The 144,179-nt window shown below is 30.5% G+C and overlaps 1 protein-coding gene across 16 annotated transcripts; it reads right to left on the reverse strand.

The window, feature by feature from the left end:
• Window positions 1–24,785: 24,785 nt before the first annotated feature.
• On the reverse strand, window positions 24,786–85,262 carry LOC147806685 (uncharacterized). Of its 16 annotated transcripts, XM_087149330.1 has the most exons (11): window positions 85,087–85,237; window positions 84,011–84,110; window positions 80,322–80,619; window positions 76,132–76,215; window positions 70,510–72,102; window positions 68,206–68,267; window positions 57,247–57,276; window positions 54,115–54,301; window positions 49,590–49,678; window positions 41,382–41,483; window positions 36,833–37,494 (listed from the first exon to the last, which is right to left on the reverse strand). In XM_087149330.1, exons 9-11 carry the CDS (start codon window positions 49,593–49,595, stop codon window positions 37,279–37,281), a joined length of 324 nt encoding a protein of 107 aa, XP_087005456.1. In that variant the 5' UTR covers window positions 49,596–49,678; window positions 54,115–54,301; window positions 57,247–57,276; window positions 68,206–68,267; window positions 70,510–72,102; window positions 76,132–76,215; window positions 80,322–80,619; window positions 84,011–84,110; window positions 85,087–85,237; the 3' UTR covers window positions 36,833–37,278. The 16 variants fall into 16 exon arrangements, 5 of the variants coding, with proteins under 5 accessions (XP_087005456.1, XP_087005453.1, XP_087005454.1 ...); XR_015428500.1 differs by lacking the exons at window positions 36,833–37,494; window positions 57,247–57,276; window positions 70,510–72,102 and adding exons at window positions 24,786–25,449; window positions 31,130–31,273; XR_015428499.1 differs by lacking the exons at window positions 36,833–37,494; window positions 57,247–57,276; window positions 70,510–72,102 and adding exons at window positions 24,786–25,797; window positions 31,130–31,273.
• Window positions 85,263–144,179: the final 58,917 nt, after the last annotated feature.

Below are 144,179 nucleotides of genomic sequence, written 5' to 3' on the forward strand. Positions count from 1 at the left end.
AAGATACTGAAGAGCCTGTGTCTAATAAAAATAGAGCTTTTAATTTGTTAAATTTTAGTTCAATTATGGGTAAGGATTTATTAGCAAAGACACTATTAATCATGAGGGAAATAGGTTTATCATTAGTAATTTTTAGAAATTCATAATCAAAATAATGTTTAATGTTATTAAATTTAGTAGTGTTAGACATAGGAAGATTTAAAAAGGTTTGAATATCCATTGATTTACAATATGAAACATGTTTATTAAAAAAAAACTTATTGGGTGTTATGTGAGGATTTGCCGAGACCAGTTCACCCTTTCTGACCCGACTTTTCAGTTTAACGGAGGTTGCTGTGTTTGTTGTTGTGTGAATGAAGATCGTTGTTTAGGTAATGTGTGTTGTTGTGGAATAGCATGTTGTTGTGGAGGTGCATGTTGTGTGTGTAAATGATCATAAGGCACTGGGTACCAATTATGAGCACTTGTGTAATTGGTGTGAGGAATGTTTTGTCTATTCAAGTTTAAGTACTGACGGCAATTGGCCATCACATGATTATTGCGACCACAAAATAAGCAAAATATGGACGTTTGATACCTCTGTCTCTGTGTGCCATTAAATTGATTAAAGTTATTTTGCCTGAAGCCCCGATTACTTGTGGCGTGTTGAAAATTATGATTAAAACTCCTGTTAACATTATTGGGGTTTGGTTTAAAAGTATTGCTACTGATCTGATTCACGGAAGCTTTTGAGATTGACATCTCTTCTAATTTCTTTTCCAAATCAATTACTTTATTCTGAAGTTTATCTATGGTGTTATTTGCCGAAATGCAGTTGGCGAAAGAAGCAGTTTGTAATGACTGCTCAGCCTGAATATATCTTTGAGCTTTATCAACTAGTGACTGGAATTTTTCTTCGCCATCAAAAATGAGTTTTTGCTTGATTGCGGGTGGCATTATAGATATGAATTGTAAGGCCAAAATTTGATCTAACGAGTCGGTTGGTACATTATTGTACACTTTGGATGCTGCGACTTGGAGCCTATGGGCTAAACTTTTTATCGACTCACCCTCGAGTAGGCAAATGCCTTGAAAGGACGCGAGGGCGGCGGAACCAGAAGTTTCAGTTGAGAAGAAATTTTGTAAAGCACTGCAAGCATCTTTAAATAATGCATTTTTGCATAGTGGAGATTGCGCAAAATACTTTAAAGCCGTTCCCTCAAGTTTCGATTTTAGAAATACCAGTGCCACAGAATCGTCCCAATTGTTTAGTGTTTTTATATCATCTACTTGTGACAAAAACCATTTTACGTCTTCATTGCCCGAAAAATTTTGAATGTTTATATTTGATATATTTTTTTTGATGAATTGACTTTGATTAGTATTACTTGGGTTTTGCACACCCTCTTGGATATTATTATTACTATTCATGATCAGCTTGTGATTTCGCAGTAACATTAAGTAAACAAAACAATTGTTTAGGATAAAGGATTAAGTTAAACATTAAACCTCACTCATAATCAATGAAATTATAAATAAATAATGCCCCTACCATACAAATAAAACAAATATATACATCATTAAAACTCATTATTGAGATCACGTTGTAATATAAATATACACTGAACATATAAAATGAACCAAAAATAGAATATATATGCATAAATGACAAAATTAAAAAAAAAGGAGCGGCACCAATTCTTAAAGTTTAATAATTTATATAAGTTAGTTAAAGTCATAAAGGAATTAAAAATTGAAAATAATCAACTTATGAAATTAAAACAATTAATCAAAGTTAAGATTAAAAATAAGGTTAATGCTAAATGACCTAATGAAAGAATAATGCCTAAAACACTAATTAGAGACAATTGATTCACAGCTCAAGTACATGATCTAATAAATACAATAAAAAAAATGTGTGTGTGGCAAGGCAAACCCACAAGAATGCATAGCAAATTAAAATAAAATAATACTTAAATGAATATGGCAAGGTAAAAAAATTATACATTAAGTCGCGTTAAATAAAAGGCCGAATAGTGGTGGTTCAGCATTGTTGAACACCGAAATAACCCAATAGGTCCATTGGGCCAAAAATTTAGAAAAATAAGCAGATAAACAAAAACTATTAATATAAATGATAAGGGGAATTGCATACGGAAATATTTAAAGGAAAACGCATTCTTGTGAGATTGATAATCATCTGTGCTAACTAAAAAAAACAATAACTACTCACCCCAACATGGCGTTGATAACTAAATTGTAAGGTGATAATATGAAGACACATGACGCAGGTTACTCGTATAAACAAATCTATTTATTATTTTGAATCGTTGTTATACATCGACACAAACACTATAACATAGCCTTCGTAAACTCACAATCACAATAGAAAAACCATATTTTTCGCAAAGTATTTCCAACATCTTTTTTTTTTACATCACCAGATCAAAATCTTGTCATCCAAAAAAATCCAATCACATATTGAGATAAGAGCCAGAATCCTTTTTTTCCGTCATGCATTACCTTATGTAAGCTCGGGGGTCACCCTTGAAAAGCCAATGAGGGAAACGAGGGGTAGGACAACTTAAAAGTAGACCAATGAAGAAATTTAAGGGTTGTTCAAAATTCAACCCCTCAAGAAACCATTGGCCGATAGAAGGAGCAAGTAAAGGACAACACGTGGTCGAAGGGGGTCGCGACACCCTCGTGTGAACGGGGGAGCGAGGTCAAAAAGGCTAAAGGTTAAGAAAGACGATTACCGTCCGGTTCGCAATTAAAAGTACACAGCTGTGTGAGAAAAAGGAAAAAAGTCACGCGGTGAAGGGGACAAGACATAAAAAAAACCTATAAAACTATCTAATACACACGGTTGACCATCGGATGCAGCTGCAACTAAAAAGGGTCCAAAATCCTCCCACGCAGGTGTTAGGAAGAGGGGATTCAAGATGGGTTCGGAGATTGTATCAAGTTACCCTTGGTAAAGGAAAAGATTGGGGAAAAAATCTTAAGGCAGTGCATGACTGAAAAAGTAAAGAAAATAGTAATAGACAATTATAAATAAATTAATATTGCATAATTTATATATAAAGCATAAACAATAATCTATAAAAGTTAATAATTAAAAAATATACAATAATTAACATGTACATTGTAAATTGATAAATGATTTAAATATAAGCTGAACGTTAAGTGAAGTTAAGTGCAGTAATTCGTAAATAATAAATTAAGTGTTAAGATAATAAAAGTAAAGCAAATTAAGAAAACAACATTAAAGCGAATTTAAAAAAAACAAAGTTAAAGCAAATATTAAAAAACAAAAGTGAAGCAAAAATTAAAAAAAACAGAATTATATAAAGGAGAGAATAAACTTGTGATAATTAACATTATCACAGTTTAGCATTCGAAATTTGTTCCATGCTTAAAATTAAGTGTCTTTCTTGGTGAAAGAACGCATAATGGAATAAAAAATAAAATAAAATGGCGGGGAAAAGGTCAAATTTCAAGTCCATCTAACTGCCTTTAATATTAAGCTCTAAATTTCAAACTCGGACGGAAATTTGGCCGCTAAGAGCTAAACCACCCTGCATAGCAAAATTTTTATAGAACTCTTAGGGGGGCTGCTAACTCCCCTTAAGTCTTTTGGTTACCTCACCGGGCGAGGGTACTTGAAACTATGTAGTAGTCCGATCTCCGTCTAAACGTGGTTCAACGGCTAAAACTGCGTGTTAGTAACTTGCGCCTTAAGCGAAGGAATGCGGGTTCGAACCCCGGCAGAGATCAATTTTTAAAATTTTGCATTTTTTTTTCTTTTGTTTATTTTACATTATATTAATTATTTACTGTGCTTTTCGATATATTTAAGGATCCTATAAATAAAAATAATTTTTTTTATTCGGGAAATATAAAAAAATGCTTAGAAACTCGAAAATTCCTGGAAAATTAGTTTATTTTTATTATATTTTTTTCAAAACTCCTTTTACAATGTTTTCACGATAGTTTAGCAATCGAAATGTGTTCCATGCTTAAAATCAAGTGTCTTTCTTGGTGAAAGAACGCATAATGGAATAAAGAATAAAATAAAATGGCGGGAAAAAGGTTCAAATTTCAAGTCCATCTAACTGCCTTTAATATTAAGCTATAAATTTCAAACTCGGACGGAAATTTGTCCTCTAAGAGCTAAACCACCCTGCAAAGCAAAATTTTTATAGACCTATTAGGGGGGCTGCTAACTCCCCTTAAGTATTTTGTTTAGCTCGCCGGGAGAGGGTACTTGAAGCTATGTAGTAGTCCGATCTCCGTCTAAACGTGGTTCAACGGCTAAGACCGCGTGTTAGTAACTTTCGTATTAAACGAAGGAGTGCGGGTTCGAACCCCGGCAGAGATTAATTTCTAAATTTTTTTTTCTTTTGTTTATTTTACATTATATTATTTTTTTACTGTGTTTTTCGATATATTTAAGGATCCTACAAATAAAAACAATTTTTTTTATTCGGGAAATATAAAAAAATGCTTAGAAACTCGAAAATTCCTGGAAAATTAGTTTATTTTTATTATATTTTTTTCAAAACTCCTTTTACAATGCTTTCACGATAGTTTAGCAATCGAAATGTGTTCCATGCTTAAAATCAAGTGTCTTTCTTGGTGAAAGAACGCATAATGGAATAAAGAATAAAATAAAATGGCGGGAAAAAGGTTCAAATTTCAAGTCCATCTAACTGCCTTTAATATTAAGCTATAAATTTCAAACTTGGGCGGAAATTTGGCTTCTAAGAGCCGAACCACCCTGCAAAGCAAAATTTTTATAGACCTATTAGGGGGGCTGCTAACTCCCCTTAAGTATTTTGTTTAGCTCGCCGGGAGAGGGTACTTGAAGCTATGTAGTAGTCCGATCTCCGTCTAAACGTGGTTCAACGGCTAAGACCGCGTGTTAGTAACTTTCGCCTTAAGCGAAGGAGTGCGGGTTCGAACCCCGGCAGAGATTAATTTCTAAATTTTTTTTTCTTTTGTTTATTTTACATTATATTATTTTTTTACTGTGTTTTTCGATATATTTAAGGATCCTACAAATAAAAATAATTTTTTTTATTCGGGAAATATAAAAAAATGCTTAGAAACTCGAAAATTCCTGGAAAATTAGTTTATTTTTATTATATTTTTTTTAAAACTCCTTTTACAATATTTTCACGATAGTTTAGCATTCGAAATTTGTTCCATGCTTAAAATTAAGTGTCTTTCTTGGTGAAAGAACGCATAATGGAATAAAAAATAAAATAAAATGGCGGGAAAAAGGTCAAATTTCAAGTCCATCTAACTGCCTTTAATATTAAGCTATAAATTTCAAACTTGGGCGGAAATTTGGCTTCTAAGAGCCGAACCACCCTGCAAAGCAAAATTTTTATAGACCTATTAGGGGGGCTGCTAACTCCCCTTAAGTATTTTGTTTAGCTCGCCGGGAGAGGGTACTTGAAGCTATGTAGTAGTCCGATCTCCGTCTAAACGTGGTTCAACGGCTAAGACCGCGTGTTAGTAACTTTCGCCTTAAGCGAAGGAGTGCGGGTTCGAACCCCGGCAGAGATTAATTTCTAAATTTTTTTTCTTTTGTTTATTTTACATTATATTATTTTTTTACTGTGTTTTTCGATATATTTAAGGATCCTACAAATAAAAATAATTTTTTTTATTCGGGAAATATAAAAAAATGCTTAGAAACTCGAAAATTCCTGGAAAATTAGTTTATTTTTATTATATATTTTTTAAAACTCCTTTTACAATATTTTCACGATAGTTTAGCATTCGAAATTTGTTCCATGCTTAAAATTAAGTGTCTTTCTTGGTGAAAGAACGCATAATGGAATAAAAAATAAAATAAAATGGCGGGAAAAAGGTCAAATTTCAAGTCCATCTAACTGCCTTTAATATTAAGCTATAAATTTCAAACTTGGGCGGAAATTTGGCTTCTAAGAGCCGAACCACCCTGCAAAGCAAAATTTTTATAGACCTATTAGGGGGGCTGCTAACTCCCCTTAAGTATTTTGTTTAGCTCGCCGGGAGAGGGTACTTGAAGCTATGTAGTAGTCCGATCTCCGTCTAAACGTGGTTCAACGACTAAGACCGCGTGTTAGTAACTTTCGCCTTAAGCGAAGGAGTGCGGGTTCGAAAACCGGCAGAGATTAATTTCTAAATTTTTTTTTCTTTTGTTTATTTTACATTATATTATTTTTTTACTGTGTTTTTCGATATATTTAAGGATCCTACAAATAAAAATAATTTTTTTTATTCGGGAAATATAAAAAAATGCTTAGAAACTCGAAAATTCCTGGAAAATTAGTTTATTTTTATTATATTTTTTTAAAACTCCTTTTACAATATTTTCACGATAGTTTAGCATTCGAAATTTGTTCCATGCTTAAAATTAAGTGTCTTTCTTGGTGAAAGAACGCATAATGGAATAAAAAATAAAATAAAATGGCGGGAAAAAGGTCAAATTTCAAGTCCATCTAACTGCCTTTAATATTAAGCTATAAATTTCAAACTTGGGCGGAAATTTGGCTTCTAAGAGCCGAACCACCCAGCAAAGCAAAATTTTTATAGACCTATTAGGGGGGCTGCAAACTCCCCTTAAGTCTTTTGTTTAGCTCACCGGGAGAGGGTACTTGAAGCTATGTAGTATTCCGATCTCCGTCTAAACATGGTTCAACGGCTAAGACCGCGTGTTAGTAACTTTCGCCTTAAGCGAAGGAGTGCGGGTTCGAACCCCGGCAGAGATTAATTTCTAAATTTTTTTTTCTTTTGTTTATTTTACATTATATTATTTTTTTACTGTGTTTTTCGATATATTTAAGGATCCTACAAATAAAAACAATTTTTTTTATTCGGGAAATATAAAAAAATGCTTAGAAACTCGAAAATTCCTGGAAAATTAGTTTATTTTTATTATATTTTTTTTAAAACTCCTTTTACAATATTTTCACGATAGTTTAGCATTCGAAATTTGTTCCATGCTTAAAATTAAGTGTCTTTCTTGGTGAAAGAACGCATAATGGAATAAAAAATAAAATAAAATGGCGGGAAAAAGGTCAAATTTCAAGTCCATCTAACTGCCTTTAATATTAAGCTATAAATTTCAAACTTGGGCGGAAATTTGGCTTCTAAGAGCCGAACCACCCTGCAAAGCAAAATTTTTATAGACCTATTAGGGGGGCTGCTAACTCCCCTTAAGTATTTTGTTTAGCTCGCCGGGAGAGGGTACTTGAAGCTATGTAGTAGTCCGATCTCCGTCTAAACGTGGTTCAACGGCTAAGACCGCGTGTTAGTAACTTTCGCCTTAAGCGAAGGAGTGCGGGTTCGAACCCCGGCAGAGATTAATTTCTAAATTTTTTTTCTTTTGTTTATTTTACATTATATTATTTTTTTACTGTGTTTTTCGATATATTTAAGGATCCTACAAATAAAAACAATTTTTTTTATTCGGGAAATATAAAAAAATGCTTAGAAACTCGAAAATTCCTGGAAAATTAGTTTATTTTTATTATATTTTTTTTTTAAACTCCTTTTACAATATTTTCACGATAGTTTAGCATTCGAAATTTGTTCCATGCTTAAAATTAAGTGTCTTTCTTGGTGAAAGAACGCATAATGGAATAAAAAATAAAATAAAATGGCGGGAAAAAGGTCAAATTTCAAGTCCATCTAACTGCCTTTAATATTAAGCTATAAATTTCAAACTTGGGCGGAAATTTGGCTTCTAAGAGCCGAACCACCCTGCAAAGCAAAATTTTTATAGACCTATTAGGGGGGCTGCAAACTCCCCTTAAGTCTTTTGTTTAGCTCACCGGGAGAGGGTACTTGAAGCTATGTAGTATTCCGATCTCCGTCTAAACGTGGTTCAACGGCTAAGACCGCGTGTTAGTAACTTTCGCCTTAAGCGAAGGAGTGCGGGTTCGAACCCCGGCAGAGATTAATTTCTAAATTTTTTTTTCTTTTGTTTATTTTACATTATATTATTTTTTTACTGTGTTTTTCGATATATTTAAGGATCCTACAAATAAAAACAATTTTTTTTATTCGGGAAATATAAAAAAATGCTTAGAAACTCGAAAATTCCTGGAAAATTAGTTTATTTTTATTGTATTTTTTTTTAAACTCCTTTTACAATATTTTCACGATAGTTTAGCATTCGAAATTTGTTCCATGTTTAAAATTAAGTGTCTTTCTTGGTGAAAGAACGCATAATGGAATAAAAAATAAAATAAAATGGCGGGAAAAAGGTCAAATTTCAAGTCCATCTAACTGCCTTTAATATTAAGCTATAAATTTCAAACTTGGGCGGAAATTTGGCTTCTAAGAGCCGAACCACCCTGCAAAGCAAAATTTTTATAGACCTATTAGGGGGGCTGCTAACTCCCCTTAAGTATTTTGTTTAGCTCGCCGGGAGAGGGTACTTGAAGCTATGTAGTAGTCCGATCTCCGTCTAAACGTGGTTCAACGGCTAAGACCGCGTGTTAGTAACTTTCGCCTTAAGCGAAGGAGTGCGGGTTCGAACCCCGGCAGAGATTAATTTCTAAATTTTTTTTTCTTTTGTTTATTTTACATTATATTATTTTTTTACTGTGTTTTTCTTTATATTTAAGGATCCTACAAATAAAAACAATTTTTTTTATTCGGGAAATATAAAAAAATGCTTAGAAACTCGAAAATTCCTGGAAAATTAGTTTATTTTTATTATATTTTTTTTTAAACTCTTTTTACAATATTTTCACGATAGTTTAGCATTCGAAATTTGTTCCATGCTTAAAATTAAGTGTCTTTCTTGGTGAAAGAACGCATAATGGAATAAAAAATAAAATAAAATGGCGGGAAAAAGGTTCAAATTTCAAGTCCATCTAATTGCCTTTAATATTAAGCTATAAATTTCAAACTTGGGCGGAAATTTGGCTTCTAAGAGCCGAACCACCCTGCAAAGCAAAATTTTTATAGACCTATTAGGGGGGCTGCAAACTCCCCTTAAGTCTTTTGTTTAGCTCACCGGGAGAGGGTACTTGAAGCTATGTAGTATTCCGATCTCCGTCTAAACGTGGTTCAGCGGCTAAGACCGCGTGTTAGTAACTTTCGCCTTAAGCGAAGGAGTGCGGGTTCGAACCCCGGCAGAGATTAATTTCTAAATTTTTTTTTCTTTTGTTTATTTTACATTATATTATTTTTTTACTGTGTTTTTCGATATATTTAAGGATCCTACAAATAAAAACAATTTTTTTTATTCGGGAAATATAAAAAAATGCTTAGAAACTCGAAAATTCCTGGAAAATTAGTTTATTTTTATTATATTTTTTTTAAAACTCCTTTTACAATATTTTCACGATAGTTTAGCATTCGAAATTTGTTCCATGCTTAAAATTAAGTGTCTTTCTTGGTGAAAGAACGCATAATGGAATAAAGAATAAAATAAAATGGCGGGAAAAAGGTTCAAATTTCAAGTCCATCTAACTGCCTTTAATATTAAGCTATAAATTTCAAACTCGGACGGAAATTTGTCCTCTAAGAGCTAAACCACCCTGCAAAGCAAAATTTTTATAGACCTATTAGGGGGGCTGCTAACTCCCCTTAAGTATTTTGTTTAGCTCGCCGGGAGAGGGTACTTGAAGCTATGTAGTAGTCCGATCTCCGTCTAAACGTGGTTCAACGGCTAAGACCGCGTGTTAGTAACTTTCGTATTAAACGAAGGAGTGCGGGTTCGAACCCCGGCAGAGATTAATTTCTAAATTTTTTTTTCTTTTGTTTATTTTACATTATATTATTTTTTTACTGTGTTTTTCGATATATTTAAGGATCCTACAAATAAAAACAATTTTTTTTATTCGGGAAATATAAAAAAATGCTTAGAAACTCGAAAATTCCTGGAAAATTAGTTTATTTTTATTATATTTTTTTCAAAACTCCTTTTACAATGCTTTCACGATAGTTTAGCAATCGAAATGTGTTCCATGCTTAAAATCAAGTGTCTTTCTTGGTGAAAGAACGCATAATGGAATAAAGAATAAAATAAAATGGCGGGAAAAAGGTTCAAATTTCAAGTCCATCTAACTGCCTTTAATATTAAGCTATAAATTTCAAACTTGGGCGGAAATTTGGCTTCTAAGAGCCGAACCACCCTGCAAAGCAAAATTTTTATAGACCTATTAGGGGGGCTGCTAACTCCCCTTAAGTATTTTGTTTAGCTCGCCGGGAGAGGGTACTTGAAGCTATGTAGTAGTCCGATCTCCGTCTAAACGTGGTTCAACGGCTAAGACCGCGTGTTAGTAACTTTCGCCTTAAGCGAAGGAGTGCGGGTTCGAACCCCGGCAGAGATTAATTTCTAAATTTTTTTTTCTTTTGTTTATTTTACATTATATTATTTTTTTACTGTGTTTTTCGATATATTTAAGGATCCTACAAATAAAAATAATTTTTTTTATTCGGGAAATATAAAAAAATGCTTAGAAACTCGAAAATTCCTGGAAAATTAGTTTATTTTTATTATATTTTTTTTAAAACTCCTTTTACAATATTTTCACGATAGTTTAGCATTCGAAATTTGTTCCATGCTTAAAATTAAGTGTCTTTCTTGGTGAAAGAACGCATAATGGAATAAAAAATAAAATAAAATGGCGGGAAAAAGGTCAAATTTCAAGTCCATCTAACTGCCTTTAATATTAAGCTATAAATTTCAAACTTGGGCGGAAATTTGGCTTCTAAGAGCCGAACCACCCTGCAAAGCAAAATTTTTATAGACCTATTAGGGGGGCTGCTAACTCCCCTTAAGTATTTTGTTTAGCTCGCCGGGAGAGGGTACTTGAAGCTATGTAGTAGTCCGATCTCCGTCTAAACGTGGTTCAACGGCTAAGACCGCGTGTTAGTAACTTTCGCCTTAAGCGAAGGAGTGCGGGTTCGAACCCCGGCAGAGATTAATTTCTAAATTTTTTTTTCTTTTGTTTATTTTACATTATATTATTTTTTTACTGTGTTTTTCGATATATTTAAGGATCCTACAAATAAAAATAATTTTTTTTATTCGGGAAATATAAAAAAATGCTTAGAAACTCGAAAATTCCTGGAAAATTAGTTTATTTTTATTATATTTTTTTTAAAACTCCTTTTACAATATTTTGACGATAGTTTAGCATTCGAAATTTGTTCCATGCTTAAAATTAAGTGTCTTTCTTGGTGAAAGAACGCATAATGGAATAAAAAATAAAATAAAATGGCGGGAAAAAGGTCAAATTTCAAGTCCATCTAACTGCCTTTAATATTAAACTATAAATTTCAAACTTGGGCGGAAATTTGGCTTCTAAGAGCCGAACCACCCTGCAAAGCAAAAATTTTATAGACCTATTAGGGGGGCTGCTAACTCCCCTTAAGTATTTTGTTTAGCTCGCCGGGAGAGGGTACTTGAAGCTATGTAGTAGTCCGATCTCCGTCTAAACGTGGTTCAACGGCTAAGACCGCGTGTTAGTAACTTTCGCCTTAAGCGAAGGAGTGCGGGTTCGAACCCCGGCAGAGATTAATTTCTAAATTTTTTTTCTTTTGTTTATTTTACATTATATTATTTTTTTACTGTGTTTTTCGATATATTTAAGGATCCTACAAATAAAAATAATTTTTTTTATTCGGGAAATATAAAAAAATGCTTAGAAACTCGAAAATTCCTGGAAAATTAGTTTATTTTTATTATATTTTTTTTAAAACTCCTTTTACAATATTTTCACGATAGTTTAGCATTCGAAATTTGTTCCATGCTTAAAATTAAGTGTCTTTCTTGGTGAAAGAACGCATAATGGAATAAAAAATAAAATAAAATGGCGGGAAAAAGGTCAAATTTCAAGTCCATCTAACTGCCTTTAATATTAAGCTATAAATTTCAAACTTGGGCGGAAATTTGGCTTCTAAGAGCCGAACCACCCAGCAAAGCAAAATTTTTATAGACCTATTAGGGGGGCTGCTAACTCCCCTTAAGTATTTTGTTTAGCTCGCCGGGAGAGGGTACTTGAAGCTATGTAGTAGTCCGATCTCCGTCTAAACGTGGTTCAACGACTAAGACCGCGTGTTAGTAACTTTCGCCTTAAGCGAAGGAGTGCGGGTTCGAAAACCGGCAGAGATTAATTTCTAAATTTTTTTTTCTTTTGTTTATTTTACATTATATTATTTTTTTACTGTGTTTTTCGATATATTTAAGGATCCTACAAATAAAAATAATTTTTTTTATTCGGGAAATATAAAAAAATGCTTAGAAACTCGAAAATTCCTGGAAAATTAGTTTATTTTTATTATATTTTTTTAAAACTCCTTTTACAATATTTTCACGATAGTTTAGCATTCGAAATTTGTTCCATGCTTAAAATTAAGTGTCTTTCTTGGTGAAAGAACGCATAATGGAATAAAAAATAAAATAAAATGGCGGGAAAAAGGTCAAATTTCAAGTCCATCTAACTGCCTTTAATATTAAGCTATAAATTTCAAACTTGGGCGGAAATTTGGCTTCTAAGAGCCGAACCACCCTGCAAAGCAAAATTTTTATAGACCTATTAGGGGGGCTGCTAACTCCCCTTAAGTATTTTGTTTAGCTCGCCGGGAGAGGGTACTTGAAGCTATGTAGTAGTCCGATCTCCGTCTAAACGTGGTTCAACGACTAAGACCGCGTGTTAGTAACTTTCGCCTTAAGCGAAGGAGTGCGGGTTCGAAAACCGGCAGAGATTAATTTCTAAATTTTTTTTTCTTTTGTTTATTTTACATTATATTATTTTTTTACTGTGTTTTTCGATATATTTAAGGATCCTACAAATAAAAATAATTTTTTTTATTCGGGAAATATAAAAAAATGCTTAGAAACTCGAAAATTCCTGGAAAATTAGTTTATTTTTATTATATTTTTTTAAAACTCCTTTTACAATATTTTCACGATAGTTTAGCATTCGAAATTTGTTCCATGCTTAAAATTAAGTGTCTTTCTTGGTGAAAGAACGCATAATGGAATAAAAAATAAAATAAAATGGCGGGAAAAAGGTCAAATTTCAAGTCCATCTAACTGCCTTTAATATTAAGCTATAAATTTCAAACTTGGGCGGAAATTTGGCTTCTAAGAGCCGAACCACCCAGCAAAGCAAAATTTTTATAGACCTATTAGGGGGGCTGCAAACTCCCCTTAAGTCTTTTGTTTAGCTCACCGGGAGAGGGTACTTGAAGCTATGTAGTATTCCGATCTCCGTCTAAACATGGTTCAACGGCTAAGACCGCGTGTTAGTAACTTTCGCCTTAAGCGAAGGAGTGCGGGTTCGAACCCCGGCAGAGATTAATTTCTAAATTTTTTTTTCTTTTGTTTATTTTACATTATATTATTTTTTTACTGTGTTTTTCGATATATTTAAGGATCCTACAAATAAAAACAATTTTTTTTATTCGGGAAATATAAAAAAATGCTTAGAAACTCGAAAATTCCTGGAAAATTAGTTTATTTTTATTATATTTTTTTTAAAACTCCTTTTACAATATTTTCACGATAGTTTAGCATTCGAAATTTGTTCCATGCTTAAAATTAAGTGTCTTTCTTGGTGAAAGAACGCATAATGGAATAAAAAATAAAATAAAATGGCGGGAAAAAGGTCAAATTTCAAGTCCATCTAACTGCCTTTAATATTAAGCTATAAATTTCAAACTTGGGCGGAAATTTGGCTTCTAAGAGCCGAACCACCCTGCAAAGCAAAATTTTTATAGACCTATTAGGGGGGCTGCTAACTCCCCTTAAGTATTTTGTTTAGCTCGCCGGGAGAGGGTACTTGAAGCTATGTAGTAGTCCGATCTCCGTCTAAACGTGGTTCAACGGCTAAGACCGCGTGTTAGTAACTTTCGCCTTAAGCGAAGGAGTGCGGGTTCGAACCCCGGCAGAGATTAATTTCTAAATTTTTTTTCTTTTGTTTATTTTACATTATATTATTTTTTTACTGTGTTTTTCGATATATTTAAGGATCCTACAAATAAAAACAATTTTTTTTATTCGGGAAATATAAAAAAATGCTTAGAAACTCGAAAATTCCTGGAAAATTAGTTTATTTTTATTATATTTTTTTTAAAACTCCTTTTACAATATTTTCACGATAGTTTAGCATTCGAAATTTGTTCCATGCTTAAAATTAAGTGTCTTTCTTGGTGAAAGAACGCATAATGGAATAAAAAATAAAATAAAATGGCGGGAAAAAGGTCAAATTTCAAGTCCATCTAACTGCCTTTAATATTAAGCTATAAATTTCAAACTTGGGCGGAAATTTGGCTTCTAAGAGCCGAACCACCCTGCAAAGCAAAATTTTTATAGACCTATTAGGGGGGCTGCAAACTCCCCTTAAGTCTTTTGTTTAGCTCACCGGGAGAGGGTACTTGAAGCTATGTAGTATTCCGATCTCCGTCTAAACGTGGTTCAACGGCTAAGACCGCGTGTTAGTAACTTTCGCCTTAAGCGAAGGAGTGCGGGTTCGAACCCCGGCAGAGATTAATTTCTAAATTTTTTTTTCTTTTGTTTATTTTACATTATATTATTTTTTTACTGTGTTTTTCGATATATTTAAGGATCCTACAAATAAAAACAATTTTTTTTATTCGGGAAATATAAAAAAATGCTTAGAAACTCGAAAATTCCTGGAAAATTAGTTTATTTTTATTATATTTTTTTTTAAACTCCTTTTACAATATTTTCACGATAGTTTAGCATTCGAAATTTGTTCCATGTTTAAAATTAAGTGTCTTTCTTGGTGAAAGAACGCATAATGGAATAAAAAATAAAATAAAATGGCGGGAAAAAGGTCAAATTTCAAGTCCATCTAACTGCCTTTAATATTAAGCTATAAATTTCAAACTTGGGCGGAAATTTGGCTTCTAAGAGCCGAACCACCCTGCAAAGCAAAATTTTTATAGACCTATTAGGGGGACTGCAAACTCCCCTTAAGTCTTTTGTTTAGCTCACCGGGAGAGGGTACTTGAAGCTATGTAGTATTCCGATCTCCGTCTAAACGTGGTTCAACGGCTAAGACCGCGTGTTAGTAACTTTCGCCTTAAGCGAAGGAGTGCAGGTTCGAACCCCGGCAGAGATTAATTTCTAAATTTTTTTTTCTTTTGTTTATTTTACATTATATTATTTTTTTACTGTGTTTTTCGATATATTTAAGGATCCTACAAATAAAAACAATTTTTTTTATTCGGGAAATATAAAAAAATGCTTAGAAACTCGAAAATTCCTGGAAAATTAGTTTATTTTTATTATATTTTTTTTAAAACTCCTTTTACAATATTTTCACGATAGTTTAGCATTCGAAATGTGTTCCATGCTTAAAATTAAGTGTCTTTCTTGGTGAAAGAACGCATAATGGAATAAAAAATAAAATAAAATGGCGGGAAAAAGGTCAAATTTCAAGTCCATCTAACTGCCTTTAATATTAAGCTATAAATTTCAAACTTGGGCGGAAATTTGGCTTCTAAGAGCCGAACCACCCTGCAAAGCAAAATTTTTATAGACCTATTAGGGGGGCTGCTAACTCCCCTTAAGTATTTTGTTTAGCTCGCCGGGAGAGGGTACTTGAAGCTATGTAGTAGTCCGATCTCCGTCTAAACGTGGTTCAACGGCTAAGACCGCGTGTTAGTAACTTTCGCCTTAAGCGAAGGAGTGCGGGTTCGAACCCCGGCAGAGATTAATTTCTAAATTTTTTTTTCTTTTGTTTATTTTACATTATATTATTTTTTTACTGTGTTTTTCTTTATATTTAAGGATCCTACAAATAAAAACAATTTTTTTTATTCGGGAAATATAAAAAAATGCTTAGAAACTCGAAAATTCCTGGAAAATTAGTTTATTTTTATTATATTTTTTTTTAAACTCTTTTTACAATATTTTCACGATAGTTTAGCATTCGAAATTTGTTCCATGCTTAAAATTAAGTGTCTTTCTTGGTGAAAGAACGCATAATGGAATAAAAAATAAAATAAAATGGCGGGAAAAAGGTTCAAATTTCAAGTCCATCTAATTGCCTTTAATATTAAGCTATAAATTTCAAACTTGGGCGGAAATTTGGCTTCTAAGAGCCGAACCACCCTGCAAAGCAAAATTTTTATAGACCTATTAGGGGGGCTGCAAACTCCCCTTAAGTCTTTTGTTTAGCTCACCGGGAGAGGGTACTTGAAGCTATGTAGTATTCCGATCTCCGTCTAAACGTGGTTCAGCGGCTAAGACCGCGTGTTAGTAACTTTCGCCTTAAGCGAAGGAGTGCGGGTTCGAACCCCGGCAGAGATTAATTTCTAAATTTTTTTTTCTTTTGTTTATTTTACATTATATTATTTTTTTACTGTGTTTTTCGATATATTTAAGGATCCTACAAATAAAAACAATTTTTTTTATTCGGGAAATATAAAAAAATGCTTAGAAACTCGAAAATTCCTGGAAAATTAGTTTATTTTTATTATATTTTTTTTAAAACTCCTTTTACAATATTTTCACGATAGTTTAGCATTCGAAATTTGTTCCATGCTTAAAATTAAGTGTCTTTCTTGGTGAAAGAACGCATAATGGAATAAAAAATAAAATAAAATGGCGGGAAAAAGGTCAAATTTCAAGTCCATCTAACTGCCTTTAATATTAAGCTATAAATTTCAAACTTGGGCGGAAATTTGGCTTCTAAGAGCCGAACCACCCTGCAAAGCAAAATTTTTATAGACCTATTAGGGGGGCTGCTAACTCCCCTTAAGTATTTTGTTTAGCTCGCCGGGAGAGGGTACTTGAAGCTATGTAGTAGTCCGATCTCCGTCTAAACGTGGTTCAACGGCTAAGACCGCGTGTTAGTAACTTTCGCCTTAAGCGAAGGAGTGCGGGTTCGAACCCCGGCAGAGATTAATTTCTAAATTTTTTTTTCTTTTGTTTATTTTACATTATATTATTTTTTTACTGTGTTTTTCGATATATTTAAGGATCCTACAAATAAAAACAATTTTTTTTATTCGGGAAATATAAAAAAATGCTTAGAAACTCGAAAATTCCTGGAAAATTAGTTTATTTTTATTATATTTTTTTTTTAAACTCCTTTTACAATATTTTCACGATAGTTTAGCATTCGAAATTTGTTCCATGCTTAAAATTAAGTGTCTTTCTTGGTGAAAGAACGCATAATGGAATAAGAAATAAAATAAAATGGCGGGAAAAAGGTCAAATTTCAAGTCCATCTAACTGCCTTTAATATTAAGCTATAAATTTCAATCTTGGGCGGAAATTTGGCTTCTAAGAGCCGAACCACCCTGCAAAGCAAAATTTTTATAGACCTATTAGGGGGGCTGCAAACTCCCCTTAAGTCTTTTGTTTAACTCACCGGGAGAGGGTACTTGAAGCTATGTAGTATTCCGATCTCCGTCTAAACGTGGTTCAACGGCTAAGACCGCGTGTTAGTTACTTACGCCTTAAGCGAAGGAGTGTGGGTTCGAACCCCGGCAGAGATTAATTTCTAAATTTTTTTTTTCTTTTGTTTATTTTACATTATATTATTTATTTACTGTGTTTTTCGATATATTTAAGGATCCTATAAATAAAAATAATTTTTTTTATTCGAGAAACATAAAAAAATGCTTAGAAACTCGAAAATTCCTCGAAAATTATTTTATTTTTATTAAATTTTTTTAAAAACTCCTTTTACAATATTTTCACGATAGTTTAGCATTCGAAATTTGTTCCATGCTTAAAATCAAGTGTCTTTCTTGGTGAAAGAACGCATAATGGAATAAAAAATAAAATAAAATGGCGGGAAAAAGGTTCAAATTTCAAGTCCATCTAACTGCCTTTAATATTAAGCTATAAATTTCAAACTCGGACGGAAATTTGTCCTCTAAGAGCTAAACCACCCTGCAAAGCAAAATTTTTATAGACCTATTAGGGGGGCTGCTAACTCCCCTTAAGTATTTTGTTTAGCTCACCGGGAGAGGGTACTTGAAGCTATGTAGTAGCCCGATCTCCGTGTAAGCGTGGTTCAACGGCTAAGACCGCGTGCTTGTGACTTACGCCTTAGCGATGGGGTGTGGGTTCGAACCATGGCTGAGGTTAATTGTTAAAAATTTTTATATTCTTTTCTCTTGTTTTTTTTGCATTATATTATTTATTTATTGTGTTTTTCGATATATTAATGTATCCTATTTGTAAAAAATATTTTTTTTTATTCTGGAAATTTCAAATAATGCTTAAAAAATGGAAATATTCAGGAAAATTAGTTTATTTATATTATATTATTTTTTAAAACTCCTTTTACAATATTTTCACGATAGTTTAGCATGCGAAATGTATTCTGTGTTTAAAATCAAGTGTCATTCTTAGTGAAAGATCGCATAATGGAATAAAAAATAAAGTCCATGGAACTAACGCTTCACCGTTACAAATTTTGAACATTTTATGCCAGTGATATACACGAAAAAAATACTAGAGCTATAATTAGAACATTTCAAGCCTGATTTGGCGTAGGAGAATAAGTTAGATGAATTTGGAATCGATGCATAAAATAGTAAAAAGCAACAATCTCGAAGACACTTTTCCATACATTGTGGTTTGTCATATTTTTTTCAAGCGTGACACTGGACAATTGTCTCTCATGATAACTAGATGTAGTGGCACACGTTCTTTCTCCATACTAAACTTGCTAAAAAAATGAACTAAAGAATGATTTAAGAAAGAATGAATCAACATGAGCATTGAACATGATGTGCTGGAAATTGATTTCAGCAATGTGATAGAAGGCTTCACCTCTCAAAACGCGTGAAAGTATTGCTACCTTAAACTTTTGATGAAAATAATGTAATTAAAGCTTTTATAATAATGTATCAATGTTTCACTTTCTTAAAATAAAAATTATTCAAAAGTAAAATTTTTTCTTTGAAATTACTCATAAAGCGCCCCCTAATGAAGGCAGGCCGAGGGCCCCCAAAACGGCTCTGCTTTTTGTATTATTCATTTTCATTTATAAAAGTTTAATATATTACCTTAACGCCAGTTTCGCGTACAAAATGAATAAATAATGGAAATGTGACCGCGCTTACACTTTATTGTTCTCATTTATCTGCTATATAACTAACGTTTTTCTGGAGAGTATGCATAGCGCTATCGAAAGACGGAGCTCCAAAACTAGCACAGCAGTATGTTGTAGTTCTGGGAGGTAATGTCCCAATAGTTTCGTCAAGAGAGCGGTCCAAAGTTTAGAACAATTAATGTTAATTTTACTTTTTGTGTATTTCACCATAACTCGAAAACTTATAAAAAGAATTTGAAACATTTTTGCTCTCAGTTATAAAGTTCGTTTATCCAAAAGAAAATTCTATGCAAAATATAACTTATAGTAAATGCTAATTATTTTATTTAATAATAGTCGAAAAATTGAACTGCAAGGTAGAAATTTTTTTCAAAATTTAACTTTTCACTAATTGACCGATTTCACTGAAATTTTGCTATTTGAAATTGCATTCTTTAAAATGATGTAAAAAAATTATCTACTGTACAATTCAAAAATTTTAAGACTTATATTAAATAAAAAACCAATGATCATTTACTAAAAGATATATTTTGAGTGGAATTAAATTTAAATAAACGAATTTTACAACTGTGAACAAAAATATTTCAATCCGTTTAAAAAGTACTCAACAAAAAAAAAAAAAAAAATTAACATGAAGGAATCCAAATTTTGGAATTCTCTTCTGTCCAAACTATTGGAACCGTATTTCCAGAGTTCCGGCTGCCCCCAATATCTTGGGGGTCAGACATCTACATCACTAAAAAAAAAAAAAGTTGGTTTACTCTGAGAAAGTGCATTTTTGTGTCTGATTTCGTAAAATATTGTTACTGTAAGACTGTATTTTTTGTGTTAAAAGGGCATTTATATTCTATTCCTTTACTATTTGATTGAAAGCGGCCAAATACTGTCTTTGAAGATTCTTGACCTCATTTCAAATCAACTGAAATAGAGTTAAACCGTTTAATGCTCATTACATGAATTATTTGTGCTTGCTTATGCATTACTGCTACTTTATAACCTGAATTAATAGTGCTTTGTTTCTTTAATAAAGTTGAAAACTGCATTTTTTTTTCTTAGAATAAATCAATTATATTTTAAATGGGAATAAAAATTACATTGAATGCTTAATTTCTGGATCATTTTTATCAATATTAATGTACTTACGTGTGTACTCAATAAAAGTTAATTTAAAAAAAGGAGCTGTTTTTGTAAATTGTTTTCAAAAATGCTGCAAATCAAGTTTCTTTTCTTTTTGCCTACTATGGCAGATAACACAACTTTTTTTTTATTATAATTAATTTAAGACAGAAAGTAAGATTTGTATACTATCGAATTTGTAATTTTTGTTGAGAAGAATATAATTACATGTATAGAATTGGCATTTTATGTTTAAATTTCATATTGGGACAAAATCAAAGTCACTGATCCTAACCAATTTCAAGCATTGATTTGAAATAAATACTGTTGTGTTTTTTATTGATTTTATTAACACACGGTGTTTTTAATCGAATTTATTAACGCAGAAACTGTTCGTCTAGAACAGTTTCTGTGTTAATAAATTAATACAATCAATTCAAATATGGTGTTTTATGTTTTTTAAAGTGCTGACCATGCTGTAATTGGTCTTGTACCTGGAAGGTTCTGGGTTCGAATCCCGCTTAGTGCATAGGTGCAATCTATCTGTCCTTTTAAGGGTGACGTTGATCCACCTTAATGGGACCCACAAAACAGAAATAAACAATAGTGCATGTCACGTGCCATATGTTGCCAAAAGTGGTGGGCATTGAAATAATATTTCTGAAAAATATTAATCTTTGGAACGTCTTGCACATCATTCAAAGTCATCTTAAAGACTAACAGTTAAAATTGAGTCAGCTACTATAAAAAAAAAATCTTTCTTGTGTTTCAAATTTTATAAATTAGAATGTCTTTAAAGATTAACAGAATATTGTATTTAAAGTTTATAAAATTGTATAATATTTTTATGCTCAATTGACTGAATTAAATGATAAATTTTTTATTATGCGTTTTGAGCTAACAATATGTCTTTTTAAATCTGTTCTGTCTCTCTCTTTTAGTATCTTGCTTTTTTTTTTAATGTGTCACGTTGATGCATTATTTTATATATACGTATATATATATAACACGTCGTTGCCGAGGGGAAGGATAAAAACAGGTCTTAGGCAGGGAAAGAGGACACAATATTTAATTTTTAGAGAGAGAACAATCATCAAAGTGACACAAAATCGTTGTGTTCTTCAATAAAAGTTATGTTTCCCAAAACAGTGGCTTTTCTACAAGTCAAGTGCTAGCTTCTATTGTTCAATACTTATCAGTATTTCAATCAAATGACTTCTACTAACGTACTATTGGACACATTTTCTAAATTTAAGAAGTTTTTAATTGAATACAGTAGCATTAAATTCTAAATTGAAATTTATTTAAACTGAAACAGTTGCAGTGAAATAGTAGTAAGCTTGTACATAAAGTGAATTAAGTACCTTGGATAGATATTCTATAAAATAGCAGCTTTCCCTTAATATGCATCTTCAAGAAATGATAAATAAATGAGATACATTTTCTTTTGATAATTTTTATCTTTTTATTTATTTTTTAGTGGTAAGTAAGAGTACAGCATAAGTAAAAAGTATAAAATAGGACGAAAAAAAAATTATAAAGTTGGATCAGACAATTTGAAGCATGCATATTTTTTTCATTAGATCTTTCTATTTAATATATAGGTTTAACGAGTTGCTTTGCACTAATTGGTATAAAATAATTGCTATATGTTCTTTATGTCCATTATCTAATGTAGCTATAGTTTAAAATTGTTCTATGCTATTCCTTCGAAAATAAATTTGATATTGAAGTATATAAATGATTAAAACAATTTTCTGCTCCTAATTAAAAAAAAAAAACTATATATTTATTTTCTCATTCTTTAAACAAGTTTTTTTTTTCAAGCTTAGTTCTTTGAAAGAAAATTTCATTGATATTTAAAATCGAACAATTTAAATCAAATTAATTTAGATAGCGTTTATTGATTAGTAGAAGCAGTCTTAATCTGTTTATCAAATATATGTGATTATGTATATATTAATATGTTGTTTTATTGTTGTGTTATTCTAGGTCCTGTTTTATACTAAGACGTACTTATAGAAGCTAATGTTGGCTGGAAACTTGTAATAAATTGTCACAATTTTTTCTACTGATAAATGAATTGTAGTGGTATCATCAATGAAGAATTTTCTACCCCAGATAAAAGTTGGATAAAAATAAAAATTATTATTATAATATCTGGTTATTGTAACTAAAATTGTTCGCAATATAAAGAAATGGCTACCTTTTTAAAATGTTTGACTTATGAGCAGGATTGTTGATTTTGAAAATTCTTATGAAAAAAAGTCAGCTTTTATATAATTTATTTTTGTTTTGTTAAGACATATCTCTTAAAAAAATGCATAGAAGGAAAATTATTCAACAATCAAAGAATATTTTCTAATTAAGGATTAAGCTTTTACTTAAATATATCAGGATGCAATGAGAATTGTGTATTACGGTATACACTCAATATGTTGAAAACCTTGTTAGGTCAAAAAAATATTTTTCTCCTTGACATTATACATCCACCAAATGCTAATTTGAATTCCTATGTTGTAGAGTTTCTTCTCAGAACATTATGTTGATTCTTTTTTAAATAAAAAATCATTTCTATTTAATGCATAATTATTTTTGTCTCACTTTTAAAAATAAAATTATTGTTGTGTTAAAAATTATATGTGAATGTACATTTCTGAAGCATTGATGTTAATTCAATAGAAGGGAATATATACATTCTGTGTAATTTTTGAATCACTTTGTATTTTAGAGTAAATAAAAAAGCATTAAACACCTATCAAAATTAAAAATAATTTATGATTTTTTAGTGTTTCTTAAATACTGTTGAGAAATACATAAAGCTAAAGGTTAAAGTAATTTGTTAAAAATGGTTTAGAATCACATACTCGCTCCTGTAAACATGAATAAATATTTCATAATAATTCATGTTTAAATAAACAATTTCCTTATTCAAAACCATTTTCAACAAGTGTGTGATTTAAGTTCTCCAGCAAAGTTCGTCTTCTAAAGATAGGAAAGTAATCGCTATATCTTTTCAAAATAAGTGGTTGTAGTTAACTATATTTATAATAAAGTAGTTGTAATTAAGTACAAAAATGTAGTTTTTTTGCACATCTGTATATGCATATATACTATACATATATGCATACATATTACTTGCTGCAAATTTATAATTAGACTAATGTAATCTGCTTCTGTTTTGTGATTTCAAATGAAAATACAGTTTTCTAAATTTAAACCTGTTATTCTTAAAATCTGTTTTGGTAAAACAAAGATTATTTTTTATACAAGCATTTAAATATTTGATGAAAAACACTTGGTATATTAATATAACAAAATCTATATTTTTGCATCTCTGTTTTTTGTGCCAAGATATCACTTTTGAAGTGACAATTAATATACATAAAAAATTGGGGAGTGTGGTAATGAATTGGCCACTCATAATATATGAAAAAGTATTTTTATTTACATGAAATAAATTTAAATGCTGCCGATAAGTGGAGTTACTTGCTCTGTCGAACACATCAAATGTGAAAAATTTGTGACTTTTTTTTTCTTTCTCCAAACAAAATACTACCTTAAAAATATCTGTTATTTGATGACAACTACAAAACCCTTTGTAGACTAACTTTAAATGTGTCAATGCTTGAATTTAAATGATCTTCAGAATTCTGAATACATGTGCAATAAGTATACGTTCGACTGAATGGACCTCCTTTGCCCTGATTATGAAGATTATTCTGCTTTTGCTTGGTTTTTTTTTCCTATTTAGAATTCTTTTTTTTTGATGTATGAAACTATTAAAATGGCTGTTAAAGATTTTAGATTAAATGGCAGTTCAAAAGGCATAATTTATATTCATATCTAAAGAAAAATGTTGCCTGATGTTAAATTCTTCAGAATATTAGTTTATTAGAAATTGATTACTTGAAATTTAATTAAAATAAGTTTTTGTTTCAGATGGACAGTGTTTTCAAGTCAAAGACAGACCAAGGATATAAATTTTAACTGATGTAAAATTAATTTTGATAAATCATTATCTGTTATATTTAGTTAATAAAAGAAATTGATACTTACTTTTTAATAGAATTTCATGTGGCCCATTCATAACTATCAATGGCACATTCAACCTCACGTGTTGGAATTGAATGGGCTAAATTTCTATTTTTTGTTTATCTATTATTCACAGTAAGTATTCAGATAACCAAATATATAAAATAAACATAAAATCAAATCGAAAATATTACAAAACTAACTGAAAATTGACTCATTTATGAACACTCTCTCCTATAAGAGATTTCCTGGTTTATGAAAAACAAAAACGACCTTGTTTTGTTAAAAGTAAATTATTTAATTTGTCACATGCTTCCATCGTGAAAAGCAGTACAAATATATACTAATTAGTCCTCACACTACAGGCTCCAGAAAAAGCTGTATTGCAAATGTTGTAAGATTTATAAATTCATTTTTTCAGAAATTTTGAAATTCTCTCTACATCATTTTTCTTAAAAAGTATAAATAAATATTTCACACCAACTAATTTATGTGAACACTCATTAGACTTAATATGCATTGAACAAAATTAAAGACTTAATATGCATTGAACAAGACACAATTTAAAAAAATAAAGACCAAATAGTGTTTTGCTTTTTATAAGTATTTATTTCATGAAAGATAAGAGATACATTAGGCAACATACTAAGTAAGCTGAACAAAATAAACAAATCACAAATTTTCAGCTCATTTTAAAATGAGAAAATAAATTGTGCAGCATGGAGTACAGCTTAATTTCAGAAATTATTTAAATACTTCTTTTATATGTGCACTACAGGTCAATACTCTCAATTAGACTTCGTGTTCTGTCAATCCTTGTCCTTGAGTATTTCTTATGGTGCAAAAAATTTATTACATGTCAAGTTTTGTTTTAGTTTTTCTCATTTTAATATTCACAATAAATTTTAAATCATAAAATGAAAGTAAATTAGTTTTTATATCTTTAATTGAGCTATCAATGCTTTCAAGAATTAATTTTCTGGTGAAAAGCCAATCCCAACATAAGTTGTGATACATTTGAATAATGGTGGAAATTTAATGATATGTCATGTCATGGCATGATACTGCAGAATTACACATTTTGAAAGTTGATTCTTGTGAAAATTTTGAGTAACTTACATTCGTCAATAAACATATAATACAGGGTTAAAGAATACCTATAATCACTCAAATAAAATAGGGCGAAGTATGCAAAATTCCTAATAAATTAATTTCATTTATGTAAAAGTATGGTGACTGAAGGTAAGAAATGCTAAAATAAAAAAAGAGGAATCAGGAATTATAAATAGGTTACAAAGAAAACAAATTTAAAATACATGAAACTTAAAATATGATCTTTGAAAATAAATATTTTACTGCTAGCTAAGTAGGTTTGTAAAATAAAAGTAATATTTACAAAAAAATAAATAATTCACAATCTCTGACCTAAAATTGAATTAATTTTTTTACGGAAAATCAAACTAGAATAAACTTGATTGCAAAGGATTAGTCAAGGGTCCCAATCCTTGTTTCCGAAACACGAGTGGCAGTGCCTTTCTATGTGGAAATGTATGGAATTAGGTTGCCGGACGCTCTTTCACTGTGTTCCATATAATTTTTGCTAAAAATAAATGAAGTCTTGTTATAAAAAAACATACTCTCTTAAATAAAAGGAATGAAACCACTCAATTTAAGGAAAAAATTAGAATTAAAACCTTTCACGCTATTAAAAGGATGCGTAAAATCAAACAAATATTAAAATATTTGAGAACTTGTTTACTTAAAGAATTAAAGTTTACTAATAAAATCTTCTTAAAACAACTAAGCCACACAAAAAATTATTAAAAATTTCTCAAATAAATAAATATAAAGCTAACTTTTTAAAATTTCTCAATATAACTCATGATAACAAATTCTCTCACTATAGAATATTTTACAAAAATTTTTTTTTAAAAAAAAAAGAATTCAAGCATCTCCCATAAAAAAAATTTTCTTTTTTAAAATATAAATAAATAAAAAACAATATTCCCTGGGGAAAAAAGTTTTCTTTAAAAAATTAAAATCAAGAGCTTTAAACGTAGGACAAGATATACTTTAATTGCTTAAACCTTTCTTGCTTATTTAGTAAATGGTATACTTTAGTTACTTATATGCATGCCATGAAAAAATACACTATTGAAGAAAAATAAAAGTTTAAATCTGCAAAATAATAATAACCTAGTTCCAGAACTAAGATTTATTTAAAATCAATTTAACAGAATGCGCGGATAAAAAACAGAGATTGAGGTTTGAAGAAAATATTAATAATTAATTGAGATATATAAAAAATTAAATACATTGTGTGACAAGAAAAAGATGCTATTGAAATAAAATAATGAAAAAATAGTTAAACAAAACCAATAAGCTAAATATAAATTTTATCTTTTGTTCTAATACTATTATTCAATCTCAAAATTTAAATGAGTATAAATACAGAATGATAAAGCATTACTTAATATGGTAAGACAATTTATACTACTAATTGGCAAATGAAAATGAAATGTATTTGACTGAATTATAAATGACTAAGTAAATTATAAACTTACGTGGAAAAAAAGACATTTTGTTGCTAATATTTTTACAATTCATAAGCTTGCTATGGTCAATAATGAAGTGATTGAAGTGGTAAGTGAATGATATAAGTGAATAATGAAGTGATGTCAATAATGAAGTGATTGAAGTGGTAAGTGAATGATATAAGTGAATAATGAAGTGATGTCAATAATGAAGTGATTGAAGTGGTAAGTGAATGATATAAGTGAATAATGAAGTGATGTCAATAATGAAGTGATTGAAGTGGTAAGTGAATGATATAAGTGAATAATGAAGTGATGTCAATAATGAAGTGATTGAAGTGGTAAGTGAATGATATAAGTGAATAATGAAGTGATGTCAATAATGAAGTGATTGAAGTGGTAAGTGAATGATATAAGTGAATAATGAAGTGATGTAAATAATGAAGTGATTGAAGTGAATGATATAAAATAACAGTCTTCACGCATTCATTTATAAAAAAACATTATTTTTTTTTTAACGAGGGAAAAGATTTATAAAGACTTTTGGACGAAAATATATATATTTTTTATTAATTTATAATTTTGTAATGCTAATATTATATTTTGCACAGCCAGTTTGCTAATGTAAATAAATTTGCCCAATTAAAGATACTTAATAATTTATAAAAAATATTTCATAAAAAGAGAACGTGTTTTTTATATACTAAAACTGTTGAAAAGCTGATGAAAAATAAAAAAATGGTTTATTTACTTAAATGTGTTTAATTATAGCAGCTTTACTGTTCATTATAAAGAAACAATATTCTAATTTACTGCTCCGCCAATCAAAACATATATGTAAGCATTATTTCCCAGTTTATATGTATAAAAAATTTGCTTACGAAAAGTACTGAAATGAATTTTAATTTCAATAATTTTTTAATTTAGTAAGCTTGCTTATCGCTAATAGTTAATAAAAGGTTTCAGTGCATATTTGTTTTTTATTATGAGGACCAGAAATAGTTTTTAATAATTCAAAATAGATATTGATTACTTGATTACTGTTTGAAATCACCAGATAAGTATGTTTGAAGTTCTTGAAGTAAAAAGAATGTGGGAGAGAGACGGGAAGGAAGCACATTTTGTTCCCTACCCCCAATTCTAAGATACATTCTTTTCAAGTAGCGAAAATCTGCCCAGTAGGTGGTCCTTGATTGTACAGATTCTTTTGGCGAGAAAGTTTTTGAAAAAAAGGAGATGAATACTCCTTGTTTTAAAACTTTCTCACCAAATGAATCTTTGCTTAGTCCCTAGTCCCAAAGGGGTCTACTTTCTTCTTTGCAAAAAGAGAAAATTAACACTTTAAAAGAGCAAGTAAGTAAAATGTTTTTTCTCTTCAGCTAATGCATTTATTTTATTAATCACATACTTTTCATAATTAGTTTTATTCGTTTTAATTGTATTTGTTAAGTTTTTAGAAATTATGTTTTATAACAATAATTCTTTAGTTGGCTATTTCATTTTATGCTCTCCTGTAAACTGCTAGTTTAGTTTTAAAATGAATTAGAAGATTTTTTCATAAATAAAAGTTCAATTAACTCTATCTAACAAAAGAAGAATTTATAATTTCTTAGTCATTAATAACAAATGTTTCTTTCATTTTTCAGAAGCATTGCTTAATTTAATAATTTGCTCAATTTCGGTAGCCATTTTTTTTCTTTGAAGGACTGTAAAAAAATATTATTTGAATAATCTAAACCGAGGGTGTCAATTATTGTTTCAAAAAATACTTTTGATTAGATATGAGAAGTAATTTTAAATAATTTTTAAACCACCAAAAAATAAATAAATAAAACAAACATTTATAAACAATTTATTTGTTTTGATACTCAATATAATATATTTTGTTTACTAAATAAATGAATAACAAAATGATATATTATATAGAAGGACCTTATTTCTAATTTTTATTTTGTTGCTTTAATATTTTTTTTTTTTTTTTTGCATTTAATGAATTGCTGTAAAGGTATAAGAACATTTTAAATCTTTATATTAAGTTTAATTTTACAATTAAATTTGTTATAAAATGAATTAATTTGTTATAAAACTATTATTACGTTGTAAAATTAAATTTGTTATAAAATTAATTTACTTCAAAATTAAGGTTCAATTATTTTGAATTGAAATTAGAATATTATTTCATGGTTATTATTTTAATTTACTATTTTGAGTTTTTATCTGTTTTTATATAGTTGTTAATTCTAAAATATACCGTTCAGCCTTCACCTTTAAAAATTTTGTTTTTAAGAAACTTATATTTGACATATTTTCAACAATAAAGTAACTTTAATTAATTGTTTAATTAAAATTTAATTTGTGATGATAACTGTGTAGATGAAATATATAATCCAGAAATTGTTGGAAACTTTCCTCAAAAATTCAGGAAATTTTATTTCTAAAATTGAGTGGGAAGCCTGAACAACAAAAGCTTTATTTAGAATTTATCCATTTATTTTAATTCTAATTGGCTAATGTCTTATTTTTTCATACATATCTTATTCTTTTTCTAAATTAGAATCAAAAAAACTGTAGGAGAAAATTTTTTACTTTAAAAACAACTTCATTATTTTAGAAAAATATTTAACTTATTATTATTTTGTAATTTTATTATAATATTATTAAATATTTAGTAGTTCATATATTTTATCCAACTTCAAAAAACGATGCATAATAAGTTAAAATTTCAAGTCTAATTATTTACTTTAGATTTAGACCTGTCCTCTAAATTTTCCCCTACAATTCACGACTAAATTTTATAGTCTTTTCCATTGATAATTATTTTTAATCAAAATCATCAGTAGTTTATGCTAAAATACAATATGCATTGAGCATAAAAAAGATAGTTGTTAGACATGCAACTTATTGTTATTACTAAAAATAAAAATATTTGCCATAATTTTAATACATGATCTTTCTCCTTCATTTAAATCAAAATTAATTTCATTTAAGTAAAAAAATTATTTTTAACAAAAATTATAAAATATAAGAAATAGTTTTGATTTTGTTGATTTTTAACTGTTTTTATGACGATCATATTCTAATTAATTCTTTTTCTTTTATTGAAAGAGAGGATGAAAGATCCAAGAAATGCCAATCCAGTAGTCAACAGAAAAGGTAAGAACATATAGTGAAACATTATTTTGTCTCAGTGACATGAACTTTATCCCATATTTTGTGAAATAGGGTGACCCGGGGTAATTCACGATCACTCTGCTTCTAGGGAAAATAATGATCACCTAAGTTTTATTTACAAAAATATAAATATATTTTTTTAATTTGAGACATGGACAAGAATGCTTGTACACTTTCCTAAAGTATAACTACATTTACTTAATAATAGTTTTTTGTTTAATCTAACAAAATAAGTATCTTTTAAACGGCTTTCTGTATTTTCTATTTCAAAGATGGGTTTCAAAATGTGTACATTTCTGCAAAGATCCTCCTCCTTCTCTTAATAATAAATATTTTGAGTTACTTTCTTTTTCTTTGATATAAAAATAGTGTAAGCTTTTGTTTAATTGTTTCACCTCTACTGTAAACATTATAATTGATTATAGGAAACTCTATCAAATGTTGCCCCTTATAGATGGGGTAATTATTGATCACTGGGGTAATTCCTTATCATTGTCATTTCTTCTTATAAATAGTATAAAAAATTGCTAATAAATAGCTAATTGACTTTTCCTACATAACTGTTCATATTTATTAAGTGGGGCAACTATAAAATATATTTTAACTGTAATCACAAAATTTGTTTTTAACTGTATACAAGACAAATGAGTTCTGATTTTCACCATTTCTGGTTTGTCTTAACTTGCTTCCATCTTAATTTTATGTGTGTGCATTGATAGAATAATTTTTAAGTTTATAAATTAGCCTAATATAAATAAGAATATAATGTAATTAGCCTAAATATAATATATATAATATAATTAGCCTAAAAAGGATACTATGCTTCTAGAAAGCAAAATTAGTGAATTTCTTTTAATGATTGAAAATAAAATTTTCAGTCTGTGAGCTGTTGACAAACCTTACTTAACTTTATACTTAGGATACAGAGGTGACCGTTAATAGTCGTAAACCCAAAAATTGGGTCGGCTGTACAATGACGGTTATATAAATATGTATATACTCTTCATTTTAATTATTTAATTAGGGGCGTGAACAACTCGCTCTCTAGCCGAGAGCCAATCACTACACACCTAACATGTCACGATAATTTTTATAAGAACAAAACAATTAATTTGGTCTAATTTTCGGTAATACACATTTTAATAGCAAGCGTGAAAAGAGAAAATTTCCTCTGATCTTAACCATGCTTAAAAGGAGTCTTATAAATCTACATAGAATAACAGTTACCATTACTACAGCTTCAGCTACACTAGTCAAAACATCAGGCCCTGTGAATGGAAAAGTATCTTTTGTTCAGTCAGGGCAAACAGTAGGATTTTAAAGCATTTGTCAGGTCCGACATTTTTCAGCAACTGAATAAAAGAAGAACCCCTAAAAAGAACAAAATTAAAAATGTGCAGATAAAAAGCTAAATATTTAGTAAGCCTAGAAGATAAAAATAAATAATAAAGTATGCAATTAAAATTATAATTGTTTTTACGATATTAAATTGAAGACATGTCAAATAATATTCTAAGTGAAATTTATTGAGTTAGGGAATTTAAGTACTTGGGTTCAGTTGTCACTGAAAGCAATGATATTATGTCAGAGATTAAGCAAAGACTAAATGCTGGAAATCACAGTTATTTTGCACTTAAGAGATTGCTAACATCAAAAGTAATAACGAGGCTTCAGGTTTATAAAACTATAATCAGACCAACCTTTATCTATGGATCAGAGACATGGACTCCAACCCAGAAACAAGAAAAAATGCTGATTACCCGGAAAGGAAAATTCTTAGAACTATTTTTGAACCGGTCAAAGAGGGTGATCTGTGGAGAAGGCGATACAGTTTTGAAATTGCAAGACCATTTAAAGAAAAAGGTATAATAAATTACATAAAAGCAAAGAGAAGTCAATGGCTAGGACACCTTGAAAGGATGGAGGAAAAACAGAGGCATTAAGAAAATATTCAAGGGGCAGTGCCAGAGGAAAAGAGGAAGATCGGCCAAGAGATGGTTACGAGGTAGAAAAAGACCTTAAGACTCTAAAAGTCCAAAACTGGAAACAAAGAGCTAAAGACAGGCGACTTTGGAGGAAAATTGTTAGTAAGACCATGGTCCAACATGGACTGTAATGCCAGTGAGTTAGTCAGAAATTTATTGCAAAAGGATCTTTTACTTATTAATTTTTTCTCTTTTATTATTTTAATTGATTTCTTTTGAAAAATCAATAAATGTAGGAATATCAGTGGATAAATGTACTAAGAGATAGTCCGAGTATTTCTGGAGTGGAAAAAAACTCTAATTGAATTCAGAAAAAACTATTTTTTTTTTGTCATAAATTTTTTTTTTTTTGCTTTTAAAGGAAAAAACTAGGACACTTACAAAGATGATTGTTTAATCAAATGTGCTTTCTTTACGAATATGCTCTCCAGTGAAAAAAAATTAAAGCTTTTGGTTTGAAATAAAGGTGATGCACTTCTTTTTTTCCACTTTAAATTAATACTTCTTTTTTTTTTAAGAAAACTTTTCCTTTACACAGATAAGTTGCTTTTTTTTACATACATTTAAAGTAAATATATATATATCTAAAATTTAAAATATCAAAAGAGATTACACTTAACAAATTTAATATATTAGGAGGCTTTGCTTTATTTGTGGATGAAATATACCACAACTAAAATTGGGAATAGTACTTATAACTATCTATTAAGTTTTTTTTTTTTTTTTTTTAAATTTTACTATAAATATTGAGATTTATAACTTATTAAATGTTAAGATTTTGTTAGTCCAAGTATTTTTGGAGTGAAAAAGTTTTAATTGAATTCAGAAAAAAACTTTCTTTTAAATATATATATATTTTCAATTTTTCGAATGATAATAATAACTGGGACACTTATGAGGTTGATTCTTTAATTAAAGATGACATAAAATGTGCTTTCTTTACAAATATGCTCTCCAGAAAAACAACGAAAGCTTTGGGTTTGAAATAAAGCTTTCTTCCCCTGTTAAATTAATACTTCTTTAAAAAAAACTTTTCCTTTAAAAAAAAAAAAAAACTTTTCATTTACTAAAAATAAGTTTATTTTACATGCATTTAAAATAAACTTTTTTTTATATTTAAGATACCTAGAGAGATTACACTTAACAAATTTAATATACTGGGAATCTCCGCTTTCCAAACACTCATAATTGATTTTTATTTCTTAAACATCAATATTTTCCACAAAAACACAGAATATTTCGTTAACATGTAAATAAATGAGAAGTAATTTTACTTGTCCTAAAACTAAAATAGGAAACTCTGGATTGAATTTTATTTTTAAAAAATGTCACTATAAATGTTAAGACTTATAATGGGCAACACACAATCTCTTTTTTTCTTTTGCTACTTCAGATTGATTTGACTCTAGCAAGAATTTTTAAATAAATTTTCTTTACAATAATGGACAAATAGTCGATATTTAAAGAAAAATAAGCTGAAAAAAAACTGACTTAAGTTTGCAATAGCTTTTGAACAAATGCGAATTTTTAAAAAGGCTGAGAATAAATCAAAGTATAAAATGGTACAACTAGCTAATTAAATTTTACCTCTGTAGTTACGTTTTACAGATAGTAGATTGACGAACATGTGTTTTTTCTTCTTCTTTTTTTTACTACAAGTTTAACAGTTAATAATTCTTAAACTAACAGTGGAATCATATATACCTAATTCCTTAGAACATTTTGTGTACTATTCTTCACACCTTCGTAATTTTACGCTTCTAAGTCTTCTAGATGTTAGGCAACACAGTATAATTTAAGGTAAATCAACAACAAAAACATGGGGAGAAGTAGAAAAAGAATTTGCAAAAAAGGCACTTAAAATTGCAATGCCATTTAATCAAATTGGAATTTTAGAAAAAAAAAAAACTTTGTGTTAAGTTCATATACAAATGTGGCCCTTTCAGCATGCCAAATATCAACTCAGTAGTTGAATTCTTAAGGACTGTAGAGGGGCCTGTATGGCATTTTTTACAACAAGTTCAACAGTTAATAATTCTTGAACAAATAATGGAATGTTAATTTTTTTATAGCATCATAATTCCTGAACAGTCTTCTACGCGCCTTAGTAATTTAAGTTTCTAAGTGTTATAGTTTTTGGGCAGCAAAGCAAAATGTAACATTAAGTTAAAAACACAAAATAGCAACGTTGGAGTAGATGGTAGCTCTTACGATATTTTTTTTTTTTTTTGTACATAGAGATGATTACTTGAATATTGATCAAACATATTTCAATGAGACACCTAAACTAAATTCTATTTGCACTTAGGTAACTGGCAGTTGTGTATCTCCTGGTTGGGAAAGCGTAATAGTACATTCAGAAAGCGAGAGGGAAAATACAACATGATCATTCATTTGCCTTCACTAGAAAATAATTTTTTTTTAAAGTAATGAGTCTTTAAATTTTATATTCAGTTACTTTTCCTTATCCAAACATATCCATTAACAACATATCCAAATCATTATCTGATTTAATCAATTTCTTAGATGACATAAATAAATAAGATACGTCAAAATTAGACATTAGGATAAATGAGATATTTAGACAACAGTATAAACTAAACCTTTAAAATTTGGAGAACTATAAAATTATGGCATACTTGAATTAAAATCCTTGGTCTTTGTACTGATGGGTTTGTATGAATTTCAAGCATGAAATTAGATATTATTCAAGAAAAAAGGATTATTTTATACTAGTAAAATATTGTTTAAACCAGAGGTTCCTGAACCTTTTTGTTTCGCAGATCCCTTGCCATGTTTTTCCATTTTGGATAGACCCCCTGCTTTCCTGATATTGATTTTTTTGTAAATTCATCAACTTAATTTTGTAATGTATTTTTGATAGCTGGTACAGTGCTACTCACAGTGAAATATTTAAATTTCTAGCTGTAGTAAAGTATATTGTAGAAAAAAACATGTTATTTTATACATTTATTAATTAAATTCAATCTAATTTAAAATATAAATGGAATAAAATAATTCCACTATATAACCCGTAGTCCGCTACAAATATTATAATTGCGGAAATGAGTTTGTATACAAAACCATAGTAGGGTATTGTCAGTCTGTTTATTACGTTTTCATGTAAAAAGTAGGCAGCAAATCTACGTGATCTTGTGCGCAGATAAAGTTAGCAGTATAGCTAGCTAAAGAGTTAACACAGGTTAGACTACAATTTACCACAGAAATATACTTTCTTGTTACAAAATAAAATCTTACATGCAGAGAAAATACAAAAGTACACAGGCAGAGCTGCAGGCAACTGCTAGTTTTTCATAATTCAGTTTCAGACATCAAAAAAATAATCCTAATAACTTAAATTTTCATAAAATTCTTACTTCATAGCTACTTTTATAAATTATGTAGAATGTAGATAGATATATGCTTTTATATTATAAGGAAATATAATGTAAGTAATTAAGTACTATCACTGTATGTTGATTATTCCATTCATGAAATGCCAAAATTAAAAGTCACTACCTGCCTATATGAGATCCACTATCGTTGACCCCCAATTTTTTTTTTTTTACTCGACATGGACTCCTTGCAGGTTGTCATCGAATCCTGGGGGACGATATAGACCACTTTGGGAATCACTGGTTTAAATTATTAAATATTGTTCAAATTATTGTTAAGAATTTTAAGACATACAATTAAAAGAAAAATGTTTTCAATACCAATTTATCATTATGGATTTTAAGCTCAGTTACGTTTATTTTAAACATATTTTAAAAATCTACAGAAAACTAATAAAGACCGATTAAGGATTGCCACTCAAATCTTAACAAAAAATTCCCTGTTACATATTATAAACAATATATCAAGAGGGAATACACAATCACTAAGCTCATGTATGATCTATATTAGGATAACTATACAGATTTTAATTGCAGGAAAAACTCAGAAATAAGGAACAGTTCAACAAACTACTTAAAAACAAATGCTACAGTAAATGAAATAGCGTAGCGGAATAACGGTTGCTAATCGGTCACAGGGTGATAAAATATAACTCTAAAAAATTGTCAGTCAGTAGACACCAAATTGCTCTTTTCTTCTACAATGTACTCCATGTTATAATATTTTAAAATAAACATGGGATTATTTTTTGTATTTTGTAAAATTTCAAAAATTACTTTATTTCATACTTAAATTTTTTTTAAAATTTTTAAAAATGAATTTTGTAATGTTGTTCATATTTTGAGAATGCTTAAACAGGGTTCCCACTAAATTTCAGAAAAAAAATTCCCTTGAAAAATTCAAATGAAAATTGAGCCCTATGTTCATTAGAAAACTTTGATTCTTTTATTTATAATGTGAAATATTAGATTTTCTGTGTAAAAGATTATTATTAAATGAACAAAGGGAACATTTCAGTTTGACTAAAATGTGAAACTTTTACAACAAATAATTGTAACAGATGTCAGAATTATTTAACTTGAATCTCAATAACTGGTTACTGTTACTGACAATTTTAATACTGGTTATTTTCTAGGTATTATGTAGGAATATTCCAGGTCTTTGTAAACAAATTGCCTGATAATTCCAGGTTTTCTCTGGTCTCCTTGACCCATTTGAACACAGTTTAAAAGAAATGCCTTACATTATCAAAAGTTTTTCCATTCATATAAAATTTTTAAAAATGCATTACTGTTAAAGATGTTGGCCATTAGACAGTATCAGAAATTTCTGAGTACATCCAACATGAAGAAGAGGTGATTGCGACACAAAGTAAAAGATCCTGAAAATTTTCTCTGCACAAAAGTGAGATATTAATTTATATGCCATACATGTTTCATATTTAACATAATAATCCTTTTAACTGACATTAATAATTAATTGAAATACTAATGGAAAATATAACACCTTTATAGAAACTAATTCAAGAAAAGAAAATATTTCTCAGTGGAATTGCGATATTGGAATTTAAAAATGTGCAATATGAATCAAGCTATTGGATTTTAAAACTTATACTTTTTATATTGTGCAAATACAAACCATGATGCATGTAATTTTTAGATTTTGTTAATATGAATCGCACTGCGTAGTTTTCAAATCACCTTTAAATACAAAAATAGATATTTGATATGGGTCAATATGAGCCATGATATTGGGTTTCAAAAACTCATGAATATGAATCTTGACATTGGACTTAAAAAAACTTGCGAATACGAATCGTGACATTAAATTTTTAACTCATGTGAATACGAATTGAAATATTAGATTCTGAAATCACGTGAAATAAGATTGCGATGCACGATTTTTAAATTGTGAAAATACAAATAACATAACTTTTAAATTAGATTGAGGGGGAGGAACCCTCTCATATTAATTCGAAGACAACTATGACAAAAATCAAACAACATTTATTACTAACTGAAACGTAACAAGATAAAAACAGAAACATAAAATTAAGTATGAGTGTGCACAGAGCAAAGTTCGAAGCTTCTTAAACACTGAAGAAGGGTACAAGGCTGCCGATCCAGCGTATGTCATCCAGCTGATTCCCTTGGCGACTACGACTGCACAATTGCAGTCATTGGCAGAAAGCCAATGACTAGTTTGCTTTAGCTAGAATTTTAAATTGATAAAATTTAAAAAAAAAAATAATAAAAATTCTTAAATCACAGAAGAGTTTAAAAGATAATTCCCTCTAGAAATGATGTTTTTTCTTTCATTTTTGAAAGAACACCATAATTTTTAAAGAACATGATAAAATAATTTTATATTCTAATAAAATATTCCTGAGTGGTGATTTTGTTAGGAATTCAGATATTTGGAACAGGATGAAATTGGGTAGAGGGGACTGTATTTTAAAAATTAGATTTTTTGGAAGTGGTGCAAGTGGCAAAACATTGTTTTGGAGCATCTTTGGAGCAACAAAAAAGCAATTTTGGAGCAGCGAAACAAAGATTTGGAGCATATTTAATAAAAGGAATTAAAACAATAACTTAATAACAAGAGTTTTTAATTTTGTTCATTAATAACATATCTCAATTTTTATCACTTTTTTGAAGGTCCCTGCATAAACAAATTAAGTTTCTTTTTGGTATCTTCCAATGCTGTTAAATATTCTGCTATCCGCGACTTAGCCTCAGATAAGAGGATCTGTCCACTTTCTATAATCGACATGTCTTTATTAACTCATCTTTAATATTTTTTTTCAGCTGTGGCTAAGAGATCTTGAGAAGCCTTCAATTTTTTTAGCAAATCAATTTCAGCAGCTTTGAATCTGCTTTCCTCAGTTTCAGTGTTTTCACATTCTATTCGCTTTCTTTTTTCTCAACCTCTAATCAAGCAGAATAATTTTTCAATTCTGCACTGGTCCCTTTAATCATATCTTTGTCAACTTTAAAGTTATTTAAATTCCCAGCTGATATGTGAAAACTTGTCTCAAACTATTAACACTATGGAAATTTAAACTTGCCCTATTGTCAAGTAGCTTTTTATTCACACATATGAACAAAACTAAAACCTCTTTCAACATCGTCATTCCCATGTGGTATGCACAAAAGAGCTTTAAAAAGCTTTGTTATAAGAGGATATTTGATATTTTCCAAATTATCTTTCTTCACAAAATAGTCCAAGTACACACAAAAACACATCAAATCACAAGTCACAAAATAGTTCCAAAACACATCAATTGGTGCATATTCATTTGAGTCAGAAGAATAACCTTCTGGTTCTCCACGTAACAGTAACAAAGATGCCTAATCTGGATTTATAATGAATGGAGTTACTGTTGCTAGATATCTTATTGACTTAATAGAAGTGTCTTCCATTCTCATTACAGGATGCAACACTTTAAGATGGTACAGTAACCTATTTTTAAGAGGCAATGCCTTTAATAACTTTTCTACACATGCCATAGACCTGGCACCTAAATACATTGAATTTTTTCCTGAAGAAGATAAGGATGTCATCTTATTTGTGATATCTAGTCCAACATGTATTAAATTTGAATTTTGGTAAATTTCTGCGTTTTCTACATCCAAAGATTTTAGTCCTTCCCATTCAAACTAAGAAAAGCAAAACTTTTTAAAAAAACGCCCTAACAATGCTTAAACAAGAGACACCATTTCATCATACAGCAAGTTAGAAATGAATCGTGCAGTGTACATGAGATTTTGATAGATGCTTTACATAAATAATGTGGATGACTATTTTAATAGTATTGAAAAAGAGGCAATTAAATTTCACACGTCATTTGAATTATAGTTTACTCTTGGTCTTATATTGGTTTTAGTCAGAACTTTCATTATATTTTAATTTACTCTATAATTTATATTCTATGGTTTACTGAGAGGGGCATTTTCTTTAACATTTAATTTTTTGGTTAGCAAAATTTCCACATTACGCTTTCCACTTTTTACTTTAAACTTTACTTCACTAGCTGTTTTCTCTACTTTACATTTAGCTTTACATTACAGCTGTTTTCTTTAGTTAGAATTTTCGTCTGTGACAGAATTTTTCTGTAACAATGAGAAAGATTAAAAAAATAATTGTCTGTTAACAAATTTGTCATGTTAAAACAATTAAAAATGAAATTATCTGGTCCTTTTAGCTCAGCTAAAATTTTACATTTCAGAATGTTTAAACTTTAATACAAACAATATTGTTACCGTATTAAATTTTCATGTTTAAATTATTGCAAAACAATGAATAAATAATTTTTATTTAAATTCCTTAAATATAGACTGATGTGTATGTTTTTATATATCATTTACATTAATTTGTAAATGATTAAAAAATAAACAATAATATCGTCTATTCAAAAGGGTGTTTATGGTGAACGAAGAGCAAAGCTGGAAAGTTGGTTCAATTTTTATTACGGACGTTTAAAAAAAATTCTAAAATTTTCTGTTGGCTTCATATAACCTTTTGCGATGTATTAAAATTAGAAGCACTGAATTGTAAATACATTTTCGTATCAAAATATGCCTGAATGTTTACTCTAACTAAAAAGTATACTTGAAAATTTATATTTTTAGTTAGTATTCTGGGAGACTAGAATGTCTTAGCAGCTGCTTTTTCCTTAAACCTATTGAGTTGCTGACTGATATCAATGGATACAAAAATATGCCACTTAAGACATTTAAAAGTCACATTTTGCTAACTTTTTTTATTTTTATAAAATTATTTTTTCAAAAAAAAAAAATTCCTATTAGATATAATCTAAGGCTGTAAAAATTTACTTAAACAATAAAAAAAAAATATGCGACAAAATTTAGTGACTTTTAAAGAACGATAAGTAAAAATATTTATGGGGAGGGGCAACATATATTACAACATCGAAATATGTGAATTATAATAGAATTCTCCTTTTACATGATTTTTTCAACCATGAATTGATAGATTCTGAATTCCCAGAGTATTTTTTTACATAGACATAATTTATATTAAACAATTTTTAAAATAAGCACTTGTTCATTTAACACTTTTCGCCACTTTTTTGGTAGACTTGCCACATAGCGAGTACTAGTTATTTTCTAATAAAAAGAGTTCTATTTGGAGTAAAAGAGTTCTATTTTTGGAAATAAAAGAGTTCTATTTTAAAAATTGAAATATGTTATAAAAGGTTAAAATGAAACAGAAAAAAATAGCATTAATGCAACAATTGTAACAATTTGTCGACAAACATTGCTGTTAGTGATTGTAAAAAAAAAAAATGAGTGATTAGTAGGTTTGCTGAGAAAAAATAATTCACAAATTTCTGTGAATGGTAGTACAAAAGCTTCCAGAAAAAGAATGCAATATAAAATCTATTATTATCAAATTATAACCAACTAATTTTTGGAGAATTTTATAAAGTTAAAAAAACAAAAACATTTTGAATCATTTCATCAAAATGGAAAACAATTACCACCAAAGAAGCATCGGAGCAAACTTGAGCCTTAAATAGATTCAGCCCATGGACAGAATTTAAAAACAGAAGCAAATATCCTGTTATTATATAGCTTATGCCTTTTATCTATTATAAATTTTTATATTGTGAAGTAACTGAAATATAAATGTTTTTATTATATCATTTTATTTTTCAAATGGTGTGACAAGAGGGAATTAAACAAATATTGATTTGAATTTTGCTTATACCTGTTAAGCAAAATTAGGAAAAAAATACACATTCTTCTATGGAAGCCAGAAAGCGAAGTAAATAAATAATTGATTGGCTAGCATCATTTTATTAACTGAGTACATATAATGTACAGATAATTTTCAATTTATGACATTTTTAAAAATGCATGCATTAGCCAAAGATTTGAAGGTAAATAGGCAGCTCTACCGTTAATCTACTCAGGACATAAAGTGTATAGAAAATTAGGAGGCATCATATTACGTCTAGCTTATACTGGTATATAAATTCGATGTTTTTTTCTACTGAACCTAGGAAGAGAAACACTGATGTTTGATAGTTCTAATTTAAAAAAAAGTAAGATTTTTTTTCAAATTCAACTTACCCCTTGTTGAACAGCAGCCTGGAATTTAGCATCTTTCCCTGATGTATCTACAGATGATTTTGAAGTTGATTCAGAAGAATTAGACAATTCTTGAACGGTAACCTAAAATAAATAAAATTGAACAGTAAAAATATTAGCAAATTTCAAAAATCTACAAAAATCCCCATACTTTGTGGAATAAGGAAAAAAATAACCAGCAACATACTCAAAAACATTTGTTTAAGCATATATGTATAGCATTTATTGATTTGCGTTCATGAAAATATTTTAGCTTTAAACTATAAATTCATGCTTTTTTAAGAGAAAAAATATTTTAACATACATAGTCTAATAAATATAAAGTCTGGTTCTGGAAATTTTTAATATCATTAATGTCGAAAGCATTGCGCACAGATACAGCAAATAAATTTCTTAGTATATTTGCATTTTTCTTGAAATATAGGGAAACAAATGCTATAATTCCATCATCACAGACTTAAATATAAGTGGAAGAGCTAAATTTTCATTTGAGTTTAACAAATGTGCTCAGCAAGGTGAATCCCTATTATTTATGCTTTTCAATATCACCTTACTTTTGAGAATCACATCATTCGACAACTAGGCAATATATTCACAAAGTCAACAAAAGTCTGTGCCCATGCACACAATATAGGAATTAATGCAAGAAAAAAAAGTAGACTAATAGAACAAATAAAAGAAATTACAGGAAAAGCAAATGAAATAGGTCAAACCAAAATAAAGATCATGATAAAGACAAAGACAGAAGAGCAAACACAAATACAAGGTCTAAAAATTGATAAAATCTTTTAGGGGTATCCTTTACTTATCACGGTCACGAAATGAACAATAAATGTGAAATTCCAAGGACACAAAATGGAAATATTTACAAATAATGATTACTAAAACAGAAATTAATTTTGAGAATATGTATAATATATAAAACCCTAATAAGACCAATAGTAACATATGGGTCTGAAACCTAGGCTTTCTTCAACAATATGAACATATATTAGAAATTTTGAACATAGTATAATTAGAAGAATTTTTGAAGCATTAGTTAAAGTAACAATTAATGGAAAAATTAAAAAGGAAAAACATCATATGATTTATCAAAGCTAGAAGATTATAGTGGATAAGACATGCCTTAGAAAATCATGAAAGGAAAGGAGGAAGATCAAAGTTAAGATGGCTGGATCAGGTTGAGGAAGAACCAGAAAAAAATATTAAACTGGAGAAACATGGAACTTTATTGTAGAGAAAGCTCACAGGGCTTTTGAGTTGGAAAAGAAGAAGTATAATTCTGATAGTCTGACATGACTCTAAGAGTTTCAATCAATTATATCACAGGAAATTACTTGCCATCTTAATATTTTTTTTAAATCCATATAACATTTCTTCATAATTAGTAATAGTACTGATCATATGATGTATACATCATATGAATATAAATTATATTTCCTTCTGAATTCAACAAAATTACATTATCACATAATTTAATTGTGATTCATAAAGTATGATTTGGATAAGTACAAAAGCAAACCATGATGATCAACTGTAAATACCTATGCAGCGTAACAAAAGTAACAACTTTATTAAATCATTCACATAGATTTGAAATTTTTTTTTAAAAAAAAGCACTGTTGTTGTTGTTGTTCATTTACGTCACACTAGAGCTGCACAATGGGCTATTGGCGACGGTCTGGGAAACATCCCTGAGGATGATCCGAAGACATGCCATCACAATTTTGATCCTCTGCAGAGAGGATTGCACCCCCGCTGCGGTAGCCCGACGATCTGCACGCGAAGTCCAGCACTATGTCATACAAACATGATATAAACTGTCATTTTATGATTGCAATAATGTATTTACTTTTAATAACTTAATTCAGAGTATAAATCATAATCTTTTAGAAAGTTTATCTAAAAGGCAACCAAGATAATCCATGGATTTTGATTTTCCGATACATCTGCAGTCTTTTGTGGATGTTAAATAATCAGAATTTTAACTATTATTTAGCTATTAGACAAGAAATTCGTAAAAATATTCGTCAATATCAACACAATAAATGAGTAAGAGACATTTAAATTTAAAAGACAATAATTGAATAACCTCTCCCTTTTACAACATCTAATTCTCCTGAGAAATTTTAAGCTGTTGTTCGTAGATTAGATTGTTGATCTTTGAGCTCTTTCACATTGCTTTCTAGAGCTGTCATTTTACTTTCAAAGTTAGCTACACTCTAAGAATAAAAATAAATGATTATTACTTTTCTAAAAACAGAAATTACTGTATTTTTCACATAAATGATAGTACGTTTTTTAAAAAAATAATTAAATACATGAATTAAAAATTTTATTCAATAAGTTCCAGAATTACCTTTCTTAAAATAGATTAAAAAAATACTTTAAACTAGGGGTGCGCTATCTCTTGATCTGCAGCCCAAGACAATATCAAAAATAAAAAATTTTTCTAGAAAAAAAAAAATCCGAGAATTTTGAATTGCAAATTTAATTTTTTTCCAGCGTTTTTTTTTTTTTTTTTTTTTTTCATTTTGTTTAATAGGTATTTTTTCTCTTTTTTTAATGAAAAGGAAATTTTAAAAAAAATATCAGATTTGCATTTGTTGAATTTTAATTTATAATTCTATGTCTAATGTTTAAAATAATTTAATTTTATTGAATTAACTGATAAAAAAAAATTTAGTATCTAGTATATTGATGTTTCTGTATGAAAAATACTATAATTGTTAATATCTGTCTAAATACTTGGACAAGCAAATTGGTCAACCTGCTGTCCAAGTGGCCCTTCTCTTAAAAAGATTGTGCACCCCTACTTTAAACACTTTTAGTTTTTTTTAGGCATTTTAGGTGTGAAACTATCTACTGCAGTCTTCCACCAAACGTTTTTTTACAGTTTCCCATACGAATGATTTTGCTTTCTAAAAAGATGACTATAAATTCTAATCTAAGGTATAGTGTTTTCTAAACTAATTTTTAGGATCTTTGTTAAACACTTCGGAGGTAAATTAATGAGGTCGAAAAATCATTGATAGAAATAGAAATGTTACTTAGTGATTTATTTTCATCACACTAGTAATGATCTTTGTGCTTCAATTATAACAATTCTAATTTCAAGTTGCAGAATTAGAATTTTTAGATCATTCTAAATTAATAAAAATATCATTTCATCAGATACTGTACATTAAATGGTTATTTTCAAAGAGAGATTACCCATCTTGAGTACTCATGGTACAATAAAACTATGAAGAAGCAACACCAACAGAAATCACGCTTTTTAAAGCTGGAACCTAATAGTTTTTAAAAATTGAGTTATCATAAGCAACAGAAATGAGTTGTATTTTTGAGAATAAATAAGCTTATTTAATTTTGCATAATTCTTATTATTTCAAATGATAATATTCCTCTGCATGCTATTTATTTTTGTAAGTTTATTCCAAAGTCAAATACTTAGAGGGAAAATTCAGGAATATTACAACATATTTTAACAGTAGGATGAAAGGAAATTGTTTTAGTACATCAATACATTAACAGGCACAATTTTTTTTCATATTAATTAAAAAAGTACATGACATATAGATTCAAACTATACCAATTAGTAAAATAATTTTTCATAGAATTAATATAATTTTTTAGCATAATTTTGTTCAGAATTGAGATTTTTTTTTTTTGGTACGAAAAGAAAGACCTAAATCGACATAAAATAGAAATACTTGACTAAAAACTCAGAGAGTTAGTTATTGGCCACATAAGTATATTTTTATCAATAGAACTATTTGATAAGGCATTAAAACTGCATTCTCAATGTATTTATTTCAAATATCAATAGGCATTTAATTCATCAAACATTGTGAGAAGATTTTAAATTAATTTAAAAAGAGAGTTCTGAATAAAAATGAACTGTATAAAAGGGTTTTGAACTGTTTTCTGTAAATAAGGTTCGCTTCATTGTGTATAAGTAATACTTATTTAAATCAAGCCTGTACAAAAATTCTATTTCATAGGAAACTGAATCAATTTTAGTGAATTTTCTAAAAAATACAAAAACTGGGAGAATTGAACCAGGAGAAGCTGGCAATAAGCACTTACATTCATTGAAGTAAAAAGTATGCATATAAATCTTAATCTAAATATAATTTCTTTAAACCATTATGCATAATTACTTAAACTATTAACACTCAACATACTGCAGCACTGGCCATATTCTCACACTGGTAACCTGTTCTAAGATAAAAGAATTATTTTTGCCATCAGTGGATATTTGATCGCCCAAAAGTTTTTTTTTTTAAATTTCTTCGACAAATACGGAGAAATTTGGGAATATAGGAGTAAACAGGAGATAGTCGTAAAATACAGGAGTCTTCTTTACAGGTACACATATAAATAATGACCTTAAAACATATTCCTCCAAAATATAAAGGGTTCCCACTTAAAATTTTTCCCTGACTTGTCCAGACATTTCAAGTAAATTTCAATGAAATCTAGACCATGTTTTATCTATAATAGGGGTGCACAACCAGAGGAATCTGAACGAAATGAAAAAAATTCATTCAAAAATTTTTTTTTTTTCCTTTAAAAAAATTTGGAAATTTTACATTTATATATTCAAGTTTTGGATGCACCCAGTCTCAATCAATGTAGTTTTTCGATCGCTTTTTCTCCGATAGTTAGCGCTACGGATTTGCGCATAGTTTTGAGAATCCTAACATTTTTAATACATCATTATTACGATACACAAATTTCGAATTTTCGTTATCACTTTTTGACGTTCTTCATGTAGGCCAATTTCATCGTTAATCCAATGACTTTTAAGTAGTTATTGCTACCCATTTTCACGAAGTTTCTGAAATCGCGATTTTTGAAAATTGTAAACGCTTTATTTGCGCAAACTTCATAGCAAATCTAAATTACTTTTGTTCCTTTTTCGGCAGTTACTGCTTAGCATTAATGCATGGTTTTTAATTTTTCGATGTTTTAACACGACATTATTACGAATCGTGAGTAAAGATTCGCTAATTTAGATTAAAATTTTTTGACGTGGTTTATTTGTGCCAGTATTATAGCATGTCAAGTTATTTTTCAATCGTCGTTTTGGCAACTATTGGTACTATTGCTACAAGGTTTTTAAAGTCCCGATATATTTTATACGCTATAGCGACGTCTTAATTTCGAATCCCGCATTTAAGTACATCACTTTTTGACACGCTTTATTTACGCCGATTTTATTGTAAATATGAAAGGATTTTGATAGTTTTGTTTGGTAGTTTTTACTCTGTGAATTAAGAAAATTCTTATATTTTTAATACTAGTCAGACAACAGGCAAGTTTTGAATCGTGCATTAAAATAATTACTTTTTGCTTGTGCTATTTGCGTTGATTTTAACATAAATATAAGAGGTTTTTCGAAAGTGTTTTCTTCTTCTTTTTTTCCATTATTGTGATTTAGAATATCCTGATATTTTAACACAATATTGCAAATCACGCAATTAGTTTGTGTTTATTTATTTATTATTTTTTTTGTAATTTGAAAAGTAATTACGTATTTTATCAAAATCGACACCTTCCTGAAGAGAATAAAAAAAAAAAAAAAAAAACGAGATGTGTAAATTTACATAAAACACGGTCCCATTTGCAAAAAAATTATTCAAAACATGTGCATATTTTTTTAGCCCCATGAACATGTGGAAGTTTAACAGCACACACTTAAACTATTCTTTTTGCTGTCATGTGATTTAAAAATTACATATTGCAAATCGAATTTAGGCGTTTTAAAAATAATACGTTATGATTCTTCTTGCAATTTAAAAGTCGCACATCATAATTCGCATTTACGCGATCTTAAAATTGCACATCGCATTTCGTTTTAACAATAACGAGATTTAAAAATCATCCATCGCGATTCGTATTCAGTCGTTTCAAAAATCATACGTTATGAGTCTTCTCTCAATTTAAAAACCACATATCACTATTTGATAACCATGCATAGCGGTTTTTATTTGCGCAATTTAAAAATCACACATAAAAATTTGTATTCAAGCTATTTAAAAATAAATAACACATCGCTATTTGTATTCACGAGATTTAAAAATCAGGAAAGGAAGAACACCATTTGTGATAGATTCCAAAACTGATGAAGTTATTTACCCTAAGTTTATTACTGCCTACACCAGCTTCTGTCGAAAGGCAGTTTTCCACAATGAATTTGGCCTGTTAAAAATTACAGAGCAGTCTTCAAACAAAATCATTAAAATTTTTATTTAATAACTCGAAAAAGCTACCATATGATCAAGTAGATAAAATTATCACAATATTTAAAAACTTTGCAAATTACAGGATAACCATTTCAGATCATTTATGATCATATGCTGGAAAATGATTTCTATATCATTAAATTTTAACTTTAAAAATTTAATCAAAATAAGTTTCAAAAAGTAATGTAAATTTTAATTGATTTTAAATATATATGTGTAAATAGTAAGTGTCATTTTAAAAAAGTATTGGTCATAAGGAATTGAAAACAAGTATCTTAATAGTTTTTTTTTTAATAAGTAAAATAATTCCTTCAAAATAAATGTTTTTCTTCTTCTTTTTCTTCCCTCTCTCAGACCCTGCCTCTTATGATTAATTTAAAATAATTGTTTTAAAGTTAAAGTATATTCCCTACTAAATGCTAATTCTTTTTAGCTGAAGGGGTTTTGTTTTAATTTTAATCATTTTTAACCTTTATCTTTCTTTAAATCAAAGCATTTAAATTGAATTTTTTTTATGGACAAAATATTTATTTTTTAAAATTTAATTCTGTGAACAAATTTTTTAATGTTAAAATTCATGTTTAAATGGACTTTTGTATTATGTAATATGATAAAAATAAAAATGATTTTTCCAAAATTTTTAATTATTTCAATTTATCTAAAAAACAATTTTTGATAAATTGATTCTGATTCTGTTTTTCCCCCCTAAGTCATCAGTTTTGCAGTTACTAATTTTAAACATTTAAAATTATTCAATTTCATGCAAAATTATTACAAGGTTAACTGACAAAAAGAATTTAATCCCGAGAACAATGATGTTTACATAACAATTACTACCAACAATTGCTGCCAACATGTCTGTCTAAATATTTTGGCCTGCGGCCCTTTTTTGGTCAATCTGCTGAGCATGTGGCCCTTCACTGAAAAAAGATTGTGCACCCCTAATCTATACCATGTAATTTGTCATTAGAAAACAGAGTTTTTAATTTGTAAGGCTTATTGCGTTATAAGACTTTTAGAAGGAAAAAAAATCGTTAAATGAGCCAGTTTCTCTAAAATAAGAAATTTTTACAACAAATAATTGTAATAGACATTGGAATTATTGAACTTGAATCTCAATCACTGATTAGTGTAACTGACAATTCTAAGATTGGTTATTTTTCTGGAATGATACAAGAATTCTCCAACTTTTTGCCAGAAATTGCAATCTTTCCCGACTATTCCCTCCTTTTTAAAGTTAAAATAAAATTCCCTGAGAATTCTGGGTTTTCCTAGACCCGAGGGAATCTTGATATCATAAATCTGTTTTTAGTAGCGAAGCAGAATACGGATAATGATATGCAGAATTATTCAATATTAATACAAATAATGAAACATTTATTATTTACCACTTAGGAGACCAGTGAAGCATTTAAACAAGGCTTCACTCAATTCTCTCTCTATTAAAAAATCGGAAAGGCTACTGTTTTGGGCGTACAATTTAACGTTAAATTTTGTTTCGTTGTGCAAAAACTAAAAAATTTAGAAACTTGAAATTATATAGGTAAACTTGTAGGAAAAAATACTATGTGGGCCGCTCTACAGACAGCAGGAATACAACTTCAGAGTTGAAACTAGGAATGTTGAAAAGGCCACGCTTGTTTATGCACAGCGTTTTTTTCTTCCTTTTTTTTTTTTTGAAATTCCAATTTGTTGAAAGTTATTGCACTTTTAAGTGCTTTTTATCTTCCTTTTTTTGCTTTAGGTTACATTTTGCTCTGCTGCACAAAACTCTATAATCTACTGTGACAATGTCACTGCCACGGGGGTATTATTTATACATTTTATCTGAGTTTTTGTTGGTAAGTGTATAAAATTCTTTAAAAGAAAAGATCAATTAATTAAAATAAAATATAATTTTCCTGATTTAAAAAAAAAATAAAAAATTCAGGAAACTCACCCTCATATCTGATATCCTGAGTAGAGACTGATGTCTAGAAGGGATATACAGAACAAAGTTCACGTTAGGTTGGAGAGATTTATCCGAACCTATAAAAGGAAAACACAAAATCCATTATAGTTTGTCTATGGTAAGAACAATGTGTATGTAGGAGCATATTTACAGATTGCTAACACTTTTTGCAATTAAGAAATTATAAACTCCAGTTTTGTGACAAAAGAAAAAAAAAAATTATAAACTTCCTTCATTGTCTTATTTTATGAAATTTCGATTCTTACATATTAAAGCATAACTGAATAAAAATCAAAATTATAAGCTATAGGGGAGAGTGGGGTCAATTGTAAAAGGGTACGACTGTAACAGAGCAAAAATTTCGAGTGTCTGGTTCTAGATTTGGTTCCTAGGTGGCGCACAAGGTGTATTTAATAAATCTACATGCACACCCCTGCTAGCAACCATTTTTATGTAATTTTGAAAGAGTCACATCACAAAAGATATTTTCACGCAACGTAAGTGCTTTTTTGGCATTAGAATATTATATTGTAACAAAGTAATTTTGCTTAAACAAATAAAAATTATTAACCAAATATGTAAGTGGACACCTTAATTAACATTAAAAAAAAGATAAGCTTTGTTAATAAACTAGCATTGTTTTTAACAAATGAAGCTGAAATGGCGTCTTGGGGACGATTGTAACAATAAGTAAAGGGACAATTGTAACAGCTGAAAATAAATAATATTACGTTCACAAACCATTACTTAACTCTTTAAGAACCACCGATAGTTTCTTACATCATTTATATTATGTTGCATGTGCATTATTTTATTTGTCACCTTTCACAGCATAAATTGAAATTTTTAACCCCTTAAAGTTAAAAGTTTAACCCTTTAGGTCTCTGCTCATTATTATTTTTACTCCTAATATATCACTACTATTTTGATCAATAAAAAAATATATCACAACTATGATAATATGTATAATTAACTATGTTTTAGTTGAATTTATGAGCTGTTACAATTGACCCCGTAAGTGGGGATAATTGTAACAAGTGCACGACTGTCAAAAATTGTTGAAAACTAATATAATAACATTTAAAATAATGTATTTACTTTTTTTTCTAGTAGAGGATAGTCTACTTTGCTCGTCTGTCAATTAATACTAATAATTTTTTGGATTTTTTGTTAGGTAAAAATAGTTAAGTAAAAAATGTTACAACTGACCCCACTCTCCCCTATCATTATCAGAAATTAAAACGCTGTATCTATATTAGTAATATAAGTTTATAACAATATTGCTAATATAGATATAGATTCTTTGCACAGATTTGGATAAGTGAGTATTAAAAAAATAAAAATCTGTGACTTCGGGAAAACAATGTAAAAAATTTTAAAATTACTTTCTTATTGTCTGTATGAATTTTGAATTTATGTGACAAGTTATGTTTTGAATTATGAGGAAACCAGAGACGAAACTTATTCTTTTTGCTCGGCAATGCTTTGAAATTGAATGAATACAAGTATCACCATATTTAATTTCTCGAACGTGTGAATACGAACATTCACTTTTTAAATTACACAAAAAACTAGATCGTTTTTTTCACAAATTAATAAAAGGGAAAAGTGCCAAAAAATCATTCGCTTATTATATTTATATGCCACAATATATGAAGAAATAGTCGCCTAAATATTAAAAAAGTCACTATTTTTGAAGAAAAAAAAGACTTTAGACACTTTTTTTGCTTAAAAGAGTCGCCATAGTCACCCAGGAACAAAATAGGTGGCAAGTATAGTTTGTCTATGGTAATAACTCCCCCCCACAAAGTCTGAGGCCATCTGCTGCTATGGAAACAAGAATAGCACATCTGGAACAAGATAGCTTCTCTTCTCTCTAGGGCTAATACAATAGACTGAAGAAAAAGATTCCCTTTCTCCTCCCTACCAAAGCCAAAAGCCTGTCTAAGCAGTGACCCCTCACCCCTACTTGGGATAGTAATACCACTATCACTGACACTGGACTAGATGAATGGCTAGGGGAATTTTCAAGATCAGATAAAAAGATAATAGAAAGTTTATCGTCAATGGGGTTGACCAGAGGTGGTTACTGTTCAGACTGAAGAACAAATTCTTTTTCAACATTCATGGGAAGGTGAGCTGAAATAGGGAGAGAAGTCATGAACAAAACCTAAAAAAAAAAAAAAAAAAATCCTTTTAATCGGGAATTCAACAACTCAATTTAAGATCCAAAAAGCAGTTTCTTGAACTTTCAATGTGTTTTCAAAATTATTAATAAAAAATTCTTATATACCACTCCCAGGCAAGGTGTAGAACAGAATGGATTAATCTAGAGTTTAAACTGTCTTGTCCAAAATCCTTTTATTAAAATTATGTCACAATTTAAAAAAAAAATATTCTGATAAATAAAAAGTTAATTTTTGAATATGAAACGAAATGAAGACAAGTTTTTGTTTTATTTAAAAAGTTTATTATTATTTTTAACATTGCATCCAACTCAATTAAAGATCTTTTTACTTTCTTTTAAGTCATAGTTACTAAATATTTATGTCATTCACTACTATATCAGATGAAGAAATGTAACGACAATTTAGCTGCTTTAATGAAAGACAGTTAAATTTTTAAGTTTTTCAAATGTGACATGGTTACAAAAATGATGCTCTGTTTTTTTTTTTTCTTCTTTTTTTTTTTTAAACGAAAATAACACTATGTCGAAATAAATATTACTCAATCTTGGAAATTAAACTAAAGGAAAATGTTATTTGAAAAAGTAATCATTTTTTGAAGTAGCAAAATAATAAAAATTAAGAAGCTTATAATTATACGGATTATTACAATTGCTAATAAAGTATAAAAATTTTGGTTAATTTGCGAGTCATTAAATGAAACATTAGTGATTATAAAATAGTATTAATTGCTCTATAAGTTACGAAATCAGACATAAAAGTATCCTTTTTTTCGTTGAATTTCTAAAACTCACATTTTGGATTAGGAATAATCTGGGAAATATAAATTCAAAAGTTTAAGCAGGAAAGCTAAAAAAAAGTGTGAACCGCTTAATTCAATAACGCCCAAATTTTCTCTACTTAATATATTTGAATGAATCTTTCAAATCTTATTTATTTTGTCCGAATAAGAGTTTAAAACTTAAAATGTAAGCATAATTTGAATTAATTTTAAAATTTTTGCATTGAGCTCTTGAAGAAAATTACAAAAATTTAAAAAAACACCTAAAAGGAGAAAAAAGTTCCTAAAATAACGGATATATTGTTTAAAATATGTCTGATATTTCCTAGCAAATCAAATAAAATTCATAGCAAATCAAATAATTCAAAGCAAATCAAATAATTAAGGTGTATTTAGTTTATTCTAAAAATAATTGACTTTAAATTAAAAATATTAACTTCCTGGCTTTTTCATTTTCCAGTTTATTTTTCATCTGAGTATACTAGGACAGTCACCAAAATTAAAAAAGCAAGTCTCTCACAGAGACATAAGTAAGCTTTTCTTCTGTTATCTGTTCAATATTAGATGGCTAAATATATGGCTCATCATTAATTTGGAAGCATTTGAGTTGCAACAACATCCTCAAGAATATTCATAGAAAAGATCGGTATAATTAATGTTATTGTGATGTCATAATTAATGTCATGAAATTACTAAAATATTTGTTGTGAACTTCGTTAAAAATTTTTTTCCCTCTAACTCTGAAATGTAAACTAATAATAATAAAAGACTAAGAAATAGAAGTTCTATCACTTTTTCTTTTTTATTTGTAGTGACAAGTAGTTCTGGTATGATAACAACAAAAGAAAAGGAACAATTCCGGCACTGCTGAAATAGAACACATGAAGAGAAAGGTATTTTGTTGCCGTTGAACATAAAAAATTTGAAAATGGTTTTTCCTACCTTCCAAAAATACATAAACTTATAAATACAGATTTTAGATAAATGATAAATAGGTTTAAGAAGCATTAAATTTTACTGAAAAATGATAACTAGTTGCATATTAGATAAAAAAATTTTTTTGTTTAAATCAGTGACATTTAAAAAAAAAAATCCAAGTGGCTTAAATTATGATTTTTCCTCTTTTAATACCTATTCATGTTAAATAATTCCTTGTTAACAATGCTGGATATTTCTGATCTGTACTGAAATAAATACAATAATGTTATTTTTTTAACATATTAATAACTGGCACATTCATATATTTTAAATAGGCGCTAAGAAAAGATGTTGGTGCATGCAAAAGTCTAATTCAGACATGTATTCTTTAATCCAACATGCTAAGCAAGACATGTATTATGAAAAAATGTTGAAATTTTTCAAGCACTGGGAGATTCTGAATAACACACAAAAATAATGGGTTAGCGTTATTTTGAAAAAAATATCTATAAATGTATGCATATAGACATAAATTTAATTAAGAAAATTATTTAGAGTCAGATAATAATAAGAAGAACAAACAGGTATGAAAGTTACAACAATAAATTTAACATGTTAAGCAACATACCGAACTGGTTCCAAGAGTTCTTTAGCAGTTACACTATCTCCCTGCTTTAACTTGATCAATGCCAATTCAGTCATAGTGAAAGGTATCAAATACACATCATCTTTAACTCACTTTTCAAACTTACAAAAACAAGTGCTGCCTAATTCTACAGACTGTGAAACATCTTCATTCTATTGCCATTAAATATCTGTAAAATAAAGTTTCAGGGATTGTTAAGCTACTTAATTTTATTTTAATAATTACAAAGATGATAAATATGTACAATGCACAAAAAAATAAATGGACCACCTTGAATAACTTATTATCTAATGATTAGTTCAAGAACATAGACTTAAGGGTTTGGGGGGGTGACATTAAATATTGCTAATGATTTGGTGCAGACGGCATTTAAAATTACGAAATCAGACACAAAAACGAACCGTCTCTGAATAAACTTTTTGAAAGATTTGAATTTCTGATACTTAAAATATAGGAGTGGCAGCAGCCTAGGAAATATGGTCTCAATAGTTTAGATCCTTTAAGTGTTAATTTAACTTTTAGTGTATTTCGCCATATATTGAAAAAAATTTAAGCATATTGAAGAATTTAACTTATAATTAATTATTAACTTAATTTTGCCAAAAATAATTCTATGCAAAAATTATTTTTAGTGACTACTTACTATTTTTTATTATTTTACTTAGTAGTAAAAAAATTTGAATTGCATGGTATACAATTTGAACATTATTTTGAAGACTGTATTTTTGCCTGGAAAAATAAAAAGTTTGAGCAAAATTGGTCAAATAATTTCTTGAGAAATTAAATTTAAAAAATACATCTTTTTCAAAATTAGATTTTTCAGAAACCATTCAAACGATTTCGCTAAAATTTTGCATTTAGAAATTTACAACTGCATTCTTTAAAAATGATCTAAAAACTTAAATACCTTACAATCCAATACTTTTTGGATTATTACTATTATACAAAAGTAATGTATGTATACTAAAAGTTTTATTTTGCATGGAACCTTCATAAAAAAAATTTATAATTATAAGTAAAAACTTTTTAATTTGCTTAAAAAGTTCTCAGACTGATGGCAAAAGGTAAAATTAACGTTAAGGGGTTTAAACTGAGGAAGGGTCTCTTGACCAGCCTATAGAGACTATATTTTCCAGAATACCGTTAGATCCTATATTCTGGGGATCTGAAATTCGAAACCATCAACAAAAAAAGTATGTTTATACAGAGAAAATACATTTATGTGTGTGACTTAAAATATCGTCTGCATTAATTAATCAGCATATTTTAGGTCACCCCCTTGAACCATTAGGATTGAGTCCCAAAAGGTGAAGATCCGATCATTAAATCAAAATCTATTCAGAGTGGTCCTTTTTACTTTGTGCACTATACATAAGGTATAAAAGATCAAAAGTCATTTGACAATTAGTGTTAAACTCACAAAGCAAAAGCACCAACAACAAAAAAAAAAAATAGATCACGATTCTTTTGATTTTTATTAAGCCCAACCAAAATCTTTTTTCAATAAACAAACTAGAGGCTGAGCCTATCTCATCTCTATTTCCAATATATGAATTTTAACCAATAGAATATAATTATGAGAGTGATATGAAGTTTTGTTTTGCACTGACAAACACTTTTGATTCCAAGTGTTTCAATTGAACTATATATAGCGCCTACTTTAGATTTCATACAGAAGGTAAGTAAATACAATATGAAATTTAATGACCAATATTATAATATGGGATTTATATATAGTATTATTACTTGATTTATTTTTCTGGTTTCTAATGTACAGTACACATAAGATTTAGACATTTCTTCTTTTACAAAATTAAAACAACGGTTTGCATATCTCCATATAATATTTCTATTTTGTGTGTATTAGTACACCTGAATTTCTATCTTAAATCTCAATCTCTATCTTTGAAATGCAAAAATTAATAAATAAAGTAAAATAAAATAATTTTTAAATATCCTTTTTTTGTACAATTCTAAAAGAAAATTAAAAAAAAAAAAAAAAAAAACACTATTTCAAGAGAAATTTAATGTTTCCTCAACTGGAACTGCTATTAAATCCTTCCCTACTCATACCCCACAAAGGCTTCTTCCTTTTGCTGACTGATGGAAAAATTCTTAGTTTCTAATGTCACAATAGAGCAAAGCATGGGCAGAAGAGGAGATGGAACAAGGTTTCTCATGAAGGACTTACTCAAGCTCACTTTTGAAGGTTGGAATCAGCTCAAGAAAACCGAAGCCAGATATAAATATGATTACTTAGAGCCTGGGATATATGTCAGATGAAGGTTTAAAAAGAAATTAGTATCAAATTTCTTCATCTATTCTTTTTGCATTGTAAATATTTTAATTTTTAAAGTTCAAATAAATATCAATGTGCAAATAAGTTTATATAATTATTTCTATGTCATTGTTCTAAGAACAATTTATGGAGTTATTCTAAAAACATTCTCAACAATTGTGATTCTAAAAACAATTTATGGAGTTATTAATGTACCCTTCCTATAAATGGAGAACCCTTGTAAGCAGACAATTTTTTCCCTTTGGACAATTTTGTCCCAAGAGTGTCCACTTAACCAAGATTTCCTTATATATCATAAATTAACTATACCTTGAAAAATTGAACAATTGCCAGAAGACAAGTTAACTCCTGGACCAAACATAGGTACAAATATGCCTTCATAGAAGACATTTTAAATGAAATTTGTGTTATATAGAAAGGAATCCACAAAAAACTCTTAAGCTTAGCTCGAGGGCAACTCTAATTCATAATTTGTCTATCACTAAAAATATCTTAAACCAGTAATGTGAACAGCTTTGAACCAGTCATTACCGGGACTAGGATTTGCCAATGGTTTTCCTCTCATTGTCATTTTCTTATTTTTTGTCACTTTACGATATTTAATATTTTTGAGTTTACTAAAAAATTACTGCATGCCAAAAACTTTTTACAATATAAAGTAAAAGTGGTTATTTTTAATAAAAAAAGAATTTAGAGGAATATAATTTTATATAAATTAATTTATATAAAATTAAGATTGAGACAAGGTACTTAGTTTTTTTAGCTGGATTACTAAGGAATGATTTGCTTTTGTTTTGAGAAGTAATAATTTTTACCATTCAACAGAGATTATTTTCTGCAAGTGTCTGAAATTAAGAAATAATAAATTTCTTTAAATGTTTCATACAATTTTTATAAATTAAAAGCAACTTTATCAAAGAAAAAGTGTTAATATTAAAAAAATTCCAAAATTTCAAATATTGCCTGGTATACAGTTTTTTTTTATATGATAAAATCAGGGTTGGGTTTTTGATGTCAAAAAGTGGTTTTTGACATGATGAGGGTATAATACCGGTTTAAACTGTCAAAAACCCGTCAAAAACTGAAGTTTGCCAAGAAAATATATAAACTTCAAAACTACCAACAGTTGCCATGCATTACATTGAAATTTAATTATACTATAGGTAATCAGCAGGTTTTAAAATATTTTTTAATTAAATTTAAGGTAAAATAACAGATTTAAAATCTCAGAAATTTATATTCAAATGCATGTGCAGAAAAATTTTGCACAAAAATTGTTTAAATATTTATATTTTGAAGAAAAAAAAAATTTTTTTTTTTTGATATTTAAGAAAATTAAAAGTTTATTACCATGCATTTTTGACATATAAGGAACATATAACTAATATTTATATTTATAAGGAGCTTACAAGTTATGTTGTATAAATACAAACTTGATACAAGTATATAAAAAAAATTCTTAATTTTAGACCGAATATCCTTATTATCCTGTATGTTAATTTGAATTTAAAAGTAGTTATATTTATGAATAATGATAAATATAATTCATATTGTTTATTATATTTATTTATAATTATTACACTTATCATTTTAAAACAATTTTTATCTCTTAATTTTTTTTTCTCCACTTGTATTAAGAATACAAATAATGTATATCTTGAAAGCAAGAAGTAATTATTCAACAGCTGAATATTTAGATATTCAACAAAACTATATAGTATTCAGCAAAATGAAATTTACAAGTATTTGGATAAGCTAAATTTTCAGCATAGTAAATGAATAGGCTGAATATACTGTAAATCGACACTAACTACTCTGTGTATTTAATAGAAAGCACTTAAATTTGTATTGTCTTATGTTAACTATGAATTTAAAAAAATTGAAGATTTAAAATTCAGAATTACTGATTTTTCTGAAAAACTAACAACCAATCACAAAAGTCAAACTAAACAGAAGAACATTACAGTCACTGATCCATGAAATATTTAAACAAATTATAATGGAAATTTTTTAATTATCCTAATCTAATACATAACTAGGGGGCTCCGCCCCCTGCTCGCTACGCTCGCCAACCCCCAGAACTGCTTCGCAGTTCCATTGCATATTGCTTCGCAATCTTATAAAGACATTTTAACAAATTTAAATTTTAAAATAAAAATGCCAGATATTGAAATCAATTACTTAATGAAATTTATACACTTCTCTGCCCCCCCCCCTTCACAATTTGATTATCTTTTCTTCATGTAGCTGAGAAATTTGGAGCTGTAGCAGAGAATATATCTCAATAAGATCACCAAATGTACCATTGCCAATTTTATTTAGAAATTTAATACAATCCCATTAACTTTGCAAGGTTCGCATGTTTTGGGTAAGCGTCATTTTTATGAGGATTTGTTTATTGTCATTGCGAAAAATAGAATCGCCGGAAATTGAATTATGTCAAAAATAAATGGCAGTAGTGTCCCTGAACTTTTGAAATGTATTCTTTGTATCAAAATTTGTTGTCCACACGTAACACCAGTTAAAACTACGCAAACCAAACTGTTCCGATGAAAATTTTCGACACAATGGCGTTTTCTTTCAATGTGAGTTTGTGAGGAGGTAAGTCACTCACAGAAAGACTATTTAAAAATTCAGAGGGATAAAGCGTTTGCTCGTGATCATTGTCTGTAAGCACCAAATCATAACTGATGTATAGTCTCTCTCTTCATCGGGCATCAATCTTTTAAAAGTTTGGATTTGATTTCTTCGTAATCTTCATTCATCGGAGGCAATATTGCTCGATTTGTTATCAGAAGTTTGAGCAATTTCTGGAATATAACGGTAAATTTCATCAATGATGGCTTTAAGATGACCAGAGGTATCATTGTCAATTTTGTGAAGAAATTCAGTAAATTTATGTTCACTTGGCAAGGCTCAAGTGTTTTGGGTGAGTATCATTTTAATGATTTGAGTCCATTTTGAATAAAATGTGTTATACCTAATTGTTAAATTTAAATGTATGGCTGTTAGCATTACCCGAGAAATACCGCGAGGAGGTCGCCATATCTCATTTCTCATGGGGAGTTTTGATTCTGGAAGGTCCCCTTGCCTACTTCCGATGGGTATTAAACATAAAACAAAATAGTTTTGTTCACAAAAGTTCTTTAAAAACTATATTTTTTGTAAAGACTCTCTGATCATTTTTTAAATGTCCTTGCTCATCTGTATCAGCAATAAAAAACTTTAAGCCATCAAATGATCGGGCTCGACTGGCAGCCACATACAACTGTCCATGTGCAAAAACTGGTTGCGGTAAGTAAATACCAACCTTATTAATTGATTGTCCTTGTGACTTGTTTATTGTCATAGCAAAAGCAAGAATCACCGGAAATTGAATTCTGTTTAAAATAAATGGTAGTAGTGTTCCAGAGCTTCTCAAATTTATTCTTGGAATCAAAATTCGCTGTCCAGATGAAGCACCTGTTAAAATTTCGCAATCTAAACAGTTCCGGTGCAACCTTTTTTGACATTCTCGTACCATTAATAAGTGCCTTTGAAGTTTTAAGGTTACGTATCAGTAAAACAATGGCATTTTCTTTCAATGTGAGTTTGTGAGGAGGTAAGCCACTCACTGAAAGGCTATTTAAAAATTCAGTGGGATAGAGAGTCTGTCGGGTTGGTAACCTCGTCACATTGTGTTAGTGATGTCAGGTTGGTAACCTCGTCACATTGTGGTAGTGATGTCGGGTTTTTAACCTCGTCACACTGTGGTAGTGACACCTATAGATAAAAACAAGAAACGCTTCCGAAACAACTTCTACTTACACTTCAGACGGGGATTCCCCGTAATATGTAAACACTCAAGTGAGCGATTTAACTGGGAAAAATAAAGATTTGATTACAAAAAGTTGTCTCTTGTTATTTGCAGTTTTTAAAGAATATTATTACTTTAAATATAGTAAGCCGCTACATTCTGGTGACCCGGAATTATTAACGAAAATGACGGACTCTGAACTATCGGCAACCAAAGATGAAATAGCACGAGTAAGTGTTAAAATACCCCCGTTTTGGGCGGAAAAACCCGAAATATGGTTTTACCAAGTTGAAGCACAGTTTTCGATTTGTGGAATAACTGCCGAGGAAACGAAATTTAATTATTTAGTTTCCCAATTAGAACCAAAATTTGTTGAAAGTTTGTGGGACATTATAAGTGACGAAAGCAAATCGAAATATACTGCTGCCAAAGAACGTCTTCTGAACACTTTTAAAGAGAGTGAAAATAAGCGTCTACAAAGACTGCTTACAGGCATTGATTTAGGAGACATAAAACCTAGTCAGCTTTTGCAAAAAATGCGAAATCTTGCTACTGATGGTATTTCAGATAAAGTACTTAAAACCCTATTTCTACAAAAAATGCCGGATTCTGTACGCAATATATTAATTGTTAGCGATGAAGACATTGAAAAACTGGCACTAATGGCCGATCGTATTGTTGAAATGCAACCAAAACAAGAACTATACAGCGCAAGTAGTATCGTATCTCCAGGAGCAGATGCTATTACTGAATTAAGACAACAAATTGCAGCTTTGGATAATAAACTGGAAAAATTGAGTGTCACTCGGAACTCTCGTTCTCCATCAAGAAATATGTATCGATCTTCTTCTGATCGCAGTAAGTCTCGCAAACGTTATAATCCAGGTGGCAAATACTGCTATTACCATTTTCGGTATCGTGAAAAATGCTTTCCTGATAAATGCAAAGGCCCTTGTGCATGGAAAAACAATCAATCGGAAAACCAAAATCAGCAGTAGAATTATCGGCAAGCTCTGCTGCTGAAAATAAAGAAAATTGCCGTAGATTCCGCTTATTTGTCACGGACAAAAAAACGGGTTTACGTTTTCTGGTTGACAGTGGAGCTGACGTAAGCCTTATTCCCTATACTTCCAAACACAAACTTATTAGTGACTATAAATTATATGCAGCAAATAATACCGAAATCGATACTTTTGGTACAGAAATTTTGATTCTTGACCTTGGTTTGCGCCGTGATTTTCAATTCCCATTTGTTGTCGCAAAAATAAGTAAAGCTATATTGGGAGCAGATTTCTTAAACAAGTTCAATTTATTGATTGATATAAAGCATGGAAGGTTAATTGATGGTGTAACGAACCTTGCAGTATATGGTAACATTGCATCCATCTCTATAAATGAAAGTGTAAATACAACAAACAGCTTGAATAAATATAATGACGTGTTTTCGATGTATCCCAGTATAACAAAACCGAATATTCTTATTTCTACCGTAAAACATAATGTGAAACATCATATAGTAACTAAAGGACAACCTGTAAATTGTAAAGCTAGACAATTAGACCCTAAACGGTTGGAAATAGCAAAGAGAGAATTCAAATATATGCTGGACAATAACATCATTAGTCCCTCTAGTTCAGAATGGGCAAGTCCATTACATATAGTAACAAAAAAAGACTGTTCCTTCCGCCCGTGTGGCGATTATAGAAGGCTAAATGATTTAACTGTACCTGATCGTTATCCCATACCTCGAATCCAAGATTTTCAACATATTTTAAGTCATAAAACTATATTCTCTAAAATTGACCTTTTTAAGGCTTATTTCCATATTCCTGTAGCGGACGAAGATAAAGAAAAAACTGCCATCATCACACCTTTTGGACTTTACCAATTTAATGTAATGAGTTTTGGACTAAAAAACGCCCCAGCAACTTTTCAAAGATTTATCAACGAAGTTTTTTATGGCTTAGACTTTGTGTTTCCATATTTGGATGATGTGTTGATCGCTTCTTCTTGCGAGGAAGAACATCGTTCACATTTTGAAACAGTTTTTCAACGTTTAGACAAATATGGTCTTCGAATTAATATTAGTAAATCAATTTTGGGAGTACCTGAGATAGACTTTTTAGGTTATCAGATATCTGCTGAGGGGTCAAAACCTCTACCTGAAAAAGTTAAAGCTATTGTAGAGTATCCCTTGCCTGAAACTATACATGAACTTCGTTCCTTCTTAGGAATGGTTAATTTCTATCGAAATTACATAAAGAATGCCGCAAAAACTCAAGTTCCTCTGCATGAACTTTTGAAGGGATCTACAAAAAAGGATCGACGCAAAGTACCGTGGACTGATGCAACCAAAGAAAGTTTTGAAAAATGTAAACAAGATATTGCTCAAGTAGCGTTAATGGCCTATCCCAATTCGGATTACCCTCTGGCACTTCTCACAGATGCTTCTGATTGGGCTATTGGATCAGTAATTCAGCAAGAAGAACCAAATGGTTGGAAACCTATTGCATTTTTTTCAAAAAAGCTTAATGGTGCCCAGAAAAATTACAGCGTCTACGACCGCGAACTTTTGGGTATATACTTATCTATTAAACATTTCAGACACTTACTTGAAGGTCGTGATTTTAAAATATATACCGACCACAAACCTTTAATATACGCATTTAAACAAAAGAATAATAAAGCCTCTCCAAGACAGCTAAGACATTTGCAATATATTTCACAGTTCTCTACTGACCTATGCCATATAAGTGGTCAAAACAATGTGGTTGCAGACAGGCTTTCTAGAATAGAAGACATCGATTCACCTGTTATTGATTTTGACCAGCTAGCAGATGCACAAATTAATGATGATGAACTGCAACAGTTAAAATTACATTCCAAATCATTAAAATTTAAACAACACCAGCTACCATCAGGAAAACTCTTATATTGCGAAATTTCTACTTCAGATATTAGACCATTTATACCTAAAAACTTTCGGATGAGAATGTTTAGTGCAATTCATGGATTAGCTCACCCTGGAATCCGCAGTACCGTAAAAGAAATGACTAAAAGATTCATTTGGCCAGAAATAAAAAAAGATGTTAGACAGTGGGCTCAAACATGCATTGACTGTCAGAAAAATAAAATCACAAAACATACAAAATCTGAATATGCACAATTTCAAGCACCGGATGAAAGATTTAGTGTAGTGCACATTGACTTAATTGGCCCTTATTCACCTTCTAACGGATATACCTACTGTTTGACGTGTATTGATAGGTTTACCTCTTGGATGGAAGTGGTACCGCTATCAAATATCACTGCTGAAAGTATCGCAAGAGGATTCTATGAAAATTGGATTACTCGATTTGGTGTTCCTTCTCGCGTTATTACTGACAAAGGAACTCAGTTCATTTCAGAACTATTTCGAAATTTGGCTTCATTATGTGGTGTAAAGATAAACCATACAACTTCTTACCATCCTCAAAGTAACGGAAAAATTGAGCGCTTACACCGCACATTAAAAACAGCTATAAGGTGTCATAACTCTCTCCGCTGGACAGAAACATTGCCAACAATTCTAATGGGTTTGCGAGCTGCAATGCACGATGACTGTAAGTATACAATAGCTGAAATGGCTTATGGTAAAACTATTAAGTTACCTGGCGAATTTTTTGAAGAATCTGAATTGCCAATATCTAATGATAATTTTGTTAATAATCTTCGAAATCAGATGGCACTCTTGGAGCCCTATCAATCCAAATTAAAATGTAAACAAAAAATCTTCATCCCGAAAGATTTGCATACTTGTTCGCATGTGTTCCTCCGGATCGACAAAGTAAAAAAACCACTTGAACCCCCATATGAAGGACCCTTTTTGGTATTACAAAGAAACGCAAAATACTTTCTAATTTCAATTAAAAACAAGCAAGTTAATGTCTCCATAGATAGACTAAAACCTGCGTATGTGTTGCAACCTGATGAAACTTTGCCTCCAACTTCAGAAAATGATCTTGCATCCGTTCCAGTGCCAAGTAAAGAAAAACAAGTAGAACAACAACCTGAGAAAAGAACACGTTGTGGAAGACGAGTTAGACTTCCTGTTCGATTTAAAGACTTTACTGACTCTTATTGAAATATTTACTTAAAATTTATGTTCAGTTCTTTATGCTTTCCATCTTTATTTACATAATTTGTATATAAAAATAAGAGTATTAATATGTATTCTACTCCTACCATGTTTTCAAAGTAACGTAACTTCGTTACTGGTAGGGGAGTGATGTCGGGTTGGTAACCTCGTCACATTGTGTTAGTGATGTCAGGTTGGTAACCTCGTCACATTGTGGTAGTGATGTCGGGTTTTTAACCTCGTCACACTGTGGTAGTGACACCTATAGATAAAAACAAGAAACGCTTCCGAAACAACTTCTACTTACACTTCAGACGGGGATTCCCCGTAATATGTAAACACTCAAGTGAGCGATTTAACTGGGAAAAATAAAGATTTGATTACAAAAAGTTGTCTCTTGTTATTTGCAGTTTTTAAAGAATATTATTACTTTAAATATAGTAAGCCGCTACAAGTCTGTTCATGTTCGTTGTCAGTAACCACTGAGTCACAACTGATGTAAGTTCTTTCTTCACCTGGCATCATTCTTAAAACTTGGTGATTAATCTCCTCGCAATCTTCATTCTTCGGAGCCAATATTGCTCGATTTGTTATCTCAGGAGTTTGAACAATTTCCGGAATATTACCGTAAATTTCATCAATGATAGAAGCAGAGCTGATCAGAAAGTTTGGTATCTCAATAAGATCATCAGGGGTACCATTGCCAATTTCCTTAAGAAATTTAATAAATTCACGTTCACTTGGCAAGGCTCGCATGTTTTGAGTTAGCGTCATTTTTATGATTTGAGACCAAAATGGCCAGGATTTCACACAGCTCTCAACTATTCCTGCGCGACCAGAACAGAGATCACCCATTGTTTGAAAAGATTGGACATATGAATTCACTCTGTTCAGATATACAGCTATTTCAATCATAATGTTCGCATCACATTTGACATTAGCTTGTTCACGCATTCTGTGTTCAACTGCTCTATCTACATCATGAAAGTAATTCTGAGCGTACTTTGGCTGACAACCTTCACTTGGTATAAGTGAACCAACACGATGGCAAAATGTGTCATGGATTTTAAAATGAAACATTCCACCGGTTACACTTTCATCTAAGTGTGTCTCAGAACTTATCATGGCAAATGCAGAATTATAGGAGCGAATATTGTCCAAATAATTTTGGGATCGTTTCTTTGCAGTATGGTCTAAAGATGTTACACCAGTAATCAAATTCTCAAAATATTGTGAATGCGACAATAAAGGAAGATCAACCTTGCCTTTCTGACAGCAAATACCATATTCATTGCTACTTCCTGTCTTCTCTAACATAAAATGCTTAGCATGACAAAAGTTACAAATAAAAGTCATAGATCCAATAGTAAAGGGGTCACAATCGTCATGAACAGTCAATGCAGGTTTGTAAAAATCTCGAATTTGTAAAGGTGGCGATTCCCTTCGGCGAGAAATGCTTTCCCGTTTAGAATTCCGCCATTCATTTCTTTGACGTCTGCCAGAGATATTTCGACGCCTGATAGCAGGCATTTTATTTAGGCAGCAGGCACTAAATAAATAAAAATAGAACTAAATAACTAAGATATCGTTTTAAATCTCGAATCAAAATAATTGTTTGTAGAAAGTTTGTTTTGGTTTGAATATTCGCACGTTTGTTTTGGTTTGAATATTCGCACGATGCCATTGCCATTCGATTGTAACGAAACAAAAAATTTATCATGAAACTAAAAATTTATCAAAGGAACTAAAGATATTGAATTCTTTTTTTAAGAAATTCAGTTCCGTTTTTTTTTATCCACTCTTATTTTTATTTATCAATCTATTAATTCAGAAATGCTTTAAATCAAACGATGCTTACGGAAACAATGCTTATGCGAACCACCCGAAAAATGATTTGCTGAATTCTCATTGGTTGAAACTAAATTATTAATTTTATTAATTAATTAAAGGAAATTTTCATAATTTAAGACCTTATTGCACATCTACATAACAATACCTTTAAAACGACACCTTATTTGTTTAATTCTGTTGCGTAGTTTGGGAGTTTTTAGCGAGACAAAATATTGCTAGCCTATTAATATAATGATTTTAAAAATTAGAACATGCATCACACTAAATAATCAAAATGAAAATGATGGAAGTAGAAATTTAATTCAAAATTCAATAGTCTAGTTCATTTGCTCCTTGCAGCATATGGTAGCACATAACTAGTTTTGAACATTTTTCCACCACCAAACAAAGTATGTTGAAAGCAGTTCACTAATCCCCCTCCCCCCAGTTTACTTTAGAAGAGCAAAAAATAGACAAAAATTCCCTGATTGTGAATGTTGCATGTGCCCAACCTGTTTAAAAGATTTTTCTTTAAAAGATGTCTAATGTACAAAACTGCTAATGTTTATCTCTAAAAATGTCTAATTTTTAGTATAATCTATACTAAATTTGGTTATAAATAAATTTCTTAATAATATCACGGCAGATTTTCAATAACACATGAAAATGAATACATAATATTACAAAAGATGTGAGTTTTCAAAAGTACAAGATTTTGGCTACTATTTAAAATATAAGTGTTTCTTCAAAATTTAAAATTTATTTTTTCTAGAACACATTTAGAAACACTATCCTTTATAAAAATATATAAATTTTATGCATTAATTAAATTTCACATATGAATATAGGATTTTGACAGTAAAGTTTTTGATGTGATGGTTTAAACCATGGATTAAACTGTCACATGTCAAAAACCTGCCAACCCTGGATAAAATCAAAAATTAAAATGAAATTATTTTTTACTAATAATGGAAAATGTGGAATAAAATAATTTTTAAAAAAAAGGATACTTATTATTTTTATTTTACAAAAAATAAACATTTTCAAAGCGTGTAGTTAAAAAAAAAATTTATAAAATAAAATTTGTAACAATTAGATAAAATAGGTATTATTTTAATTTTAAACCAACATACTAGTTTTGGCTCATAAAATTAATTAATAACTAAATTAATTAGTTTTGAAACTCACTAATTTCCATTTCACACATTTATTAAGTTTATCTTAATCTCATATTATCCAAGATGGTAAAAATTAATACAGTACAGAACCCGTTATCCGGAAATCAGAAAACCGGAAAATCAAAAAACCGGAACGAAATTCGATAAATTTTCCCCCCATTTTTAAATTTTTTTTTTTTTTTCCTCATAAGATTTTAGGATTTTTCTTTCTTTTTGGAAAGATGTTTAACTTACTATCATTTTGGAAATAATCATTAGTGTATTACTTCGTTTTTTCTTCTTTTTAAGATTATTTCCAAATATTATTTTTTTTAGTTGGGTTTAACAATAAAAAAAACGGCTTTTTGTAGCTATTCAGAAAACCGGAAAAATCAGTTATCCGGAATAGCGATGGTCCCGATCGTTCCGGATAATCGGTTCCCTACTGTACTGTGGTAGATTTATAGCTTAATTTATTTTCAATTAGTATGTCTTCTGTTTTAAATCACTAGAGAAATGGAAAAAATTAGAAATTTTCTCCCCTGCACAAAACTCCTCAGTGATCCAGTAGTTAAAAACAAGAATTTCATTTTTTTTCCCATCAGATATTTAAAGATGAATTTTAAATGTTTATATCCTTGTCAGCCTACTGTTTCTGAATTTCTTATTCGCCTCTGTGGATAATTTTATTCTTAATAAACAAAATCAACATATTTTAAAAAAGCACACCTTGAAGTTACAGTTTCCAGTACAAGGACAGAAATATGGTATGTCTGCTTTTCAAGAGAATAGTTAGACAATTAGAAAGCATCTTCAATTAATAAAATTAAGAAATTTTGCACAGATTAAAATAAAATATATGAGTAGTACGCACTTGACTTTTACTGCCAGTCGAACATGATGAATATCTCCTTCAATTTTCAAAACGTCTTTAAACTGTAAAAGAAAAAATTATTTTAATTATTTAAAGGTTTCACAAATTTTGGGGGAATATTTCTTCCTTAATACTATTTCTTTTGCTAATTACATGAAAAAAACTTTCGAACGCAAAGAAGACTACAGATTAAATCTTAAATAATTAATAAATGAATTAATTAAATAAAAAGTTTACTTTAATTTGAATATGATTTTAAACCAATCAGTTGGAAACAAAAGTTTCAAAAGAGTTTGTTATTATCGAAAAATGTACCTTACATTCTGGCACTGAAAAAATGTGCTATTTTTAACTCTGTCTTCTGCGTGAAAATTCAATCATTAGATCAAAAGTTATTATTGCATTAGCTTTGTGCATTCATTAGAAACCAGATAAAATACATTAAAAAAAATTGCTTATTTAAAAGAAATGCCAGATTCAGCTGCAATCATGACAAAGTCAAAATCTACGCTGTTAAAAATTTGGAGAACTTTACAGATTTGGTTATTAATCTCTGGAACTTAGTGAACTGGTAAATTTTAATGAAATTCGTTTTGGATAAGTTGATATAATACAGTCAAACCCCGCTATAGTGAACTCCCGGATATAGTGAATGAAATATTCGGCTCCGTGCCCTGCTATACCCGTATAATGTTATTTTTTGTGGATATAGTGAACCAAAAAAGTGATTAAGTTGGATAAAATGAACTTTTTCTGTCTTCGACTGATTTTTTTCTTCACTTTTTTGTAATAATTTTAAAATTTCTACTTCAAAATAAATACATATACCGATTTTTAAAGCTATCTGTTGAGGGGAAGGTAGCGGTAAGCATTTTTTTCTTGTTTGCTTCCTTTATCTTACTTTCCCATCCCTAAACAAATCAAGTAGATGTTTCCTACCCAGGCAGATGATGCACCTGTAAGGTGTCAGTGGGATCAATATGCATTTTCTGTCAGAGGGAAAGAGTAATTATTCATTATTGGTCAAAGGGTTGGACACTAATATGTGTTGATAAGGCCCTCATTTCAACTCCATTTTGCTCTCAGTTCAGTTAAAAAAAGCTTGCAAACAAGCGTCTCAAATTTAACTATGGCGAACAGTAAACGTAAAATGTTCTTCATTGATTATAAAATGGGCATAATCAGGATGTAATCAAGCTGATATTTGCAGGGAATATAAACTATCCAAATCTACACTTTGTAACATATGGAAAAATAGGCAATTAACAATTTCTGCTCATGAAAAAGAATTAAATGGCAGAAAAAAGTTGAGAAAAGCAGATCCCAAGGATGCTGAAAAAGCATTACTAAAGTGGTTCTGCATTCAAAGAAGCCGCAATCTTCCAGTATCTGGACAAATGTCGAGGAATTTGCTGAGCGATTTTATTAGACTGCTTTTATGTGCTCGAATGGCCAATTCCAAGATCTGAGTGGCCAATTCATCTGGCGTATAACTTCAATTTCGAGAAAATTGTGAGAGCAAACAGCTCTAAGTGAGTGTCTATTGTTGATCAAAGCAATCATAGAGTTTTAGATTTTACTCATATGCTGCACACTAGGTAATTTGCCTCTCTAAAGAACACAGAAAGATTTATAATTACTTAGTATAATGCCTGCCAAGATTATCAAACTTCCTCTGCTATAGCAGTTGATTTTTTTTAGTTTGTAGGTAGATAGCGAGTGCCTGGTTTGAATAATTCATAATTATATAAGAAAAGAACCAGGAATTTGATGCCTTAAAGTTCAATGTTAACCTTTACAGAATGTAATCGGGTGGCGATTTCATTTTAATGGAACTTGGGCAGCCATCAAGCTTACCTAGTTTAAACTTTAAAAAGAGGGGATATTTGTTGAATCAATTTTCCAGCCAGATATCAACTTAATAGTGTATTAAAATCTGGTCTGTTATAATGGAGATAGGCTACCAAATATGAAAATTCTCTTATTTTTGAACACTAGTGCATTTATCTTAAAATTTAAAGAAATGATTAAAGCAATTAACCTTTTAAAACTGACTAAAATGTAAACAAATATCATTTATCTAGCTTGAAAAATTTAGTTAAAAAGAAATTATTCAATGCCTCAAATCATAGTAATCATATTTTCAAGCAAACCTGTGATCCTTTTTGCAACTTTAGTGTTCTTTCCTTTGCTTTAAAAACTAATGAAATGGTACAAAAAAATTACAAAAACAAATTATAATGTGAGCACTACTTGAATTTAAAATGAATGTTTCAAAGACATCATGCAAAGAGAAAAACTTACCCCACAAGTAATTTCAGATTTCAAACTAAGAATATCTAAGGTTTCTAAATTAAATTTAATCTTCCTAATTGTTTAAGATCTTAGAATCTAACAAATAGAAAGCTAAAAATATAAACAAAGAATTCCAATTGAAAGAATAAACTCTAAATGGTGGTAAATTTATGGAAAGATATATTAAAGAGACAAGAATTTTTTTAATTAAAAGAAAAAAATTTTCTTAACAACAAAAGTAATAAAAAAATTGTAAGCATTTAAAAACATATTTAATAACAAATATTTTTTTTTAATTGTGTTTTACCAAAAGATTATAGAGATGTAAAAGATAATGGTAAGAACATATTGCTTTTATAATTAGATGAGGTTTATTTCTTAGTATGATTAGTTTTCAAATTAAATAGTTGTTTCGCAAAATAGCTGTAATGTTAATCAGGATTTTTTTTAATTCTTATTTATTATTAACTCAAATAAGAATTTAAAAATTCAGAAAGAAATAAGGTCAAGTATTTATTCTGCAACTTTGCAATAAATCTTTAGAATAATAGAAAAAGTGGGTTGGTAGATACATGAGCATTGATGAAACATATTATGCTGAAAAAATTTCATAGTACTTAGGTTCCTCCTTATGAAACTGTTGAATGTATTTAAAATTTGGTTACTTTTAATTTATCAAGAATTTATGGATTTTTATCTTTAGTGTGATACAAAACAAGAATTTTCTTTTATATTTAATAAATGACAAGACTTTTGTACTAATAATAATGTGCTCTAAGATTCATTTTTCTCAAAATTTCGTTTTGATATTTTCCTCCTTTATTAATTTGTTCCTTGCATTTGTTTTCTTCTCTTACGTACGATGATAAAGGTCACTATTCATTGCAATAATAGATTTGTTACAAAATGTTTTGCATTCGTTTAATTGCATCAAAATGAAAGGATATGATATTAGAAGCAATTTCCTTTTAGCACTGACAATAAACAATATTTATATTATCAGAATTGTGTTTATTACTTTAAAATTAAATTATTTGGCTGAAATTTGAGACAAGTACCTAAATTTTTATTCGCATTATGTTTAAAATAATATAACAGTAAAATAATGATAATAGCAAAAAAATTATTTGATTGACTTGATGTTTAAATTTTAACTGAAAAACATCTACATTATGGTAAACGAAAAAAAATTACATCACTGTAGAAAAGAATCTTGTATAAAGTTTCATCTGAAAGGTCCTGTATAGTCTTTGTAAAAACAAGATTTGTAAATGCTTAATATAGCTTTTTCTATTGCTTATTCATCAATATCCGAAATTTAACTTTAGCATCTCTTCAATTTTTGTATTTTCTTCTTTTAAAATGCCCCATTAAAATGTTCACATATTACACCTTTTATTGTAAACCTTTTTACAATGCTTGTAATGCACAATCTCAAATGAGCAAAATACAGGCAATGGTATAGGTTTGCTTTAAACAAAAATAAATGTTGTGATTACTTTCTGAAAATATTAACTGCAAGGTATCTGCTACATTTTAGATTTTCAAATTCATGACTAATTCCAAGAACTTTTCATGACTTAAGGAAGTTACTATTTTCTCCTGACAAAAACAGAACAATAAATTTAAAAAGCAATAAAATTAATAACATTAACAAATTAATAACATTAATTTAAATGATAGGTATAACCAAAACAGTTATACTCTGCATCTTCATATTTGCAGATTTTAAATTTAAGAAACATAAAAAAATAGTTGAAACAATAAAATAGCTGAAAAAAATGCAAAAGCAAATAATTTTTTTTTCTACAGAATTATAATCTAAAGATACTTTGCCTGTTCATTGGAAAGGAAAGAAATACTCCTGATTTTTCCATTCTAATTTCGGATTTAAAAAAAATTCGCCAATGACTGGCTTGATTCAACTAGAATTTTAAATTGACAAAATAAAAATAATAAAAAAAATTCTGAAATCACAGAAGTTTAAAAGATAATTCACTCTAGAAATGATGTTTTTTCTTTAATTTTTTGAAAGAACACCATAATTTTTAAAGAACATGATTAAAACATGTTATATTTTAATAAAACATGACTGTGAGTGGAAATTCTTTTACAAATTCAGATATTCAGAACACCATGAAATTTGGGGGAGGGGAACAGACTACACATCAACAGTTAGAGGCCACAGGTTGTGCAACCCTAAGTCAGAACATCATATTCTTAATAAGTTACTGTCAGCACCTTCATTCTTTAAAAGAAAGAAATGCCAACAAATTATAGACTTGATTTGAAAAAACAGATTCTAAAGCAAAAATGTATAAAGGTTTGAAGATATATTAATATCCTACTAAAAGTAGAATGCTTTCTTCTACTCTTAAAATATTTTGTGAACTGAGAATTAATAACACGGATTTGCAAATTTTACAACTAAGACCAACACCTTGACATAAATTTAAATTTATAATAAAACAGAAACTTTTTTGTGATGCATATTTTTTTTAATAAAATAAGGAATGTTTTATTATTATTAAAAGTTTTGAGTTAGAGGTTCTAAATTATGCCAGAGAACATTACCTAAACAAATCAAACCATAACCATAAACAGCAAATATGAAAGAATATTTAGAAGAAACAACAAAAAAAAAACTTTGATTGATGAACTTTTGACTTTTCGGAACATATGACTTAAATATCTCTTAAAAAAATTAAAAGTTAAATTGAAAGAAAAACTTTCGGAAAATAAAACACTGAAATGAAATATAAATATTCACTTATTGTTCTGAACAAATAATTCTTTTATTAATATAGTGATAATCAAATATTGTTCTCATTAAGTTTTAAGAACTACAAAAATACCTTTGAAAAATAATTTTATCCATTAAGAAAAAAAGCTGAACAAATTCATAATAGCAACCATGCTATGTCATATCTACTTACAAAATATATGACTGTAGAAGAAGCAAAATATTTGCAAACCAGTAAAACAGTATCCTTCTTTTTAATCAGTAATTTATGAACATGGGTGCAATATAATATATTTATTATATTGGTACTTTTAGATTGTAAAAATAAATCAATGCTTTAAGCCTTTGGTGTGCTTTTAAATGTTTTATTCTAATTTAGCTAGTATCAATATGTTTTTCAAACATTCAATGTCATTCTTTTAACAGAAATAGTCAAAAGAGTTTGTAATTACTTAGGACAAAAAAACTCTTTCATCTACTTTCCAATGCTCATGAACCACAAATAAGATTATATTTCAAAATCCTAAAACAATAATTCAACACTAATGGTTAAGAAAAGATAGTGAATCAAATGCAACTAACAATTTAAATTGTGGTAAAACCATGTTACTCACAATTCTGTTTATAAATTATGATATAAATTAATAGTTATTTTTAAAAAAATAAATAAAAGAAACAAAGTGTTTTTACCCCACTCTTTATTTTAAAAAAAAATCAGAGCTTTTGCTTGGTATATTTTCATGTTTATCTTATAAGAATTGGTAAAAATAAATGTAAATTTAGTACTAAGGAAATGATACCAACTTCATTTCAAGTAAAAGAAATGGATATAAAATAACAGCAACAGAACTGAAACTCATAACTTAAACGACTGTATATAATACCTGTGGTAGGTACTAAAAGCTGAATATGTTAGTTAAACAAAATGGCAATACTGCTTTTTGTTAGCAAACATAATCCTTAAGAAACTTGTTTTACTTTATTAATAAGTTTAAAGATGCAAACACTTCATTCTCATAAACATATCTATCATCATAAACTATTTATTTTATAGTTTCAAAACAACTATCTTCATTCAGAAACAATAAAAGACTTACAAAATATAAAGAAATTACAAACAACCTTCCTAAAATACAGAAGTTTGAATTATGTTTGTAAATAACATTTTTGGTAGGACAAAAAAATTTATAATTTTTTTTTACATAATTCATTTAACAATTAGAGAGAAGTCAATTTAACTAGTTTCTTTCATAGATAAATTGTTTTACAAAACCTTAAATTAAGTGATTTTAAAATTGATTGGAGGATTTAAAAATTATTACCCATTTAAAATAGAAATTCTGTTATTTGCAAATAACTCAAGAGCATCAATTTACATATTTTATTTTTTATTCCATAGCAATATGTGAAAAATTTAACGGCTTTTTGCCTTCCTGCGGAATAATTTAAGTGTAATACTGAAACCTTATATTTTAAATACATTGTATCAGATTAAACTTTTCCTAAAAACTCTGGATTGATGTATTCTCCCTACAAGCCTGTTGCTACAATTTCTTTAATCATTCTGCGGTATATCTCATCCTCTTAACCTTGAACAAAAGGCATTAAATATTTATTTAAAAAAATTAAACACACAACCACAAAAACAGCAATATTACAAAATGATAATTTACTTTTAAAAGAAATAAAAGAAACCAAAAACAAGAAAGAAACAAAAACCTCAAGCACCAATCTAGGATTTTATTTGAAAGTCAGGTCTTAAGATAAATGCACAATTCTTTAAGGAACAATTTCAAATAAATTTAAAAACTTCCCAATAATCCTATTAGAAATGTAACAATTGAAAATTCAATCACATAATCAATGCAACTCCACAACAATAAATTTTTTTTCTATGTTCAATTTCCAAACAGGAAAAAAGAAAGTTGCAAGTAAAAATGGCACAGGGGAATAAATTTCAGAACAAAACAAGTTTACTGAAAAATACCACGATTTCACTTCATTGTATTGGTGGCTTTTTCGAGCAAAGACTGAAAAAAATAGAAAGTGAAATAAAAGGGTTTATTTTAATTGCTAGCACCTGATCAGGCCTTAGCAGGGGTGATTGTGAGCCCAAGTTAAAATTCCGGAAAATTTCTTGAATAATAATAATTAAAAAAAAGCGCATTTTAAATTTAAAAAAATTTAAACAAAGTTTTTTTTTCCTTTCTCTTAATATTTCTTAGTTTATTTAAAATATATTTAAAATTTTACACATACCTATAGTGACCTGGAGAAGTAATCAAAATTTACAAATATGTCTTTCTTTCTTGAGTTTATGATTATAACAACTATTTATTGATAAAAAAATGAATATTAATCATGAATATAAGCTTATAAAGTATCTCTCTGGCTCTCCCTTACAAACAAATAAAATAAACTGTGTTTTTAAGTTCCACCTTTGAAAATTTGATTTCCGGAAACTTCTGTGATCAATGATTTTTTGAAACATCTGAACCTTCGATCTCCGGAAACTTCGGGATCACTGTTAGCGAAAATTCCGGAAATCCGGATTTTTTCCGGAGCACAATCAGCCCTGTTATTCTGACATCAACAGTTTCTTCAAGTAAAAGTGGGACTGGCTCAACTCTTCCTTAATTATTCAGCTATAGCATGCTTATTAATAAATAAAGAAGAACCCAAAATATTTACAGCAATTGTAACAATTAGAAAAGGAAAAATCTTAGTTTCAAAATAATAAGTATCCATCTAATTCAAGACTGAAAATTTCGACTGAAAAAATGACAATCAATTCATGAATAAAAATATGATTCATAAATTTTCTAATTTAAATGAATAATGATAAAATACGGTCATTATGCAAGCAATGCAATTTTAATCAATATTACTTTTTTGAATATAGAGCATCTTCTTCAGATATTTTCACAAACTCATTCTTAGGAGTTTCATATCTTTTTCTTCTGCTGCATCAGCTAAAACAAAATAAACGAATGTTTCAATTTCAGCAAAACTAAGGCCTAATTAAACTTTGACTGTATTATTAAGCAACTTATTTAAAGCAAAAGGTCCTTAAAATTAGATTACTAGGATAATAAAAGGAGTAATAAAAATTTAATTTGCAGTAAGTAAAGATAATAGCATTAACAATAACTACACTAGTCAGTGAAAGTAATTTGAAGAGCACATTTATGAAGGCCTAAGGAAAAGTGTCAAGCTATGGTTATATAAAAGAGAAAAATTATTTAAGAGGAAAAGAATAAATTTCAAACTAATTTACTTTCAATAAATATTTTAGTTAAGATATATAAGATATATTTATTTCCCGTTGTGATATAAAGCATTATCATAATTAATAAGCATTATAAACTGTCAAAAACCTGTGGCAAGTTCTTTTTTGTCAGTGGGTAAATTTTATTAGATATTAAATCATGCACAATACTTTTATTATACACATGATGATTTACAATATATATCAGCTATAAAAAAATAGCCAAAATTATTGAAATAGTTGTTTTTTCTAGAAACATGGTACTCTTAATACTTTAAAATCAACATTAATCAATAATAAATCAAAATAAAAAAAAACTAACTGCTCATTACATTTTAACCATAACTGAAATTTTTTTAAAAAAATGTTCTAAATAAATATTCTCAATATTTTTATAACTAAAAAAAACTACAGGTTTGATTTAAATTACTTCAAAGTATTATGCAAAAATAATAGTTAAAGTGTACAGTGAAAATATTTGACATAGTTACATAGCTATTAGTAGCTGTTTCTTTTAAAAACAAAATCACAAAGACATTTTTTCAAAAATTTAAAATTATAGTACAAAAATAAAACTGTTACACTCTGCATCTTAATATTTATAGATTTTGAAATTAAAAAAATAGTAAAGAAAGAGTTGAAGCAATATAATAACTGCAAAAAAATCCAAAAGCAATTTCTTTCTTTTTTTTTCTGCAGATACTTTTCTTGTTCATTGGAAAGGAAAGAAATACTCCTGATTTTTCTGCTCTCGTTTCGGAATAAAAAATAATAACAAAAATTCTGCAATCAGAAGTTTAAAAGATAATTTCCTCTAGAAAAGTTTTTTTCTTTCATTTTCTGAAAGAACACCATAATTTTTAAAGAACACAGATAAAAATATTTTACATTTTAATCAAATATGTGAGCGGGGATGTTGTTATAAATTCAGACATTCGGAACACCATGAAATTCGGGGGAGGAGGTAAATTCCATCTTAAAAATTAGATTTTTTGGTAACTTAAATCACACACAATAGCAACTTAATAGATTTAAGATAAGAAATTAAAAAACATTTTCCACTGACATTGGTCGTGAACAAGGCGATGATGATTGTTAAGAATCGAAAATTTTGTGATCGATAGCATGATGGAGGCAATTTGGACAGCATTGCGCATGCATTCACCTCCTAGACAATCTGGAACCCTTCAATTTTAAGCTGGGTGGGCTTCAAGGTGCCAACAGAGATATGCATCAAAATTATTAAATAGAAACTGTAATACTTAGTATTTTCCTTCTTAAATGATTAAAACAGGGTTGCCACAGAAAAAAATGAACAAAATAGTTGCTTTTAGTAGCCTAAAACATGAAAATAGTTGCCTAAATAAGAGCAAAAATTCAGCAAAAATAAGACTAAAATTTTATTAAATGACTTAATTGTCATATTCCATGATACATTTAGTCAAGTTGGTGGCAAATACGATAATCTTTATGTCAACGTTAGTGTTCTAGCACTAAATTTTTATATAAAAAAATTTGCATATTTGCAGAAAATTAAATACTTTTAATTACTAGATTTCATTCAAAAAAAACTTTTTCATTAAAAAAAACCACACACACTTTTTCTAAGAAATTTCATATATATATATATATATATATATATATATATATATATATATATATATATATATATATATATATATATATATATATATATATATTGTGAAAAGTGATTACTCAAATTCAAAAATCATACACTGTATTAAAAATTGGGATCTTTCAAATCATGCAGAATTTCTTAACAATAACCGTTCAAAAGGCAATCGAGAAATGAAATAGACTTAGAATCTATGCAAATTGAACGCATTAAAAAGTGATGACTCAAATTTGCAATCGAAAACTTTTTATTTTTTAATGTTTTAATTATTTATTTAATTTTTTTTAATTTTATTATTTTTATTTCACATTTCCTAAGAAAAAAAACTCAGCGTCTTCAGAAGATTTTGCAGGCTGCAGGTTTTCAACCCAATTATGCTAAAAACATTGCTAGGAGTACAGAAAAGTCTCCTAATAGTCTCCTTTTCCTGAAAATAGTTGCTTTTTTTAGTCTTTTCAGACAAAAATTTTTTTTTTTAATTCAATTTCTGAATTTTTTTATAAATTACATATAGATTGTTTAAATCAATTATTATATAGTAAAAACCATTTTAATTTTTAACATGTTTTAATTACTAAGAGCTTGTTAAAATTATCAAATAATACAATCACTTGCAAACATAAATTTATTATTTTTTTTGCTTTCATTGCAATAGAAGAAAATTTATTTATCTGTACTAATCCAATACTTTCAAAATTATATTTTTTTGTGTGGAAAAAAAGTATTTCTGCCTTAATATTTAGGTACCTTTATTAACAATGACTATTTCCAAAATAATTAACACTTTAGAGGACTAAACTCTAGTCAATAAGTTATAAGATTTTTCCACATGCCTACTCAAAAAGCTCCGTAAAACATTTCATGAAAAGATGATCTGTTTGTAAAATATTATAGATTTATTTATACTTTCGATTGGTATTAAAAAATATGCTCCAGTCTCTTCAGCAGTTGAACTTTTTATTCAACTTTCTTGAAATGTTAAAATACACAATATACTTAGGGAATTATTCATGAGTGCTTTCACTCGCCCTATTAGTGAGGTGTGAATAAGACTTTCTGTTGTGTTGTAATCCATACTGAGTAAGAAGTTCAATAATCCAGACAATCCATTTTGTTCTAAAAACCTCATCACAAAGCTGCAAATAAAATTATATTTAAAACTAAATGATAATTTAGAAAAAAATTAGTTTTTCTAAGCAATTTAATAAACATAAATCATTATCAGATTATATTAGCATTATTATCAGATTGTATTACCATTATTATGAGATTATAAAAGAATATTACAATAGTGAATATTGAAAGAAAAAAATTTAATTAATGAAAGTTTGAACAATTAAAAGGTAGTTGATAACAGTATTATCTAATGATCCTTCATAATTCATATTTTTGGAATTCTTGATAAATGCTATAAAAAAATCTGATGAATAACAGTTGATGAAGGCAGGATAAAAAAAAAATACAAGTAGTTTCATTGTTTGATGAAATTTGAAAAATTATTTTTCAAATTCCATTCTTCTTATAAATTCTCTGTTAACTCAACAAGTTACGTCTTTAATCTTGCATTCTTTGTTAATAATTTGTCAGGTTTTGATTACAATCTTCCTTTCTCCGAACTAAATACTATTACTTTCCAACCACAAAAGCCTAACCCATCTCAACCTCTATTTTTCAATTAATTTCTTATAAGAATTCTATATGTACAAATTTATTAAGGATGGTGGTAGCAAAACAACTTGTTTCATATTATATACATGGACTTTGCCTTACTTACCTTAATTTATCTCAAGTAATCATAATTTTCAGAATTCACACACATTCTGGCTAATCAAGCTTTTACTATGTATTTATTGTATTCACAAAAAACATTTTCATTTGGGAACAAATTATAAATCATAAGAATAAAAAATGTAATGAAATGAATTTAAATCCACGTTGGAGCAATTTAAGAATGTGCTACAACCCATAAATTTTCAAAATTAGAACAAAATTACTAAAGAGGTCAAACACCCTTTTGGGATTTATTGAAGATGCTCTAGTTAATCATTAAAATACTTATTATATTTTACTAATGGTATTATATTGGTCTTTTAGAAACAATTCCGTCAATTGTGGATCCCCACGATTCGCAAATTGTTTCTGAAATGGGAATAGAAAATATAAAAATTCATAACCTTTATGAAATTTGAAATCTCTGAATTTAATTCTTCTACGGCTTGCTTTAGAAGCGCTCTTGATAAAAATGGTTACAGAAGTATTCAAGATTCAAATTGTTCTGCAGGACTTCATTTGTTCTGCACTGTACGTCACAGTTTTAGGCACTTTCTGCTTCTGGGCCATTACATATCACTACAATACTTGTGCAAAAAGGATTTTAACTTTTACCTACAGTTGCATCCTTATTGCAGTTTTTAAGTTGTCTAAAAGTTTTGCACGGGATATTATTTCATCTTCTTCATGTGGAAACAATAACTGAAACATACCATAGTAAAATTTTTATTCTGTTAACTGAAGCATAGAAATAAATACTTAAAAAATTAACTATAATGTAAATTTTGTGAATAAAATAAAAACATTTGTTTCAAAACTTACTTCAAAAGATGTAATGTGATTCCAATAGAGATGTATCAAGCATTTTTAAAAATACTTTCTTAAACATGAATTTCAAGTGTAACTAAATCGATGGTATGGTTGGTAATGTTTCTGATACAAGTACCAGAAGTTATCTAATTTAAAATTTTATATAAAAAAAAAACATGCTTTTTTTAAAATTCTTTTTTTAATAAAACCTGCAATATGAGAAATACCAAATGAAATAGAGGTAAATGAAATGTACTTAATTCATGTAAACTAAGAAATATGAAAAAACAGTTAATGGAAGATAAACAAGATCAATTTCATTGCCTTGTTTATCTTCCATTATTGTAAAGTAAGGTATTTGTAAATAAACTTTTAAATGTTAAATTTTTGCATTGAAATTTCCTAAATAGGGTTGATGTTTGTTGTAAGTACATAACAGATTTTATTATAAACTGTTCAGCATGAAGACAGACTTTATACTTATAGTTTTCAATCAAATCACTAAAATCCAGACAAGTATTTTAACATTTACATACCCTGATGGAATGAGTAGTTCATGTTATGAAGAATAAAAATCATAAACTAAATTTAATATTCACTTTTACATAAACTAATAGCATATAAGGTTTGAGTGATGGGCATCATTCTCAAAAATTTTAGTCATGATTAAATTTATTCTGAATGATTATTCTATAGCAATTAAAAAATAATTCAATGTACTAGCAGTAAACTCCTTATTCTTTCTTACAAATAGATCTGTAAGCTACAAATCAAAGAAATTATCTTTGATATGCCTTAAGTACAAATATTACAACAGGTGTCATATTTAAAATAGTTGAAAAGTCGAACTGTCAAAAGTTAAATTCAAAATAATGGGTAATGCTTAACTAGTCAGAAAATTCTATTTCGTTGTTTGCCTATCCTGCTTGAACAATTCATCACAAAATGCTATAACACTGACAATGATCGTCTCAGTGCTTTGAATTATTATGCCAAATTTCATCATATTTGGCACACAGACTTAGCCCAAAGATATTCATTTATGTAAATATAATAACAAATTTAAAATAACTTTTATGTATGGAAAAATTAGTACTTACATCTCATTTACTCCTTTAATTACAAAACTAAGGAACTAGTAAAACTATGAGCCTTTATTACTTAGAATTTGAAGAAAAAAATTATAGAAAAAATCTATCAAAATAAGTGAGCAGGAAAATATTTAGAGGAAGGCTGTTAATTGTTTCAGAAGATATAGTTTAAAGCAAAATGTCGATATTTTAATTTCAAAGTGAGCTTTTGCAGCTATCTTAAATTTACAGAGTGGTGCAAAACTTATAACTTTGCTCTCTAGATGGGGAGGTGTTGTTCTAATTTGTACAGGTCAATAGAACTAAAAGTTTAAAACTTCATGCGATTTAATGAAGAAAAAAAACAAATTTAGACTAATAAATATTTAAGCATCTGACACTGCTGTCTGGGCAAGTGAGGTAATGTTTCATAAGTTTCATTTTCATTTAATTTTCAGTTTTATATAAAACATTGATTATTAACATTGTTATGAGTTTTTAATTAAATTTACAGCATTAAGTTTTAATTAAATATTTCTTTAAATTAAACTCTTTGGTGAGTTGTAATAAAAATACAGTGCAATGGACAATATTAAAAATTTAATTAGTTTTTTAAGATAAGTTTTTCTTCAATGTTTGTTTATAGAATTATGGAAGTCTAACGCTTTTTTAGGGATGCACTTTTTAGGGGGTGTCATGTGATCCATATATATTTATATCTCATGTTAGTATGTATTTATATTAGTATGTAGGATTTATGCAGTGTTTTCCTTAAACGATTTCAGAAGCCCTGTCTACCCTTTGATCTCTATAAATGCACCCTCTTTACCTGTTCTGTAAAAAAAGCCACCATCCCTTAAAAGCACTGCCTATTTATTCATATTCCATTTTAAAGAGAAATAAATGACAATTACACAATGGTAAAATTTGTATAAGTATCTCTTTTTCCGAATAGGGAATATTAATGACTTTTTTTATGCGATTTTCAAGTTATTTTTTAATTAAATACTTTATTTTTAAAAAATGCTCCACTAAATGCTTATTTTCTAATAATTTTCTGTTCGAGTTATAGAAAAAAGCTTTCAAGCTGTTTTTTAAGAAACAGTTTTTTTTTTGTTTTACAACTAAATATAGATCGGAGTTAGATTGCATAGTATTCATATGCAGAGAAATTTTTGTATGATAAATTTTCTAAAATAAATTACTTAAAATCTGAAAAATATTTTACATTTTAAAAATATATTTCTAAGATGAGAAACCAATAATATTGGAAATTATTAATCAAACTGTGAACTTCAGGATGATTAAACCATAGCCACTTTCAAATAAAAACTAAAATACAATGATTTTAATAATTTATGAAGGAATTTTTCTTCTTAGTTAAGAACTAATTAACTTCTGACCATGTAAGTAAAACTTAATTGTACCTTAAATATAAATAATTTTTTAACACCAAAAAAACATGATCATAGAATATTCAATAAAATTCAGAAATATCCAGGTATTTATGAATTTTAACTATTTACCTGGGTAAATATCCAGAGTATTATATAATATAATATCTAAATGTAATATAATATCTAAATGTAGGAAAATACAACTTATAAGTAACTAATTTTGAATAGAAATTTTACAGTACACAGATCAAGCCTGAAATTACTTAATTATTTAAGCCAGTTGATAAATATTCATTTTATGCATATTAAATATTTATATTACAATACAAATTTGATAACATTAGTTTATGCAATAAACAATTAAAAAATAAAACAATAACAATAAAATTTAGCCTAACAAATGGTGAAATACAAATTTTACAGCATCGTATCTGCTGTAGCATATTTAACAGACATGGGATAATAATATTCTACTAAATTAAGCTAGTTGATAAATATGCATTTTACAGTGCTGACACCACATGTTAAAAATTCATATTGTAGGCACATGATCAATTGACATGATTTATCAATTGATAAACTTAAAGTTTGGTTTCAGTAGTTATTCGTCTACTAGTTAGTCATTCTACTAACTAGTAGACGAATAACTACTGAAACAACACAATTCTACGACGAACTAGTAGACGTCGTTGAATAACTACGACATCTACTAGTTCGTCGTAGTTAGTCATTCAAAATTTATACCATGTGGACATTGGTATAAATTTTGAAACACACAAGAAAGAGAATTATTGGGTTAGGTTATTTTTTAATTACCATTAGATCAGCTGATAGCTTCTTAGATTTTTAACTACCAATGTCCATCAATTCTTTTATGTTTGCAATCTTCAGCTTCTAAAAATATTTCAAGGATGTTCTAGATAAGAGAGCAAAATTTTTTTTAATTAAGTGAAGGAATAAGCATAGTTATCAACATGAAAAGAAAAACAATATGATGATTTTACAAAAATGTAAATTTCACAACAACTCTCAAACCATATAGACATTTTTTCATGAGCTTCAAACTTTGATAATTAAGTTCACTTTAAAACCAATTTATGGAATGTACCAATTTAACTAGGGAATAATTTTTTTTAATTTAAACTAATTATCTCAAAGAAAAAAATTTTTAGTGATAAAATTAAAAACTTTGTATAATTTGGGTGTCTTAAAAGTCAAGCAAATATTTGTATGATGGGTGCCCTTTTTAGGGGCTCTATACAGTTTCTAATGCCCTGCCCTTTTAAAGGTCTAGAATGAGCACCACAGACTTTATATCTTAATACAAAAGTTACAAAACAATGATATAAAGATAATATTCCAATTGAAAACAGCAATTGGAATTCTGAGAAGTAATGTTTAAAAACATTGGAATATTTCAGATAAACAAAGCTAAGTATTACACAACATACACAAATTTATCAAGAAAATAAATAAACTGGTTTCTTGAATGTTAAGCACTGTTTTAAACTAGCAAATGAATTATTTCAGTTTTTTTTAACTCTTACTAATGAGTAAATTTCTTGTTTACTTCGTTACAGAACTATATAAGATATATTTACTACACCAAATATGTTTACGCCATTTACAATATCCTACACAATTCAATAATTTTTCTCCAAATAAAACTTCACAATAAAAGAGAGCTTTTATAATAAATTTTAAACTAAAACTAGCTCAATAATAACAAGTGAACTATCGACCCAAATAAAGCAAAAATTGAAATACTATTTTCTGCAGATAATTTCGGTTCTGGATGCAATATTTATATAAAAATTACTATAACAAAATACTAGAACATGCAACCTATCACTAGTCAACATGCAGAGCAAGTATTAAAAAAGGTTGTGCACCCCGAAATTTGTAGTTTCAAAGAACTTTTTTTATTTTAGTCGAATTTTTTTAATTTAAAAATTCTCTTTTCGTAATAATATCAACAATTCAAATGCATGGAGTTTAGAGTATCTAAGATCCATGTTCAAATGCTAATAAATAAAAAAAATTGTTTACACTAAGCCAGTTTCGAAGGATTGTGTGAAAATATTTTTACGCTTATAGCTTACTAGTTTTCTATCCATTATTAGTTTTTTCTTGGTTGTTGTTGTTGTAGTTCATTTATGTCGCACTAGAGCTGCACAATGGGCTATTGGCGACGGTCTGGGAAACATCCATGAGGATGATCCGAAGACATGCCATCACCATTTTGATCCTCTGCAGAGGGGATTGCACCCCGGCGTCGGTAGCCCGACGACCTGCATGCTAAGTCGAGCACTTTACGGTAGCACAGTTTAACGAGGACCCATACCGCACACCCTCGGTCCCTACGCAGACTGATCCAAGTGGGTCACCCACCCGCACACTGACAGCAGCCAGTGATGCTTGACTTCGGTGATCTGCTGGGAACCGTGTCTTAATGATCAGTCCACTGCGGGACAGTTTTTTCTTGGAATTCAAATTTTATAAAACGTAAGATAGCATTGCGGGGCAGACAATTTGGTAAACATCTTTAAAAAAAGAGCAGAAATTAAAATAAATAATGTAATTCTAAGAGTAGAGTTAGTACGAATTAGAATAAAGCACGAATTAGAGGAGCAGAAATTAGAATGTTGTTGTTGTTGTTAATTTACGTCGCACGTAGAGCTGCACAATGGGCTATTGGCTACAGTCTGGGAAACATCCCGGAGGATGATCCGAATACATGCCATCATAAATTTTGATCCTCTGCGGAGGGGATGGCACCCCCGCTTCAGTAACCCGACGACCTGCGCGCGAAGCAGAAATTAGAATAAATAATATAATTCTAAGAGTAGAGTTAGCGCTTGCACTGTCCTTCTCAGTATTTTATTTTATTACCATCGTTGAACAGCCGATCCAATTTTAGGGCTTACGACTACTAATGTTCAACTCTGTAGCCTTGTAATTTTGAACCCAATCAAGAAGATAAGGGAATTCCTAGATCAAGTATTGGGGAGAATTTTACCTTCGTGGAGGATTTTTTGCAGTATATAGCCTACATTTGCATTACATGGAGAGGAAAACCTTCCACAGTTAGCTTGATGGCATATGTTTTGTCTAACCCGTGACCCGTCTACCACGGAGGATATTTTTCATTTGAACTGTGGTCGGTGTGAGTTGGGGGCTTAGTTCGAATTGAGCAGCTATCATTGGGATCGAACTCAGGTCACCTCATTTAGAGGCAAGTGCTCTATATTCCCTCAGCCACACTTCTCTGTGTACACACTACTCTGTACACAATTCTATAGCAGTCGTTGAACAGTCGACCCAATTTTACTGTTTTTTCGTTGATTAAATAATAAACATTAACAGATATTTGCCTTTTAAAACATTTCATTCTATAATAAGATACTTATTCTGCAATTGTAATTATCTAAAACTAATTGCTAATTGATATAAAGCTTTAGTGTGTTCCATTGATATGTTGAATGCTCGTTTCGGCTGGATGCCCGGGAAATTTGCTCTTTCACATCCTAGCCACTATACACGATCAAGAGCAGAGCTGATATTTTAAACTCGTATGACATTTATTCTCTCTGATATTTAATAGACCCTTTAATAAATCCTTAAAAATATAAGCCAAAATTTACACAAATAGTGACAATTTTTTTTCTTGCACTAAAATTTAACAAATGCACTTGAAATAATTTTAAAAAAAGCAAAAATAGTGAAGAAATATTTTCAATATAAACATTAATTAAATAATATCAGCTTACAAAATGTTCCTTTTATTTTTACAAACAGCATTTATACAACGGCCCCCATCTGCTCCAGGGACTGCTGGATAGGGTTCAAAACGACAAGGCCACGGAGTTGAATATTAGTAGTCGTAAACTCGAAATTGAGTCGGCTGTGCGATGACTGTTATAAAATAAACTAATAAATTTGACCGGGATGCATGTAAACTCTCTTTACACACATAATATCCCTAAGAGATTTTGAGAGCGCTGATTGGCTTTCTCGGCATTGTCTTCTGTTAAGTCTTTTTGTAGCTCCTCCTCAATAACATTTTTCCGTAGTTTGTTCCCAAAATGTAAATCAATCATAAATTAGTTCCAGTATATTTCTCATACTAATTTTATAACAAATGTTAAAGTTTTTTTCAAAAAATTAAACAGCGTTATTAATTGTATTTTAATAATAATAACACATTTATTTAAATCTAATTTGCTTTAAATTTTATGCTAATATTTTTTAACATTAATGTTATGAATTTTAGTTAAATGCAAGGTAAACAATCATGTTTTGGTAAAACATCAAATTAATATAATAAAAATTAATAATAATATTAGTATAATTATAATAATAATTATCATAAATTAAAGTTTTATTAGTTAGCTTTAATGTAATATATATATAATAATTGATTAATATTCAAATTGAGTAGCATTGTGAATATCCTTATGCACTTAGAAATTAAAAACTCTTACTTAAATTTATTAAGTATGATTGCATGAACCACTCAGTTAAGTTTGAATTTTTTATATGAGATTTTAAAATGTATATAAAAGCTTTTAAAATCATGTTTGATTTGTCATGTTTGAAGTTAGGTGAAAAGTAAATATCTACAATGGTGGCAGGGAATTTAGGAAATTCTAAATCTAAATTTTGAGTCCTAGAACGTAAACATCTGATCATTAGATCAAAAGTTAGTTTTAGATTTTTCGTTTATTGGTCACTGTACATTAAAACGTGATTTTTTTTTCTTTTGAAATTTTGATTTCAATGCCCTTACTTCAACCTCCTTCGAGTTATGCTTACTTTATAAATGTAATCTCAACTTTATTTTTCTTTTCACTTTTAAACTGTCAAAGACTTTTTTTCCATTTGTAAATTATGAAAAAAGTTATTAATCTGATTGCGAAAACAGTTAATTTATTAAAATTGAACATTTTCAATTAATTCCTTTTAATAGTCATTTATATTATTAATAATAATTATTTGCACAAAATCATAATAAAGGAAAGTTTGATTAGAAATTTAAAAGTTCTTGCTGCAACAATTAGGGAATTTCTATTGACAAATTCAAGTAATTTTTTTTCCGGAGCAAAATGCATTTTTTTTATGAAATTATTTTTATAAAACTGTGTATAATGAACATTTCAACTAAAATAATTAATACAAAATAGCTGCTAAAAATTCTTTTAAACATTTATAAATATTATACATTTATAAATTTCAGCTTTTCGCATTATTGTTAAATAATCTCTACGTCGAAAAAATATTTAAGGAATTCCATAATAACTGAAAATTAAATAAAATTTAAAAAAATTGTAAATGGTTATCGAGCAGAACCATTAAGTTTAATTAATGAATATAGAATTAGTAACAAAGTCTATGCTGATCAATAAATTTTTTTTAATCTTTTAAGTAAACAAACTTTATTGTAATAATCATTTCATTATTAAGGATTAGAGGTTATTATGAAATTATTAATATTAATTAGTGGATGACTAGGTAAAGAAGTTCACTACTCGAAATACATTTAATGAAAGTTATAAAATACAGAAGGGGCTATGGTGGTAATAATATATAATTTTTTTTATCTTAGTTTTATTACGACCTTCTAAAAAACGCTAATAAACACAATTATGTTAACAAATGCAAACGATTATGTCGGAGCTATAACAAAAAAATACGCTTTATATTTCATTTAATGCAGAAGAATCTAATTAAGATCAGCTTATTTGAAACTCTGAAATGTCACACCCACATGCAACTTGGTGAATGATAGATACGTGATACCAAAAACAAAGCAAAAACATAAGCACACAGCTGTTTGGCGATTTGCGAGACGCTCCTTTAACACCGATAGAAATTTTCGCCAACCCTTTTACAATCTACGGTATGTTTTGTCAATACGCCTCCCGGTTTGCTAAACAGAAGACTTAAGGGGCCATTGCGGCCCCCCTAATTGGGTTATAAAATTTTGCTTTGGTTGAGTGGTCCGGCACATAGAGGCCTATATTCGGTTCGAGTTTGAAAATTATAATTTTATATTACAGGGAAGTAGGTTGGCTTGAAATTTGATCCTTTTTACCGCCATTTTATTTTATTTTATTTTTTATTCCATTATGCGTTCTTTCACAAAGAGACACCCTTGATTTTATACTAAAAACAACATATTTCACTTGTTAAACTATCATGAAAGTATTGTAAAAGGAGTTTAAAAAAATAATATAATAAAAATAAACTAATTTTCCGGGATTTTACCAGTTTTAAAGCATTATTTGAAATTTCCCAAATAAAAATTTTTTTTCCTTATAGGATCCTTTAATGTATCGAAAAACACATTAAATGAATAATATAATGTAAAATAAACAAAATAAGAAACAAATAAGAAAAATTTAAAATTGACCACAGCTGGGGTTTGAACCAACGCCCCCTAGCTCCATGCGTAAATCACTAGCACATGGTCTTAGCCGTTGGACCACGCTTATACGAGGATCGCGCTACAACAGCTTCAAGTACTCTCTCCCGGTTTGCTAAACGGAAGACTTAAGGGGCCATTGCGGCCCCCCTAATTGGGTTATAAAATTTTGCTTTGGTTTAGTGGTCCGGCACATAGAGGCCTATATTCAGTCCGAGTTTGAAAATTATAACTTAATTTTAAAGGGAAGTAGGTTATCTTGAAATTCGATCCTTGCTTTCTTTCACAAAGAGACACCCTTGATTTTATACTTAGAGCAACATATTTCACTTGTTAAACTATCATGACAGTATTGTGAAAGGAGTTTAAAAAAGTAATATAATAATAATAAACTAATTTTCCGGGATTTTTCCAGTTTTTAAGCATTATTTGAAATTTCCCGAATAAAATTTTTTTTCCTTATAGGATCCTTTAATGTATCGAAAAACACATTAAATAAAAAATATAATGTAAAATAAACAAAATAAGAAAAAAAAATTAAAAATTGACCGCAGCTGGGGTTTGAACCTACGCCCCCTCGCTCCATGCGTAAATCACTAGCACATGGTCTTAGCCGTTAGACCAAGCTTATACGAGGATCGCGCTACAACATAGCTTCAAGTACTCTCTCCCGGTTTGCTAAACTGAAGACTTAAGGGGCCATTGCGGCCCCCTAATTGGGTAATAAAATTTTGCTTTGGTAGAATGGTACGTCACATAGAGGCCTATATTCGGTCCGAGTTTGAAAATTATAACTTAATATTAATGGGAAGTAGGTTGGCTTGAAATTTGATCCATTTTCCCGCCATTTTATTTTATTTTATTTTTTATTCCGTTACACTTTCTTTCACAAAGAGACACCCTTGATTTCATACTTAGAACAACATATTTCACCTGTTAAACTATCATGAAAGTATTGTGAAAGGAGTTTAAAAAAGTAATATAATAATAATAAACTAATTTTCCGGGATTTTACCAGTTTTTAAGCATTATTTGAAATTTCCCGAATAAAAATTTTTTTTCCTTATAGGGTCCTTTAATGTATCGAAAAACACATTAAATAAAAAATATAATATAAAATAAACAAAATAAGAAAAAAATAAAAAAAATTAAAAGTTGACCACAGCTGGGGTTTGAACCGTCGCCCCCTCGCTCCATGCGTAAATCACTAGCTCATGGTCTTAGCCGCTGGACCACGCTTATACGAGAATCGCGCTACAACATAGCTTCAAGTTCCCTCTTCCGGTTTGCTAAACAGAAGACTTAAGGGGACATTGCGGCCCCCCTAGTTGGGTTATAAAATTTTGCTTTGGTAGACGGGTCCGGCACATAGAGGCCTATATTCGGTCCGAGTTTGAAAATTATAACTTAATATTAATGGGAAGTAAGTTGTCTTGAAATTTGATCCTTTTTCCCGCCATTTTATTTTATTTTATTTTTTATTCCATTATGCTTTCTTTCACAAAGAGACACCCTTGATTTCATACTTAGAACAACATATTTCACCTGTTAAACTATCATGAAAGTATTGTAAAAGGAGTTTAGAAAAATAATATAATAAAAATAAACTAGTTTTCCGAGATTTTACCAGTTTTTAAGCATTATTTGAAATTTACCGAATAAATTTTTTTTTTCCTTATAGGATCCTTTAATGTATCGAAAAACACATTAAATAAATAATATAATATAAAATAAACAAAATAAGAAACAAGTAAGAAAAATTTAAAATTGCCTACAGCTGGGGTTTGAACCAACGCCCCCTCGCTCCATGCGTAAATCACTAGCTCATGGTCTTAGCCGTTGAACCACGCTTATACGAGGATCGCGCTACAACATAGCTTCAAGTACTCTCTCCCGGTTTGCTAAACAGAACACTTAAGGGGCCATTGCGGCCCCCCTAATTGAGTTATAAAATTTTGCTTTGGAAGAGCGGTCCGGCACTTAGAGGCTTATATTCGATCCGAGTTTGAAAATTATAACTTAATATTAAAGGGAAGTAGGTTGGCTTGAAATTTGATCCTTTTTCCCGCCATTTTATTTTATTTTATTTTTTATTCCATTATGCTTTCTTTCACAAAGAGACACCCTTGATTTCATACTAAGAACAACATATTTCACTTGTTGAACTATCATGAAAGTATTGTAAAAGGAGTTTAAAAAAATAATATAATAAAAATAAACTAATTTTCCGGGATTTTACCAGTTTTTAAGCATTATTTGAAATTTCCCGAATAAAATTTTTTTTTCCTTATAGGATCCTTTAATGTATCGAAAAACACATTAAATAAAAAATATAATATAAAATAAACAAAATAAGAAAAAAATAAAATAAATTAAAAATTGAACAAAGCTGGGGTTTGAACCAACGCCCCCTCGCTCCATGCGTAAATCACTAGCTCATGGTCTTAGCCGCTGGACCACGCTTACACGAGAATCGCGCTAAAACATAGCTTCAAGTACCCTCTCACGGTTTGCTAAACAGAAGACTTAAGGGGCCATTGCGGCCCCCCTAATTGGGTTATAAAATTTTGCTTTGGTAGAGGGGTCCGGCATATAGAAGCCTATATTCGGTCCAAGTTTGAAAATTATAACTTAATATTAAAGTGAAGTAGGCTGGCATGAAATTTGATCCTTTTTCCCGACATTTTATTTTATTTTATTTTTTATTCCATTATGCTTTCTTTCACAAAGAGACACCCTTGATTTTATACTTAGAACAACATATTTCACTTGTTAAACTATCATGAAAGTATTGTGAAAGGAGATTAAAAAAATAATATAATAAAAATAAACTAATTTTCCGGGATTTTACCAGTTTTTAAGCATTATTTGAAATTTCCCGAATAAAAATTTTTTTTCCTTATAGGATCCTTTAATGTATCGAAAAACACATTAAATAAAAAATATAATATAAAATAAACAAAATAAGAAAAAAATAAAAATAATTAAAAATTGACCACAGCTGGGATTTGAACCAACGCCCCCTCGCTCCATGCGTAAATAACTAGCTCATGGTCTTAGCCGCGGGACCACGCTTACACGAGAATTGCGCTACAACATAGCTTCAAGTACCCTCTCCCGGTTTGCTAAACAGAAGACTTAAGGGGCCATTGCGGCCCCCCTAATTGGGTTATAAAATTTTGCTTTAGTAGAGGGGTCCGGCACATAGAGGCATATATTTGGTCCGAGTTTGAAAATTATAACTTAATATTAAAGGGAAGTAGGTTGGCTTGAAATTTGATCCTTTTTCCCGCCATTTTATTTTATTTTATTTTTTATTCCATTATGCTTTCTTTCACAAAGAGACACCCTTGATTTCATACTTAGAACAACATATTTCACCTGTTAAACTATCATGAAAGTATTGTGAAAGGAGTTTAAAAAAGTAATATAATAATAATAAACTAATTTTCCGGGATTTTTCCAGTTTTTAAGCATTAATTGAAATTTCCCGAATAAAATTTTTTTTTCCTTATAGGATCCTTTAATGTATCGAAAAACACATTAAATAAATAATATAATGTAAAATAAACAAGATATGAAAAAAATTAAAAAATTAAAAACGGACCACAGCTGGGGTTTGAACCAACGCTCCCTAGCTCCATGCGTAAATCACTAGCTCATGGTCTTGGCCGTTGGACCACGCTTATACGAGAATCGCGCTACAACATATCTTCAAGTACCCTCTCCCGGTTTGCTAAACAGAAGACTTAAGGAGCCATTGCGGCCCCCCCTAATTGGGATATAAAATTTCACTTTGGTAGAGGGGTCCGGCACATAGAGGCCTATATTCGGCCCGAGTTTGAAAATTATAACTTAATTTTAAAGGGAAGTAGGTTGGCTTGAAATTTGATCCTTTTTCTCGCCATTTTATTTTATTTTATTTTTTATTCCGTTATGGTTTCTTTCACAAAGAGACACCCTTGATTTCATACTTAGAACAACATATTTCACCTGTTAAACTATCATGAAAGTATTGTGAAAGGAGTTTAAAAAAGTAATATAATAATAATAAACTAATTTTCCGGGATTTTTCCATTTTTTAAGCATTATTTGAAATTTCCCGAATAAATTTTTTTTTCCTTATAGGATCCTTTAATATATCGAAAAACACATTAAATAAATAATATAATGTAAAGTAAACAAAATAAGAAAAAAATAAAAAAAATTAAAAATTGACTGCAGCTGGGGTTTGAACCTACGCCCCCTCGCTCCATGCGTAAATCACTAGCACATGGTCTTAGCCGTTGGACCACGCTTATACGAGGATCGCGCTACAACATAGCTTCAGGTACTCTCTCCCGGTTTGCTAAACAGAAGACTTAAGGGGCCATTGCGGCCCCCCTAATTGGGTTATAAAATTTTGCTTCGGTAGAGTGGTCCGGCATATAGAGCCCTATATTCGGCCCGAGTTTGAAAATTATAACTTAATTTTAATGGGAAGTAGGTTGGCTTGAAATTTGATCCTTTTTCCCGCTATTTTATTTTATTTTATTTTTTATTCCATTATGCTTTCTTTCACAAAGAGACACCCTTGATTTCATACTTAGAACAACATATTTCACCTGTTAAACTATCATGACAGTATTGTGAAAGGAGTTTAAAAAAGTAATATAATAATAATAAACTAATTTTCCGGGATTTTTCCAGTTTTTAAGCATTATTTGAAATTTCCCGAATAAAATTTTTTTTCCTTATAGGATCCTTTAATGTATCGAAAAACACATTAAATAAATAATATAATGTAAAGTAAACAAAATAAGAAAAAAATAAAAAAAATTAAAAGTTGACCACAGCTGGGGTTTGAACCGTCGCCCCCTCGCTCCATGCGTAAATCACTAGCTCATGGTCTTAGCCGCTGGACCACGCTTATACGAGAATCGCGCTACAACATAGCTTCAAGTTCCCTCTTCCGGTTTGCTAAACAGAAGACTTAAGGGGACATTGCGGCCCCCCCTAGTTGGGTTATAAAATTTTGCTTTGGTAGACGGGTCCGGCACATAGAGGCCTATATTCGGTCCGAGTTTGAAAATTATAACTTAATATTAATGGGAAGTAAGTTGTCTTGAAATTTGATCCTTTTTCCCGCCATTTTATTTTATTTTATTTTTTATTCCGTTACACTTTCTTTCACAAAGAGACACCCTTGATTTCATACTTAGAACAACATATTTCACCTGTTAAACTATCATGAAAGTATTGTAAAAGGAGTTTAGAAAAATAATATAATAAAAATAAACTAGTTTTCCGAGATTTTACCAGTTTTTAAGCATTATTTGAAATTTCCCGAATAAAATTTTTTTTTCCTTATAGGATCCTTTAATGTATCGAAAAACACATTAAATGAATAATATAATGTAAAATAAACAAAATAAGAAACAAATAAGAAAAATTTAAAATTGACCACAGCTGGGGTTTGAACCAACGCCCCCTCGTTCTATGCGTAAATCACTAGCTCATGGTCTTAGCCGTTGGACCACGCTTACACGAGGATCGCGCTACAACATAGCCTCAAGTACCCTCTCCCGGTTTGCTAAACAGAAGACTTAAGGGGCCATTGCGGCCCCCCTAATTGGGTTATAAAATTTTGCTTTGGTTGAGTGGTCCGGCACATAGAGGCCTATATTCGGTTCGAGTTTGAAAATTATAATTTCATATTAAAGGGAAGTAGGTTGGCTTGAAATTTGATCCTTTTTACCGCCATTTTATTTTATTTTATTTTTTATTCCATTATGCTTTCTTTCACAAAGAGACACCCTTGATTTTATACTAAGAACAACATATTTCACTTGTTAAACTATCATGAAAGTATTGTAAAAGGAGTTTAAAAAAATAATATAATAAAAATAAACTAATTTTCCGGGATTTTACCAGTTTTAAAGCATTATTTGAAATTTCCCAAATAAAAATTTTTTTTCCTTATAGGATCCTTTAATGTATCGAAAAACACATTAAATAAATAATATAATGTAAAATAAACAAAATAAGAAAAAAATAAAAGAAATTAAAAATTGACCACTGCTGGGGTTTGAACCAACGCCCCCTCGCTCCATGCGTAAATCACTAGCACATGGTCTTAGCCGTTGGACCACGCTTATACGAGGATCGCGCTACAACATAGCTTCAAGTACTCTCTCCCGGTTTGCTAAACGGAAGACTTAAGGGGCCATTGCGGCCCCCCTAATTGGGTTATAAAATTTTGCTTTGGTTTAGTGGTCCTGCACATAGAGGCCTATATTCAGTCCGAGTTTGAAAATTATAACTTAATTTTAAAGGGAAGTAGGTTATCTTGAAATTTGATCCCTTTTCCAGCCATTTTATTTTACTTTATTTTTTATTCCATTATGCTTTCTTTCACAAAGAGACACCCTTGATTTCATACTTAGAACAACATATTTCACCTGTTAAACTATCATGAAAGTATTGTAAAAGGAGTTTAGAAAAATAATATAATAAAAATAAACTAGTTTTCCGAGATTTTACCAGTTTTTAAGCATTATTTGAAATTTACCGAATAAAATATTTTTTTCCTTATAGGATCCTTTAATGTATCGAAAAACACATTAAATAAATAATATAATATAAAATAAACAAAATAAGAAACAAGTAAGAAAAATTTAAAATTGCCTACAGCTGGGGTTTGAACCAACGCCCCCTCGCTCCATGCGTAAATCACTAGCTCATGGTCTTAGCCGTTGAACCACGCTTATACGAGGATCGCGCTACAACATAGCTTCAAGTACCCTCTCCCGTTTGCTAAACAGAACACTTAAGGGGCCATTGCGGCCCCCCTAATTGGGTTATAAAATTTTGCTTTGGAAGAGCGGTCCGGCACTTAGAGGCTTATATTCGATCCGAGTTTGAAAATTATAACTTAATATTAAAGGGAAGTAGGTTGGCTTGAAATTAGATCCTTTTTCCCGCCATTTTATTTTATTTTATTTTTTATTCCATTATGCTTTCTTTCACAAAGACACACCCTTGATTTCATACTAAGAACAACATATTTCACTTGTTAAACTATTATGAAAGTATTGTAAAAGGAGTTTTAAAAAAATAATATAATAAAAATAAACTAATTTTCCGGGATTTTACCAGTTTTTAAGCATTATTTGAAATTTCCCGAATAAAAATTTTTTTTCCTTATAGGATCCTTTTATGTATCGAAAAACACATTAAATAAAAAATATAATATAAAATAAACAAAATAAGAAAAAAATAAAAAAAATTAAAAATTGACCACAGCTGGGGTTTGAACCAACGCCCCCTCGCTCCATGCGTCAATCACTAGCTCATGGTCTTAGCCGCTGGACCACGCTTACACGAGAATCGCGCTACAACATAGCTTCAAGTACCCTCTCCCGGTTTGCTAAACAGAAGACTTAAGGAGCCATTGCGGCCCCCCTAATTGGGTTATAAAATTTTGCTTTGGTAGAGGGGTCCGGCACATAGAGGCCTATATTCGGTCCGAGTTTGAAAATTATAACTTAATATTAAAGGGAAGTAGGTTTTCTTGAAATTTGATCCTTTTTCCCGCCATTTTATTTTATTTTATTTTTTTATTCCATTATGCTTTCTTTCACAAAGAGACACCCTTGATTTTATACTTAGAACAACATATTTCACTTGTTAAACTATCATGAAAGTATTGTAAAAGGAGTTTAAAAAAGTAATATAATAATAATAAACTAATTTTCCGGGATTTTACCAGTTTTTAAGCATTATTTGAAATTTCCCGAATAAAAATTTTTTTTCCTTATAGGGTCCTTTAATGTATCGAAAAACACATTAAATAAAAAATATAATATAAAATAAACAAAATAAGAAAAAAATAAAAAAAATTAAAAGTTGACCACAGCTGGGGTTTGAACCGTCGCCCCCTCGCTCCATGCGTAAATCACTAGCTCATGGTCTTAGCCGCTGGACCACGCTTATACGAGAATCGCGCTACAACATAGCTTCAAGTTCCCTCTTCCGGTTTGCTAAACAGAAGACTTAAGGGGACATTGCGGCCCCCCTAGTTGGGTTATAAAATTTTGCTTTGGTAGACGGGTCCGGCACATAGAGGCCTATATTCGGTCCGAGTTTGAAAATTATAACTTAATATTAATGGGAAGTAAGTTGTCTTGAAATTTGATCCTTTTTCCCGCCATTTTATTTTATTTTATTTTTTATTCCGTTACACTTTCTTTCACAAAGAGACACCCTTGATTTCATACTTAGAACAACATATTTCACCTGTTAAACTATCATGAAAGTATTGTAAAAGGAGTTTAGAAAAATAATATAATAAAAATAAACTAGTTTTCCGAGATTTTACCAGTTTTTAAGCATTATTTGAAATTTCCCGAATAAAATTTTTTTTTCCTTATAGGATCCTTTAATGTATCGAAAAACACATTAAATGAATAATATAATGTAAAATAAACAAAATAAGAAACAAATAAGAAAAATTTAAAATTGACCACAGCTGGGGTTTGAACCAACGCCCCCTCGTTCTATGCGTAAATCACTAGCTCATGGTCTTAGCCGTTGGACCACGCTTACACGAGGATCGCGCTACAACATAGCCTCAAGTACCCTCTCCCGGTTTGCTAAACAGAAGACTTAAGGGGCCATTGCGGCCCCCCTAATTGGGTTATAAAATTTTGCTTTGGTTGAGTGGTCCGGCACATAGAGGCCTATATTCGGTTCGAGTTTGAAAATTATAATTTCATATTAAAGGGAAGTAGGTTGGCTTGAAATTTGATCCTTTTTACCGCCATTTTATTTTATTTTATTTTTTATTCCATTATGCTTTCTTTCACAAAGAGACACCCTTGATTTTATACTAAGAACAACATATTTCACTTGTTAAACTATCATGAAAGTATTGTAAAAGGAGTTTAAAAAAATAATATAATAAAAATAAACTAATTTTCCGGGATTTTACCAGTTTTAAAGCATTATTTGAAATTTCCCAAATAAAAATTTTTTTTCCTTATAGGATCCTTTAATGTATCGAAAAACACATTAAATAAATAATATAATGTAAAATAAACAAAATAAGAAAAAAATAAAAGAAATTAAAAATTGACCACTGCTGGGGTTTGAACCAACGCCCCCTCGCTCCATGCGTAAATCACTAGCACATGGTCTTAGCCGTTGGACCACGCTTATACGAGGATCGCGCTACAACATAGCTTCAAGTACTCTCTCCCGGTTTGCTAAACGGAAGACTTAAGGGGCCATTGCGGCCCCCCTAATTGGGTTATAAAATTTTGCTTTGGTTTAGTGGTCCTGCACATAGAGGCCTATATTCAGTCCGAGTTTGAAAATTATAACTTAATTTTAAAGGGAAGTAGGTTATCTTGAAATTTGATCCTTTTTCCAGCCATTTTATTTTACTTTATTTTTTATTCCATTATGCTTTCTTTCACAAAGAGACACCCTTGATTTCATACTTAGAACAACATATTTCACCTGTTAAACTATCATGAAAGTATTGTAAAAGGAGTTTAGAAAAATAATATAATAAAAATAAACTAGTTTTCCGAGATTTTACCAGTTTTTAAGCATTATTTGAAATTTACCGAATAAAATATTTTTTTCCTTATAGGATCCTTTAATGTATCGAAAAAACACATTAAATAAATAATATAATATAAAATAAACAAAATAAGAAACAAGTAAGAAAAATTTAAAATTGCCTACAGCTGGGGTTTGAACCAACGCCCCCTCGCTCCATGCGTAAATCACTAGCTCATGGTCTTAGCCGTTGAACCACGCTTATACGAGGATCGCGCTACAACATAGCTTCAAGTACCCTCTCCCGTTTGCTAAACAGAACACTTAAGGGGCCATTGCGGCCCCCCTAATTGGGTTATAAAATTTTGCTTTGGAAGAGCGGTCCGGCACTTAGAGGCTTATATTCGATCCGAGTTTGAAAATTATAACTTAATATTAAAGGGAAGTAGGTTGGCTTGAAATTAGATCCTTTTTCCCGCCATTTTATTTTATTTTATTTTTTATTCCATTATGCTTTCTTTCACAAAGAGACACCCTTGATTTCATACTAAGAACAACATATTTCACTTGTTAAACTATTATGAAAGTATTGTAAAAGGAGTTTTAAAAAAATAATATAATAAAAATAAACTAATTTTCCGGGATTTTACCAGTTTTTAAGCATTATTTGAAATTTCCCGAATAAAAATTTTTTTTCCTTATAGGATCCTTTTATGTATCGAAAAACACATTAAATAAAAAATATAATATAAAATAAACAAAATAAGAAAAAAATAAAAAAAATTAAAAATTGACCACAGCTGGGGTTTGAACCAACGCCCCCTCGTTCCATGCGTCAATCACTAGCTCATGGTCTTAGCCGCTGGACCACGCTTACACGAGAATCGCGCTACAACATAGCTTCAAGTACCCTCTCCCGGTTTGCTAAACAGAAGACTTAAGGGGCCATTGCGGCCCCCCTAATTGGGTTATAAAATTTTGCTTTGGTAGAGGGGTCCGGCACATAGAGGCCTATATTCGGTCCGAGTTTGAAAATTATAACTTAATATTAAAGGGAAGTAGGTTGGCTTGAAATTTGATCCTTTTTCCCGCCATTTTATTTTATTTTATTTTTTTATTCCATTATGCTTTCTTTCACAAAGAGACACCCTTGATTTTATACTTAGAACAACATATTTCACTTGTTAAACTATCATGAAAGTATTGTAAAAGGAGTTTAAAAAAATAATATAATAAAAATAAACTAATTTTCCGGGATTTTACCAGTTTTTAAGCATTATTTGAAATTTCCCGAATAAAATTGTTTTTCCTTATAGGATCCTTTAATGTATCGAAAAACACATTAAATAAAAAATATAATATAAAATAAACAAAATAAGAAAAAAATAAAAAAAATTTAAAATTGACCACAGCTGGGGTTTGAACCAACGCCCCCTCGCTCCATGCGTAAATCACTAGCTCATGGTCTTAGCCGCTGGACCACGCTTACACGAGAATCGCGATACAACATAGTTTCAAGTACCCTCTCCCGGTTTGCTAAACAGAAGACTTAAGGGGCCATTGCGGCCCCCCTAATTGGGTTATAAAATTTTGCTTTGGTAGAGGGGTCCGGCACATAGAGGCCTATATTCGGTCCGAGTTTGAAAATTATAACTTAATATTAAAGGGAAGTAGGTTGGCTTGAAATTTGATCCTTTTTCCCGCCATTTTATTTTATTTTATTTTTTATTCCATTATGCTTTCTTTCTCAAAGAGACACCCTTGATTTTATACTTAGAACAACATATTTCACCTGTTAAACTATCATGAAAGTATTGTGAAAGGAGTTTAAAAAAGTAATATAATAATAATAAACTAATTTTCCGGGATTTTTCCAGTATTTAAGCATTATTTGAAATTTCCCGAATAAAAATTTATTTTCCTTATAGGATCCTTTAATGTATCGAAAAACACATTAAATAAAAAATATAATGTAAAATAAACGAAATAAGAAAAAAATTAAAAAAATTAAAAACGGACCACAGCTGGGGTTTGAACCAACGCTCCCTAGCTCCATGTGTAAATCACTATCTCATGGTCTTGGCCGTTGGACCACGCTTATATGAGAATCGCGCTACAACATATCTTCAAGTACCCTCTCCCGGTTTGCTAAACAGAAGACTTAAGGAGCCATTGCGGCCCCCCCCTAATTGGGATATAAAATTTTACTTTGGTAGAGGGGTCCGGCACATAGAGGCCTATATTCGGTCCGAGTTTGAAAATTATAACTTAATTTTAAAGGGAAGTAGGTTGGCTTGAAATTTGATCCTTTTTAAAGCCATTTTATTTTACTTTATTTTTTATTCCATTATGCTTTGTTTCACAAAGAGACGCCCTTGATTTCATACTTAGAACAACATATTTCACCTGTTAAACTATCATGAAAGTATTGTAAAAGGAGTTTAGAAAAATAATATAATAAAAATAAACTAGTTTTCCGAGATTTTACCAGTTTTCAAGCATTATTTGAAATTTCCCGAATAAAATTTTTTTTTCCTTATAGGATCCTTTAATGTATCGAAAAACACATTAAATGAATAATATAATGTAAAATAAACAGAATAAGAAACAAATAAGAAAAATTTAAAATTGACCACAGCTGGGGTTTGAACCAACGCCCCCTCGTTCTATGCGTAAATCACTTGCTCATGGTCTTAGCCGTTGGACCACGCTTATACGAGGATCGCGCTACAACATAGCCTCAAGTACCCTCTCCCGGTTTGCTAAACAGAAGACTTAAGGGGCCATTGCGGCCCCCCTAATTGGGTTATAAAATTTTGCTTTGGTTGAGTGGTCCGGCACATAGAGGCCTATATTCGGTTCGAGTTTGAAAATTATAATTTTATATTAAAGGGAAGTAGGTTGGCTTGAAATTTAATCCTTTTTACCGTCATTTTATTTTATTTTATTTTTTATTCCATTATGCTTTCTTTCACAAAGAGACACCCTTGATTTTATACTAAGAACAACATATTTCACTTGTTAAACTATCATGAAAGTATTGTAAAAGGAGTTTAAAAAAATAATATAATAAAAATAAACTAATTTTCCGGGATTTTACCAGTTTTAAAGCATTATTTGAAATTTCCCAAATAAAATTTTTTTTTCCTTATAGGATCCTTTAATGTATCGAAAAACACATTAAATAAATAATATAATATAAAATAAACAAAATAAGAAAAAAATAAAAAAAAATTAAAATTTGACCTCAGCTGGGGTTTGAACCAACGCCCCCTCGCTCCATGCGTAAATCACTAGCACATGGTCTTAGCCGTTGGACCACGCTTATACGAGGATCACGCTACAACATAGCTTCAAGTACTCTCTCTCTGTTTGCTAAACGGAAGACTTAAGGGGCCATTGCGGCCCCCCTAATTTGGTTATAACATTTTGCTTTGGTTTAGTGGACCGGCACATAGAGGCCTATATTCGGTCCGAGTTTGAAAATTATAACTTAATTTTAAAGGAAAGTAGGTTATCTTGAAATTTGATCCTTTTTCCAGCCATTTTATTTTACTTTATTTTTTATTCCATTATGCTTTGTTTCACAAAGAGACACCCTTGATTTCATACTTAGAACAACATATTTCCCCTGTTAAACTATCATGAAAGTATTGTGAAAGGAGTTTAAAAAAAATATAATAATAATTAACTAATTTTCCGGGATTTTACCAGTTTTTAAGCATTATTTGAAATTTCCCGAATAAAAATTTTTTTTCCTTATAGGGTCCTTTAATGTATCGAAAAACACATTAAATAAAAAATATAATATAAAATAAACAAAATAAGAAAAAAATAAAAAAAATTAAAAATTGACCACAGCTGGGATTTGAACCCTCGACCCCTCGCTCCATGCGTATATCACTAGCTCATGGTCTTAGCCGCTGGACCACGCTTATACGAGAATCGCGCTACAATATAGCTTCAAGTTCCCTCTTCCGGTTTGCTAAACAGAAGACTTAAGGGGCCATTGCGGCCCCCCTAGTTGGGTTATAAAATTTTGCTTTGGTAGACGGGTCCGGCACATAGAGGCCTATATTCGGTCCGAGTTTGAAAATTATAACTTAATATTAATGGGAAGTAGGTTGGCTTGAAATTTGATTCTTTTTCCCGCCATTTTATTTTATTTTATTTTTTATTCCGTTACACTTTCTTTCACAAAGAGACACCCTTGATTTTATACTAAGAACAACATATTTCACTTGTTAAACTATCATGAAAGTATGGTAAAAAGAGTCAAAAAAAATAATATAATAAAAATAAACTAATTTTCCGGGATTTTACCAGTTTTTAAGCATTATTTGAAATTTCCCGAATAAAATTTTTTTTCCTTATAGGATCCTTTAATGTATCGAAAAACACATTAAATAAAAAATATAATATAAAATAAACAAAATAAGAAAAAAATAAAAAAAATTAAAAATTGACCACAGCTGGGGTTTGAACCAACGCCCCCTCGCTCCATGCGTAAATCACTAGCTCATGGTCTTAGCCGCTGGACCACGCTTACACGAGAATCGCGCTAAAACATAGCTTCAAGTACCCTCTCCCGGTTTGCTAAACAGAACACTTAAGGGGCCATTGCGGCCCCCCTAATTGGGTTATAAAATTTTGCTTTGGAAGAGCGGTCCGGCACTTAGAGGCTTATATTCGACCCGAGTTTGAAAATTATAACTTAATATTAAAGGGAAGTAGGTTGGCTTGAAATTTGATCCTTTTTCCCGCCATTTTATTTTATTTTATTTTTTATTCCATTATGCTTTCTTTCACAAAGAGACACCCTTGATTTCATACTTAGAACAACATATTTCACCTGTTAAACTATCATGAGAGTATTGTGAAAGGAGTTTAAAAAAAAATATAATAATAATAAACTAATTTTCCGGGATTTTACCAGTTTTTAAGCATTATTTGAAATTTCCCGAATAAAAATTTTTTTTCCTTATAGGATCCTTTAATGTATCGAAAAACACATTAAATAAAAAATATAATATAAAATAAACAAAATAAGAAAAAAATAAAAAAAATTAAAAATTGACCACAGCTGGGGTTTGAACCAACGCCCCCTCGCTCCATGCGTAAATCACTAGCTCATGGTCTTAGCCGCTGGACCACGCTTACACGAGAATCGCGCTACAACATAGCTTCAAGTACCCTCTCCCGGTTTGCTAAACAGAAGACTTAAGGGGCCATTGCGGCCCCCCTAATTGGGTTATAAAATTTTGCTTTGGTAGAAGGGTCCGGCACATAGAGGCCTATATTCGGTCCGAGTTTGAAAATTATAACTTAATATTAAAGGGAAGTAGGTTGGCTTGAAATTTGATCCTTTTTCCCGCCATTTTATTTTATTTTATTTTATATTCCATTATGCTTTCTTTCACAAAGAGACACCCTTGATTTCATACTTAGAACAACATATTTCACCTGTTAAACTATCATGAGAGTATTGTGAAAGGAGTTTAAAAAAATATAATAATAATAAACTAATTTTCCGGGATTTTACCAGTTTTTAAGCATTATTTGAAATTTCCCGAATAAAAATTTTTTTTCCTTATAGGGTCCTTTAATGTATCGAAAAACACATTAAATAAAAAATGTAATATAAAATAAACAAAATAAGAAAAAAATAAAAAAAATTAAAAATTGACCACAGCTGGGGTTTGAACCGTCGCCCCCTCGCTCCATGCGTAAATCACTAGCTCATGGTCTTAGCCGCTGGACCACGCTTATAAGAGAATCGCGCTACAATATAGCTTCAAGTTCCCTCTTCCGGTTTGCTAAACAGAAGACTTAAGGGGCCATTGCGGCCCCCCTAGTTGGGTTATAAAATTTTGCTTTGGTAGACGGGTCCGGCACATAGAGGCCTATATTCGGTCCGAGTTTGAAAATTATAACTTAATATTAATGGGAAGTAGGTTGGCTTGAAATTTGATCCTTTTTCCCGCCATTTTATTTTATTTTATTTTTTATTCCGTTACACTTTCTTTCACAAAGAGACACCCTTCATTTTATACTAAGAACAACATATTTCACTTGTTAAACTATCATGAAAGTATGGTAAAAAGAGTTAAAAAAATAATATAATAAAAATAAACTAATTTTCCGGGAATTTACCAGTTTTTAAGCATTATTTGAAATTTCCCGAATAAATTTTTTTTTTCCTTATAGGATCCTTTAATGTATCAAAAAACACATTAAATAAAAAATATAATATAAAATAAACAAAATAAGAAAAAAATAAAAAAAATTAAAAATTGACCACAGCTGGGGTTTGAACCAACGCTCCCTCGCTCCATGCGTAAATCACTAGCTCATGGTCTTAGCCGCTGGACCACGCTTACACGAGAATCGCGCTAAAACATAGCTTCAAGTAACCTCTCCCGGTTTGCTAAACAGAAGACGTAAGGGGCCATTGCGGCCCCCCTAATTGGGATATAAAATTTTGCTTTGGTTGAGGCGTCCGGCACATAGAGGCCTATATTCGGTCCGAGTTTGAAAATTATAACTTAATATTAAAGTGAAGTAGGCTGGCATGAAATTTGATCCTTTTTCCCGCCATTTTATTTTATTTTATTTTTTATTCCATTATGCTTTCATTCACAAAGAGACAACCTTGATTTTATACTTAGAACAACATATTTCACTTGTTAAACTAGAAGTTTTCTGTACTTAGAAAACTTCTGCCGATTTCGGTACTTGAAAAATTCTGTTGATTTCAGTACTTCAAAAAATTCTTTTGATTTCGGTACTTAGAAAATTTCTGACGATTTCGGTACTTAGAAAATTCTGACGATTTCGGTACTTAGAATATTTCTGACGTTAGCGGTACTTAGAAAAATTCTTACGATTTCGATACTTGATAAACATTCAGAAGTTTTCGGTACTTAGAAAAATTCTGCCGATTTCGGTACTTAGAAAAATTCTGTTGATTTCGGTACTTAGAAAAATTCTGTTGATTTCGGTACTTAGAAATATTCTGTCGATTTCGGTACTTAGAAAACATTCAGAAGTCTTCGGTACTTCGAACATTTCAGGCGTTTTCGGTACTTAGAAAAATTCTTACGATTTCGATACTTATTAAACATTCAGAAATTTTCGGTACTTAGAAAAATTCTGCCGATTTCGGTACTTAGAAAAATTCTGTTGATTTCGGTACTTAGAAAAATTCTGTCAATTTCGGTACTTAGAAAAATTCTGTTGATTTCGGTACTTAGAAAATTTCTGCCTTTTTCGGTACTTTAAAAAGTCTCGGAAGTTTTCGGTACTTTGTAAATTTCTGACGTTCTGCCTTTTTCGGTACTTTGAAAAGACTCAGAAGTTTTCGGTACTTAGAAATTTTCTGACGTTTTCGGTACTTAGAAAAATTCTGCCGATTTCTGTACTTAGAAAATTCTGATGATTTCGGATCTTAGAAAATTTCTGACCTTTTCGGTCCTTAGAAAATTTCTGACGTTTTCGGTACTTAGAAAACATTCAGAAGTTTTCTGTACTTCGAAAAATTCTTTTGATTTCGGTACTTAGAAAAATTCTGTTGATTTCGGTACTTAGAAAATTTCTGCCTTTTTCGGTACTTTGAAAAGACTCAGAAGTTTTCGGTACTTAGAAAATTTCTGACGATTTCGGTACTTAGAAAATTCTGCCGATTTCGGTACTTAGAAAAATTCTGTTGATTTCGGTACTTAGAAAAATTCTGTCGATTTCGGTACTTGGAAAATTTCTGACGTTTTCGGTACTTAGAAATATTCTGTCGATTTCGGTACTTAGAAAACATTCAGAAGTCTTCGGTACTTCGAACATTTCTGGCGTTTTCGGTACTTTGAAAAATTCTTACGATTTCGATACTTATTAAACATTCAGAAATTATAGGTACTTAGAAAAATTCTGCTGATTTCGGTACTTAGAAAAATTCTGTCGATTTCGGTACTTAGAAAATTTCTGATGATTTCGGATCTTAGAAAATTTCTGACCTTTTCGGTCCTTAGAAAATTTCTGACGTTTTCGGTACTTAGAAAACATTCCGAAGTTTTCTGTACTTAGAAAATTTCTGCCGATTTCGGTACTTAGAAAAATTCTGTTGATTTCGGTACTTGGAAAATTTCTGACGTTTTCGGTACTTAGAAATATTCTGTCGATTTCGGTACTTAGAAAACATTCAGAAGTCTTCGGTACTTCGAACATTTCTGGCGTTTTCGGTACTTAGAAAAATTCTTACGATTTCGATACTTATTAAACATTCAGAAATTTTCGGTACTTAGAAAAATTCTGCCGATTTCGGTACTTAGAAAAATTCTGTTGATTTTGGTACTTAGAAAATTTCTGCCTTTTTCGGTACTTTAAAAAGTCTCGGAAGTTTTCGGCACTTTGTATATTTCTGACGTTCTGCCTTTTTCGGTACTTTGAAAAGACTCAGAAGTTTTCGGTACTTAGAAAATTTCTGATGTTTTCGGTACTTAGAAAAATTCTGCCGATTTCGGTACTTAGAAAATTCTGATGATTTCGGATCTTAGAAAATTTCTGACCTTTTCGGTACTTAGAAAATTTCTGATGATTTCGGATCTTAGAAAATTTCTGACCTTTTCGGTCCTTAGAAAATTTCTGACGTTTTCGGTACTTAGAAAACATTCAGAAGTTTTCTGTACTTCGAAAAATTCTTTTGATTTCGGTACTTAGAAAAATTCTGTTGATTTCGGTACTTAGAAAATTTCTGCCTTTTTCGGTACTTTGAAAAGACTCAGAAGTTTTCGGTACTTAGAAAATTTCTGACGATTTCGGTACTTAGAAAATTCTGACGATTTCGGTACTTAGAATATTTCTGACGTCAGCGGTACTTAGAAAAATTCTTACGATTTCGATACTTGATAAACATTCAGAAGTTTTCGGTACTTAGAAAAATTCTGTTGATTTCGGTACTTAGAAAAATTCTGTCGATTTCGGTACTTGGAAAATTTCTGACGTTTTCGGTACTTAGAAAATTTCTGATGATTTCGGATCTTAGAAAATTTCTGACCTTTTCGGTCCTTAGAAAATTTCTGACGTTTTCGGTACTTAGAAAACATTCAGAAGTCTTCGGTGCTTCGAACATTTCAGGCGTTTTCGGTACTTTGAAAAATTCTGACGATTTCGATTCTTAGAAAACATTCAGAAGTTTTCGATACTTAGAAAATTTCTGACGTATTCGGTACATAGAAAAATTCTGCCGATTTCGGTACTGAGAAAAATTCTGTTGATTTCGGTACTTAGAAAAATTCTGTCGATTTCGGTACTTAGAAAAATTCTGTTGATTTTGGTACTTAGAAAAATTCTGTCGATTTCGGTACTTTGAAAAGACTCAGAAGTCTTCGGTACTTCGGAAATTTCTGCCTTTTTCGGTACTTTGAAAAGACTCGGAAGTTTTCGGTACTTAGAAAATTTCTGACGTTTTCGGTACTTAGAAAAATTCTTCCGATTTCGGTACTTTGAAAATTCTGACGATTTCGGTACTTTGAAAAATTCTGCCTTTTTCGGTACTTTGAAAAGACTCAGAAGTTTTCGGAACTTAGAAAATTTCTGACGATTTCGGTACTTAGAAAAATTCTGATGATTTCGGATCTTAGAAAATTTCTGACCTTTTCGGTACTTAGATAATTTCTGACGTTTTCGGTACTTAGAAAACATTCAGAAGTTTTCTGTTCTTAGAAAATTTCAGCCGATTTCGGTACTTAGAAAAATTCTTACGATTTCGATACTTGATAAACATTCAGAAGTTTTCGGTACTTAGAAAAATTCTGCCGATTTCGGAACTTAGAAAAATTCTGTCGATTTCGGTACTTGGAAAATTTCTGACGTTTTCGGTACTTAGAAATATTCTGTCGATTTCGGTACTTAGAAAACATTCAGAAGTCTTCGGTACTTCGAACATTTCTGACGTTATCGGTACTTAGAAAAATTCTTACGATTTCGATACTTGATAAACATTCAGAAGTTTTCGGTACTTAGAAAAATTCTGCCGATTTCGGTACTTAGAAAAATTTTGTTGATTTCGGTACTTAGAAAAATTCTGTCGATTTCGGTACTTGGAAAATTTCTGACGTTTTCGGTACTTAGAAATATTCTGTCGATTTCGGTACTTAGAAAACATTCAGAAGTCTTCGGTACTTCGAACATTTCTGACGTTTTCGGTACTTAGAAAAATTCTGCCGATTTCGGTACTTAGAAAATTCTGACGATTTCGGTACTTTGAAAAATTCTGCCTTTTTCGGTACTTTAAAAAGACTCAGAAGTTTTCGGAACTTAGAAAATTTCTGACGATTTCGGTACTTAGAAAAATTCTGATGATTTCGGATCTTAGAAAATTTCTGACCTTTTCGGTATTTAGAAAATTTCTGATGATTTCGGATCTTAGAAAATTTCTGACCTTTTCGGTCCTTAGAAAATTTCTGACGTTTTCGGTACTTAGAAAACATTCAGAAGTTTTCTGTACTTAGAAAATTTCTGCCGATTTCGGTTCTTAGAAAAATTTTGTTGATTTCAGTACTTCGAAAAATTCTTTTGATTTCGGTACTTAGAAAAATTCTGTTGATTTCGGTACTTAGAAAATTTCTGCCTTTTTCGGTACTCTGAAAAGACTCAGAAGTTTTCGGTACTTAGAAAATTTCTGACGATTTCGGTACTTAGAAAATTCTGACAATTTCGGTACTTAGATTATTTCTGACGTTAGCGGTACTTAGAAAAATTCTTACGATTTCGATACTTGATAAACATTCAGAAGTTTTCGGGACTTAGAAAAATTCTGTTGATTTCGGTACTTAGAAAAATTCTGTTGATTTCGGTACTTAGAAAAATTCTGTCGATTTCGGTACTTGGAAATATTCTTACGATTTCGATACTTGATAAACATTCAGAAGTTTTCGGGACTTAGAAAAATTCTTACGATTTCGATACTTATTAAACATTCAGAAATTTTCGGTACTTAGAAAAATTCTGCCGATTTCGGTACTTAGAAAAATTCTGTTGATTTCGGTACTTAGAAAAATTCTGTCAATTTCGAAACTTAGAAAAATTCTGTTGATTTCGGTACTTGGAAAATTTCTGACGTTTTCGGTACTTAGAAATATTCTGTCGATTTCGGTAGTTAGAAAACATTCAGAAGTCTTCGGTACTTCGAACATTTCTGGCGTTTTCGGTACTTAGAAAAATTCTTACGATTTCGATACTTATTAAACATTCAGAAATTTTCGGTACTTAGAAAAATTCTGCCGATTTCGGTACTTATAAAAAAATTCTGTTGATTTCGGTACTTAGAAAAATTCTGTCAATTTCGGTACTTAGAAAAATTCTGTTGATTTCGGTACTTAGAAAATTTCTGCCTTTTTCGGTACTTTAAAAAGTCTCGGAAGTTTTCGGTACTTTGTAAATTTCTGACGTTCTGCCTTTTTCGGTACTTTGAAAAGACTCAGAAGTTTTCTGTACTTAGAAAATTTCTGCCGATTTCGGTACTTCGAAAAATTCTTTTGATTTCGGTACTTAGAAAAATTCTGTTGATTTCGGTACTTAGAAAATTTCTGCCTTTTTCGGTACTTTGAAAAGACTCAGAAGTTTTCGGTACTTAGAAAATTTCTGACGATTTCGGTTCTTTGAAAAATTTTGACGATTTCGGTACTTAGAAAATTCTGACGATTTCGGTACTTAGAATATTTCTGTCGTTGTCGGTACTTAGAAAAATTCTTACGATTTCGATACTTGATAAACATTCAGAAGTTTTCGGTACTTAGAAAAATTCTGCCGATTTCGGAACTTAGAAAAATTCTGTTGATTTCGGTACTTAGAAAAATTCTGTCGATTTCGGAACTTGGAAAATTTCTGACGTTTTCGGTACTTAGAAATATTCTGTCGATTTCGGTACTTAGAAAACATTCAGAAGTCTTCGGTACTTCGAACATTTCTGACGTTATCGGTACTTAGAAAAATTCTGACGATTTCGGTACTTAGAAAATTCTGACAATTTCGGTACTTAGATTATTTCTGACGTTAGCGGTACTTAGAAAAATTCTTACGATTTCGATACTTGATAAACATTCAGAAGTTTTCGGGACTTAGAAAAATTCTGTTGATTTCGGTACTTAGAAAAATTCTGTTGATTTCGGTACTTAGAAAAATTCTGTCGATTTCGGTACTTGGAAATATTCTTACGATTTCGATACTTGATAAACATTCAGAAGTTTTCGGGACTTAGAAAAATTCTTACGATTTCGATACTTATTAAACATTCAGAAATTTTCGGTACTTAGAAAAATTCTGCCGATTTCGGTACTTAGAAAAATTCTGTTGATTTCGGTACTTAGAAAAATTCTGTCAATTTCGAAACTTAGAAAAATTCTGTTGATTTCGGTACTTGGAAAATTTCTGACGTTTTCGGTACTTAGAAATATTCTGTCGATTTCGGTAGTTAGAAAACATTCAGAAGTCTTCGGTACTTCGAACATTTCTGGCGTTTTCGGTACTTAGAAAAATTCTTACGATTTCGATACTTATTAAACATTCAGAAATTTTCGGTACTTAGAAAAATTCTGCCGATTTCGGTACTTATAAAAAAATTCTGTTGATTTCGGTACTTAGAAAAATTCTGTCAATTTCGGTACTTAGAAAAATTCTGTTGATTTCGGTACTTAGAAAATTTCTGCCTTTTTCGGTACTTTAAAAAGTCTCGGAAGTTTTCGGTACTTTGTAAATTTCTGACGTTCTGCCTTTTTCGGTACTTTGAAAAGACTCAGAAGTTTTCTGTACTTAGAAAATTTCTGCCGATTTCGGTACTTCGAAAAATTCTTTTGATTTCGGTACTTAGAAAAATTCTGTTGATTTCGGTACTTAGAAAATTTCTGCCTTTTTCGGTACTTTGAAAAGACTCAGAAGTTTTCGGTACTTAGAAAATTTCTGACGATTTCGGTTCTTTGAAAAATTTTGACGATTTCGGTACTTAGAAAATTCTGACGATTTCGGTACTTAGAATATTTCTGTCGTTGTCGGTACTTAGAAAAATTCTTACGATTTCGATACTTGATAAACATTCAGAAGTTTTCGGTACTTAGAAAAATTCTGCCGATTTCGGAACTTAGAAAAATTCTGTTGATTTCGGTACTTAGAAAATTTCTGCCTTTTTCGGTACTCTGAAAAGACTCAGAAGTTTTCGGTACTTAGAAAATTTCTGACGATTTCGGTACTTAGAAAATTCTGACGATTTCGGTACTTAGATTATTTCTGACGTTAGCGGTACTTAGAAAAATTCTTACGATTTCGATACTTGATAAACATTCAGAAGTCTTCGGTACTTCGAACATTTCTGCCGATTTCGGTACTTAGAAAATTCTGACGATTTCGGTACTTTGAAAAATTCTGCCTTTTTCGGTACTTTGAAAAGACTCAGAAGTGTTCGGAACTTAGAAAATTTCTGACGATTTCGGTACTTAGAAAAATTCTGATGATTTCGGATCTTAGAAAATTTCTGACCTTTTCGGTACTTAGAAAATTTCTGATGATTTCGGATCTTAGAAAATTTCTGACCTTTTCGGTCTTTAGAAAATTTCTGACGTTTTCGGTACTTAGAAAACATTCAGAAGTTTTCTGTACTTAGAAAATTTCTGCCGATTTCGGTACTTAGAAAAATTCTGTTGATTTCAGTACTTCGAAAAATTCTTTTGATTTCGGTACTTAGAAAAATTCTGTTGATTTCGTTACTTAGAAAATTTCTGCCTTTTTCGGTACTTTGAAAAGACTCAGAAGTTTTCGGTACTTAGAAAATTTCTGACGATTTCGGTACTTAGAAAATTCTGACGATTTCGGTACTTAGAATATTTCTGACGTTAGCGGTACTTAGAAAAATTCTTACGATTTCGATACTTGATAAACATTCAGAAGTTTTCGGTACTTAGAAAAATTCTGCCGATTTCGGTACTTAGAAAAATTCTGTTGATTTCGGTACTTAGAAAAATTCTGTCGATTTCGGTACTTGGAAAATTTCTGATGTTTTCGGTACTTAGAAATATTCTGTCGATTTCGGTACTTAGAAAACATTCAGAAGTCTTCGGTACTTCGAACATTTCTGGCGTTTTCGGTACTTTGAAAAATTCTTACGATTTCGATACTTATTAAACATTCAGAAATTTTCGGTACTTAGAAAAATTCTGCCAATTTCGGTACTTAGAAAAATTCTGTTGATTTCGGTACTTAGAAAAATTCTGTCAATTTCGGTAATTAGAATATTTCTGACGTTATCGGTACTTAGAAAAATTCTTACGATTTCGATACTTGATAAACATTCAGAAGTTTTCGGTACTTAGAAAAATTCTGCCGATTTCGGTACTTAGAAAAATTCTGTTGATTTCGGTACTTAGAAAAATTCTGTCGATTTCGGTCCTTAGAAAATTTCTGACGTTTTCGGTACTTAGAAAACATTCAGAAGTTTTCTGTACTTAGAAAATTTCTGCCGATTTCGGTACTTAGAAAAATTTTGTTGATTTCAGTACTTCGAAAAATTCTTTTGATTTCGGTACTTAGAAAAATTCTGTTGATTTCGGTACTTAGAAAATTTCTGCCTTTTTCGGTACTCTGAAAAGACTCAGAAGTTTTCGGTACTTAGAAAATTTCTGACGATTTCGGTACTTAGAAAATTCTGACGATTTCGGTACTTAGATTATTTCTGACGTTAGCGGTACTTAGAAAAATTCTTACGATTTCGATACTTGATAAACATTCAGAAGTCTTCGGTACTTCGAACATTTCTGCCGATTTCGGTACTTAGAAAATTCTGACGATTTCGGTACTTTGAAAAATTCTGCCTTTTTCGGTACTTTGAAAAGACTCAGAAGTGTTCGGAACTTAGAAAATTTCTGACGATTTCGGTACTTAGAAAAATTCTGATGATTTCGGATCTTAGAAAATTTCTGACCTTTTCGGTACTTAGAAAATTTCTGATGATTTCGGATCTTAGAAAATTTCTGACCTTTTCGGTCTTTAGAAAATTTCTGACGTTTTCGGTACTTAGAAAACATTCAGAAGTTTTCTGTACTTAGAAAATTTCTGCCGATTTCGGTACTTAGAAAAATTCTGTTGATTTCAGTACTTCGAAAAATTCTTTTGATTTCGGTACTTAGAAAAATTCTGTTGATTTCGTTACTTAGAAAATTTCTGCCTTTTTCGGTACTTTGAAAAGACTCAGAAGTTTTCGGTACTTAGAAAATTTCTGACGATTTCGGTACTTAGAAAATTCTGACGATTTCGGTACTTAGAATATTTCTGACGTTAGCGGTACTTAGAAAAATTCTTACGATTTCGATACTTGATAAACATTCAGAAGTTTTCGGTACTTAGAAAAATTCTGCCGATTTCGGTACTTAGAAAAATTCTGTTGATTTCGGTACTTAGAAAAATTCTGTCGATTTCGGTACTTGGAAAATTTCTGATGTTTTCGGTACTTAGAAATATTCTGTCGATTTCGGTACTTAGAAAACATTCAGAAGTCTTCGGTACTTCGAACATTTCTGGCGTTTTCGGTACTTTGAAAAATTCTTACGATTTCGATACTTATTAAACATTCAGAAATTTTCGGTACTTAGAAAAATTCTGCCAATTTCGGTACTTAGAAAAATTCTGTTGATTTCGGTACTTAGAAAAATTCTGTCAATTTCGGTAATTAGAATATTTCTGACGTTATCGGTACTTAGAAAAATTCTTACGATTTCGATACTTGATAAACATTCAGAAGTTTTCGGTACTTAGAAAAATTCTGCCGATTTCGGTACTTAGAAAAATTCTGTTGATTTCGGTACTTAGAAAAATTCTGTCGATTTCGGTCCTTAGAAAATTTCTGACGTTTTCGGTACTTAGAAAACATTCAGAAGTTTTCTGTACTTAGAAAATTTCTGCCGATTTCGGTACTTAGAAAAATTTTGTTGATTTCAGTACTTCGAAAAATTCTTTTGATTTCGGTACTTAGAAAAATTCTGTTGATTTCGGTACTTAGAAAATTTCTGCCTTTTTCGGTACTCTGAAAAGACTCAGAAGTTTTCGGTACTTAGAAAATTTCTGACGATTTCGGTACTTAGAAAATTCTGACGATTTCGGTACTTAGATTATTTCTGACGTTAGCGGTACTTAGAAAAATTCTTACGATTTCGATACTTGATAAACATTCAGAAGTCTTCGGTACTTCGAACATTTCTGCCGATTTCGGTACTTAGAAAATTCTGACGATTTCGGTACTTTGAAAAATTCTGCCTTTTTCGGTACTTTGAAAAGACTCAGAAGTGTTCGGAACTTAGAAAATTTCTGACGATTTCGGTACTTAGAAAAATTCTGATGATTTCGGATCTTAGAAAATTTCTGACCTTTTCGGTACTTAGAAAATTTCTGATGATTTCGGATCTTAGAAAATTTCTGACCTTTTCGGTCTTTAGAAAATTTCTGACGTTTTCGGTACTTAGAAAACATTCAGAAGTTTTCTGTACTTAGAAAATTTCTGCCGATTTCGGTACTTAGAAAAATTCTGTTGATTTCAGTACTTCGAAAAATTCTTTTGATTTCGGTACTTAGAAAAATTCTGTTGATTTCGTTACTTAGAAAATTTCTGCCTTTTTCGGTTCTTTGAAAAGACTCAGAAGTTTTCGGTACTTAGAAAATTTCTGACGATTTCGGTACTTAGAAAATTCTGACGATTTCGGTACTTAGAATATTTCTGACGTTAGCGGTACTTAGAAAAATTCTTACGATTTCGATACTTGATAAACATTCAGAAGTTTTCGGTACTTAGAAAAATTCTGCCGATTTCGGTACTTAGAAAAATTCTGTTGATTTCGGTACTTAGAAAAATTCTGTCGATTTCGGTACTTGGAAAATTTCTGATGTTTTCGGTACTTAGAAATATTCTGTCGATTTCGGTACTTAGAAAACATTCAGAAGTCTTCGGTACTTCGAACATTTCTGGCGTTTTCGGTACTTTGAAAAATTCTTACGATTTCGATACTTATTAAACATTCAGAAATTTTCGGTACTTAGAAAAATTCTGCCAATTTCGGTACTTAGAAAAATTCTGTTGATTTCGGTACTTAGAAAAATTCTGTCAATTTCGGTAATTAGAATATTTCTGACGTTATCGGTACTTAGAAAATTTCTGATGATTTCGGATCTTAGAAAATTTCTGACCTTTTCGGTCTTTAGAAAATTTCTGACGTTTTCGGTACTTAGAAAACATTCAGAAGTTTTCTGTACTTAGAAAATTTCTGCCGATTTCGGTACTTAGAAAAATTCTGTTGATTTCAGTACTTCGAAAAATTCTTTTGATTTCGGTACTTAGAAAAATTCTGTTGATTTCGTTACTTAGAAAATTTCTGCCTTTTTCGGTACTTTGAAAAGACTCAGAAGTTTTCGGTACTTAGAAAATTTCTGACGATTTCGGTACTTAGAAAATTCTGACGATTTCGGTACTTAGAATATTTCTGACGTTAGCGGTACTTAGAAAAATTCTTACGATTTCGATACTTGATAAACATTCAGAAGTTTTCGGTACTTAGAAAAATTCTGCCGATTTCGGTACTTAGAAAAATTCTGTTGATTTCGGTACTTAGAAAAATTCTGTCGATTTCGGTACTTGGAAAATTTCTGATGTTTTCGGTACTTAGAAATATTCTGTCGATTTCGGTACTTAGAAAACATTCAGAAGTCTTCGGTACTTCGAACATTTCTGGCGTTTTCGGTACTTTGAAAAATTCTTACGATTTCGATACTTATTAAACATTCAGAAATTTTCGGTACTTAGAAAAATTCTGCCAATTTCGGTACTTAGAAAAATTCTGTTGATTTCGGTACTTAGAAAAATTCTGTCAATTTCGGTAATTAGAATATTTCTGACGTTATCGGTACTTAGAAAAATTCTTACGATTTCGATACTTGATAAACATTCAGAAGTTTTCGGTACTTAGAAAAATTCTGCCGATTTCGGTACTTAGAAAAATTCTGTTGATTTCGGTACTTAGAAAAATTCTGTCGATTTCGGTCCTTAGAAAATTTCTGACGTTTTCGGTACTTAGAAAACATTCAGAAGTTTTCTGTACTTAGAAAATTTCTGCCGATTTCGGTACTTAGAAAAATTTTGTTGATTTCAGTACTTCGAAAAATTCTTTTGATTTCGGTACTTAGAAAAATTCTGTTGATTTCGGTACTTAGAAAATTTCTGCCTTTTTCGGTACTCTGAAAAGACTCAGAAGTTTTCGGTACTTAGAAAATTTCTGACGATTTCGGTACTTAGAAAATTCTGACGATTTCGGTACTTAGATTATTTCTGACGTTAGCGGTACTTAGAAAAATTCTTACGATTTCGATACTTGATAAACATTCAGAAGTCTTCGGTACTTCGAACATTTCTGCCGATTTCGGTACTTAGAAAATTCTGACGATTTCGGTACTTTGAAAAATTCTGCCTTTTTCGGTACTTTGAAAAGACTCAGAAGTGTTCGGAACTTAGAAAATTTCTGACGATTTCGGTACTTAGAAAAATTCTGATGATTTCGGATCTTAGAAAATTTCTGACCTTTTCGGTACTTAGAAAATTTCTGATGATTTCGGATCTTAGAAAATTTCTGACCTTTTCGGTCTTTAGAAAATTTCTGACGTTTTCGGTACTTAGAAAACATTCAGAAGTTTTCTGTACTTAGAAAATTTCTGCCGATTTCGGTACTTAGAAAAATTCTGTTGATTTCAGTACTTCGAAAAATTCTTTTGATTTCGGTACTTAGAAAAATTCTGTTGATTTCGTTACTTAGAAAATTTCTGCCTTTTTCGGTTCTTTGAAAAGACTCAGAAGTTTTCGGTACTTAGAAAATTTCTGACGATTTCGGTACTTAGAAAATTCTGACGATTTCGGTACTTAGAATATTTCTGACGTTAGCGGTACTTAGAAAAATTCTTACGATTTCGATACTTGATAAACATTCAGAAGTTTTCGGTACTTAGAAAAATTCTGCCGATTTCGGTACTTAGAAAAATTCTGTTGATTTCGGTACTTAGAAAAATTCTGTCGATTTCGGTACTTGGAAAATTTCTGATGTTTTCGGTACTTAGAAATATTCTGTCGATTTCGGTACTTAGAAAACATTCAGAAGTCTTCGGTACTTCGAACATTTCTGGCGTTTTCGGTACTTTGAAAAATTCTTACGATTTCGATACTTATTAAACATTCAGAAATTTTCGGTACTTAGAAAAATTCTGCCAATTTCGGTACTTAGAAAAATTCTGTTGATTTCGGTACTTATTAAACATTCAGAAATTTTCGGTACTTAGAAAAATTCTGCCAATTTCGGTACTTAGAAAAATTCTGTTGATTTCGGTACTTAGAAAAATTCTGTCAATTTCGGTAATTAGAATATTTCTGACGTTATCGGTACTTAGAAAAATTCTTACGATTTCGATACTTGATAAACATTCAGAAGTTTTCGGTACTTAGAAAAATTCTGCCGATTTCGGTACTTAGAAAAATTCTGTTGATTTCGGTACTTAGAAAAATTCTGTCGATTTCGGTCCTTAGAAAATTTCTGACGTTTTCGGTACTTAGAAAACATTCAGAAGTTTTCTGTACTTAGAAAATTTCTGCCGATTTCGGTACTTAGAAAAATTTTGTTGATTTCAGTACTTCGAAAAATTCTTTTGATTTCGGTACTTAGAAAAATTCTGTTGATTTCGGTACTTAGAAAATTTCTGCCTTTTTCGGTACTCTGAAAAGACTCAGAAGTTTTCGGTACTTAGAAAATTTCTGACGATTTCGGTACTTAGAAAATTCTGACGATTTCGGTACTTAGATTATTTCTGACGTTAGCGGTACTTAGAAAAATTCTTACGATTTCGATACTTGATAAACATTCAGAAGTCTTCGGTACTTCGAACATTTCTGCCGATTTCGGTACTTAGAAAATTCTGACGATTTCGGTACTTTGAAAAATTCTGCCTTTTTCGGTACTTTGAAAAGACTCAGAAGTGTTCGGAACTTAGAAAATTTCTGACGATTTCGGTACTTAGAAAAATTCTGATGATTTCGGATCTTAGAAAATTTCTGACCTTTTCGGTACTTAGAAAATTTCTGATGATTTCGGATCTTAGAAAATTTCTGACCTTTTCGGTCTTTAGAAAATTTCTGACGTTTTCGGTACTTAGAAAACATTCAGAAGTTTTCTGTACTTAGAAAATTTCTGCCGATTTCGGTACTTAGAAAAATTCTGTTGATTTCAGTACTTCGAAAAATTCTTTTGATTTCGGTACTTAGAAAAATTCTGTTGATTTCGTTACTTAGAAAATTTCTGCCTTTTTCGGTTCTTTGAAAAGACTCAGAAGTTTTCGGTACTTAGAAAATTTCTGACGATTTCGGTACTTAGAAAATTCTGACGATTTCGGTACTTAGAATATTTCTGACGTTAGCGGTACTTAGAAAAATTCTTACGATTTCGATACTTGATAAACATTCAGAAGTTTTCGGTACTTAGAAAAATTCTGCCGATTTCGGTACTTAGAAAAATTCTGTTGATTTCGGTACTTAGAAAAATTCTGTCGATTTCGGTACTTGGAAAATTTCTGATGTTTTCGGTACTTAGAAATATTCTGTCGATTTCGGTACTTAGAAAACATTCAGAAGTCTTCGGTACTTCGAACATTTCTGGCGTTTTCGGTACTTTGAAAAATTCTTACGATTTCGATACTTATTAAACATTCAGAAATTTTCGGTACTTAGAAAAATTCTGCCAATTTCGGTACTTAGAAAAATTCTGTTGATTTCGGTACTTAGAAAAATTCTGTCAATTTCGGTAATTAGAATATTTCTGACGTTATCGGTACTTAGAAAATTTCTGATGATTTCGGATCTTAGAAAATTTCTGACCTTTTCGGTCTTTAGAAAATTTCTGACGTTTTCGGTACTTAGAAAACATTCAGAAGTTTTCTGTACTTAGAAAATTTCTGCCGATTTCGGTACTTAGAAAAATTCTGTTGATTTCAGTACTTCGAAAAATTCTTTTGATTTCGGTACTTAGAAAAATTCTGTTGATTTCGTTACTTAGAAAATTTCTGCCTTTTTCGGTACTTTGAAAAGACTCAGAAGTTTTCGGTACTTAGAAAATTTCTGACGATTTCGGTACTTAGAAAATTCTGACGATTTCGGTACTTAGAATATTTCTGACGTTAGCGGTACTTAGAAAAATTCTTACGATTTCGATACTTGATAAACATTCAGAAGTTTTCGGTACTTAGAAAAATTCTGCCGATTTCGGTACTTAGAAAAATTCTGTTGATTTCGGTACTTAGAAAAATTCTGTCGATTTCGGTACTTGGAAAATTTCTGATGTTTTCGGTACTTAGAAATATTCTGTCGATTTCGGTACTTAGAAAACATTCAGAAGTCTTCGGTACTTCGAACATTTCTGGCGTTTTCGGTACTTTGAAAAATTCTTACGATTTCGATACTTATTAAACATTCAGAAATTTTCGGTACTTAGAAAAATTCTGCCAATTTCGGTACTTAGAAAAATTCTGTTGATTTCGGTACTTAGAAAAATTCTGTCAATTTCGGTAATTAGAATATTTCTGACGTTATCGGTACTTAGAAAAATTCTTACGATTTCGATACTTGATAAACATTCAGAAGTTTTCGGTACTTAGAAAAATTCTGCCGATTTCGGTACTTAGAAAAATTCTGTTGATTTCGGTACTTAGAAAAATTCTGTCGATTTCGGTCCTTAGAAAATTTCTGACGTTTTCGGTACTTAGAAAACATTCAGAAGTTTTCTGTACTTAGAAAATTTCTGCCGATTTCGGTACTTAGAAAAATTTTGTTGATTTCAGTACTTCGAAAAATTCTTTTGATTTCGGTACTTAGAAAAATTCTGTTGATTTCGGTACTTAGAAAATTTCTGCCTTTTTCGGTACTCTGAAAAGACTCAGAAGTTTTCGGTACTTAGAAAATTTCTGACGATTTCGGTACTTAGAAAATTCTGACGATTCCGGTACTTAGATTATTTCTGACGTTAGCGGTACTTAGAAAAATTCTTACGATTTCGATACTTGATAAACATTCAGAAGTCTTCGGTACTTCGAACATTTCTGCCGATTTCGGTACTTAGAAAATTCTGACGATTTCGGTACTTTGAAAAATTCTGCCTTTTTCGGTACTTTGAAAAGACTCAGAAGTGTTCGGAACTTAGAAAATTTCTGACGATTTCGGTACTTAGAAAAATTCTGATGATTTCGGATCTTAGAAAATTTCTGACCTTTTCGGTACTTAGAAAATTTCTGATGATTTCGGATCTTAGAAAATTTCTGACCTTTTCGGTCTTTAGAAAATTTCTGACGTTTTCGGTACTTAGAAAACATTCAGAAGTTTTCTGTACTTAGAAAATTTCTGCCGATTTCGGTACTTAGAAAAATTCTGTTGATTTCAGTACTTCGAAAAATTCTTTTGATTTCGGTACTTAGAAAAATTCTGTTGATTTCGTTACTTAGAAAATTTCTGCCTTTTTCGGTTCTTTGAAAAGACTCAGAAGTTTTCGGTACTTAGAAAATTTCTGACGATTTCGGTACTTAGAAAATTCTGACGATTTCGGTACTTAGAATATTTCTGACGTTAGCGGTACTTAGAAAAATTCTTACGATTTCGATACTTGATAAACATTCAGAAGTTTTCGGTACTTAGAAAAATTCTGCCGATTTCGGTACTTAGAAAAATTCTGTTGATTTCGGTACTTAGAAAAATTCTGTCGATTTCGGTACTTGGAAAATTTCTGATGTTTTCGGTACTTAGAAATATTCTGTCGATTTCGGTACTTAGAAAACATTCAGAAGTCTTCGGTACTTCGAACATTTCTGGCGTTTTCGGTACTTTGAAAAATTCTTACGATTTCGATACTTATTAAACATTCAGAAATTTTCGGTACTTAGAAAAATTCTGCCAATTTCGGTACTTAGAAAAATTCTGTTGATTTCGGTACTTAGAAAAATTCTGTCAATTTCGGTAATTAGAATATTTCTGACGTTATCGGTACTTAGAAAAATTCTTACGATTTCGATACTTGATAAACATTCAGAAGTTTTCGGTACTTAGAAAAATTCTGCCGATTTCGGTACTTAGAAAAATTGTGTTGATTTCGGTACTTAGAAAAATTCTGTCGATTTCGGTACTTGGAAAATTTCTGACGTTATCGGTACTTAGAAATATTCTGTCGATTTCGGTACTTAGAAAACATTCAGAAGTCTTCGGTACTTCGAACATTTCTAGCGTTTTCGGTACTTAGAAAAATTCTGCCGATTTCGGTACTTAGAAAATTCTGACGATTTCGGTACTTTGAAAAATTCTGCCTTTTTCGGTACTTTGAAAAGACTCAGACGTTTTCGGAACTTAGAAAATTTCTGACGTTTTCGGTACTTAGAAAAATTCTGCCGATTTCGGTACTTAGAAAATTCTGATGATTTCGGATCTTAGAAAATTTCTGACCTTTTCGGTACTTAGAAAATTTCTGATGATTTCGGATCTTAGAAAATTTCGGACCTTTTCGGTCTTTAGAAAATTTCTGACGTTTTCGGTACTTAGAAAACATTCAGAAGTTTTCTGTACTTAGAAAATTTCTGCCGATTTCGGTACTTAGAAAAATTCTGTTGATTTCAGTACTTCGAAAAATTCTGCCTTTTTCGGTACTTTGAAAAGACTCAGAAGTGTTCGGAACTTAGAAAATTTCTGACGATTTCGGTACTTAAAATATTTCTGACGTTTTCGGTACTTAGAAAAATTCTGCCGATTTCGGTACTTAGAAAATTTCTGATGATTTCGGATCTTAGAAAATTTCGGACCTTTTCGGTCTTTAGAAAATTTCTGACGTTTTCGGTACTTAGAAAACATTCAGAAGTTTTCTGTACTTAGAAAATTTCTGCCGATTTCGGTACTTAGAAAAATTCTGTTGATTTCAGTACTTCGAAAAATTCTTTTGATTTCGGTACTTAGAAAATTTCTGCCTTTTTCGGTACTTTGATTAGACTCAGAAGTTTTCGGTACTTAGAAAATTTCTGACGATTTCGGTACTTAGAAAATTCTGACGATTTCGGTACTTAGAATATTTCTGACGTTAGCGGTACTTAGAAAAATTCTTACGATTTCGATACTTGATAAACATTCAGAAGTTTTCGGTACTTAGAAAAATTCTGCCGATTTCGGTACTTAGAAAAATTCTGTTGATTTCGGTACTTAGAAAAATTCTGTCGATTTCGGTACTTGGAAAATTTCTGACGTTTTCGGTACTTAGAAATATTCTGTCGATTTCGGTACTTAGAAAACATTCAGAAGTTTTCTTTACTTAGAAAGTTTCTGCCGATTTCGGTACTTAGAAAAATTCTGTTGATTTCAGTACTTCGAAAAATTCTTTTGATTTCGGTACTTAGAAAAATTCTGTTGATTTCGGTACTTAGAAAATTTCTGCCTTTTTCGGTACTTTGATTAGACTCAGAAGTTTTCGGTACTTAGAAAATTTCTGACGATTTCGGTACTTAGAAAATTCTGACGATTTCGGTACGTAGAATATTTCTGACGTTAGCGGTACTTAGAAAAATTCTTACGATTTCGATACTTGATAACCATTCAGAAGTTTTCGGTACTTAGAAAAATTCTGCCGATTTCGGTACTTAGAAAAATTCTGTTGATTTCGGTACTTAGAAAAATTCTGTCGATTTCGGTACTTGGAAAATTTCTGACGTTTTCGGTACTTAGAAATATTCTGTCGATTTCGGTACTTAGAAAACATTCAGAAGTCTTCGGTACTTCGAACATTTCTGGCGTTTTCGGTACTTTGAAAAATTCTTACGATTTCGATACTTATTAAACATTCAGAAATTTTCGGTACTTAGAAAAATTCTGCCAATTTCGGTACTTAGAAAAATTCTGTTGATTTCGGTACTTAGAAAAATTCTGTCAATTTCGGTAATTAGAATATTTCTGACGTTATCGGTACTTAGAAAAATTCTTACGATTTCGATACTTGATAAACATTCAGAAGTTTTCGGTACTTAGAAAAATTCTGCCGATTTCGGTACTTAGAAAAATTGTGTTGATTTCGGTACTTAGAAAAATTCTGTCGATTTCGGTACTTGGAAAATTTCTGACGTTATCGGTACTTAGAAATATTCTGTCGATTTCGGTACTTAGAAAACATTCAGAAGTCTTCGGTACTTCGAACATTTCTGGCGTTTTCGGTACTTAGAAAAATTCTGCCGATTTCGGTACTTAGAAAATTCTGACGATTTCGGTACTTTGAAAAATTCTGCCTTTTTCGGTACTTTGAAAAGACTCAGACGTTTTCGGAACTTAGAAAATTTCTGACGTTTTCGGTACTTAGAAAAATTCTGCCGATTTCGGTACTTAGAAAATTCTGATGATTTCGGATCTTAGAAAATTTCTGACCTTTTCGGTACTTAGAAAATTTCTGATGATTTCGGATCTTAGAAAATTTCTGACCTTTTCGGTCCTTAGAAAATTTCTGACGTTTTCGGTACTTAGAAAACATTCAGAAGTTTTCTGTACTTCGAAAAATTCTTTTGATTTCGGTACTTAGAAAAATTCTGTTGATTTCGGTACTTAGAAAATTTCTGCCTTTTTCGGTACTTTGAAAAGACTCAGAAGTTTTCGGTACTTAGAAAATTTCTGACGATTTCGGTACTTAGAAAATTCTGACGATTTCGATACTTAGATTATTTCTGACGTTAGCGGTACTTAGAAAAATTCTTACGATTTCGATACTTGATAAACATTCAGAAGTTTTCGGGACTTCGAACATTTCTGGCGTTTTCGGTACTTAGAAAAATTCTGCCGATTTCGGTACTTAGAAAATTCTGACGATTTCGGTACTTTGAAAAATTCTGCCTTTTTCGGTACTTTGAAAAGACTCAGAAGTTTTCGGAACTTAGAAAATTTCTGACGATTTCGGTACTTAGAAAATTCTGACGATTTCGGTACTTAGAATATTTCTGACGTTAGCGGTACTTAGAAAAATTCTTACGATTTCGATACTTGATAAACATTCAGAAGTCTTCGGTACTTCGAACATTTCTGGCGTTTTCGGTACTTAGAAAAATTCTGATGATTTCGGATGTTAGAAAATTTCTGACCTTTTCGGTCCTTAGAAAATTTCTGACGTTTTCGGTACTTAGAAAACATTCAGAAGTTTTCTGTACTTCGAAAAATTCTTTTGATTTCGGTACTTAGAAAAATTCTGTTGATTTCGGTACTTAGAAAATTTCTGCCTTTTTCGGTACTTTGAAAAGACTCAGAAGTTTTCGGTACTTAGAAAATTTCTGACGATTTCGGTACTTAGAAAATTCTGACGATTTCGGTACTTAGATTATTTCTGACGTTAGCGGTACTTAGAAAAATTCTTACGATTTCGATACTTGATAAACATTCAGAAGTTTTCGGGACTTAGAAAAATTCTGTTGATTTCAGTACTTCGAAAAATTCTTTTGATTTCGGTACTTAGAAAAATTTTGTTGATTTCGGTACTTAGAAAATTTCCGCCTTTTTCGGTACTCTGAAAAGACTCAGAAGTTTTCGGTACTTAGAAAATTTCTGACGATTTCGGTACTTAGAAAATTCTGACGATTTCGGTACTTAGAATATTTCTGACGTTAGCGGTACTTAGAAAAATTCTTACGATTTCGATACTTGATAAACATTCAGAAGTTTTCGGTACTTAGAAAAATTCTGCCGATTTCGGTACTTAGAAAAATTCTGTTGATTTCGGTACTTGGAAAATTTCTGACGTTTTCGGTACTTAGAAATATTCTGTCGATTTCGGTACTTAGAAAACATTCAGAAGTCTTCGGTACTTCGAACATTTCTGGCGTTTTCGGTACTTAGAAAAATTCTGCCGATTTCGGTACTTAGAAAATTCTGACGATTTCGGTACTTTGAAAAATTCTGCCTTTTTCGGTACTTTGAAAAGACTCAGACGTTTTCGGAACTTAGAAAATTTCTGACGATTTCGGTACTTAGAAAAATTCTGATGATTTCGGATCTTAGAAAATTTCTGACCTTTTCGGTACTTAGAAAATTTCTGATGATTTCGGATCTTAGAAAATTTCTGACCTTTTCGGTCCTTAGAAAATTTCTGACGTTTTCGGTACTTAGAAAACATTCAGAAGTTTTCTTTACTTAGAAAGTTTCTGCCGATTTCGGTACTTAGAAAAATTCTGTTGATTTCAGTACTTCGAAAAATTCTTTTGATTTCGGTACTTAGAAAAATTCTGTTGATTTCGGTACTTAGAAAATTTCTGCCTTTTTCGGTACTTTGATTAGACTCAGAAGTTTTCGGTACTTAGAAAATTTCTGACGATTTCGGTACTTAGAAAATTCTGACGATTTCGGTACGTAGAATATTTCTGACGTTAGCGGTACTTAGAAAAATTCTTACGATTTCGATACTTGATAAACATTCAGAAGTTTTCGGTACTTAGAAAAATTCTGCCGATTTCGGTACTTAGAAAAATTCTGTTGATTTCGGTACTTAGAAAAATTCTGTCGATTTCGGTAGTTGGAAAATTTCTGACGTTTTCGGTACTTAGAAATATTCTGTCGATTTCGGTACTTAGAAAACATTCAGAAGTCTTCGGTACTTCGAACATTTCTGGCGTTTTCGGTACTTTGAAAAATTCTTACGATTTCGATACTTATTAAACATTCAGAAATTTTCGGTACTTAGAAAAATTCTGCCAATTTCGGTACTTAGAAAAATTCTGTTGATTTCGGTACTTAGAAAAATTCTGTCAATTTCGGTAATTAGAATATTTCTGACGTTATCGGTACTTAGAAAAATTCTTACGATTTCGATACTTGATAAACATTCAGAAGTTTTCGGTACTTAGAAAAATTCTGCCGATTTCGGTACTTAGAAAAATTGTGTTGATTTCGGTACTTAGAAAAATTCTGTCGATTTCGGTACTTGGAAAATTTCTGACGTTATCGGTACTTAGAAATATTCTGTCGATTTCGGTACTTAGAAAACATTCAGAAGTCTTCGGTACTTCGAACATTTCTGGCGTTTTCGGTACTTAGAAAAATTCTGCCGATTTCGGTACTTAGAAAATTCTGACGATTTCGGTACTTTGAAAAATTCTGCCTTTTTCGGTACTTTGAAAAGACTCAGACGTTTTCGGAACTTAGAAAATTTCTGACGTTTTCGGTACTTAGAAAAATTCTGCCGATTTCGGTACTTAGAAAATTCTGATGATTTCGGATCTTAGAAAATTTCTGACCTTTTCGGTACTTAGAAAATTTCTGATGATTTCGGATCTTAGAAAATTTCTGACCTTTTCGGTCCTTAGAAAATTTCTGACGTTTTCGGTACTTAGAAAACATTCAGAAGTTTTCTGTACTTCGAAAAATTCTTTTGATTTCGGTACTTAGAAAAATTCTGTTGATTTCGGTACTTAGAAAATTTCTGCCTTTTTCGGTACTTTGAAAAGACTCAGAAGTTTTCGGTACTTAGAAAATTTCTGACGATTTCGGTACTTAGAAAATTCTGACGATTTCGATACTTAGATTATTTCTGACGTTAGCGGTACTTAGAAAAATTCTTACGATTTCGATACTTGATAAACATTCAGAAGTTTTCGGGACTTCGAACATTTCTGGCGTTTTCGGTACTTAGAAAAATTCTGCCGATTTCGGTACTTAGAAAATTCTGACGATTTCGGTACTTTGAAAAATTCTGCCTTTTTCGGTACTTTGAAAAGACTCAGAAGTTTTCGGAACTTAGAAAATTTCTGACGATTTCGGTACTTAGAAAATTCTGACGATTTCGGTACTTAGAATATTTCTGACGTTAGCGGTACTTAGAAAAATTCTTACGATTTCGATACTTGATAAACATTCAGAAGTCTTCGGTACTTCGAACATTTCTGGCGTTTTCGGTACTTAGAAAAATTCTGATGATTTCGGATGTTAGAAAATTTCTGACCTTTTCGGTCCTTAGAAAATTTCTGACGTTTTCGGTACTTAGAAAACATTCAGAAGTTTTCTGTACTTCGAAAAATTCTTTTGATTTCGGTACTTAGAAAAATTCTGTTGATTTCGGTACTTAGAAAATTTCTGCCTTTTTCGGTACTTTGAAAAGACTCAGAAGTTTTCGGTACTTAGAAAATTTCTGACGATTTCGGTACTTAGAAAATTCTGACGATTTCGGTACTTAGATTATTTCTGACGTTAGCGGTACTTAGAAAAATTCTTACGATTTCGATACTTGATAAACATTCAGAAGTTTTCGGGACTTAGAAAAATTCTGTTGATTTCAGTACTTCGAAAAATTCTTTTGATTTCGGTACTTAGAAAAATTTTGTTGATTTCGGTACTTAGAAAATTTCCGCCTTTTTCGGTACTCTGAAAAGACTCAGAAGTTTTCGGTACTTAGAAAATTTCTGACGATTTCGGTACTTAGAAAATTCTGACGATTTCGGTACTTAGAATATTTCTGACGTTAGCGGTACTTAGAAAAATTCTTACGATTTCGATACTTGATAAACATTCAGAAGTTTTCGGTACTTAGAAAAATTCTGCCGATTTCGGTACTTAGAAAAATTCTGTTGATTTCGGTACTTGGAAAATTTCTGACGTTTTCGGTACTTAGAAATATTCTGTCGATTTCGGTACTTAGAAAACATTCAGAAGTCTTCGGTACTTCGAACATTTCTGGCGTTTTCGGTACTTAGAAAAATTCTGCCTTTTTTGGTACTTTGAAAAGACTCAGACGTTTTCGGAACTTAGAAAATTTCTGACGATTTCGGTACTTAGAAAAATTCTGATGATTTCGGATCTTAGAAAATTTCTGACCTTTTCGGTACTTAGAAAATTTCTGATGATTTCGGATCTTAGAAAATTTCTGACGATTTCGGTACTTAGAAAATTCTGACGATTTCGGTACTTAGAATATTTCTGACGTTAGCGGTACTTAGAAAAATTCTTACGATTTCGATACTTGATAAACATTCAGAAGTTTTCGGTACTTAGAAAAATTCTGCCGATTTCGGTACTTAGAAAAATTCTGTTGATTTCGGTACTTAGAAAAATTCTGTCGATTTCGGTACTTAGAAAACATTCAGAAGTCTTCGGTACTTCGAACATTTCTGGCGTTTTCGGTACTTTGAAAAATTCTTACGATTTCGATAAGTATTAAACATTCAGAAATTTTCGGTACTTAGAAAAATTCTGTTGATTTCGGTACTTAGAAAAATTCTGTCAATTTCGGTACTTAGAATATTTCTGACGTTATCGGTACTTAGAAAAATTCTTACGATTTCGATACTTGATAAACATTCAGAAGTTTTCGGTACTTAGAAAAATTCTGACGATTTCGGTACTTAGAAAAATTCTGACGTTTTCGGTACTTAGAAATATTCTGTCGATTTCGGTACTTAGAAAACATTCAGAAGTCTTCGGTACTTCGAACATTTCTGGCGTTTTCGGTACTTTGAAAAATTCTTACGATTTCGATACTTATTAAACATTCAGAAATTTTCGGTACTTAGAAAAATTCTGTTGATTTCGGTACTTAGAAAAATTCTGTCAATTTCGGTACTTAGAATATTTCTGACGTTATCGGTACTTAGAAAAATTCTTACGATTTCGATACTTGATAAACATTCAGAAGTTTTCGGTACTTAGAAAAATTCTGCCGATTTCGGTACTTAGAAAAATTGTGTTGATTTCGGTACTTAGAAAAATTCTGTCGATTTCGGTACTTGGAAAATTTCTGACGTTATCGGTACTTAGAAATATTCTGTCGATTTCGGTACTTAGAAAACATTCAGAAGTCTTCGGTACTTCGAACATTTCTGGCGTTTTCGGTACTTAGAAAAATTCTGCCGATTTCGGTACTTAGAAAATTCTGACGATTTCGGTACTTAGAAAAATTCTGTTGATTTCGGTACTTAGAAAAATTCTGTCAATTTCGGTACTTAGAAAAATTTTTTTGATTTCGGTACTTAGAAAATTTCTGCCTTTTTCGGTACTTTGAAAAGACTCAGAAGTTTTCGGTACTTAGAAAATTTCTGACGATTTCGGTACTTAGAAAATTCTGACGATTTCGATACTTAGATTATTTCTGACGTTAGCGGTACTTAAAAAAATTCTTACGATTTCGATACTTGATAAACATTCAGAAGTTTTCGGGACTTCGAACATTTCTGGCGTTTTCGGTACTTAGAAAAATTCTGCCGATTTCGGTACTTAGAAAATTCTGACGATTTCGGTACTTTGAAAAATTCTGCCTTTTTCGGTACTTTGAAAAGACTCAGAAGTTTTCGGAACTTAGAAAATTTCTGACGATTTCGGTACTTAGAAAATTCTGACGATTTCGGTACTTAGAATATTTCTGACGTTAGCGGTACTTAGAAAAATTCTTACGATTTCGATACTTGATAAACATTCAGAAGTCTTCGGTACTTCGAACATTTCTGGCGTTTTCGGTACTTAGAAAAATTCTGATGATTTCGGATGTTAGAAAATTTCTGACCTTTTCGGTCCTTAGAAAATTTCTGACGTTTTCGGTACTTAGAAAACATTCAGAAGTTTTCTGTACTTCGAAAAATTCTTTTGATTTCGGTACTTAGAAAAATTCTGTTGATTTCGGTACTTAGAAAATTTCTGCCTTTTTCGGTACTTTGAAAAGACTCAGAAGTTTTCGGTACTTAGAAAATTTCTGACGATTTCGGTACTTAGAAAATTCTGACGATTTCGGTACTTAGATTATTTCTGACGTTAGCGGTACTTAGAAAAATTCTTACGATTTCGATACTTGATAAACATTCAGAAGTTTTCGGGACTTAGAAAAATTCTGTTGATTTCAGTACTTCGAAAAATTCTTTTGATTTCGGTACTTAGAAAAATTTTGTTGATTTCGGTACTTAGAAAATTTCCGCCTTTTTCGGTACTCTGAAAAGACTCAGAAGTTTTCGGTACTTAGACAATTTCTGACGATTTCGGTACTTAGAAAATTCTGTTGATTTCGGTACTTGGAAAATTTCTGACGTTTTCGGTACTTAGAAATATTCTGTCGATTTCGGTACTTAGAAAACATTCAGAAGTCTTCGGTACTTCGAACATTTCTGGCGTTTTCGGTACTTAGAAAAATTCTGCCTTTTTTGGTACTTTGAAAAGACTCAGACGTTTTCGGAACTTAGAAAATTTCTGACGATTTCGGTACTTAGAAAAATTCTGATGATTTCGGATCTTAGAAAATTTCTGACCTTTTCGGTACTTAGAAAATTTCTGATGATTTCGGATCTTAGAAAATTTCTGACGATTTCGGTACTTAGAAAATTCTGACGATTTCGGTACTTAGAATATTTCTGACGTTAGCGGTACTTAGAAAAATTCTTACGATTTCGATACTTGATAAACATTCAGAAGTTTTCGGTACTTAGAAAAATTCTGCCGATTTCGGTACTTAGAAAAATTCTGTTGATTTCGGTACTTAGAAAAATTCTGTCGATTTCGGTACTTAGAAAACATTCAGAAGTCTTCGGTACTTCGAACATTTCTGGCGTTTTCGGTACTTTGAAAAATTCTTACGATTTCGATAAGTATTAAACATTCAGAAATTTTCGGTACTTAGAAAAATTCTGTTGATTTCGGTACTTAGAAAAATTCTGTCAATTTCGGTACTTAGAATATTTCTGACGTTATCGGTACTTAGAAAAATTCTTACGATTTCGATACTTGATAAACATTCAGAAGTTTTCGGTACTTAGAAAAATTCTGACGATTTCGGTACTTAGAAAAATTCTGACGTTTTCGGTACTTAGAAATATTCTGTCGATTTCGGTACTTAGAAAACATTCAGAAGTCTTCGGTACTTCGAACATTTCTGGCGTTTTCGGTACTTAGAAAAATTCTGCCGATTTCGGTACTTAGAAAATTCTGACGATTTCGGTACTTAGAAAAATTCTGTTGATTTCGGTACTTAGAAAAATTCTGTCAATTTCGGTACTTAGAAAAATTCTTTTGATTTCGGTACTTAGAAAATTTCTGCCTTTTTCGGTACTTTGAAAAGACTCAGAAGTTTTCGGTACTTAGAAAATTTCTGACGATTTCGGTACTTAGAAAATTCTGACGATTTCGATACTTAGATTATTTCTGACGTTAGCGGTACTTAAAAAAATTCTTACGATTTCGATACTTGATAAACATTCAGAAGTTTTCGGGACTTCGAACATTTCTGGCGTTTTCGGTACTTAGAAAAATTCTGCCGATTTCGGTACTTAGAAAATTCTGACGATTTCGGTACTTTGAAAAATTCTGCCTTTTTCGGTACTTTGAAAAGACTCAGAAGTTTTCGGAACTTAGAAAATTTCTGACGATTTCGGTACTTAGAAAATTCTGACGATTTCGGTACTTAGAATATTTCTGACGTTAGCGGTACTTAGAAAAATTCTTACGATTTCGATACTTGATAAACATTCAGAAGTCTTCGGTACTTCGAACATTTCTGGCGTTTTCGGTACTTAGAAAAATTCTGATGATTTCGGATGTTAGAAAATTTCTGACCTTTTCGGTCCTTAGAAAATTTCTGACGTTTTCGGTACTTAGAAAACATTCAGAAGTTTTCTGTACTTCGAAAAATTCTTTTGATTTCGGTACTTAGAAAAATTCTGTTGATTTCGGTACTTAGAAAATTTCTGCCTTTTTCGGTACTTTGAAAAGACTCAGAAGTTTTCGGTACTTAGAAAATTTCTGACGATTTCGGTACTTAGAAAATTCTGACGATTTCGGTACTTAGATTATTTCTGACGTTAGCGGTACTTAGAAAAATTCTTACGATTTCGATACTTGATAAACATTCAGAAGTTTTCGGGACTTAGAAAAATTCTGTTGATTTCAGTACTTCGAAAAATTCTTTTGATTTCGGTACTTAGAAAAATTTTGTTGATTTCGGTACTTAGAAAATTTCCGCCTTTTTCGGTACTCTGAAAAGACTCAGAAGTTTTCGGTACTTAGACAATTTCTGACGATTTCGGTACTTAGAAAATTCTGTTGATTTCGGTACTTGGAAAATTTCTGACGTTTTCGGTACTTAGAAATATTCTGTCGATTTCGGTACTTAGAAAACATTCAGAAGTCTTCGGTACTTCGAACATTTCTGGCGTTTTCGGTACTTAGAAAAATTCTGCCTTTTTTGGTACTTTGAAAAGACTCAGACGTTTTCGGAACTTAGAAAATTTCTGACGATTTCGGTACTTAGAAAAATTCTGATGATTTCGGATCTTAGAAAATTTCTGACCTTTTCGGTACTTAGAAAATTTCTGATGATTTCGGATCTTAGAAAATTTCTGACGATTTCGGTACTTAGAAAATTCTGACGATTTCGGTACTTAGAATATTTCTGACGTTAGCGGTACTTAGAAAAATTCTTACGATTTCGATACTTGATAAACATTCAGAAGTTTTCGGTACTTAGAAAAATTCTGCCGATTTCGGTACTTAGAAAAATTCTGTTGATTTCGGTACTTAGAAAAATTCTGTCGATTTCGGTACTTAGAAAACATTCAGAAGTCTTCGGTACTTCGAACATTTCTGGCGTTTTCGGTACTTTGAAAAATTCTTACGATTTCGATAAGTATTAAACATTCAGAAATTTTCGGTACTTAGAAAAATTCTGTTGATTTCGGTACTTAGAAAAATTCTGTCAATTTCGGTACTTAGAATATTTCTGACGTTATCGGTACTTAGAAAAATTCTTACGATTTCGATACTTGATAAACATTCAGAAGTTTTCGGTACTTAGAAAAATTCTGACGATTTCGGTACTTAGAAAAATTCTGACGTTTTCGGTACTTAGAAATATTCTGTCGATTTCGGTACTTAGAAAACATTCAGAAGTCTTCGGTACTTCGAACATTTCTGGCGTTTTCGGTACTTTGAAAAATTCTTACGATTTCGATACTTATTAAACATTCAGAAATTTTCGGTACTTAGAAAAATTCTGTTGATTTCGGTACTTAGAAAAATTCTGTCAATTTCGGTACTTAGAATATTTCTGACGTTATCGGTACTTAGAAAAATTCTTACGATTTCGATACTTGATAAACATTCAGAAGTTTTCGGTACTTAGAAAAATTCTGCCGATTTCGGTACTTAGAAAAATTGTGTTGATTTCGGTACTTAGAAAAATTCTGTCGATTTCGGTACTTGGAAAATTTCTGACGTTATCGGTACTTAGAAATATTCTGTCGATTTCGGTACTTAGAAAACATTCAGAAGTCTTCGGTACTTCGAACATTTCTGGCGTTTTCGGTACTTAGAAAAATTCTGCCGATTTTGGTACTTAGAAAATTCTGACGATTTCGGTACTTAGAAAAATTCTGTTGATTTCGGTACTTAGAAAAATTCTGTCAATTTCGGTACTTAGAAAAATTCTTTTGATTTCGGTACTTAGAAAATTTCTGCCTTTTTCGGTACTTTGAAAAGACTCAGAAGTTTTCGGTACTTAGAAAATTTCTGACGATTTCGGTACTTAGAAAATTCTGACGATTTCGATACTTAGATTATTTCTGACGTTAGCGGTACTTAAAAAAATTCTTACGATTTCGATACTTGATAAACATTCAGAAGTTTTCGGGACTTCGAACATTTCTGGCGTTTTCGGTACTTAGAAAAATTCTGCCGATTTCGGTACTTAGAAAATTCTGACGATTTCGGTACTTTGAAAAATTCTGCCTTTTTCGGTACTTTGAAAAGACTCAGAAGTTTTCGGAACTTAGAAAATTTCTGACGATTTCGGTACTTAGAAAATTCTGACGATTTCGGTACTTAGAATATTTCTGACGTTAGCGGTACTTAGAAAAATTCTTACGATTTCGATACTTGATAAACATTCAGAAGTCTTCGGTACTTCGAACATTTCTGGCGTTTTCGGTACTTAGAAAAATTCTGATGATTTCGGATGTTAGAAAATTTCTGACCTTTTCGGTCCTTAGAAAATTTCTGACGTTTTCGGTACTTAGAAAACATTCAGAAGTTTTCTGTACTTCGAAAAATTCTTTTGATTTCGGTACTTAGAAAAATTCTGTTGATTTCGGTACTTAGAAAATTTCTGCCTTTTTCGGTACTTTGAAAAGACTCAGAAGTTTTCGGTACTTAGAAAATTTCTGACGATTTCGGTACTTAGAAAATTCTGACGATTTCGGTACTTAGATTATTTCTGACGTTAGCGGTACTTAGAAAAATTCTTACGATTTCGATACTTGATAAACATTCAGAAGTTTTCGGGACTTAGAAAAATTCTGTTGATTTCAGTACTTCGAAAAATTCTTTTGATTTCGGTACTTAGAAAAATTTTGTTGATTTCGGTACTTAGAAAATTTCCGCCTTTTTCGGTACTCTGAAAAGACTCAGAAGTTTTCGGTACTTAGACAATTTCTGACGATTTCGGTACTTAGAAAATTCTGACGATTTCGGTACTTAGAATATTTCTGACGTTAGCGGTACTTAGAAAAATTCTTACGATTTCGATACTTGATAAACATTCAGAAGTTTTCGGTACTTAGAAAAATTCTGCCGATTTCGGTACTTAGAAAAATTCTGTTGATTTCGGTACTTGGAAAATTTCTGACGTTTTCGGTACTTAGAAATATTCTGTCGATTTCGGTACTTAGAAAACATTCAGAAGTCTTCGGTACTTCTAACATTTCTGGCGTTTTCGGTACTTAGAAAAATTCTGCCTTTTTTGGTACTTTGAAAAGACTCAGACGTTTTCGGAACTTAGAAAATTTCTGACGATTTCGGTACTTAGAAAAATTCTGATGATTTCGGATCTTAGAAAATTTCTGACCTTTTCGGTACTTAGAAAATTTCTGATGATTTCGGATCTTAGAAAATTTCTGACGATTTCGGTACTTAGAAAATTCTGACGATTTCGGTACTTAGAATATTTCTGACGTTAGCGGTACTTAGAAAAATTCTTACGATTTCGATACTTGATAAACATTCAGAAGTTTTCGGTACTTAGAAAAATTCTGCCGATTTCGGTACTTAGAAAAATTCTGTTGATTTCGGTACTTAGAAAAATTCTGTCGATTTCGGTACTTAGAAAACATTCAGAAGTCTTCGGTACTTCGAACATTTCTGGCGTTTTCGGTACTTTGAAAAATTCTTACGATTTCGATAAGTATTAAACATTCAGAAATTTTCGGTACTTAGAAAAATTCTGTTGATTTCGGTACTTAGAAAAATTCTGTCAATTTCGGTACTTAGAATATTTCTGACGTTATCGGTACTTAGAAAAATTCTTACGATTTCGATACTTGATAAACATTCAGAAGTTTTCGGTACTTAGAAAAATTCTGACGATTTCGGTACTTAGAAAAATTCTGACGTTTTCGGTACTTAGAAATATTCTGTCGATTTCGGTACTTAGAAAACATTCAGAAGTCTTCGGTACTTCGAACATTTCTGGCGTTTTCGGTACTTTGAAAAATTCTTACGATTTCGATACTTATTAAACATTCAGAAATTTTCGGTACTTAGAAAAATTCTGTTGATTTCGGTACTTAGAAAAATTCTGTCAATTTCGGTACTTAGAATATTTCTGACGTTATCGGTACTTAGAAAAATTCTTACGATTTCGATACTTGATAAACATTCAGAAGTTTTCTTTACTTAGAAAGTTTCTGCCGATTTCGGTACTTAGAAAAATTCTGTTGATTTCAGTACTTCGAAAAATTCTTTTGATTTCGGTACTTAGAAAAATTCTGTTGATTTCGGTACTTAGAAAATTTCTGCCTTTTTCGGTACTTTGATTAGACTCAGAAGTTTTCGGTACTTAGAAAATTTCTGACGATTTCGGTACTTAGAAAATTCTGACGATTTCGGTACGTAGAATATTTCTGACGTTAGCGGTACTTAGAAAAATTCTTACGATTTCGATACTTGATAAACATTCAGAAGTTTTCGGTACTTAGAAAAATTCTGCCGATTTCGGTACTTAGAAAAATTCTGTTGATTTCGGTACTTAGAAAAATTCTGTCGATTTCGGTACTTGGAAAATTTCTGACGTTTTCGGTACTTTGAAAAGACTCAGAAGTTTTCGGTACTTAGAAAATTTCTGCCTTTTTCGGTACTTTGAAAAGACTCAGAAGTTTTCGGTACTTAGAAAATTTCTGGCGTTTTCGGTACTTTGAAAAATTCTTACGATTTCGATACTTATTAAACATTCAGAAATTTTCGGTACTTAGAAAAATTCTGCCAATTTCGGTACTTAGAAAAATTCTGTTGATTTCGGTACTTAGAAAAATTCTGTCAATTTCGGTAATTAGAAAATTTCTGACGATTTCGGTACTTAGAAAATTCTGACGATTTCGATACTTAGATTATTTCTGACGTTAGCGGTACTTAGAAAAATTCTTACGATTTCGATACTTGATAAACATTCAGAAGTTTTCGGGACTTCGAACATTTCTGGCGTTTTCGGTACTTAGAAAAATTCTGCCGATTTCGGTACTTAGAAAATTCTGACGATTTCGGTACTTTGAAAAATTCTGCCTTTTTCGGTACTTTGAAAAGACTCAGAAGTTTTCGGAACTTAGAAAATTTCTGACGATTTCGGTACTTAGAAAATTCTGACGATTTCGGTACTTAGAATATTTCTGACGTTAGCGGTACTTAGAAAAATTCTTACGATTTCGATACTTGATAAACATTCAGAAGTCTTCGGTACTTCGAACATTTCTGGCGTTTTCGGTACTTAGAAAAATTCTGATGATTTCGGATGTTAGAAAATTTCTGACCTTTTCGGTCCTTAGAAAATTTCTGACGTTTTCGGTACTTAGAAAACATTCAGAAGTTTTCTGTACTTCGAAAAATTCTTTTGATTTCGGTACTTAGAAAAATTCTGTTGATTTCGGTACTTAGAAAATTTCTGCCTTTTTCGGTACTTTGAAAAGACTCAGAAGTTTTCGGTACTTAGAAAATTTCTGACGATTTCGGTACTTAGAAAATTCTGACGATTTCGGTACTTAGATTATTTCTGACGTTAGCGGTACTTAGAAAAATTCTTACGATTTCGATACTTGATAAACATTCAGAAGTTTTCGGGACTTAGAAAAATTCTGTTGATTTCAGTACTTCGAAAAATTCTTTTGATTTCGGTACTTAGAAAAATTTTGTTGATTTCGGTACTTAGAAAATTTCCGCCTTTTTCGGTACTCTGAAAAGACTCAGAAGTTTTCGGTACTTAGAAAATTTCTGACGATTTCGGTACTTAGAAAATTCTGACGATTTCGGTACTTAGAATATTTCTGACGTTAGCGGTACTTAGAAAAATTCTTACGATTTCGATACTTGATAAACATTCAGAAGTTTTCGGTACTTAGAAAAATTCTGCCGATTTCGGTACTTAGAAAAATTCTGTTGATTTCGGTACTTGGAAAATTTCTGACGTTTTCGGTACTTAGAAATATTCTGTCGATTTCGGTACTTAGAAAACATTCAGAAGTCTTCGGTACTTCGAACATTTCTGGCGTTTTCGGTACTTAGAAAAATTCTGCCTTTTTTGGTACTTTGAAAAGACTCAGACGTTTTCGGAACTTAGAAAATTTCTGACGATTTCGGTACTTAGAAAAATTCTGATGATTTCGGATCTTAGAAAATTTCTGACCTTTTCGGTACTTAGAAAATTTCTGATGATTTCGGATCTTAGAAAATTTCTGACGATTTCGGTACTTAGAAAATTCTGACGATTTCGGTACTTAGAATATTTCTGACGTTAGCGGTACTTAGAAAAATTCTTACGATTTCGATACTTGATAAACATTCAGAAGTTTTCGGTACTTAGAAAAATTCTGCCGATTTCGGTACTTAGAAAAATTCTGTTGATTTCGGTACTTAGAAAAATTCTGTCGATTTCGGTACTTAGAAAACATTCAGAAGTCTTCGGTACTTCGAACATTTCTGGCGTTTTCGGTACTTTGAAAAATTCTTACGATTTCGATAAGTATTAAACATTCAGAAATTTTCGGTACTTAGAAAAATTCTGTTGATTTCGGTACTTAGAAAAATTCTGTCAATTTCGGTACTTAGAATATTTCTGACGTTATCGGTACTTAGAAAAATTCTTACGATTTCGATACTTGATAAACATTCAGAAGTTTTCGGTACTTAGAAAAATTCTGCCGATTTCGGTACTTAGAAAAATTGTGTTGATTTCGGTACTTAGAAAAATTCTGTCGATTTCGGTACTTGGAAAATTTCTGACGTTATCGGTACTTAGAAATATTCTGTCGATTTCGGTACTTAGAAAACATTCAGAAGTCTTCGGTACTTCGAACATTTCTGGCGTTTTCGGTACTTAGAAAAATTCTGCCGATTTCGGTACTTAGAAAATTCTGACGATTTCGGTACTTAGAAAAATTCTGTTGATTTCGGTACTTAGAAAAATTCTGTCAATTTCGGTACTTAGAAAAATTCTTTTGATTTCGGTACTTAGAAAATTTCTGCCTTTTTCGGTACTTTAAAAAGTCTCGGAAGTTTTTGGTACTTTGTAAATTTCTGACGTTCTGCCTTTTTCGGTACTTTGAAAAGACTCAGAAGTTTTCGGTACTTAGAAAATTTCTGACGTTTTCGGTACTTAGAAAAATTCTGCCGATTTCGGTACTTAGAAAATTCTGATGATTTCGGATCTTAGAAAATTTCTGACCTTTTCGGTACTTAGAAAATTTCTGATGATTTCGGATCTTAGAAAATTTCTGACCTTTTCGGTCCTTAGAAAATTTCTGACGTTTTCGGTACTTAGAAAACATTCAGAAGTTTTCTGTACTTCGAAAAATTCTTTTGATTTCGGTACTTAGAAAAATTCTGTTGATTTCGGTACTTAGAAAATTTCTGCCTTTTTCGGTACTTTGAAAAGACTCAGAAGTTTTCGGTACTTAGAAAATTTCTGACGATTTCGGTACTTAGAAAATTCTGACGATTTCGGTACTTAGATTATTTCTGACGTTAGCGGTACTTAGAAAAATTCTTACGATTTCGATACTTGATAAACATTCAGAAGTGTTCGGTACTTCGAACCTTTCTGGCGTTTTCGGTACTTTGAAAAATTCTTACGATTTCGATACTTATTAAACATTCAGAAATTTTCGGTACTTAGAAAAATTCTGCCAATTTCGGTACTTAGAAAAATTCTGTTGATTTCGGTACTTAGAAAAATTCTGTCAATTTCGGTACTTAGAATATTTCTGACGTTATCGGTACTTAGAAATATTCTGTCGATTTCGGTACTTAGAAAACATTCAGAAGTCTTCGGTACTTCGAACATTTCTGGCGTTTTCGGTACTTAGAAAAATTCTGCCGATTTCGGTACTTAGAAAATTCTGACGATTTCGGTACTTTGAAAAATTCTGCCTTTTTCGGTACTTTGAAAAGACTCAGACGTTTTCGGAACTTAGAAAATTTCTGACGATTTCGGTACTTAGAAAAATTCTGATGATTTCGGATCTTAGAAAATTTCTGACCTTTTCGGTACTTAGAAAATTTCTGATGATTTCGGATCTTAGAAAATTTCTGACCTTTTCGGTCCTTAGAAAATTTCTGACGTTTTCGGTACTTAGAAAACATTCAGAAGTTTTCTTTACTTAGAAAGTTTCTGCCGATTTCGGTACTTAGAAAAATTCTGTTGATTTCAGTACTTCGAAAAATTCTTTTGATTTCGGTACTTAGAAAAATTCTGTTGATTTCGGTACTTAGAAAATTTCTGCCTTTTTCGGTACTTTGATTAGACTCAGAAGTTTTCGGTACTTAGAAAATTTCTGACGATTTCGGTACTTAGAAAATTCTGACGATTTCGGTACGTAGAATATTTCTGACGTTAGCGGTACTTAGAAAAATTCTTACGATTTCGATACTTGATAAACATTCAGAAGTTTTCGGTACTTAGAAAAATTCTGCCGATTTCGGTACTTAGAAAAATTCTGTTGATTTCGGTACTTAGAAAAATTCTGTCGATTTCGGTACTTGGAAAATTTCTGACGTTTTCGGTACTTAGAAATATTCTGTCGATTTCGGTACTTAGAAAACATTCAGAAGTCTTCGGTACTTCGAACATTTCTGGCGTTTTCGGTACTTTGAAAAATTCTTACGATTTCGATACTTATTAAACATTCAGAAATTTTCGGTACTTAGAAAAATTCTGCCAATTTCGGTACTTAGAAAAATTCTGTTGATTTCGGTACTTAGAAAAATTCTGTCAATTTCGGTAATTAGAATATTTCTGACGTTATCGGTACTTAGAAAAATTCTTACGATTTCGATACTTGATAAACATTCAGAAGTTTTCGGTACTTAGAAAAATTCTGCCGATTTCGGTACTTAGAAAAATTGTGTTGATTTCGGTACTTAGAAAAATTCTGTCGATTTCGGTACTTGGAAAATTTCTGACGTTATCGGTACTTAGAAATATTCTGTCGATTTCGGTACTTAGAAAACATTCAGAAGTCTTCGGTACTTCGAACATTTCTGGCGTTTTCGGTACTTAGAAAAATTCTGCCGATTTCGGTACTTAGAAAATTCTGACGATTTCGGTACTTTGAAAAATTCTGCCTTTTTCGGTACTTTGAAAAGACTCAGACGTTTTCGGAACTTAGAAAATTTCTGACGTTTTCGGTACTTAGAAAAATTCTGCCGATTTCGGTACTTAGAAAATTCTGATGATTTCGGATCTTAGAAAATTTCTGACCTTTTCGGTACTTAGAAAATTTCTGATGATTTCGGATCTTAGAAAATTTCTGACCTTTTCGGTCCTTAGAAAATTTCTGACGTTTTCGGTACTTAGAAAACATTCAGAAGTTTTCTGTACTTCGAAAAATTCTTTTGATTTCGGTACTTAGAAAAATTCTGTTGATTTCGGTACTTAGAAAATTTCTGCCTTTTTCGGTACTTTGAAAAGACTCAGAAGTTTTCGGTACTTAGAAAATTTCTGACGATTTCGGTACTTAGAAAATTCTGACGATTTCGATACTTAGATTATTTCTGACGTTAGCGGTACTTAGAAAAATTCTTACGATTTCGATACTTGATAAACATTCAGAAGTTTTCGGGACTTCGAACATTTCTGGCGTTTTCGGTACTTAGAAAAATTCTGCCGATTTCGGTACTTAGAAAATTCTGACGATTTCGGTACTTTGAAAAATTCTGCCTTTTTCGGTACTTTGAAAAGACTCAGAAGTTTTCGGAACTTAGAAAATTTCTGACGATTTCGGTACTTAGAAAATTCTGACGATTTCGGTACTTAGAATATTTCTGACGTTAGCGGTACTTAGAAAAATTCTTACGATTTCGATACTTGATAAACATTCAGAAGTCTTCGGTACTTCGAACATTTCTGGCGTTGTCGGTACTTAGAAAAATTCTGATGATTTCGGATGTTAGAAAATTTCTGACCTTTTCGGTCCTTAGAAAATTTCTGACGTTTTCGGTACTTAGAAAACATTCAGAAGTTTTCTGTACTTCGAAAAATTCTTTTGATTTCGGTACTTAGAAAAATTCTGTTGATTTCGGTACTTAGAAAATTTCTGCCTTTTTCGGTACTTTGAAAAGACTCAGAAGTTTTCGGTACTTAGAAAATTTCTGACGATTTCGGTACTTAGAAAATTCTGACGATTTCGGTACTTAGATTATTTCTGACGTTAGCGGTACTTAGAAAAATTCTTACGATTTCGATACTTGATAAACATTCAGAAGTTTTCGGGACTTAGAAAAATTCTGTTGATTTCAGTACTTCGAAAAATTCTTTTGATTTCGGTACTTAGAAAAATTTTGTTGATTTCGGTACTTAGAAAATTTCCGCCTTTTTCGGTACTCTGAAAAGACTCAGAAGTTTTCGGTACTTAGAAAATTTCTGACGATTTCGGTACTTAGAAAATTCTGACGATTTCGGTACTTAGAATATTTCTGACGTTAGCGGTACTTAGAAAAATTCTTACGATTTCGATACTTGATAAACATTCAGAAGTTTTCGGTACTTAGAAAAATTCTGCCGATTTCGGTACTTAGAAAAATTCTGTTGATTTCGGTACTTGGAAAATTTCTGACGTTTTCGGTACTTAGAAATATTCTGTCGATTTCGGTACTTAGAAAACATTCAGAAGTCTTCGGTACTTCGAACATTTCTGGCGTTTTCGGTACTTAGAAAAATTCTGCCTTTTTTGGTACTTTGAAAAGACTCAGACGTTTTCGGAACTTAGAAAATTTCTGACGATTTCGGTACTTAGAAAAATTCTGATGATTTCGGATCTTAGAAAATTTCTGACCTTTTCGGTACTTAGAAAATTTCTGATGATTTCGGATCTTAGAAAATTTCTGACGATTTCGGTACTTAGAAAATTCTGACGATTTCGGTACTTAGAATATTTCTGACGTTAGCGGTACTTAGAAAAATTCTTACGATTTCGATACTTGATAAACATTCAGAAGTTTTCGGTACTTAGAAAAATTCTGCCGATTTCGGTACTTAGAAAAATTCTGTTGATTTCGGTACTTAGAAAAATTCTGTCGATTTCGGTACTTAGAAAACATTCAGAAGTCTTCGGTACTTCGAACATTTCTGGCGTTTTCGGTACTTTGAAAAATTCTTACGATTTCGATAAGTATTAAACATTCAGAAATTTTCGGTACTTAGAAAAATTCTGTTGATTTCGGTACTTAGAAAAATTCTGTCAATTTCGGTACTTAGAATATTTCTGACGTTATCGGTACTTAGAAAAATTCTTACGATTTCGATACTTGATAAACATTCAGAAGTTTTCGGTACTTAGAAAAATTCTGACGATTTCGGTACTTAGAAAAATTCTGACGTTTTCGGTACTTAGAAATATTCTGTCGATTTCGGTACTTAGAAAACATTCAGAAGTCTTCGGTACTTCGAACATTTCTGGCGTTTTCGGTACTTTGAAAAA

Source organism: Parasteatoda tepidariorum, chromosome 8, assembly GCF_982258835.1.
Source record: "Parasteatoda tepidariorum strain Cologne lab strain chromosome 8, Ptep-v5.0, whole genome shotgun sequence".
NCBI classification, from domain to species: Eukaryota; Metazoa; Arthropoda; class Arachnida; order Araneae; family Theridiidae; genus Parasteatoda; species Parasteatoda tepidariorum.

What these genes read in the sequence shown, in the direction of transcription:
- LOC147806685 (XM_087149329.1), bottom strand. An exon ending in AGGCTGCTGTTCAACAAGGG is followed by an intron (nt 37,495 to 41,381) that starts GTAAGTTGAATT and finishes TTAAAATTCTAG; the next exon opens with CTAAAGCAAACTAGTCATTG.